The following is a 144179-nucleotide window of genomic DNA, read 5'->3' on the forward strand; positions in this document are numbered from 1 at the left end:
TTTCCATTTACTGAAAATCCATGGATTAAGAGAAAAAACTTTAATTTTTGTATTCCTTGTCAAATAATAAAATTGTCATAAATTTATTAAATTTAATTTCAATTTTTCATTTATGATATTGCTCTATCTTGTATATTGAGCTTCTTTATCTGATTTAGATTGTCTTATAAATATTGATACTAATATAAATATAGACTTTAATTTTACAGTATTATATAAGCTATAATCTGAAAGTATTTCAAAATTACAGTTAAATCAATAAAGAAAAAAACTATACATTAATACATATAGATTTATTCATTTATTCAATAAAGATATACATCAAGTAGGGGTGTAAGGTAAGTGGAGTCTCTTTATACCATAATATTTCGAAGGGGAGAGAAGATAGTGGGTAAAATAATAGGGATGCGACGTCTACGGATAGTTAATTTAGTTAAAAGCATCAATATTTTGTTTCCCTCCTAAAGTAACTATCACTCATCGTATCCCTATTATGTTACCTATTATCTTCTCCCATGAGAATCATTAGGGTTAGAAAGAGCCCCCACTTACTCTATACCCATAATTGATGTATATCTTTATTGAATAAATGAATAAATCTATATAAGTTAATAGATAATTTATATCGTCATTTTCTTTCTTTATTAATTTCATTATAAGCTCCAAAACATTTTGTTGAGCTTTGCATTATCCCGATAAGTCGTCTCTTAAAGGAAATTTATGTATCTGTGTATGTGTGCATCTGTGTGTCTGTGAGTTCGTTCGCCATGTACTCGAAAACGAATGGATCGATGTTTATGAAATTTCGCACAATGGTGCTTTATCTGCCTGGCAGTGTTCTTAGATAGGTTTTGTATCGGAATGCCTTCGATAACCATCAATAATCCAAATAATCCGATGAAACACTGAACAAAAAGTACTTCTTTTAAACTCCTCGGCTCAACGTTCACATGGAACATGAGTTGGAACAGATACATTGAGATCATTGCTAGAGCTGTTGCAGGGAAGGTAGGCTCTCTCTACAGTGCTAGAAAGCTACTTATGCCTGAAAGTATCTTGCACCTCTATAAGACCACCATTCGCCCATGTATAGAGTATTGTTGTCACATTTGGGCTGGTGTATCTGCTACTTGTCTCACCCTCCTAGACAGGGTTAAAAAGAGAGTCGCCAACCTGATAGGTCCTGAACTGTCATCTAAGCTTCAACCTCTGTCTCATCGACGAAATGTTGCATCCCCCTGCCTGTTCTACATGTATTTTAATGGTGAATGTTCTGACGAACTACAAGCACTATTACCCCCTCGACGTAAATACCTGCAACAAACCCAATGAGCAGCAAGATCCCACCCCTTCACAGTAGAGATCCCTAGATGTAAGAAAGTCTTCTACTTCAATAGTTTCTTCTCCAGAACTGCTAAACTTTGGAACTCCATTCCGGGATTCTCCTTTCCCAACTGTACTGACATGCAGAAGTTCAAGTGCAATGTGAACAGACATCTTGCTGCTCATCTCCCTAGATAGTATCCCTGCATCTTATGTTCCCGATAGTAGCCTCCTACATCAAAGTGGCACTGTACCTTGTGTGGGGTGAAAATGGAATAAACATTAATATTTTTGAATGATAAAACTATTTAATGATTAAAGCGAAGAACTATGCAAGATTTGTAATAATAGACTTTTACATAACTATGGTGTTTTCAGATAAGGAGCATCCGTCTGAGAATTATATTCAGTAGATTGGCCGTAACCTTTGATTGTTGGAGTCCATTAGTTTTACATAAATAAGGGTAGAACGATATAGAGTTCTTCTAGTAACAAACATTCTCCTTATAAACTTATCAGAAAAGAAGTACCTGTAATTAATTAAAAAATAGAGAAAGTAAACCCTAGAAACGCTTCTTTTCTGAGAAATGAATTGTAGAGAACAGATACTGTCTGTTAATATATAATTCTATCAATAGTCGGGGAACGCAAAAAAAAGAGTGAGTCAGTTAGATTTCTCAAGGTGTAGCACATGTATTACAGATTATAGCATACCTTTTATTTATGTCATACAGATAAAATACGAAGCGTGTTAATACACACAGGACGGAAATCAAAAAAAATTAGATAGCGAAACAATAGGTATCTTTTTTCCATATTATTGATGAGAATAATATAATGATAATATAATAATAGAGTAACCATCTTTATCAAAGAAGAATTACTTAATCGATACACAGTCACACACATACATATATATATATATATGTGTGTGTGTGTGTGTGCGTGTGTGTGCGTGTGTGTGCGTGTGTGTGTGTGTTAATATACATATACATATATATATATACAGAAGTGTCGAAAGCACAGAAAACAACTGTACCTCGCTTTTATTGATCTCACAAAGGCTACTACAAAAAATAGGATGTTCCCCCCAAACTCCTGAGAATGATAACCTCTTTTCATGAAGATATGAAGGGGTCCGTCAAATTCAATGGCTCACTTTCAGAATCTTTTCCCATCCTCAGTGGTGTGAAACAGGGCTGTGTTCTTACTCCAACTCTTTATGGCATATTTTCTCACTTCTGCTGTTAAAGAGCATCTCTCCTCCCCCCTCTCTGGCTTTCTTACTCTTTCTATTTTCTCTCTGTGTGTCTCTATTAGAGAATAGAGAAAGAGAGAGGGAGAGGGAGAGAGAGAGAGAGAGAGAGAGAGAGAGGTGAATAACGTGGACAGTGGACACGTTTGCAAAAGAAGGGTCAGCTGACCAGATGACGTGGTATCATGTGATGAGGTTAGCTGATTCTTTCTTGGCAGTTTGGTTTCGGGTGTTGAATAAGACAGACGGCTTTTCAGCTGTCCCCCCCCCTGGGCTGGGGAGGACGCTGACGTGTATCATCAAACAAGCAAGGTTCACCTCCATTCTGTGTCGACCTTTGGAAGGTGAATAAAAACATAAAAACCTTAATTGTCATCTTGGAGTGAATTCTTCATCCAACAGGCCAGCTCCCCTCCAAGAGACAATGAAAACCAGAGGAACAACCGACGACACATGAATAAAGGTATGTTAAGAAATGCATGTACACAAACACACACCCACGAAGACATGAACAATAAGATTAGAAACTAGACGATCACGTACACGAATCTCCTTGACAAAATCTCCTTTATGACACCCCCGAATATATAACACTGCTACTATGTGTCGGTAATAGTTAATTATGCTTACAAAACGGCGTACTTGTCTGACAGATGTCGGTAAAGGGAAATTCGAAATAGCACTTACTTTTTCAGGCAAAGGGAAGATTCCATCCTTGTCAATTAAATGACCGAGAAATTGAACTTCCTGGTGGCCAAAAACACATTTATCGGTGTTTAGTTTAAGACTGAAATGTGACACTCTTTCAAACGTTTGTTCCAGGTGTAGCCGGTGTTCTTCGAGGTTTCTGCTGGCGATTGAAACGTCGTCCACATAAGCGAATATGAACGGCAGACATCTGAAAACTTCGTCAATCAAACGCTGGAAAGTTTGACAGGCGTTTCTCAGCCCGAAACGCATCCGTAGGAACTCGTAAAGGCCAAATGGTGTGGTCAGTGCGGTTTTATGAATGTCTTCTTCCACGACTGGAATTTGAAAATATGCCTTAATGAGGTCCAGTTTGGAGAAAATTGTAGCGCCTTGGAGTCCATTGGCGAAGTCATGGATATGGAGAATAGGATATCTATCTGGAACAGTTTTCGCGTTTAAGCGTCTAAAATCTCCGCACGGTCGCCATGTGGTGTTGTCAGCTTTCTGTACCATGTGGAGTGGTGATGACCAAGCACTTTTCGAGGGCCGTATTATTCCCATGTGGAGTAGGTTTTGAAACTCGGATTTTGCCAATTTGTATTTATCCGGTGTCAAGCGTCTGGGGGTTGAATAGACGGGCGGTCCTGTTGTCTTAATATAGTGCTTAGCGCTATGCTTGATGGGGTCCGTGTTTTTAAATGTCTGGGAAAGTTGAGGAAATTTTTGGAGTAACCGGCGGACATGTAAATCTTCATGTAAGGTGGTGCTGATTCCGGTGGTTAAAAATTTCGAGGTAGTTCCTCTCACTGAAATCTTCGTTTCGTTGTCTGTCAATGTGTGATGAGTCATGTCGACAGACAGGTTAAAATGGGCTAAAAAATCCGCCCCCAAAATTGGAGTGGTCACGCTGGCTATGGTGAAATTCTATCAAAAAATTCCTCCGCATTCCAAGGTTTAAATTTAAAGTTTTTTCGTCAAAAGTTGGTATTTCTGTACCGTTGGCGGCTTGTAAGTTGAAAAATTGGGTCCCTGTTGGATGGTCATGCGGTGTCGGTATGACGCTGATTTCCACTCCGGTGTCTATTAAAAAGTTATATCTGTGAATTTTGTCACGGATATAAAACAGACGACCTGTTTTTTTGTGCTCCAGCCACAGTCGTCGTCGTTACTGGCTGGAAGGTTCATTTCCCTGTGCCAGTTTTTTGAATGCGCAGGGTGTAGTGCATCTTCTCGCATCGACGCCGAATCTCTTGTGGTAGAAACAAACATCTTGTTTATCTCGTGACGTGGACCGGTTCCTGCTTGAACTTCTTTGCTTGTAATTTCACCGCATGCTATTGTTGTTTCTGGGGTAATGCTGACGAGTTTGAAGTGCGTCGGCTAGCTGCTTCGAAAACTTTTCAACCGCCGACTTTAATTCTGCTAATTCCTCGTCTCGGTTTTGGTCAGGTTGCCGAATGTTAAATGCCATGGTTTCGTTGTAGAAATCCATTTGTTGAAGTTCCATTTTGTTTTGAAATTTTTATATTTCAATTTCGTGTGCGCGGTTTGAAATTGTTTCTCCTCATGGTCGATAAGTTTGCTTGTTTGTTAGAGAAAAATTATTTTTCGTGCGTGCCGTGAATGTGTGGAAGGGTTTAGCGTACACCGCGTGTTTCGATCACTGTCATTCATTTCATTTTTAAAATAAAGGGGTCACCATTTCATGTTGCGCGTGGCAAGAAAAGGAAATGGAGTAGAGGAACAAAAAATGAAATGCTGGAATAAAATAAACATGTCATTTGTTTTTTGTTGAGAAATGAAAGTCTTGAGTGTACACGTGTTCATTCGGCCGTTGACGACTACGTGCGTGGAAGGAAAGGGGAATGCAATAGAAAAACGCGAAGTGGCAAGCCGGCCTGTAGAAAGAGAGGGTTAAGCTCAATAGAGAGTCGCGCACATGTCTGTGTTGATGGACCAAAAGCGAAGGGGAGATAGAGTGAGAAAGTCAATCCAGTTCATGGAGAGAGAAAGCGTATAAAGTGTACGTGCGCTTATCCCACATTACAGTATCAGGAAAAATGACGTTAGAGCGCGTGGTCGGTTCGTTGACTCAACAGGTCGAACGCTGGTCCGAAAGAAAAAGGGAAGTTGACAGGTTTTATTGACTTTTATACTGGGGTCAGTGTTCTGACTGTGCATGTCTGGCTTTCACTTTAAAGGAAGTGACGTCACAGCTCGGGTGTGTGTGTGCACGTTAGAGTGTGTGTGTGTGTGTGTATGCGCATGAATGTGTGTGTGTATGAGAATGTGCATATGCATGCGTGTGTGTGTGCGTATGTGCATGCGTATGTGTGGATGTGTATATGTGAAGAAAAGCATGTTCGAACAATATATATATAGATATATATATAATATAGTAAAAAAATAATTAGATATATATATATATATATAATTATTTTTTTACTATAATAATTAATATGTGTGTGTGTGTATGTAAGAGCAAATAGTTTATTAATTGATTAATTTATTTATATATATATATATATATATATATATATATATATATATATATATATATATATATATTTGAAATTGTTATTTTTCAGAAGTAAGGGAACCAGTGAAGTATAACTAGGTTAATACAAGGTTGCTCAATACCGAAGTAGAGCAAAGTATATTTTTATTTGTTTTTTACATAAGCAGTAATGTATTGCTACACAGTCAACAGCTAGTTTTTAGTAACTAGAGACCTCATCAGGCGGTCTAGCTTATATAAAAGCAAACTTTGCAATGGAGCTCTCGGGTCAACTTCCGGTAAAAGCCATTTATAAATAGAAACAAGGGATGAAATTAATACATGCTTAAAATAAGACTAAAAAGGTGTGTGGGAGTAAAGTAAATAGGGTGGTGGTATAAGAAGTTAAGGTGAGGAAATTGGAAAGACAGAAAGATATGTTATGAAGAAAGATATGTGTGCATGAAGGGTGGGTGTTATTTTATTACCATTTCAGAATATTTATGCTAAATTTGTTTTAGGTTTGAAGACAGGTCGGGTACTAGTAATATGACTCGGGTTTTGCTGTGGTCGGAGAGTATGCCCCTCACCCGTCCCCACTACTCATTCTTGTTATATCCTTGTTGTATTAATTTAGATCGGTTAAGGTAAAGGGAAGAATAAATGGAAGATACGTAAGGGAAAAGAGGAGAGGAAAAGAGAAGAAAAGAGAAAAAGGAGAATGAGGAAAAAAAGAAGAGGGTGATGAAGTAGAAGGGAAGTAAAGAAAAGAGGAAGAATGGGGAAGAGGTTCATAGTTCCTTTATTAGTAGTGGTAAAAAAATGTCTTGCTAGTTTTACCCGTCCTGACCTCCCCACCCATCTCCTACTTCCACGATTATATCTAAAATTATATTCATAAACTTACATTTATCTACGTTTCTATCTATTTATTCGCCCCTTATAGTCTTAAAATTTTTTAAAAATAAAAATGGAACATTAAACTGTATATAATTGCTGAAACTTTCATGCTAAGATATAATCATTTATTGTAACAATGGTAATAATCATTATTGAAGTAATTTGAGAGATCTGTCTATAACTACGATATTGATAACAGGTTTTTCATTTAAGCAAAGAAAGCAATGTGAATTAATGTGGCATGACCGCCTCTGGCAGCGGTAGAGCTCTCCATTTGGGGGAGATGAAGACCTCCGAAACACTGAGTAAGGCCGTGCAACTATGCTGGTATTAATTGTTAAACATTATTGGGTGCCTGGGCAGCGGCGGATAACTTGGCTGAAAGGAAGAGTTTAGTTATGAATTCATTGTGTTTTGTAAAACAGACATATATTTTTTTTGTTGGGGAAAAGTGACGTATTTGATGGCGTTTTGAAATCATCACGAATATGATTTCGATTATGGGGCCAGACGAGAGGTCGAGGGATTGATCTCTCTGTCGTGGGAACTGAAATCTGTGAACATTTGCAGATTTCCCAGCACACACACATTAGATTGGGAGTTCCCTGGAATAACGAGCTGATTGGTGATTGGTCTGGTAAGCGACCATACCCACCCTATCACCTCTCAATATAAGCGAATGCACGCGTCAAAAATCTCAGAGTGTAGCTGGCTCCTGAGAGAATTAAACACTAATCAAAGAGATACTGTAGCACCCCCCTCCTCGATCACCGTCATTGTAGACCATGGAGAATAAGATTCAAAAGTGTTTTGCATGAAATCAAACTGAACAATTGTATATAAGTATATATCACACTTTGGAAATTTCATTGTAATTAATTGCGTATAATAGAGATATCTGAGTTTGTCTGCTTTTACCTGCATGAGAAGCTAATTATTTTCAGCAGAAACCGGCATATCAACTCGATAGACGAAGACTGCGGTGAAAAAGAATCCTGTAGAGAACTCCCAGAGAGAAGACGCTCATTACCATTGTGACTTGGACGGGGTCAAAGGTCACATTAAGTGATTGGTAAGTTTTGTTTTTTTTTAAAGATTTTTCAGTAAACAATTGGAATTAAGTTTTTTTTTCAGTGTATACAGTGTATCACAAAAGAGAGTACACCCCTCACATTTCTTCAAATATTTAAGTATATCTCTTCATGAGACAACACTGAAAAAATGATTTTTTGACACAATGAAAAATAGTCTGTCTGCTGTATATATAACAGAGTTCATTTATTTTCCTCTCCAAATATAGCCATTAAAAGCTAAATCCCTGGCAACAAAAGTGAGTACACCCCTTATGAATAGTTGTAAATGTTAACATACAACATGTCAACTCTCAATATTTTGTGTGGCCACTATTATTATCCAAAACTGCCTTTACTCTCCTGGGCATGGAATTTACCAGAGCTTCACATGTAGCCACTGGAATGCTCTTTCACTCTTCAATTACGACGGCATGGAGCTGGTGGATATTTGAGACTTTTCACCTTCTTCCAAAGATGTTCTATTGGGTTCAAGTCTGGGGACATGCTTGGCCAGTCCATCACCTTTACCCTCAGCCTCTTCAGTAAAGCAGTGGTTGTCTTGGATGTGTGTTTTGGGTCATTGTCATACTGGAACACTGCTCTGCGACCCAGTTTCTGGAGGGAGGGGATCATGCTCTGCTGCAGTATTTGACAGTACATGTTGAAGTTCATGTTTTCCTCAATGAAATGCAATATGCAGCCCCAGACCATGACATACCCACCACCATGCTTGACTGAAGACATGACACACTTATCTTTGTACTCCTGAAATTTGTGTGCATGGCTGTCCCCCCCGGGAGGCAATTTCGTGTATTGCCTCCTAAAGTCACAAGTACACAAGAAACCCCGCAAACAGTTTGCTGAAGACATGTCAACAAAGACCATAGATTACTGGAACCATGGTCTAATGTGTCGTAGTTAAGCATGTGTGGCAGCGACCAAGTGAGGAGTACAAAGATAAGTTATTATTATATCATATTAGCAAGCATATAATCTATCACACTTGTTAGGTCTTCATAGATGCATTGTGAATTTAACGAAAACCTAACCAGTGTGATAGAGAATATGCTTGCTAATATGATATAAAAAAAGCAAATCAAATCAGTAAGAGAGACTAGTTTTAGATCAATAAAAACAATCAAATCAAAGTTGTAGAATTTATGTAACCAGTTGCAAACAACCGCTGACTTTTATAACTAGCATTCAAAATTATGTGGTTACATTAATTGAATAATTCCAAAACGGATGAGAAATTGTTCTACTCATTTAATCATAAAAATGAAACATTGACCTTCATATTTTTCATATTCAAACGAGTCCAGTTTATAGTGAGTCAATAAAATCATTAGTTCTGCTTTCCTATGAATAAAGATGATATTGATAATCCCCACTAACTTGTAATAAAAATGAGATTTATTTATGATATTTTTTTAGAATCGCCTGATAGAAAAAGCATCTTAAAACGGGAAATCCATTTTATGTTAAATTCTTATAAGTCAACAACGGATAAAAATGAATTTGAATATTTTGCAGTTCATTTTTTTATATAATATTTTGATCTGTATTGATTTAGCAACACATTTTCAAATTGCAACAAAATGTTTTTAAAACTTTACTTCATAAAATTTTAGTAGGCATGTTTAGTGTTATTTTTATGTTACTCTAATGTAAAATGCTTGCCCAATTGATTTTCCGAAGATAAGTTTTGCAAAACAAATTTTTATAGTCTGGAAATTTGGTTTTCGGTCAATCCTCTGCATCTAAATTGGACAAAAAAAATAATCTGGAAAAGTCAAATTTAGATTTCATGTTTCCACTCTTACATAAAAATTAAACAAATCGGTTTTACAAAAAAGGATTTGATCTAGAAATTTGGTAGATAATTGATCGAAATCTGATTATTTGTAAAAATAAAATGAAATAACTAAATATTGGGAAATTAAAATGTCGTCTACGTTCGCAGAATTAGTAAAAGAAACATTGTTCGTAATTAGTTTAAACTGTTTTGTTTTTATTTAAAGCTTTTTATTTATTTATTTATTTGCTTATTTCTATCAAATGTGTCTGTGTCTGTAGTTTCGTTGACATTTTGGAAAAGAGCTCAACCAATTCTGTCTTTCTGCTCAAATTCGGATATGAAACATGCTGAAAAAAAAAAAACATGGTTTATTTCAATTAAATAATACATCCAGAAAGAGAGAGAGAGAGAGAGAGAGAGAGAGAGAGAGAGAGAGAGAGAGAGAGAGAGAGAGAGAGAGAGAGCGTGTGTGTGTGTGTGTGTGTGTGTGTGTGTGTGTGTGTGTGTGTGTGTGTGTGTTTTTTACTGGAACAAGTTGCCGATCAGAAGAAAACGAATTTTCTGATTATGGCATGAAGAATGGATATATTTTGGGAACATTCAAATGCGATTTTTTTAATGAAATAGATAGCGACGTGTTAAAGAGAATAATTACTTTTGTTATGTCGAAATGGAATTATGCATTTTTGTTATTTTTCCTTAAATTGATTTATACAAAGGAGCTTACATAAACGAATTGAATGCATGTGTTCCTTGAATTCGTTTAGCGATGAAAATAACACCTAAACTTAAGCACTTCAAACCAACCAAATGCTATTTCAAATTTAACCCTTCCAGACCAACTAAATTGCTATTTCAAGCTTAATCATGCCAAAAACACAAAACCACTATAGGTCTGTCAGATCAAGTAAAATCCTACTTAAAACTACAGTATCTCAGACTATCCAAATTACTATATACAGTTCAAGCTTGATAGATCAAGTAAAATACTATTTCAATCTTAAGCTTCACAAACCAACGAAAATATTATTTCAGAGATAATGTTAATAACCTTTCTGTCTTCGTGTATTTAGTGACAGGCTAAATTTCCATGAACAAAGTTTCTACCATATGATTTTGTTGCACACTTTGCTAAAGAACTGCTTTCCTGCAATTCAAGAGATTCTTATATATTATTCCTATAAGTTACCAAACTTGGTTCATTCCATTAGTCTTCTCAAGTCTTCTCATGGGGTTCTTCATCATCCAACAAGTTATCATTCCATCTCATGAACTCGTATCCTCGAATAGAATTCGGCCTTGATAAGTACTGAATTTACAGTAAAAAAAGGCAACTAAAATGATACTTTAACCTGAATTCTGACAGACTAAGGAAAATTCTATTTCAAAGTCAATGTTGACATACTATGTTGGTGAGTAAGAGGTAGAGAGATGCAGATGAAATTTTCATGGGTGAACATTTTGGAAAATGGGATCATGAGGGATGTTAAGTATCTAAGTCGTGTGTATTGAGAAATCATTTTGACAGGAGATGCATCTGGCAACAATATACAAGAAAGAACATAAAATAATCATTGAATGTGCCAAAAAGTCATTTGAATAAAAATAATGAACCTAGCACGAAAAGAAAAATAAACATGATCGATTGTAAAAAAGATAAGTTAAATGTTGAATATTTGAAAGGACATTTTCAGCAGAAAGTATACACAGATGTAATCAAGTCAAACCAAAGTCAGAGTAATTCTGTAAAACAACCATCACTAATTAAAACGCCCTTGAGGTATGGCTACAGTGATAATGCTGTCCTAAGATGGCATTTGAGGTGGTCACAAATGGTAATATAATAACACCTCGAAATTGATATCAGAGTTGACCATTTAGACTCGAAAACAATCAACCTGTCAAATTCCTGTGTATGCATCTCCTTCCTAACAACAACCAACAGTAAAGATATTTTGTTAAATTTTCAGATATCAGTGTGTTGTCATTTTTTCAGCACATCAGAAATACAAAATTCACTCCTAAATAAGTTGATCGATCATTATGAATTTTGGAATGCAGCTTCTAAGCGTACTATGGTAATATTATTTAGTTTAATTTAGTTTACACAAAGGAGGCAAAGAGGGAATTGAAACCCTTCTTGAAAATTCACTTCCGACTTTTGTGAAATTTTAACAAATATTCGATATTAATAAATACGTGTTCTAAAATTTCAACTTTTGTATAGCATATTATCCTTAAAGTGAGAACAATCTTTTATCTGAAAAATTTGATCCATAGTCATTAGACACCAATTAAGTAAAATTTTCTAAATGTTGATTTCTTCTTAAGATTTCTGGAAAAATAGATTAAATCATGTTTTTACAATCATTTCTCAATCCAGTTTATTCTTAAAATGCTTTGTTTACTTTGACTATATTTTAATCTAGAAAAAAGCAAATTGTGTGGAGGATTTTGGTTCTGAGATTTTTCTTGAAAAAAATGTTAAGTGCAAATAGAGATATTAAAAACTGTCCATGCTTAAATATTCTGTTAATTATTCTTAAAGTTTCAATTAAATTTCTCCTCATTATTAAAGTAGTTGGTACTTGTGCAGAATTTGATACGTAATTAACCATCAGCACAACTTTGTTCGAAGCATGACATCATGTGTTCGGGTTTGACTGTAATCTGATGTAAGACGTCAATTAATGTGTGGCAAAGGAGGAGACGATCTTTTTGGAAAATATTGGGGGAAAAAAATCAACAAGACTTCTCGAAAGTCATCTTTTCTGGTAACAGAAATTGGGTAATGATCCATTTGTCTTCATCTTAAACCATATATCGGAAAGCTACCTGGTTGAGTTGGTGAAGTTTTTTCCCCATCCGCTGTCTCTTCTCACCCCACTTTGATATCGTCTGATGCGACTGTAGAAAAGTTTACCTAATCCTAAGGGAATATCCTGGCTGTCTTGATTTAATTTGATTAAAACAATCGTTTGGCTAGCCCCACCCTACAGGAAAAAAATATTCAAGAAAAGAAAAAAAAATAACAAAATAAAAGTTTGCTTTATATTAGTTACAAAAATAAAGAAAAAAATGCAAAAAAATAATACATGAAAATAACATTAAAAATGTGTTCTGTACAACCTTTGTTAAAAAAAAAAATATGAAAATAGTTTTCTTATTAGTTTTGTTCAGTTTTGTTTGACCCCCCCCCCCCACAAAAAAAAATTGGTTGAAAGAAAATACATCTTGTTTCTTTTTTTACTAAAAAAATGTGTTGCAAGAATAAAACAGAAATTGTTACGCTAGATTGTTGTTTCTTTTTTATTTTCGGTATATTTACATTTTTTCTGGTGATTTTATTATATTCAAATGTTTTCTTCAGTATTTTCCTTGAGTAGCATTGTTATGCTTTGATAATCGACGATGCTCAGCGAAAACTGCAGGTTGACGACATGTTCTGAGCAAAGCTGAGTGGGCAGTTAGTTACGTCTGGTTCAAAGTTTGCACAAGTACCAACTAGTTAAACCTAAGAATTTCAACCTATTTTTATAATTGAGATTCTATGATACTTTTATTTGTTTAGCCAATTTTGGACACCTTTCCATCATATTCGAATTGACATGTCTAGCTATTAATAACCCAGATTGAGAAACACATCTACATGATGTCTTAAATAATCCTACAATAATGATTACATCTCGTATTAATCTACAATAACGATTACATCTACAATAACGATTACATCTCGTATTAATCATTTTTAAAGTGTGAAAGAAAACCAAATGTTTTTTTAAATTGCAGTTTGGAGTCAATTTTTCTATTTTGTCATTATTCATACTTTTAGGGGGCAACATAACTGAAAAACCATTGAAAATGAGAAATATGTTGTTACCTGAGAAAATCTGGATCGCGGGATATTATGTGCTCAAACTCCATATATGACAAACTTCCTTTTTGATCAAAATCGCCTTCTTCTAAAACCTAACAGAAAAAAAAACATCTTATTTTAATGTCGTCGTCATATGGTAGCAAGTGAATAAACCACGGAATTTTCAAATGGAGCCCTTTAATTAATCAATGAGGGTAGCAAATAGTGGAACAAATTGTAAAAAAAGAAAGATTCATGAAGTTTGTTACACATGTTGCAATGGTATGAAGAAAATATATATGTTGTTGCTGTTATTGTTGTTTTGTTGTTGCTTTCAGGCTGATAGATGTGGTTCATTGTTATTTGCTGCTTGTTATTTTATGATGATGATTTCGCTGGTTCCAGCGTTGACCAAGTGAGGATGCGAAGATTGAAACAAAATTAGTTTTTTTTGTATTATTTAGATTATTCCAAATACTGTTCTAATCTTGAGTGTTATTTTCACAAAGTTTTGCCCAATTAAACTTCCAAACTTCTTCAGGTGCCTCTTGTCCAACTCGGTAATCTACGTTAAATTTGGGAATTCGGACGGAATTTTCAAATGGAGCCCTTTAATTAATCAATGAGGGTAGCATGCATTTTTTTGTCAGCCAGTGACTAAGTAGAAGTCTTAAGTAATTTGCAAGTGTATTTTGAGTATTTCTGCACTGAAGGTTGAACCTTTAGATGAGTATCATTTAAAGTGAATTTTATAAAGTACATTATCTATTATGCCCTTGAATGTTATTTTCACAACGTTTTGGTCAAAGTAACCTCTGCCTTTTGGAGGCTGAAAATTCAATTCTCAGTTGGATCTGTACGAGCCTTTTTCAAGTCTCACACAAAACACACATTCATATTTCAAGCTGTCATATACATACGCGCACACAAACATACGTGCCCACATCCACACATGTACACATATTCACGTTCGCGTACATACACTCACATTCACGTATATATACACATACGCTTACGTATACACATGTACTCACACACACGAACACGAACACACACATGGACGACGTCACTTCCGCTTTCTAAGGAAATAGACATGCGCAAAAGACACTCCAGAAGCGAGTATAAAACATGGAGACAAGCTGTTTCTAATCCTCTTTTTAGGACCAACTCTCAACTAGAGAGGTTGGGCGAACAAGCCGCCGCCGTTTCGGTGTGCGCGCACGCGCACCTCACGCCCACTTCCTACTATGTATGGGGCACGAGCTAATGACTGTATGTATACATTCTCCCTCTTTCTCTCTCCATCTACTACTGGCCACTAAGAACACCTTCGTGTAGCTGACTACTAACTGATGATAACTCTAATATCCTCTTCCTTGCCTACACGCTGGATTCTCATTTCCACTACAACACTCACTTCAATTCCCACGCGCGAACAAACAATAGTGACCCAAACTTGAGATGAAAACACATTTCCTTTTTTTGCTACAACACCAGTCCTGCAACGGACATTGGTTACATACGCGCGGACATGTTATAACTAAAATGTTCATTTCTTTCAACAGCAAATAAACGACGTTTATCTTATCCATTACTTGAGTCTTTGTTTCCTTCAATTCCCATTCGTTTTATTATTATTTTGTAACGGGATTGGGGTACAGATCAATACTGAGAATACAATTGCGAGTTTTTATTATTATTTTGTAACGGGATTGGGGTACAGATCAATACTGAGAATACAATTGCGAGTTACTTAACATCTTTCTGTCCACATTAGTGGAATGAGTCAGTCAAAGACGACAACATTGAAGCTCTTCCAGCATTGAAAGAAAATCCCCCAGCAGGCTCTGAACTCCTCGGGTAAAAGTGGGTAACAGTCACCCAGACCTAACTGAAGATTGCCAAAACACAGGACACTCTGCACATTTTTTTCTGATAGCGTTGGCATCTAACATATATGGTACAATAAGCTGTATATGCGGAGTTCATTTTTTGTAAATTTCATATTTCCAACTCTATTAAGCTAAAAGTAGTTACTAAAAGTAGAAACATACTCATGACGTCTCTCCTATATTAGAGGCACATATAATAATGCTCAAGATAACATAAAATTTTAAATCTTACTTTATCCACAACAAAATCTATTTCATCTTCAGTCAATTCATTTCTTGTTAAACATCTCAGTGTTTTATTCAAGTCACTTCGACCAAGTTCTTTGTCTTCATCAAAATCTGACAATTAAAAACATTAAATTGTAAAGTAAAAAAACATTAAATTATAAAGTAAAAAACGGTTTAAAAATCAATGAATTTGACAGATTATTCAGAAAAAATGTCTGGAAATAAATTTGTTGGCTTTAAATAATAAGAAATAAAAGTAAGAAAATATATTCTTCAGTGTTGCTGCAAGCTAAAATGATAAAAAAAAAAACAGGTATAAAAATTGTTTAGGTGTATAAATAAAGAAAACTCTGAAAGGAACTGTTTCAAAATTATTTAGTTTTATTTGTCGAATTCTTACTTAAAATACTAACAACAAAATAGAGGATCACTTTTAGGTAATTCAACTGTGGTATAGGATGTCCCAAAGATTTCCTTCTTATTGACTACTACACCAAGATGTAGGGGAGAATGTCACTTATTTACCTGGATTTCTTCACTTACCTTTGACCCTCACCTTGTAATGCTGATTTTTAGCAAGAAAGAATTAAGTACGGTCTCATAATAAAGTATGACTCAACTAAGAATTGAACCCTGGTCTCCATAGTAAAATTATGCAAATAGCATGATTAACAGTAACAGCATATTAAAAAGACTGAAAGACGAAACTAAAATTCCATAAAAATTCCTTTCTTGAAAATCGCTATTATTTTACATTTTACAGCATACATTTCTTATAAAATACATAATTTATTGAATAAATGTAGAAAATATCATTAAAATTTGATAATTTTGGTGAATAAAAACAAATATTTTTCCCATTTGATCTCTTTTAAATTGTGTAATTATAACAATCTCTTGAAAGAATCAGTAAAAATTAGCAACTCGAGAGACAATGAAATCCGAGAAAATAATATAAATTTGGAAATTGTTTATTTAACCTACATTCTGACTTGGGAGAAATTTGTTAGATTTGTGGAATTATCGATTCATAGACAATGATTACCTACTTCTTCATGCCTCAACTGAAAGGCTTTAATATTGCAGATATATGGCTTCAGCAGGATGGAGCCACATGCACTACAGCCCACAATACGATCAATTTACTGAGAGAAGCATTTGATGAACGAATAATTTCACAAAATGGACCTGTCAACTGGCCACCTTATTCGTGCAATTTAACCCCATTAGATTATTTTCTTTGGAGATATATTTGGAGATATGTAAAGTTCCATGTCTACACTGATAAACCATATACAATAGGCCATTTGGAAGACAACATTAGAGGCGTTACTATTAAAATACAACCTAATTTAATGCATCGAGTTTGTGAAAAATTGACCTTTGATTACGCCATATATATGCAAGCCATGCAGGCTATGTATCTGAAATTATATTTAAATTACAAATGCCAAAAATTAATTTTTCTAATAATCCACATATTTGTACAACAAAAATATTTTTCTATGATCTATTTTAATTTAAAATTTGCACCTCTAAAATTACCTTTTATGTTGCCTGGGTAGATCAATGCTTTTCTTTTCGGAATTAGCCATAGCTTTAAAGCAAAAAGCTACTAAGTCCAAGGGAAACAACTCGTTTTTAATTACCTCCCTTGTAGAGTTAAATATCTTTCGTTTTGGACTTTTGTTATTCGTCATAAAACCCATCATTGTTTGATTTGCAAAACGCATACTGTGTTATATATATATATATTGTATATTTCTACATGGACGAATATTACGTTTGTATGTTTTATTGTTTAGAGTAAATGATTGATAAATTTTTTTTGTTATTTTTTAATCTGTTGTTACATATTCTGATTCATATTACATTCATTTGAACATTTCAGTAATTTTCTCTTAGCCTCATTTACAAAATACTTTGTAATTTTTACATCACTAATAGTAGAGATACTATATTGATTCATTATTTGTTACTAATTATACTTATTTTCAACAAGTAAGAAAATGCATTTTTAATTAATAAATTGGACATTCTAGAGAGTTGTAAATTACATTTCAGTTAATTAACAACCAAACTTATTGTTTCACTCAAGTAAACACACACACACACGCGCGCGCGCGCACGCACGCACGCACTCACGCACGCACGCACACACACACACACACACACACACACACACGTTATTTGGGGTTGTAGCTATACTACTACAAGCGACAACCACAAAAGCAGTGATAAGTTAATGTGCTTAATTTCTAAGCTTTGGTGCTATCAGATCAGGCTGTCTGAAGATATTGGTTTCCTGCGACGAAATGCATCTAACATTGATGCTTTTTGTTTTTCTACTTCCTTTTGCAAAACTTAATTATGTTCTGCAAAACTAAAAACAAAACAACAACCCACCTTTTCCCCCTTTTCCTTCTTCCCATTTCCCCTTTCTCTTTCTATCTCTCCCACTTCCTGACTGGTTTCCTAACTTAAAATCTACCAAACATTAATGCTGCAATCCTTTTCCCTCTCCCAATGCAAAACTCATTCATGTTCTGCAGGACAGGGAAAAAAAACGATAAGATCAAATACTATACTATAAAACAACCAAACACTACAAACTAGTGATTGAAGATACAAAGAGCTTGAAGAATAAAAAAAAACCTTCTACAAAATAACTGAATGCGACATGAATACTATTTCTACAATAACTGGATTCGACGTTAAATACCTCGAAAAAGGTTGATATACCGTAAAACAAAACAACTAAACCAAACTCTACAAATGAATATTTGAAGATATAAAGAACTTGAAGCATAAAAACTTTTACTGGATTAAACATTAAATAACAAAAAAAGGGTTGATATGTTGTAAAACAAAACAACCAAACTAATTTCTAAGCTGGACACTGATTTCTACATTTAACTTTCTTTTCGATTTGCTTATATCAAAGGCTATCTCTCAAACGAGCTGAGTACATAACCAGTGTTGATTAAAGGAATTGCATATCAGATTCTCCCTCTTTTTTAACCATGAGACGACATTGCCAACTACTCATTCACATTGCTCAGACCAACATTCAAACTTAAACCGAATATGGTGATGTTACTTAGTTAATTAAAAATAAATATCTCCAAATCACAATTTAATGTTAAAAAGTAATGAAGACTTGTGTATTATTTGGCTTATTATTCAGAATATTATTCTCATTTTTGTTTTCATAATGTTTCGATCGATGTAACTTTCGCCCTTCATCAGGTTAATATTCTCAAAGTTAAGGATCTTTATACCAAACACAGGAACTTATACAAATTTTTGAACTGAACCCAATGAGAGTAGATTGCTCTAGTTCTATTAGCGATGACCAGGTAGAAGTGTTGATTTTGTGTTATCATCGCTTAGAGTAAGGATTGAACCTTCAAAAGACTAACTTAGAACTGATTGTTGTTAAATGCCTTTGACTGTTGTGTTGTATTACATGCAAAAATAACTAATATGAATATAAAATAAACACCTGATCATGGCTGACAGAATCAGAAGAATCTATCTATGTGTATCAAGGAAATTATGAAAGTAACAACAGAAATGAGAATGGTCGTCAATACAATCCAAAAGTTTCAACAATTCAGAAATATCATGAATATTTATGTTTAACAGAAAAAAAAAGTGAAAAATGGATAAAGAACTCAAAAATAATTTTCCAAGAGGTTTATCCAAAAATCATAATTATGGATACCCCCACCCCCCAAAAAACCATTAATTTCAATAGAGTTATATAATCAAATGAAGTTACTCTTGACTAAGAAAATTTAAACACCTCAAAATTTGGGTACTAATGCATTTTGTGAACTAGATGTCTATATATGTCTGCTTGGGTTTGCCCAGCACCTGATGTAAACTGCTAAATCATACCGAACATAGCTGAGCAAATCTTCAAAATTCATAAAGCGACAACAAACCCGATTCCCCAATAAGAAGCCACATAATTGGCAGCTGACTTTTGATAAAGTGTAAGAAAAAGGAAAAAAAACTATTTTAGTTATTAATTTTAAATCCTGGAGCAGCACTCGGCAATTAATCTAACTATGCTGGACAATTTATTACAGACGTTGGAGCAACTGATGGCATCTGAAACGGGGTCAAGACATAGTCACAAAAAAATGGGAACATACTGTTATCAATTGGAGGTCCTAATCCTAACCCTAACTGTAAACCCTAAACCCTAATCTTACTCTCACACACAACAAAAATTAATTTTTAAGCATACAAGGAAAAAAAGTGTTTCTACTTATTTAAAACAAAAAAAAATATTTATTCATAAAACAAATATTTGATTTTATTACTTTTCTATTTTTGTATTTTTTTAAATTGTAATTCATATCCGATGAATGTTATTTTCTGTTCCCTAACGTTTTTAAGATTCACTCAGTGAAATAGGGCATAATCTTGTGGTTAATATAACATGCAAGGCAAACCCAAGCATACATATACTAATATCTGGTTCACAAAATGCACTAGCACCTTTTATTTGTTTATAAAAAAATAATATATTAATGAAAAATTATGCAAAAGTTGGTATCGATTTTTAAATATTATTTTTTTAAGCCATTACTTTTCGGCTTCAAATTCATTGTCATAAATAGTTGAATTGTAAAAAAATTCTGTAAACTGAATTGACATATTTTTATTTCGTTTGTTACAACTGCTAAATTTAATGAAAAACTACCTTTCCCTTTGTCAGTTTTTTGCCTAAACATGAAGTGTTGCAGCAATTATAAATGTAGATGTATTTTCTCTCATGGAAAAATGTCCCTGCTATCCAATCAGCTTGCAGGGCAAATTTCATCTGTCCATTGAAGTTTTATTTCAGCTCCTTTGAGAATAATGGTTGCTCAGCAGAGAGAACCCTAACAGTTACAAAAAAATGCATTCACCCCCCCCTCTTCTCGCTCTCCCTCTCTCTCTCTCTCACTCTCTCTCTCTCTACCCCCTTCCCTCCTTCCCTCGTCCACTGGACATCACATAAAAATAACTGCTGACAAACCTTTGACAACCCAAAGAACGTTCTATCATTCCTTTTTTCATTTGGACACTGTCCAATTTACTTCCATCTGTGCCGTACGGTGTATCTAATTGAATAAATCCTTTCATTGTTGGTATGAAAAAAGTTCTGTTTCCTTTCGTGCAACGGTTTTCATTGCATACTAATCTCTAACACTACTATGCTGTTGTTTCTGCTGCTGTTGCTGCCACTGTTGTTGTTGATGATGATGATAATCATGAGGATGATGACGAAACATTTATTTGTATTAGTTTTTGCATAATTTGTCATTTTTATTAATTATTTACTCATAAAGATGTATGATCAATTGATCTGGATAAACTTACCATATATTTTAAAAGCATACGCAATTTTTAGTTCTCGCGGTGCTGAATCCGAGAAAACTGAGAACATATCAAGAAATTCATTGAAGGTAAGTTCTGCAGATCCATCAGCAGAAAATACTCTAAAAATCCGTTGATTAAATGGATTCTCCTTCAAATAGAAATAAATATGAATAAGATTGTGGAAGGTTTATTCAAACAATATAAGTGGGAGCCAATTCAAAGAATTAAATAATCTATTTAAAAAATTGTTGGTATTTTTTAGGCAATATGTAAAAGTTTTTTAAACATGTTTAAAAATCCCAAAACTTATGAAAGATTACCTCAAGAAATTTTTTTTTTTTTTTTTTAAATTTTTAATCGATTTTAAACAATTTAGAATAATTTTATGTTTTAGCCATTTTTTTCCATACATCTTGTTACTACTGTTTATTGGTCATCTGAAAGGTTTCATATGCTTAAATCTAGTATCTAAATTTAGCTTTTAAAAATCTGAAATAGCATTTAGTGTTACATGTGAAAGATTCTGACTATTTTCAGTTTTTTGTTTTTTTTTACATGGTAGTCATCACTTATAAAGGCCCGTAGGCGACTCGAGGATAACGGTTATTGCGTGTACAGTAATCTATGGCATAATATCGTAGTAATAATTAGTAATGGAGATTTGATAAATTGGATTACTTAAGAGGGCGATTTATCAGGAATTTGTTTATGTTGGACTTGTAGACATCCAAGTTGTAGTCAGGTGGGAAACAGGCAAATGGAAGAGAGTTCCACAGGCGGGCACTTTTAAGAAAGGAGCTTTGTTCATGGAATCTATGTTTTGATTTAGGCACAGATAAAGAGTGGGGAACATTTTGACAGTGGTTTCAGCTAGACGGGTGCTTCTCGTGAAAGATTGGCGAGGGGGGACCAGAGATCGGAGCTTAGACGAGCACTTGCCATGGAAATAATGATAAAACAAAGACAGGTTCGTAATGTCTCTTCTGTGAGAAGTAGATTGAAGGAAAGAGAAAAGGGCTTCCCCCACTAAGCCACAAAGTCTATTTTGTACTCTGTCAAGGCAGGATAAGCTGTTTTTAGCAGTTCTTGCCCAGATGTGGCAACAGTACTCCATCTTTGGACGTACTTGGCTTTTATATAGATAGAGAATTGCATCAGGAGTGAGATATCTACTGGAGCGGTAGAAGGATCCCACCATTTTTCCAGTGACCTTGGCAATATATTTGATGTACGTGTTCCATTTCAGATCAGGAGTAAAGGTCAATCCGAGAAGCTTGTCATAACATGGAGCCTCCCCAAGACGAGAGCCATTCATTTCAATTAATGCCAGATGGGGATCAGAGCGTTGATGATATAAAGATAGAAGCTTGGTTTAAATGCATTAAAAATAACCAGCCACCTCTTACCCCATTGTACCACATGCTCAATCTCAGAGGAGAGAGAATCAAAAAGAACTTTCTCATTTACGGTCTTTGATGTGTTGCCATAGATGGTCATGTCATCAGCATAGATGTCAATGAATGATTTATGTGTTTTGGGAGATCATTGATGTAGATCAGGAAAAGAGTTGGGCCCAGGATGGACCCCTAAGGGACTCCAGCATTAATACTCTGGGCCTCTGATTTTTGTCCATCAACTACTACTCTTATGAGCCTATCTGAGAGAAATGATTTAATGATTGAGAAAACATTTCCAGTTATACCATAGCTGGAAATCTTGTGAAATAGGCCTTTATCCCATACCTTGTTGAAGGCCTTTAATATGTCAAGAACAATTGCTCTAGAAAGGAAGCCTTTGTCAATCCTATGAGATATAATCGTTAGCACATCTGCTGTAGATCTAGCAGAACAGAAACAACATTGCGTGTCACTAAGAAGGTTATTTTTGCTGAGGTGATTGACTACTTCTTTATTTAATATGGATTCCACCAACTTACTCATGATGCACAGGAGACTTATTAGTCTGTTCTGAGAGGGAGATGACCTATCACCTGAATTCTTAAATACAGGGCATACTGATGAGGTTTTCCAGGGTGTTCGGAAGCAATTCTCCTTACGAAAATGCTTAAACAGTTTTGTTAGTATGGGGGCAAGTTCTTGTTGCTTTACTGGAATCAAGGTTCTTGATTAGCTTGGTGACATCATGCACAGATATTTGTATGTTGCATAGCGTGTTGTCTGTTATAGGGGGAAATATGGGGAGTTGATGGCCTTGGTCACAAAAGGTAGAATTAGCTGCAAAGTTCTTGGCAAATAGTTTGGCTTTGTCTGATGCTGACGAGAAGACCTCGGTTCTATTGATGATGTTTGGGATCGAATGCACGCTTCTGTTCAGAATCCTGTTTGCTATTTACCAAAACTGGTGAGAATCAAGCGACTGCTTTGCTACTTTGGATTTAACAGACTGAGCATATAGCTCTCTTGCATTTTTTATTACTCTTTTACAGTGGTTGCTGGCAGTCCTGAAAGTAGCTTTAGTATCAGTATATCTATTACGTTGGTAGCTATGGAAAAAGTGATTTCTGTGCGCGATGGCAGCAGCACATTCTGGGGAGAACCATGGCTAGCTGTTAGGTTTTTGTTGAATATTTTGGATGGTATGAATCGGTCTATACCTATAATTAACCATTCGGTCAGGTCTGATACTATAGAGGACACATTCTTTTTAAACATGGAATGCAGAGGTAGATCAGATATAAATGTACGGAAGCTATCCCAGTCAGCCATAGAGTATCGCTATACTGTATGATGGAGAGGTACATCTGAAGACTTATTACATTTCATTTTTATCTTAACTGATACAACCGAGTGGTCGGAAGATACCAGAGGAACATGAACATAGCTCAGAGGAAGTTGTGAGAAAAAGGTCTAGAAAGCTTGCATACTGATCAGTAGTATCGGGCAACCGAGTGGGTTAGTGAACAATCTGAGTGAGGTCATAAGCAATAAAGGAATCATGACAGAAGACAGAACCTCCCCTCATCATCAGTCTTATTTGAGTGGGTCAGCCATTCCATATTGTGGACATTGAAGTCACCACAGATGTGAATGTTAGCCGAAGGATGAGCAGACAGGATGTGGTCAATTTTCTCAGATATACTCTTAAAGATAGTAACTCTGCTGTTGTGGGGGCGATAGAGGGAAAATATAAATACGGTGGTGTAAGCAAGTGCAACCTGGAAGCACATATAGGGTAAATTAGGGTCTTCTCTGGAGATATCCCTGCCACAGAGAAAGCCATCTTGAATGCAGGTACATATTCTATGCCCATGGCAATCTTGGGGGTCATATTTAGAGGTTAAGTTAGAGTATCCTTTAATTATAAACTCATCTAGGGAAATGGTTGGCCCAATGCCAGTTTCACTTAGGAACAATATGTCCTGCAATTGGGTTTCAACCTCTGGAAGGTTGGAAGGTAGATCCTTAATGTTGGAGAAGGAGACATGTTAGTAGGGGGTCTACGTGAAAGGATGGGGTTCTAGGTTCGAGATATTTCATGATGAAGATTTGTGGAACAGGTCGACAGACTTGGTTAGAGCAGGACAGAGAGGGAAAGTAAAAGAGAAAAAGACAGTATTTTTTTTTTTTTTGTAGCACATGATAAGATAAATCTGTAACAATTGCCCACTAGTATGGAATCGAGAGGCCCCACCAGAAACTACTGCATGATCCAAAATCCATTCACCAAATGCAATACAGTACTTTTCACCTGCTGGTAGGACAGTCCTCTTAGTGATTATGCCAAGGTTTAGATCCCTGACTATCAAGCGGATAACATCAGCCCAGATGAAACGTTTACCTTCAGCACCCTTACTAGTGACATGGACACAAGGATAGACACAGAAACAGAAAATTGCCGACATCTCAGTTAACGCAAGTACTGCCGACCTAGAAAGCAGCTTTTTCTTCACCCTTTATCAGAAGAACCACTCATTGGAAATGAGGACTGAGGGACAAATAAGGAGAAGCAAGAGTAATGAGAATAATGCCAATAACGCATCCACAATGCATTGTCTAATCTCCATTACAAAATAAATGAAAAGGTTGAAAATAAAAAGGTTAGAAAAAAAAATTAGGTATGAGGGACTTATAAATATTTATTTAATATAAGTCCGTTGCTCCATTTCCAATTAGGATGATATTTGAAAATAGTCTCCTTTCCCATATTAATGCGTAGATTTGTAATGTAATGCACAGAAATTATGTGTCATGTTATGATTAATAATAATAATAATAATAATAATAATAATAATAATAATAATAACACTTTAACCTCACTATAAGTCGACATTTCCTTCTTGTATGTTGCTGGGACAAGAAGAACTAACCCTGAAATTGTTTCGTTCACATCATTTAAACTCGTAAATTGTACTATATCAACGAATTCTAAGAATTCTATACGTAAAAGCAGGAGTAGTAAGAAAGGGGCTAGCTAATCCCAGCAAGTATTTTTTTTCTTTTATGTTTCCCAAAGTTTCTGAATTATGTTTATACCTAAGGAATTATGTTTATACCTAAGGAATTATGTTTATACCTAAGGAATTATGTTTATACCTAAGGAATTATGTGCAGATACCATAATACTGAAATAAATACATTAAATAATATTATTGTTATAATGTTATTATTGTACCATTTTATTGGCACTACAATAATGTTCTACACTACAGTTTATTTAAATGGTTATTATGTTGTCCCATTCAGACAACTAGGAATAATGCAACATTTTATAATTATGACTATAAAAGCCAAAATCAGCAAAGGGGAATCACTCATTTTTTATTGAAGAAAATAGAAAGAGTTGTCTTTCTTACAACTAAAATTTTATTTCCATTTTTCTGTAGATGCTTAAAAAATGTACAAACAAATAAACTTAAAAGGTAAAATTACTTTAATCCATCCCAGGTAATGCTGGATATGTAAAGTTAGAATAGATAAAAACGGTGTACATTTAGACGGTTTGGAAACTAGGTGTGACTGGTTTTATAAACAAGTCATTTTAATTCTAATGAACAAACTACATGGTTTATCTTTCAAAGTGACTTTTGACTTTCCAACTGGGATTAAAGTGTAATATCTGTTTATCCTCAATCAAAAAAAGACCCTTTCAAACTGAGAACATTTTAATTTTTTGATCAAATCAAATGTGCCCGTTTTTGAGAAATTGTATTTTCCTCACATTAAAAATGAACCTTATGTTTTACTTTGCATTTGTAAATGGAGACAATTTCACATCTCTGTCACATTTTTATATAAGCATTTGTTGGGAATTAACTCTCACATTCGTCGTTATTCTACCAATAGCCTGGACACTTTCAAAATAGGTTCTCTTGATGATGTTTTGGAAAAAAAAAGCAAAAGTTACACAAAGTAAGATTGCCAAGGCTACTGCAAAGAAGATGGGCTCTCTCTACCATGCTAGAAAACTACTTATGCCTGAAAGTATCCTGTACCTCTATAAGGCCACCATTCGCCCATGTATGGTGTACTGTTGTCACATTTGGGTTGGAAAACTGCTGCTTGTCTCTCATTCCTGGACAGGGTTCAAAAGAGAGTCACCAACCTAATAGGTCCTGAACTGTCATCTAAGCTTCAGCCTCTGTCCCATCAACGAAATGTTGCTTCCCTCTGCGTGTTAATTTAATGGTGAATGCCTTGACGAACTACAAGCACTTGTACTTCCTCAACGTGACAACCCCGACAAACCCGACAAGCAACTAAGTCCTACCCCTTTACAGTAGAGACCCCTAAATGTAAGAAAGTCTTTTACTCCAATACTTTCTTCCCCAGAACTGCAAGAATTTGGAACTCCCTTCCGGGATTCTGCTTTCCCAACTGTATTGATATGCAGAAGTTCAAGTGTAATGTGAACAAACATCTTGCTACTTATCTCCCTTCATAATACCCTGCAACTTATGTCCTCGATAGTAGCTCCCTACTTCAAAGTGGCACTGTACCTTGTTTGGGGTGAAAATTGATTTAAAAAAACATAAAAGAAAAGGGAATAAAGAGTTTTTTTCAATCGAGCTGTGTTCTCATCACATAGGAATTGCCAGATGCTCAGGTCATTGTGAGCAAGTGCATGTTATGATTAAGAAGAAGAGATGCAAAAAAACAAAAAAAAAAAAAAAAAAACATAGAAATTATGCAATAGTTATAAAAAGCTAAACCTACTGTTCTATAATGCAAAGATAGGGTTAGACGATAACTCAAACCACTTTCCCACTTTCACTGCTAGTTCACACAGTACGCAGTCAGTACTGACAGTTCATCTACATTTTAGACTGCCCTGTTTTTTGTATTACAGTATCCCACTTATCAGTATATTTTTTATCTAAAGAGATACTTTGACAAATTAGATGTGATTATAATATTTAATATTCGTTAGTTCATGAGAACATCAAATTTGCAAGGAAAATTTGATGTTTGATACGCAAAATTCTGAAGTGAAAAAAAAAGTAAATTTTCAGCGGTTCTCTCCCTTCGACCATTTTGAAATGATTAGAGATTTCGCACAAAGCTATGCGTATTAAGTACTCAAAAGCGAGCAACGCACTTGTTATCCCAAAGTAAGCAATTCATTAATTTTTTGTTATTTCAAGGGAGGCTACTCTCGAATTATGTTTCAGCTATGATCATAAGTCTATTAAAAGATAATTTTTTTTTTGTTTATAAAAATATAACAAAAACAAAAAGTAAAATCGCACTTTATGTGTAGGTGAAATTAAAAACTAGCGGGGTGAGGGTGGGGGCTTGCCCAGTAGAAATATATGCTTAAATATATTTTAAATCATGCAGATTTGAGATTTATTACTACAGAGCTAATTCTCTATTGAATACTATATATATATATATATATATATATATATATATATATATATATATATATATATATATATATATATATATATATATTACCATTTTTGCCCGGCATTGCCCGAGTGTTTGGAAGTATATGTTGGGCAAAAAAAAAAAAAAAATGGTAGTAGGAAGGCCATCTCGAACCTGTACCATGAAGGAGTAAAAGAACAGGGGAAAAACCTGACGTCTTTGCTGTTTCGACCACTGCCAAACCAGAAGTGACGTAGGTTAAAATTAAGGGTAGACATTCGAAAAGAAGAGGGGATGACTTTCGAAAATATAGTGAAAAAAGCGACCCCTCCCTGTTGAAAAGTGCCAAGTTGAGGGTGAAAAAAGTAATGTTTTTAGCCAATTTTTCGATATTTGTCGTTTGAAGGGACGAGCTTCAAAACGATACTGATCTTGTGAACATTCGTCGCCTCTGTCGAAAGTTTTAGACAGACATGCAAACATATATACATACATTTATATATTGGTAACTCAAATTTTCGACCCAAGCCAATTAAAAAGCTTGCCCTATCTCTGAATACCCTTTATGTAAATTTCAAATGTTTAGACCAGAAACTGTCTGAGTAATTTGGTAGAGACCGCAGAGGTCAAATTTTTTTTAACTTTGACCCCTATTATGGCCCCTTAACATTTATTATTTGGGGCTCAAATCAAGTTATTAAGTTAGATCCATGTCCAAGGAAACTATATCTAAAATTTCAAGTGTTTAGAGCCAAAATTTCGGAGGAGTTTGGTAGAGTTCTCAAAGGTGAAATCGTTGACCTTTGACCCCTTAACAGCCAAATTTCTGGCCGAAAACGCATTACAAAGATTTTCCCAAATCTCAGTACCCTGTATATCAAATTTCGAGTCTGTAGACTAAAAATTGACAGAGATATTGTTTAGGAAAATGTACACAGACAGACAGACAGAATGACACACACACACACACACACACACACACACACACACACACATTTTCACTTTTATATATATATATACTAGCAGTTCCACCCGGCTTTGCTCGGGCCCTATGTACTGTTCATAATGTTGGGTGCATATGTATATATTAAAAAGTGTGAATATGTAAAGTAATGCATTTCTGTATAATAGTCTTCCTTAACTACCATAGAGAAAAGATAGACGGACATTTTCACTTTTATAGATATATAGATAGATACATAGATAGATAGATAGATTGGATGCAATATATAGTAATGATTTTAAAAAGTATAAAAAAAAAAAGACTCATGCACTACCACCGAGAATCGAAACCAAAACATTGAGCTCACGATTTATTTTGCCTCTGGCGTCAATGACTGGGCTATGAAAACATTTTTACTGCAAGGTTAAAAATTAAAACATGAACCAATATCTACTACATTATGCATTCGTAATGCCGGCGTTCGACCTTCACCTGGCAAATTTAATTTTTTTTAATTTTCACATTTTTGCACTGATTTTTCCAGGCTAAACCCCAAATATAAAGTTTTACATGGATTCAAATACTTTATATATGAAGTTTCATGTCTGTAGACCAAAAACTCTAGGAGGAGTTTGGTAGGCAAAATTTGTTAAACAAAAATATATACGTATATATAAATATATATGGAAACAATTTTGTGTTTACCATAAACATTTTACACAAATATTATGCAAGTATAAATCATGTAGAATATCTGCATTAATATAATTACACATAATAGTTTACTCACGATGATCATCCCATTAGAAAACAAAAAAAAAACTAATAGGGTATTAATTAAAATGAATATTTAAAAGAATATGCAAATTAGCTAGATCTTTTGCTAGTGAATACAATTCCACAACCCATACATAAGAAAATTATATTTCCTTTTTAAATAAGTAGAAAAGAGAGTTTTTAATATGAATATTGATACACACAAAAGAAAAACAAATTCATAGGAGTATATATATATATATATATATATATATATATATATATATATATATATATATATATATAGTAGTATATATATACATATATATATATATATATATATATAGTACTGATCAGTTAGAATCCAAACCAAAATATTTAATGCTCCAGCTGTGTTCCCTACCATTTCAGCTATTGACAGATAGATAAGACTTAACATTAAACCACTTCAAGTCATAAATGAATTTGCATATGCATAAAACTAATAGAAATGTATTGGCAAATTGAAATTAACATTGTGCATTTCAGCTTGTTGACAAATTGTTGTATGCGTTATTCATCCATCTAAACAAAGATTTTCCTCGGTATAAATTATCTTTGAAGTATGATTAATACTTCATGGTAATTTCAGTGTAATATGACCAGTAGTTTAAGAGTTTATCGGATAAATATTTTCACACAGATAAACACACCTACATACATCCATTGTTATTAATATAGATGAGAAATTGCAATATTATTTTGATTATTTCTTTTTGTTTAATCAAATAATTTAGTTGTTTCATTATTTGGATTACACAGACTCCTATTCCATCAGACTGAAACCATTCAAACATGTGCTGATATGTTGTATTGTAGCACATTACCCCCCCCCCCTGCTTTTCCAGAGAAGATTTTTCTGGAACTTATGGAACTGACTACTAAGTCGGTCAACAGCTTCAACAATGAAATGTATCAGCAGCTGGATGGGGTGGCGATGGCCATCCCCCTGGGTGATGCTATCCTAGCTAATATCTTCCTAGGTTTCCAGGAATCTGTGTTATTCACTTGGGTTACTAGACCTTTTCATCATTGGCGATATGTTGATGACACCTTTGTCATTTAAAAAAAAAATTTACTCTCTTTCATAATGCTATCTCCCCCCGTTTTGAATTTCCAACGACTTTTTTCGTTTCTGAAATGGAACATACATTTCATTACATCAAAAATATATTTTCAAATATTTGTACTGATGTTTTGTTTTATTAATTTCATTCATTCAGAGGAAGTCTCACAATAAAGACGAAACGTTAATGAACACATAACTTGGTTTGTTCCTTTTTTCATCTCTCTGTTTCATCGGGATACTATTTCCGTTATTCTCATCATATATATATATATATATATATATATATATATATATATATATATATATATATATAGTACTAGCATGAATTGGCTTAGTGGTAGGGCTTTAGTCATCAGACTCTGGAATCTTGGTTTAAATCTCAAATGATCGCTACGGGTTCCCAGATTACACATCAACTACTAAACCAATGCATCATGGATGATCTAGTGATATGTTAAAGATTAAAATAACCTTAAATTCTGGCATTTCTTCCAAAAAGCAGGTGGACATTTTCAAAGTACTTGCAATTTCCTCTGACATTTCCTCAGGAATAACATTGGGTTGCAGTTTATGGAAGCGCTGGAATATTCTGGAAAGAGTATAAAGAATCATTCAAATTATTGGAATCTAATAGACTCATTTTGTTTAAGTAAAAATATTTTTGATAAATAAAATGCTGAACTGATCTTTCATATGAGTGTAGACAAAGGGACACAAAAACTACAAAGTTGTCTTGAATTTGATTATTTGGAGCATAACATTTATATTCTTGCAATATGTAATAAGATAGGAGTGATTGTGTATCTGTTTAAGATATGTCTTGCGAAAGATCATTAAAGTAGTTGAGTGAGTCTTGCTACCGTTTCGAGTAATACTATGGCAAGTCGCTATACTGCATGAGTATCATTGTTGCAGTTGGTGTTTCTTGCACGAGACTTGCATATCTTTCAATACCACTCCCAGGTGTCTCTACTAGTCGGTATTAATAGCTTAACCAGTTCATCAAAATCTTGTAAAATGGAAAACCTGGATGTATTCATATTCATAGTTCATAACAAAATCTGCAAAAACATTTAAAATATTCCAATTGGATGGCAAATAATACTTAGGCTACAATCCTTTCAATGTAAACAGAAAAATTCCATTTTGAAAAGAGAATTAAAATTTTTTTTTGATTTACAATTATTTTAGCTTTTGTTTCTTTGCATTTTGTGAAAAACATCAGATTCCTACAAAGTTTGGAAACTAATTAAATTAAATAAAAGACAATTTTTAAGATATTTTCCTTTATTAAATTTCTTTTTTTATATTAAATTTTCCTTTATTATATTAAATTTCGATTGTATTTAGTTTTATCCGTGTTGGAATCTAAAGGAAAAATATTAATATAATATCATTTTTATTGACAGATACTGTTGTGATGTATCGTTTTTACAATAGTAAACAAATTCATTGGTAACTGAATGGATTATTTAAATTTTATAAAATATTTATTCGCTGTGCTATTATGTTGTACTTTTTAAAAATAAAGTAAATGTATTTTATTTCCAATAACACAGTATACAAAAGCAAATGAAAACTGGTTAGTCAGAAACAAAGTTTGATGTGTCAACATAAACAGGATTTGTTAAGGCATTTATTGAAAAGTTTGGAGAGAACTGGAGCAATCTCAGTGGAGCATTTTTTTAATAGTATAGCCGGGATAAGATCGGGTTAACATGCTTTTGAGGTGTCTAGGTTTTGATATCATGTACTTGAGTATGGGTGATATTTAGGTCATCTAGTGTGGTTTCTGTCCGCAAAGAAAAATCTAGGAGAGAGTGGTTTGCTGGGTTCAAAGTATAGTTAGAGGCAAACTGATGGGAAAACAGATTAGCCTTCTCAGATGCCGTGAAAACAACCTCAAGATTGTTGGATAGTGGGGGAATTGTTGATTGCTCATTATTTACTATACTGTTGTAGATTTTACAGAAATCATAAGTGCCTAATTTTTGTATTTCAGTAGATTCAGTATATTTTGAAGCTATTTCTTTCTTATAATTATTTCTAGCTTCTAATACTTTTGTGTATTTTACTGGACTTATGTCGGACAAATCTGTGATATGCATGCTGCTTTTGAGGAATGGTATCTGTGCTCTTAGAAATAAATCATTGGGGAAAGTAGGGTTTGCTATAAAACTTTCATATGAGAACATGCGTTTCAATTGCCATTTTGAACTATCCAGTGGTCTCATTTTGCACTATTTTGCAAAAAAGATTTTCCCCCACGGAGCATCTCTGATGTGAGCTTTGATAGCTTTTCAATCAGCTTTATTGTAGTACTTTGTTGTCTTGAGCAATGGCTCTCCAACTTGGGGTTGATGTTTATTATTATCACAACATGATCAGCATTCCTGTGAGGGCCATATACATTTATTACACAATCCTCAGGAACTGTGGTCAGATCTAAAAGTGAGGCTTGCTACTCCTGACAATCTGGGAGATGGGTCAGGAACATTACAATCTGTGTCAGGGAATGGGACATAGAAAATTTATATGTAATGCTACCAGCTGTGTCTGTGTAGAGAAGCCAAGCTAATTAGTGTGGTGGACATTAAGTTACCAAACACATGTACTTGTGTGATAGTGTCTAGAGTGAGTGCTACATCTATGCTGTCAGAAACGTGATTGATTAGAAGACAGTCCTGGGGGGAGGGAGAGCGAGAAAGAAAAGTAGCTAATGCTATGTTGTAGCTTTAGTCTAAAGCACACGAAGGCCTAATTATCTGATTAGTAAAGGAGAGGGTGTTATGTATATAGACTCCAAGTCTGTGCATGTGTCTATTAGAGTCCTTGTGACAAAATCGGAGATAAGCAGACATGTTAAAGTGGTTAGAGAGGCTGGAGGAGTGTAAGTTAGTGCTAAAATATCCAGGGAGTTTGCTAGGAGAAATGATTCTACATCGTATAAATTAGTTTTAATAGTTCGGATATTTGTGAAAGCAAGCTTCAAGGGAGGATGGGAATTGTTGTTTGAGTGTGCATCTGATTTGATCCTTATTTTGGATTGAGCTATCATTTCATTTAATAGTTTCAGTTTTAGGGCGAGAGCTTCTAGACAAAGTGGATGTGCATAGCTTCAATCATGCAACACAAGTAGACCATCAGTTAACTCGTCTGCAGGAATGTGGCCTCAAGAATGCTCACTGGAGATGAGTGCAAGGTCCCTTTCTCTGCAAGGTTATCAAAAGATGTGGTAAATACTGGAAATCTGGAAAGATTTGTTGTCACTCAGACTCGAGGGAACACCACCAGGTGTTCTCAAAGAGAATTCTTTGACGATGGCCTGTATGAAAACTCCTAGTAAATAATTATAATAATAATAATAATAATAATAATAATAATAATAATAATAGTAATAATAATAATAATAATAATAATAATAATAGAAATAGTAATAATAATAATAATAATAATGGCAATAATAATAATAATAATAGCAATAATAATAATAATAATAGTAATAGTAGTAATAATAATAGTAATAATAATAGTAATTATAATAGTAATAATAATAGTAATAATAATAATAATAATAGTAATAATAATAGTAATAGTAATAAACATAATAATAATAATAATAGTAATAATAATAGTAATAATAATAATAACAATAACAATAATAATAATAGTAATAATAATAGTAATAGTAGTAATAATAATAGTAATAATAATAGTAATTATAATAGTAATAATAATAGTAATAATAATAATAATTGTAATAATAATAATAGTAATAGTAATAATAATTATAGTAATAATAATAGCAATAATAATAGTAATAAAAATAATAATAATAATAGTAATAATAGTAGTAATAGTAAGATTAAGTATAGTAATAGTAGTAGTAATAATAATAGCAATAATAATAATTATAATAATAATAATAATAATATAAATAATAGTAATTATAACAGTAATAATAATAGTAATAATAATAATAGCAATGATAATAATAGTAATAATAATAATAGTAATGATAATAATAGTAATAATAATAATAGTAATGATAATAATAGTAATAATAGTACTACTACTACTACTAACAATAATAATAATGCTTATAGTAATAGTAATAATAATAGTAATAATAATAATAGTGATAATAATAATAGTAATAGTTATAATAATAATAGTAATAATAATAGTAATAATAATAGTAATAATAATAGTAATAGTATTAATAGAAATAGTAATAATAATAGTAATAGTAATAATAATAATTATAATAGTAATAATCATAAAAATAGTAATAATAATGATATCAATAATAATAGTAATAGTAATAATAGTAATAATAATAATAGTAATAATAATAGTAATAATCATAATAATAATAGTAATAATAGTAATAATAATACAAATAATAATAATAATAGTATTAATAATAATTTTAATAATAATAGTAATAATAATAATAGTAATAGTAATAATAGTAATAATACTAATAGTAATAATAATAATAGTAATAATAATAGTAATAGTAATAATAATAATACTAATAGTAATATTAATAATAGTTATAGTAATAATAATAATAGCAATAGTAATATTAATAATAATAGTAATAGTTATAATAATAATAGCAGTAATAGTAATAATATTAATAATAATAGTAATAATAATAATAATTATAATAATAATAGTAATAATAAGAGTAATAGTAATATTAATAATAGTAATTATAATAATAATAGTTATAGTAGTAATAATAATAATAATAATAATAATAATAATAATAATAATAATAATAATAACTAAGATATCCAAATAGAATCTGTCATGGAAAAGTGTACACTGCTGATCATGAGGAGGGGAAAACTGGAAGCAACGCAATGTATGGTACTACCCAAGCAAACTGAGACGAGGTGAACATGACCGCTACAAATACTTGGGAGTTTTGGAAGCAGATTCCATCAAAGCAACCGAAATAAAAAAGAAAATTGTAAAGGAATACCTCAGAAGAACAGGAAAACTCCTCAAAACTAACCTTAAACGTATAAACGCACGGGCAATGTCACTTGACACTTGATACTCTGGACCGTTTATAGGTTAGACCAAAGAAGAACTGAGGAATCTCGACCAGAAAACCAGCAATCTCATGACAATGCACAATGCACTACACCCAAAGGATAATGACCGACTCTATGTAAAAAGGAAAGATGAAGGAAGAGGGCTGGTTTGTATAGAAGACTGTACACAAGAAAAGAATTAGAAAAATATATAATGCAGAACACCAACAGAATAATCACTAGAGCAAAAGACACTGAAGAAACAAACAAAATAGAAAAAGAAGAAGAAGAAGGCGAAAAAAGAAGAATGGGATAGAAACAAACGATTCATATCGATTACAAACGAAGAGACTAACGAAACACTTAAAAATGGCTACAAAAAAGAAACCTAAACTAGGAAACTGAATCCCAAATAACAGCTGCACAAGATACATGATTAGAACCCACCACATCAAAGCAAGGATTAACAAGACACAAGAAAATAGCAAATACAGACTCTCTGGAGAAAGAGACGAATGAATAAATCACATAAGTGAATGCAACAAACTGACCAAAAATACAAAAAGAATATTAAAATAAACACAGTCAAGAAGGGGAGGTAAGACACTGACAATTATGCAGACAATTGCATCTTGAACACACAAACAAATGTTACAAGCACAAACTGACAGCAGCACTAGAAAATGAAAGTCACAAGATCCTATGGAACGTGGATATACAAACAGATAAATCCATTCAAACAAATCCATTCCAGCAAGAAGACTGGATGTCATAATAGTTCACAAGAAGAAAAAGTCCTGAAAGATTGTAGATTTTGCCATGCCAGTTCTTAATTAAGAACCGGTTCTTAAATGAAAGATGAGAGAATAATTTGTTTAAAAATAAAACATGTTAAGTTTAGGGGGAAAGGTTGAGAGGTTATGTGACATTTAAAACTCAAGATATTGAAAGCGAAGGAAGAAGAAGGAGGTGAAAGAAAATAAGAGAACAAAAAAGGGGGGAATAAGATCCAGTGTAAGTCAGATTGTCAGTATAAGTGGAGAAGAAAAAGGTTAATTACTGCATAATAAGACAGAGAGAGAGAGAGAGAGAGAGAGAGAGAGAGAGAGAGAGAGAGAGAGAGAGAGAGAGAGAGAGTAAACGTAAATAAGCTATCTGTAAAGGGGAAAGGGGAGGTGTGAAAACAGGAAATTTGTTCTGAAAAAGATTGAGCAGAAAAAACTTGGTAATAAAAGAGGGAAATCTAGGGAAGTATATTTTATGAGTATATTAAAGGCATAATTTAATGCAGTACATGCACATACATTGGCATACACATACATATACATCGATCCAGACATATATACACATGTAATTATACCTACATATATACATCAATATATACATACACCCATACATATACGCACATACATATGTGTGTGTATATATATATATATATATATATATATATATATATATATCCACTTTCGTTTTACAAGACATGTAAAATTAAAATTAAATTTAAAATTAAAAATAGCAGTAATGATAACAAATGATGATACTGATAAAATAATTATAGAAAATAATGACATTAATAATAATGATAATAATAATAATGGTAATAATAATAAAAATAAAATAAAAATTATAACGAAAAATAAAATAAAATGAAAATAAAAATGTAATAAAATATGTACACAATAATAACTAATATGATGAATAATAAAAAAATAAAATAAAAAATATTCAAGTAGTAGAATTGTAGTGATAAATATTTGGAAAGTAATGAAAAATTATATCAAATGCAAAATAGAAAATCAACGAAATATAATTAGAATAATAAAATAAAATATAAAATATAGAGTAATAACTATGGAAGCAAAATAGAAGTAAAAAGCTATAAAATAAGTAACAGTAAAAACTAGATGCACCCGTGGATACAGAACTTCAATATAAATATTTTTATATAATAAAAAATGCAATTTTATTTCAATAAGGGTAGAATTCAAAATTAAAATATTAGAATTTATAAAAAATGATGGAAAATTGAAATGGTAGTTAAAAATCAGTGGTAATAAGCAGATAAAACTATAGTAGAGATTAATAGTTGGGAAATCATTGAATATTAAGAATAATGAGACTAAGAGAGGTAGCTACAAGGGGTAAGGAAAGTTAATACCTCAGAAAAAATAATAAAATAATAACAAAATAAAAGAGTAAAAGATAAAAGAAGGAAATTTAGAGTTATAAATGAAGATTATAAAGAAGTATGTGTCTTAGGGTTAATTTGCAACTTATCCTAATTATAAATGAGAATAGATGAGGTTATAGGTAGAAGGTTATAAATAGCTTATAATAAAAACAAGCCAGGTATGCAACAAGTCAACCCTGCTTATCACATGTAAAGACCACAATCTGGCCATCTATATAGTTCATAGTAAGGTAAGATGGAAATAGTTAAAACGAATTTTATAAAAAGGCATTAAAATGGCTAAGAAGGTGGGATTTGCAGTGTCTGCAGTTAACAGAGATTTCATTTTGTTATCTCTATCCTTGAATATGGTAATAAACAGTTTTTCACTCAAGCACAGGTAACAAGGTGAATTAAGAGATTTGCAAGTGCTAGTTGTCCTTAAAATGTCCCATTTCACAAATAGTGTAAGATTTTGCTCTTTTAAATTTCTATAGTATGTGGTGAATGTTCTGTTTTTATATTTGGGATTAATGAAAGAACATTTATGATTGGAAAATCTTTCTTTGAAGGTGTCACCAGCCATGCCAATATAATATCAAGATTTGGGTTTTACTCAGTAGTAATAGTTGCTTTTATACTACGAATGTGACGAAACAACTGTGATTAAATGGGCATTCAGGCTTGTTTAGACAATTGCAGGATCTAGTGTGTTTGAGTTCAGATACATTTGGTTCTTTCTTGCTATTTAATATTTTTCTATTGTGTTTTTTGGATAATTTTTTCAAAATTATCACTACGACTATAACTTACTATTAGAGTGTTTTTGTTGAATATGTTTTATTTTTAAACAAATTATTCTCTCATCTTTCATTTAAGAACTGGATTTTTTTTAATGGAAGATAAACTTTATTAAGTCGCCTGACAAGGACTTGTAGTCTTGATCAACCACATGTCTGAAACATTAGCAAGTCCAGTGTCGCAACCATGTAATTTTGTCTATATCAATAAAAATATTTCTTGCTCTTTTTTATTTAGCACTCTTTATAACCTTATTAAATTCACCAGTTTTCTCTCCTGAATAGCTTTAACTTGGTATATATATATATATATATATATATATATATATATATATATATATATATATATATAAATAAAGGTTGTTCCAAAAGTAAAGACTCCCATGTTTTTAACACAAAAATATTAAGAATTACGAAGATGTGAGTGCTACGACAAAAAAGAATTGACGTTTGTGCTTCAGAAGTTATTTTTCTACATAGTCACCAACTTTCTCAATGCACTTTTACTAATGATGAACGATGATTGCGCATGAGCGTTCAGAGCATGCTTTGTCACATGAGGGTTGTTACAAAAGTTAAAGCCTCCTATTTGTACTTTTAAACAGAAAAAGTTGAAGGACTACGAATATGGGAGTAGTAAAGTTAAAAAGAGCACATTTTTGTGCAGAATTTATTTTTCTATGTAGACCTTTCTATTCTCAATGCACTTTTGCCAGGAATTCAATGATGCATCTCTGTTTCTGATGCACATTTATGGCAGGAGTAGCTTTCTTTGTCTCTGATCGTCAATATCTGCAACAGAGATATGAAACTTTCAAATATTTGATGAAACTGCAAGTAAGTTTCATCAAATACTTTTGTATGCAAAATCCGATCCAGCATTTTGCTAATTCCTACCCTCTGATGAGAAGGAAAGTATTTCTTCGAAACCCCGCGGATTAAGGACTATTCACTTATCAAATGTTTCCTTTTCAAATTAAATATGTTTTAACTCTTGTTCAAAATGTTTTTAACATGTTTTATTTACTGTTTGCGCTTATTATAAGCTCTATCTCCTATTTGATTTTATCGAACTTTTACATCTGGTTGAGATTACTTTATAAATATTAATTCTTTAATATTTATAATATACTTTTTTAGTTTTACCATCTTGGGTCATTTTGGTAAATTTAATTGTAATTTTTATTTTATATATATATATATATATATATATATATATATATATATATAAAATAAAAATTACAATTAAATACCTTTAGCCTGGTATATATATATATATATATATATATATATATATATATATATATATATATATATATATATATGATGATGATTGCAACGTCTTGTCAGACGAGTGCCACTCACTCAGACATTTAAAATCCATGAGCCCAAATACCTGAGGGAGTATCTATACAAAGATGATGTTACAGAGTCTTAGCTTTGTACGACAGCTAAGTCTCTCTCTCGGTTCAAAATGTTGAGATCCAGCAACAAGCAAGAGCAAGATAGCCAGTAACAAATTAAACTGCAGACCAGCTTAATGCGGGTACTGGTCTTCCGCTTTATGGTTTTTTAAATCAGATATTTGCTTCTCCTAGAAAGGTTGCCTTCACCACGGCTTACGGGAGCCCTCTCCACCCCAATACACATATACACACACACAAATATACACGGTGCTAGTTGGCCGTTGACCCAGAAAAAGAGTTCATTCGCCCTTTGGAAGGTCTTGTTTTTAATCCTTCAGGGAGACTAGCCGCCCTCCTCACCAAACAAGTCTGCTGGGGGAACCAGTTTAGTCGCCGGTGACCCGACCATGAGGCAGGTAGTACTGGGTTACATGGTACCAGTAGCATATGACATGACCTGACATATAATATATATATATATATACCAGGCTAAAGGTATTCAAGATTGATAACTAATGAATTTAACGAGGTTAATAAGAGTGCTTAATAAAAGAAGAGCAAGATATATACTTTTGAGGACTAGTTTTTTTCTGTGGAAATCAACCATTTATTAAGTCGTCTGACGAGGACTTCTGGTTTTAACCGACCATTTGTCTGAAACATTAGCATTTCCAGTGTCTCAACCATGTAAATTTGTTTAACAGCTTTTAACTACTTTAATATTCATTTGTGAAGATTAAAATCGACATGCAATGCTACTAATCTTTACGTCTAGAACTCTTGTGTTTTAGTTGTACAAATATTTAGATACAGATGTGCTAAAATAAGGTTAGAATCAGAAATTTCCACATAAAGTATAAAGTGGACTTTTTCATTAGAATCCAATTAGAGTTATGTACGTAGGCAGATACGACAGAGAAAGAAGCCACTATTTAGGCTTGGCAAATGAGCAGATCATATATTTCTATTTTTACTGAATTAGCGACGATTATTTAATAGATAAATGCAGCTTCTTTCCCTTATGGAGGTCAGGGTTAGGGTTATATATATATTTTAAACCTCAAATAATTTTGTGCTGCTTTTTATAAATAACATTCATTACTTGTGTTATTGAAAAGAAGAGAACATCAAGAGAGGACAGGAGAAGGAATGAATAGCTGAGACATGTCAACAAACCATGAAGATTCAATAATCAGCGTCCAAATAATCTGCTTGGATCGAAGAATCAGTACTCATAGTGTTATACAATAAAATCGGAATAATTATATACCATGTCTCTCACATCAAATATGAGAACATTATTATGATGAAAGATTTGAATTTACCAAATGTAGATTGGGTAAATTGTTTGATTGTGTCTTCTTCAAATTCAATTTGCGAACACTTAAAAAAATAAATAAAAACAGTAAATAAAGAAACAGAAGTGTTACAAAGTTGATTAATTACCGAAAGTTTTCTTTGAGCAAATATATCTTCAAGTAAAGATAGCTTTGATCAGCATCAATATATCTTCAAGTGAAGATAGCTTTGATCAGCATCTACCTGATGTCGTTCTTTGTTGGCGTCGGAAAGCTCTTTCAGCTGCTGTCTAAATCTCAAGTGGTCTGGAAGTAGTCCTTTAAAAGTTCGATAGAAATTGATAAGCTCAGGAGTCTGATTGGTTTGCAAAATTTCATGAGAAAAGAGGATAGTTTGAATATGATTTGAAATCACCACCCCCTCTGCATGCCACTGGTCTTATGAAGCATTTCAGAGAATTTGATCCAAAATATTTTGTGAGATTTTTTTTTTTTATAATATACATCAAACTACTGATTAAGCCAAGAGATGTTCAAGGAGGAATTTTAAATAAATAAAGAAGCTTATTTACGGTTAGAAAAAAATACATGTGTTTTACCTTAGAATGTCCTTTTTTGTAAAATGTGTGCAGTCCTAGAAAGGAAGACAAGATGGTTTTAAATATTTTTAAAGAAATATTTTATGATTTAAACATGCTTCAAAGGCTGGAACAGAATTAAAACAAATGGATAAAAATATACCGCGATTTAAATTTTAACAGTGAAACCTTTTTTGTGTAAAGTTATAAAACAGTTTTGATCTATTTTAATCTTCTTGACTCCCTATGAACTTTAGATAAAACATTGTATATTTTACTGTGTTAAAACAGGTCATCTGCCATATTGAATATGTAATAAAACCATGTTAATTTTTTATTACAGGTAATTTTCTTTTTGAAAGGAAATCCAAGAGTGTTTAGGTTTATGGGGAAAACTGCCAAGTTTTCAAACAAACAGAAAATTGGGAGAATAAGAAAAGAAAGGAAGAAAGCTAACCTGCATGCAAAATAGGGGAAAAGAAAGGTAGATTTTATTCTTTTCTCCCAAACTAAACCAAAACAATACTGTAAACTCTAAATCCAAATGAAACTTTACTGTATTCTGTAAGTAAATAATCCCGACCCTTGATAGCTAACAATCTGCCCCCCTTCTAGCTGCCACTAAAACCCAACATTATACATACGCCTCAGTAGTGGAATCCTTAACCTCAAGTTCCTAACTTTCACATACTAACCGCCTAACGGTCTTCACTAAACATCTATACATTTCTACCCCTGACATACATTAGAGTTCATTCCTACCCAGTTAGATACTTACCAGCCAAAGTATGCACTCGGATGCAAAGCGATCTTCATTACATAGCAATTGCCTCTTCGTAGATGGTTCTGCAACAAACAATACTAAACCAATCCGATACTCCCTGCCATGCAAAACTCTCTATGACTCTTAAATGAAAACTGAAACTATCTCCCCCTGAATAGTGGAAACACTGACAACTCCTATTTGCATCTACTGAAAACTTGCCTAAATATATATTACTCAATTATACATACGAAATACACCATAACCTAAAATGTACCTCCAGTCACACCCTGAGTGTACTGCACCTACACCCTAACCTCCGTAAACCTTAATATACAGTGACTGGGCAAAATTTCTTAGCTCAATTCCTAATACCTACTCAAACTATAACGTTATCCTGAACCCAAACTAACATAAAGTTATAAAAAAAAAAAAAAAAATGAAAAAAACCTAAGGTAAAAGTCCTAATCTGCACTAACGCTTTTCTAACAAGCCTTAACTCAAAACTGCTCCCACTACATGCCCCTAAATCACTTTGAGGAGTGTAACTATTCATTAGATATATAACCTCTACAAACTAATCCTGTAACATTAACTAACAAGCCTCCCCACAAAACTGCTTCCACTGCATGCTCCTAAATCACTTTGAAGAGTGTAACTATTCATTAGATATATAACCTTTACAAACTAACCCTGCAACATTAACTAACCATGCGGGGTCGCAGAAATACGTGGAGTAGGACCCAGACGTGGAGCAAACCCTCTCAGGGCTGATGGACCCAGTAGATCTTCCCAGATCACCCGTCTAGGAGAAGGAAAACTCTGAAACTAAACCAAAGGGAAGGGAGGCCTCTCCAGTCTTGGACGACAACCTTCCTAGAGCTGGTGACTCAAACAAATTACCGGTCTGCAAACCTAAATTGCTTAAGGAGTAGATAGGCTCTGTCTATCGCCGGCTTCCATACTCCTTCTTTGCCTATTAGTCAGGCACAGAGACACTATCACAGGTGAATCGACGAAACACTTAGTGGTAGATCTTGTTTCTTGTCTAGGGCATTGAATGCCGTTCCCCCACTCCCGACACATCCCACCCTTCATAACTGGGCACTTGGGAGTGCTTGAGTACCACGCATGCCTGTGCAATTAGATTGGGGTGATCTTCTTCTGATGAGCTGAGGGTACCGGATTGACAGTTCCTGGCTGCTGTTTCCGACTGGTAGTACAGGAGCCCTAACTCTTTGGTAGCGCTTAGAGTGGCTGCTCCATCAACAGTTGTATAATATCGGGATGTTTGTAGTGCCATGACGCGCATGGAAAGGGACTCTGCACTCATCCCCGATGGGCTATCCCGAGGCCACAGTCCTAGTTGAAGAAAGGTCAGCTAATGGTCTGATTGTGTTGCATGTCTGATATCCTGCATAACCTCTTGTTCAGCTCCCCCTAACATAACTGAATCTCTTTAAAAACATGATGACACTACAATAAAAAAAAATAAGCTTAAACCAGGCCTAGGGACAAACAAATTCAACTTGCCTCCTCCCTTGAGGCTTGCATTCACTAACATCCGTGGGCTTAGAACTAATTTAGCTGATGTTGAAGCATTTCTCCTAACAAATACCCTGGATATCTTAGCACTAAGCGAGACTAACCTATACTCCTGCATCCCCTCTAACTACTTTAACATGCCTGGCTATCTCCCACTCTGCCGTAAGGACTCTGACAGACATATGCACGGACTTGGAGTCTACATTCGTAATACCCTCCCCCTGACTAGGGAAACAAACCTAGAAACGGACGATGAAGCCTTTATGTGCTTTAGACTTAACATACAACACAACATTAGTTACTTTTATTTTCTCTACTGCTCTCCCTCGACTCAGGACTGCACCATAATAAACAAAGTCTCTGACAGTATAGACACAGCACTCTCCCACGACACTAGCGCACAAGTCCATGTATTTGGTGACTTTAATGTTCACCACAAAAACTGGCTTGGATTCTCTATTCACACACAGGCAGCACAACACATATTTTTGCTATATCTCACTCCCTATCAAAAATGGTTACGTTTCCAACCTGTTTCCCTGACCAGCAAGAACAACAAGCATCACTTCTAGATCTGTTTCTGACTACAGTTCCCGAGGATTGTACAACAAATGCTGACAGCCCACTCGGGAACGCTGACCATGCAGTGATAATGGTAGAAATCGCCCTAAATTCTAGACCCAAAACTGAAGAGCCAGTGCTCAAAGCAACGAGATATTATAAAAAGGTGTACTGGGAAGCCATCAGAGATCTTAGCAGAGATGCTCCATGGGGAAATATTTTTTCTCTTCCTGCTGAACAGTGCGCAAATGAGACCACTGAATGGTTCAAAACAGCAATGGAAGCACATGTTCCCATGCGGAAATTTTATAGCAAGCCCCACTCTCCCCAATGGTTTACTTTGACTTGCGCAACTGCCATTGCTCAAAGACAGCATGCATACCGCAGATTTAACCGACATAAGTCCAGTTCAAACAAACAGAAGTACATAGAAGCTAGAAATAACGTTAAGAAAGAAATAGCGACAGTTAAGAGAGAATTTACTGAAACCACTAAAAAACGCATCGAAGCACAAAAATAAGGAACTCGTGACTTCTGGAAAATCTACAACAGTGTAGTAAATAATGGGCAATCAACAATTCCCCCGCTAACCAACAATCATGAGGTTGTTTGCTCAGCAACCGACAAAGCTAATATGCTTGCCAGCCGGTTTGCCTCGAACTCCACACTGAACCCTTCCAACCACCCCCTACCTGACTTTCCTTTGCAGACAGACGCCACGCTAGACGATCTAAAAATCACCCCTGCTCAAATACATGCTATCATAAAAAATCTTGACACTTCAAAAGCATGTGGACCTGATCTCATCCAGCTGTGCTATTAAAACAGTGCTCAGCCGAAGTAGCTCCAGTTCTTTCCAAACTCTACAGTAAATGCCTTAATGAATTAGGCTTTCCGGGCTGTTGGAAAACTGCTTCTGTGGTACCAATATTCAAGAATTCTAGCGAAAGAACTGACCCATCAAATTATCGCCCCATTAGCCTCCTCCCACTTTTCGCCAAAATATTTGAGACCATAATTAACCATGCTCTAGTCCGGCACCTTACAGATGCTAAACTTCTGACTGACAAACAATATGGATTTAGACAAGCCCGTTACACAGCTGACATCCCCACTGTAATCTCCGAACGTATATACCATTCACTGGACAAAACGGGGGAGGGCAAAGTGGTAGCTCTAGATATATCTAAGACTTTTGACAGGGTATGGCACAAGGGTCTCCTCAGGAAAATTAAATCATACGGTATCACTGGTAGAATACTTAGCATAATTAAATCCTTCTTAGATAAGAGAAAAATCCAGGTTGTCCTCGACGGTCGAACATCTAAACAGTGTGATATAAATGCGGGAGTGCCTCAGGGGTCTATCCTTGGACCTCTATTGTTCCTGATATTTATTAATGACCTCCCCGACAAAACTGCCTCTGAGATGGGTATATATGCTGATGACACTACACTCTATAACAGGCATGACAGGAAAACAAATGAACACATATCTAAAGAAATGGAAAAAACACTAGAGGATGACGTCCAATCTGTAGTGGAATGGGGACATAAATGGATGGTCACATTCAATGCTGCCAAGACTAAACTGGTTTCCTTCAATAACTACAAGAAAACTTCTCTGCCATTAATAGCAATGGCCAGTGACTCCCTGTCTGAGAGTACATCTTTCAAACTGCTTGGCCTAACGTTCACAGGAAACATGAGCTGGAACAATTATATTGAAAACATTGCCAGGGCTGCTGCGAAAAAGGTAGCCTCTCTCTACTGTGCTAGAAAACTACTGACACCTGAAAGTATCCTGTACCTCTATAAGGCCACCATTCGCCCATTTATGGAGTATTGTTGTCACATTTGGGCTGGTGCATCTGCTGCTAGTCTCTCGCTCCTAGACAAGGTTCAAAAGAGAGTGGCCAATCTGATAGGTCCTGAACTGGCATCTAAGCTTCAGCCTCCGTCCCATCGACGAAACATTGCATCCCTCTGCCTGTTCTACAAGTATTTTTATGGTGAATGCTCTGACGAACTGCAGACACTTGTGCTCCCACGACGTAGACACCCTCGACAAACCCGACAAGCAGCTTAATCCCACCCCCACACAGTAGAGATCCCTAGATGTAAAAGATCTTTCTACTCCAGTAGTTTCTTCCCCAGAACCGCTAGACTCTGAAATTCCATTCCAGGTCCCTGCTTCCCTAACTGTACTGACATGCAGAAATTCAAGTGTAACGTGAACCGACATCTTACTGCCCAAATCCCAACATAGTGCCCCAGTAGTTGCTGACCCTGATAGTAGCCCCCTACACCAAAGTGGCAATGTGCCTTGTTTGGGGTGAAAATGTAATAATAAAAAAAAAAAGATTTTCCCAAATCTCAAGTCTGTAGACCGGAAATTCATAGAGTTATTGTGTAGGGAAATGTACATTCACAGGCAGACAGACAGACAGACACAGACACACACGCACACAGACACACACACATTTTACTTTTATAGATATACAAGCATGGGTTCCTGGCGTTGCCCGGGTGTTTGAAGGTGTATGCTGAGCAAAACAAAAAAAAAAGCTCAATTTTTTTAACTTTGACCCCTATTATGACCCCTTAACATTTATTGTGTTGGGTTCAAATAAAATTATTAAGTTAGATCTATGTCGAAGGAACCTATATCTAACATTTCAAGTGTTTAGACCCAAAATTGTCGGAGGGGTTTTGTAGAGTCTTCGAAAGTCAAATCGTTGAACTTTGACCCCTTACACGCCAAATTTCTGGCCGAAAACCAATCACATGGATTTTCCCAAATCTCAGTACCATGTATATCAAATTTCGAGTCTATAGACTAAAAATTGACAGAGTTATTGTGTAGGGAAATGTACACAGACAGACAGACAGACAGACAGACAGACAGACACACACACACACACACACCGACACACACACACCGACACACAGACACGTTCACTTTTATAGATATACTAGCATGGGTGGCTGGCGTTTACCGCGTATTTGGAGATGTATGTTAAGCAAAAAAAAAAAAAAGTGGTCAATATTTTAAACTTTGACCCCTATTATGACCCCTTAACATTTATGGTTTTGAGCTTAAATAAAGTTATTAAGTTAGATCCATGTCTAAGTAACCTATATCTAAAATTTCAAGTGTTTAGATCGAAAATTGTCGGAGGAGTTTGGTAGAGTTCTCAAAGGGAAAATCGTCGAACTTTTACCCTTATCACATCGATTTTCCCAAATCTCAGTACCTATTAAATTTCGAGTCTGTAGACTTAAAATTGACATAGTTATTGCGTAGGGAAATGTACACAGACAGACACACAGATACACAGATACACAGACAGAGAGACACTTTCACTTTTATAGATATATAGATAAGAATAAGATAGATTATGCGAAAGATGAGTTAATCAACGTCTGTTTCTCTTGAGTCTGCATCTTATATGTTTTAATCACACAAAAGGCTAAATGATAACTTAGTGTTGGGATTAAGTAATGTTTGAAAAAAAGAAACTTTCAGTTGAATTGTTCGAATTAGCCGTAATTTGCAATTAAGTCATCAAGTTTCTATTCACCACTTTCACTTTTGCTCACTGTACGTTATTTCACCCACTTTACTCTTATTCTTTTCGTCCTTTATAACTATCATGCTTATCACTTTCTCTCTCTCTCTCTCTCTCTCTCTCTCTCTCTCTCTCTCTCTCTCTCTCTCGCTTTGTATGTGTGTTTATTCACAACAGAAAATAATATGAACAGGAAATAATAAAATGATATAAAAAGTACATCATAAACAAAAGGGAATAACATCACCATGAACAGAATTTGATTAGAGATGAAAATGAAAAGAGATTAAGTACAAAAAAGGGGAAAGAAAGAGAAAACAGAAAGAGACTAATTTTTTTTTTTTTTGTCTTTTTTTTTTATGCTTAACTTATTTTGCAAACTCACTTTTTCTGATTCCAAAAGTTTAAGTCAAGCTCAACAGCTACCATTGTTTTAGTATCAAATACATTTGAAATAATGACTATGGAAAAATACATTCGTTTTCCTAATTAAAGGACAAGTAATTCATTTCGTATTTACTTTGGAGAGAAAACACACGCACACATACATATACAGAGTCGCATACACACACTCGCACAAACAAACACATGTGATTGTTATATTTTATAATACTTATTTTTTTCACTCCAATAAAAAAATGTTTCATTAATTTAAATTAGTTTCTTTTATCCACAATCCTAAATATCTTAACGAAAAACACACAAAAAAAACTGCACAGAACACAATGTTAATGTTTGTCACATACACAGGGTGAACCAAAAGTAGGTGGACAGAAAAAAAAACATTTATTTAGAGATCTCATACTCCTCAAAAGAAAAAAATCTATTTAAGTCATGTCTGGTGAACATGCCGTGTCTTACCCTGTATATCTTCTTTACTCATGTGTGATGCTATCTCTTTTTTTTACATAGAAATCACCACTTACCAAGGCCCGGAGGTCACTCGAGGATAAGGGTTAATGGGTATACATTAGTCATTGTGATTATAGAGTAGTAAACATAAGTAGTGGAAATTTTGTTAATTGGATTACTTAGGGGGACGGTTTATCAAGAACTTGTTTACGTTGGACTTGAAGATAATCAGATTGTAGTCAGTTGGAAAGCAGGCGAATGGAAGAGAATTCCACAGGCGTGCAGTTCTAAGAAAGAAGCTTTGTTCATGGAATCTATATTTAGGTTTAGGCACAGATAAAGAGTGTGGGAAATTGTTGATAGTGGTTTTGGCTAGACAAGTGTTTTTCGTGAAAGTTTGGCGAGGGGGGACCATAGATTGAAGTTCAGATGAGCACTTGCCATGAAAATAACGATAAAGCAGAGACAGACTCGCAACGTCTCTTCTGTTGGAAAGAGGTTGCAGGGAAGAGAAAAAGACACCTCCCACTAAGCTACAAAGTCTATTTTGAACTCTGTCAAGACAAGATAAGCTGTTTTTAGCAGCTCCTGCCCAGATGTGGTAACAGTACTCCATCGTTAGCCATACCTGACTTTTATAAAGGTAGAGAATTGCATCAGCAGTGAAATATCTACTGGAGCGGTAGAAGGATCCCACCATTTTTCCAGCGACCTTAGCTATGGATTTGATATATGTGTTCCATTTCAGATTGGGAGTCAAGGTCAAGCCCAGAAGCTTGTCAAAACAAGAGCTCCCCAAAACGAGAGCCATTCATTTCAATTGATGACAGATGGGCATCAGAGTGTTGATGATGTAAAGATAAAAGCTTGATTTTAGATGCATTAAAAGTAAGCAGCCACTTTTCCCATTGTATCACGCGCTCAAGATCAGAGGAGAAAGAGTCAGAGAGAACTTGGTCGTTTACGGTCTTTGATGTGTTACAATAGATGGTCGTGTCATCAGCATAAATATCTATGAATGATGTAAGGATGTGATTTAGAAGATCATTGATGTAGATCAGGAAGAGAGTTGGGCCCAGAATGGACCCCTGAGGGACTCCAGTATTAATACTGTGAGCTTCTGATTTCTGCCCATCAACCACTACTCTTAGAGAAATGATTTAATAATTCAGAACACGTTTTGTTGTCCTTTAAAGAAGATATTAATTCAAGTGAAACGTCATTTAGCCAAATAAAGTTTTTTTCATTTCTTTGTATTTCTTACATACTCAGGTACTTATTAATATTTTATTCATTTATTTTAAAACAAATTTATTACTAAAACAGATTAGTTTTCTCACCATACTTACTGCATACACGGTTTCTTAATGTTAGAGGAAAATCTATCTCTAATTCTACGCTTATATATTTAGAATAATGCAAAACTTTATTAAAGTATGATACTTAATATTCTCATCCATGTGGGGGCATAAAAATACCTGGTTATCCCTCTCGGCGTGATGGAGCCATAGATCTTGTCAGGTTATCCACCTTATAAGAAAGAAAACTCTGATATTAAAACTGTGGGAGTGAGGCCTTCTCAGTCATGGTCGACAACCTTCCTGGTGACGAACAAATTCTCTTGTTTGCAAGCGTAAATTGCTTAAAGAGTAGATAAGCTTCGCCTGTTGCTGGTTTTTACACTCCTCCTTCGTTTATTAGCCGCAGTGATACTATAGCAGAAAACCACCAGAGCCACCCTGTGCCTGGCCTTGTTTCCTGACTAGAGAACATTGAACGCCGTTCCCTTATTCCCAACATTTCTTTCTCTCACAAACTGAGTAAATTGGGTTTTCTTGCATGCCACTTGTACTCACTTGACTGGTCTGGGTCGGTCTAGTCTTGGAGGCTGATTGTTTGTCTGGCTGCTGTTTCCAACTGACAGTGCTAACTCTTTTGTAGCACTTAGAGCAGCTGCTCTATCATCAGTTGTATGATATCAGGATAGTTGTAGTGCCATGTTACACATGGAAAGGGACCCTGCTGTTGTTCTGGTGGGCTTTCACAAGGCCACAACTTCCTAGGCAGGACTCAACTAATGTGTTTATACTTGGCATCAAAACTGGCCTATATTGCCCAACACTTTCTCCCCAAACTGAAATTAAACAAAACGTAATGAAATGAAACAACAACCCCAACAAATACCACGATTTAACCAGGCAGCCACCCAAACAAAACTAATTCACTTCCTCCCTTGAGGCTCGCATTCACAAATATCTCTGGGTTTAGAAGTAAGCTAGATGATGTAGAGACTTATTTCTTATTAAACTCTGCAGAATATTATCGTTAAAGGAAACAAACCTAAACTTCTCAATTCCCTCAAACTACTTTAACATGACAGGCTAGCTCCCTCTCTGCCGAAAGGACTCGGATAGATATATACATGTGCTTGGAGTTTATATTCGAACCCCCCCCCTCCCCCTTAACTAGAAAGCAGCATCTAGAATTGGATGATCAGGCCTTTATGTGTTTTTGACTCGCCTTTCATCATTGCGTTCGTTACTTATATTTTCTCTACCATTCTCCCACAAGTCAGAACTGTATTCTAATCAATCATGTCTCTGATAATATACATTCAGCACCTTCTTTAGATAATAATGCCCAAATACACACGTTTGGTGACTTTAATGTCCACCATAAAAATTGGCTTGGTTTCTCAGATTGCATAAATGCAGCTGGATGGTCTACTTATAGCTTCTCTACAGCCCATTCCCTTCTAGACTTATTTCTTACCACAGTACCTAAGGATTGTGTAATTAATGTCCACAGTCCACTTGGAAACACAGACCATCTAGTGATATCAGTAGACATTGCGATTAAATCGCAATCCCAAGGTGAAGAAGCATTGCTCAAAATGACAAGGTACTACAAAAGGGCTGACTGGGAAGCCATCAGAGAACACATCAAATATGTCCCATGGACAAATATTTTCTGTCTCTCTGCTGAGCAGTGTGCCAATGAGACAACTGAATGGTGCAAAGCAGGCATTCAAGCACATGTCCCCACACGGAAGTATTATAGCAAGCACCACTCACCCCCTGGTTCACTACAGATTGTGCGGCTGTCACTGCACAAAGATAGCATACACTCCACTGGTTTGTATGCCATATGCCATAAGTCAAATGGGCAAAAATTTATAGATGGTAGAAATCATTGTAAGAGAGAAATAATTACAGTCAAAAGAAAGGGAATGCATTGAATTGCAAAATATAGGAACTTGTGATTTCTGGAAAATTTATAATAGTGGAGTGAATAAAGGGCAATCAGTAATTCCCCCACTATCCAACAATCAGAAGGTTGCATGCACGGCAACTGCAAAGGCATAACTGCTCGCTCTGCAATTCGTCTTCAACTCCATCCTAGAGCCAACAAACAACTCCCTCCCAAATTTCCCTATGTGGACGGAAGCTATAAATGTCCGCTATATCATAAAAAACTTAGACACTGATCTCATCCCGGCTATACTAATTAAGAAATGCTCAGCTGAGCTAGCCCCCATACTTTCCAAACTCCTTGTCTTACTGAATCTTGTTTTCCCAATAGCTTGAAGATGGCCTCTGTGATACCAGTGTACAGGAATATTGGCGAAAGGATCCACCCTCTCATTTATGACCTTATCAGTCTCCTTCCCCTCTTCACAAAAATCTTTGAGACACTAATCAGTCAAGCACTAGTCCACCACCTTGAAAAACCTAATGTTTCTGATAAACAGTATGGATTTAGGCAATGTCGTTCTACTGCAGCTATTTTAACAGTCATCTCTGAACCCATATGCCATGCACTGGATAAAGCAGGTGAAGCCAGGACTGTAGCCCTTGATATATCCAAGGCCTTTGACAAAGTCTGGCATGAATGGTTTCTAATGAAAATTAAACCATACTGGATAACTGGATGAATACTAAATATAATTAAATCCTTTTTAGACAATACGACCATCAAGTTGTCATTGATCCAAGCATCTATCCAAGCAGCATAACATTAATGTGGGAGTGTATTAAGGGTTGATACTTAGACCACTATTATTCCTGATATTCATCAATGAGCTCCCCGATAATATTGTGTCTGAGATGGGTATATTTACTGATGATACAACACTCTAAAACATGCGATGATATGGTGAGAACCGGTGTGTCAATGTGATTATGCCGTATATAAGCAATGTTAAGCCTGGTTAGTACCAGATGGGTGACCATTTGGGAATCATAGGTGCTGTATGTGCTCTCTGTTTCATTGTTTCCAGTCTTCCTGAATATATATATAAGCCTGAAGAATCCTAGAGTGGATGAAACGCAGAATATTCAGTGTAACTTAATCGCCATATATATTTTATAACTTACTAACTAGCTCTACCTACATATTGAGCACTTTTGAAGTAAACACTTAAAGTTTATGCATAAATCTATACTTTCGTATATTAATTTTATGTGAGTAAATTAAGTATATATATATATATATATATATATATATATATATATATATGTACTCTCCACTTGCCACTGGTATTTAACAATGTCGACTCAGGAGAAGTGTAGTTAGAGATTGCGCACCTCTCGCCATAACAATTTCATGTGCAAGATCGTTTACCTTACCTATAGCATGCATGAGAGAAGAACAGATGCACACAAATCCAAGACAATGGCTGAATCCTTAGAAAATTACCTCCAGACCGTAGTGGAATGTGGCCATAAATGGATGGTAACATTTAATGCTAAGTAAGATTAAGCTGCTCTCGTTTAATAATTACAAGAAGTCTCTCCAACGACCGATGTCTATGACAAATAACTCCCTACCTTAGAATTCTTCTTTCAAACTCCTTGGAAATATGAACCAGAACAAATACATTGCGAAGGCTGCTGCAAAGAAGGTGGGCTCTGTCTATCGTGCTGGAAAACTACTCACACCTGAGAGTATCCTGTGCCTCTACAAGGCCACGATTCGCCCATGCATACAGTATTGTTGTCACATCTGGTCTGGAGCATCTACCACTAGTCTCTCCCTCTTCAAGGGTCTTCAATCTAATAGGTCCCACTTTGTCAACTGGGCTCCAACCCTCGTCTTATCGTTGCAATGTTGCATTCCTGTTCTTGTTTTACAAATATTTTAATGGAATGTGCTCTGATGAACTCATTGCACTTGTACCCCATAGGCATACATATCCCCGACAAACCTGCTTAGCAACAAAATCACACCCCTTCACTGTTGAGGTCCCTGAATGTCACAAAGTTTTCTACTCAAATAGCTTCTTCCCTAAAACGGCTAAACTTTAGAATCCCCTACCTGCTACCTACTTCCCTAACTCTACTGATATGCAGAAGGTCACATGCAACGTAAACCAAACTCCTAATCTTTCTTAGTCATGGTTCCAATTAGAAGCCTCTTACGTCCAAGTGGCAATACATGCCTTGCTTGGAGTGAAGGAGAGTAAAAAAAGAAGAAAAAGGATTTCCAAGCAATTATATTTTCCGAATGCATCATTTTGATTAAAGAATTAATATGCAGATTAAGAGTTTTATTTGAATACACATTCACAGATGTCCATCAAAATATGAAATTAGGAACGGATAATTGAAGAGAAAGGATTTTTGTTTTTAATTAAAAAAAAAACAAATCAATTTTAACGCTGATTGAAAAGAAATCCATCTCAAACTAAAGAATTACTCAATCTCAATGAAATTTTCTGTATTTTTCTAAATTAATAAATCAATATTGATATAAAATATTTATTTTTATTTAAAAAAAAAGGATTTAAAAAAAACACTTAAATGCATTCTCCTTCACTTAAATGACAAAATACATTTCTTATATCCATAGACGAAACTCAATTTCTAATTAGGGGGAATTCATTTTTTATTAAAAAAACAACTTTCATTACCCATCTCTATATTAAGTGAAAATAAAGTACGGTGCATCATTTTAGACGCTTTATTTCTTTTACTGCACAAAAAATTATTTTGTTAATGAAAAAGTATAAATTATTATTTACATTTTAACATTAGTTTCTCACATTTTTTACTAACTCCAGTCCCTCACACATTTATCGCCACATAAAAACAAATGGAACTTTTAATTACTTACCTGATAAGCATCAAACTGTTCTTCTGTAAATGTAACCACTTTATTCCCCATTTTGTGTTTTATTCATAAACTGAGATTACTTTCTTTTCATAGTAAATATCAATAAAACCAAACTGTATACTGAATCTATGGATGACCAAAATGGCTAATATCATTTAACAAGAAAAAGAAATTAAAGGCATCATGTATCATTTTATGTTTATATAACAAAACAATCTGTATGTTCGTCAACTCCATATAAAAAGAACTTGTTTTTATTCCATAAATATTTCTTGAAATCTTTTTTATGCTAGTTTTATTCCTCATAATCTGTTTCTTATGCATTCATAATATGGTCATTAAATGCATATACAAATGAATGTTTATAATGTTATTTAGATGCGCATTAATTGAATATCTTAAGTGCTAAATATAAAATTAAGAGTTCTCAAATAGTGACTTGGAAAGTTGTTCCATGGTAATGTTCGGATTCATAATTTTATTTATGGGTTTGCATGAACTATCTTCAATAAAAAGTAATTATGTAATAAAAATTTACGTTGAGGTTATATATATATATATATAAATTTCTTGGTGATTTTATGAACGATAAATACGGTTAACCAGCGTCTTCACCTCAAAGACCGTTTTTACTTAGAAAATCGCCCATTTTTTATTTGGACGTTGATAAATATTTTTTTTTTTTATTTATTTTATTATTTTCAAAACAGTAATCTATTTTATATATACACACACGCACACACACATATATATTTATGTGTGTGTGTGTGTGTGTGTGTGTGTGTGTGTGTGTGTGTGTGTGTGTGTGTGTCTATGTACTAGCTGGCAGCCCGGGCTTTTCCTGGTCATACAATATGCTTAAACATGATATTTTAATTTATGCAGATTGCATATATATTGTTATAGAACCAATCCTCTATTGATTATTATATATTACAAGGAATAATTTGCCCAGTGGACTAATTCACACACAAAAAACGTAATAATAATTAAAAAATAAAAATGATAATGTCATTCATCGAATTCCGTCTGTGTTTGTTTGCAATATCACGTCAGCTGATATTTGAGCTTGACGATGAATGCCCTGTAAAAGTCACTTCTGATAAATGTTTAGTTTTAAAATATGCAAACGAAGAAATGATTTGCTGCGATTTTAAATGGTGTCTTTTTAATCATAAATTGAACTCATTAATGAGAAAAAATGAAAAGAAAATGGTGACGTACACTACACTCGGGCTTGAACAGGGGATCATTCGATCTGAATGCTTTACCACTAAGCTATATCTGCAGATTATAATAAATTTTTTTTTTTTTTTAAGAAAAAATGATTTGCTGAAGTCTCCCTTATCTCCCTTGCCAGTGTAATGTAGAATATTTCCTATGAAATTAATCTTTTTATCTAAAAGAGAGAAAAACTATTTTTAACATCGGATTTTTTCGATTTTTAATACTGATCGGATGAATTTCTGTACAAAACATATCTAAGAACACTGCCAGTCATATAAATTAACTTTGTGTGAAATTTGCAAAAGATAGGCTCAGCCGTTTCGGAACCTATGAAGAAGGAATTCACACACACACATACAGACAGTGACTTTTATATAATAGTAGTGACAGTGATATATATATATATATATATATATATATATATATATATATATATATATATATATATATATATATATATATAGGGTGACTCAAAAAAAACAAAAAAACAGAGGATATTCAATTGTTTTTCTGAGCATTTTACAGTCTACGGAGAAAAAAAGGTCAAAGCCCCTCGTGTTTTGATGTGATGTTTTGAATATAATAAACTAGTTATGACCAAAGTTTCATTTCATTCGGACAAAACACTAAGAAACGGGGTCTAATTAGAGTTGGGGCCAGTTTTTTGGGGTCATCCTGTATATATATATATATATATATATATATATATATATATATATGTGTGTGTGTATAAAGATCCCAATGGAGAGAAAAATTACATGTTTCACAGCTCATCAGTGCGGCTAGACAAGCAACTAACTCAAGCCAGGATCGAAACCCGATCGCCCAAACGACAGTTGGAGCTTCTAACTAACGGATTCCTGATTTGACAAGATACATTTTAAAAGAAGATTGGAAGTCACATCGGTTAAAACATTGTGAGAATATGATTCAAGAACAGTAATCCAAATTATACAAGAAAATTATAGTTTGGTTTTTCAACTTATATATTTTGTGTGATTTATGCTGAAACAATGCAAATGGTTACAATAAAGTAAACAGAAGTTGCTATTTTACTTATATCTCTGGCTTAATATCTGTCTTGATATTTTCAGTATTTGAATGACTAAAAAAATCTGACAGAAAGTAAATTCCATATATTTGATTCCAGAGGCTACTGCAGTATAAATTCACCTTTCCCCTATAAATATGAAAAGTTTTGTTACAAATAGATTCGATCCATGAATTTTCATTAATGTAAAATAGAAGAAATAGCAATCTTAGGTTTTGCAGAAATACATTCAATCATTTTTTTTAAAAGAAAATGTGAATAATTAATAGAAAACTATCTAAAATCTTAAAATAAACATTATATCAGCAACTATAATTTATATATATATATATATATATATATATATATATATATATATATATATATATATATATATATATATATATATGATATATATATATATATATATATATATGTATATATATACAGTACTATTTCATAGTATCATTTAAGCCAAAAATTCAAACTTTAATTCTGACTAGCCAACTTTCATTTATTATTGTTGCATCATTTTAATTGCAACAGAATAACATGTTACAATAACGTTAAAAAATACTATATCCGATCTAATAGTTTTCTCACTTGCAGAAATTCTTAAATATTCACCTTAAGATAAAAATTAGCTTAGAGGAATAACTCTTATTCATTTAGTAAGAGCCATCATTTCTTTACTTGCTTTTCATTAAAGGTTTACTGACAATTACGGTTTCTAGTTCTTTAATTGATAAACAAAAGCAAATGTTCATTTTAAATTAACACTGATTGATTATTGACTTGTTCATTTTTTCTTATGTTTTGCTTCGTTCTCATTAAATCAAAAATAAAAACTTTACTTTTAGCTTGAATATTAAGCATAATAAAAAAAGTTGTGGTTATAAAACAGAAATATTTACAAAACAAATTTCTATCTTATGGATCATGGACAGTGCAGGATCGGTATAGAGTTTTACCTTTAAGAAAATAATCTTTTAAGTAATATATAGTTTCATCATTTAAAAAGAAAGCGATTTCTTTAGCATTTGAAATAATAATTCAAGCAATTTTGTCTTTGCAAATGATTTTAAAACTATATTGTGTATTTGTGTATCAGTATATTGTCAACTCGACCGTTTTTATTTTGTATAACAGATTGACACGCGGTACATCTTATAAGGGATTCATTGTATAGAATAACCATTTGTTATATTAGCGACGATGAAATTATTTAAATCCATTGCAACTAGCACATCTTTTGTCAGTATCATCAACGTTTGGTCTCCAAACAAAATAATCCAAAACTCTATTAATTTTATATTTGCCTAGTAGATATTCTTGTTCATTTTTTTGTTCTTGTGAATTAGCATGTAATTGTTTAACTCGATTATTTCTTGGTATTTGTTGGTATTTGTTTATTCGATTTCACTTTAGAATAAAATAGACCACCTGTAGGTTGCCAACATCCATCGTAAAGGTGATGCTATAAAGTCAACAGGATTCTGACATGGCACCTTGTGTCCTCAGCTAACAACTGTACCTACATCATCATGTAAACACTTGTATCTACATCACCACTGTTTAATATATTTAAACTGTGTAAACTTCAATAATCATAATTTATCAATATAAACATCGCTCATATCTTTCCTAGTGCTGTTAGGGCATAAATAACCACATTAAATATGATTGGATTTGAACATCATTTAACCAATAGCCAAATCGGCGACGTTGTACATTAAGTTAATCATACACTTCTTCTGTAATGTAATGTCTTGAAATAATGTTTGCATATTTTGAATAAACACTGACTCGACTCAACGTTCCTTAACTTATATGATTTTAAGAACTGATATAGCCTAAGCTGGATATCTGTATCTAGATACATTACGTGCTCTGAAAACATGACTTTTTTTACTCAGTTGGCCTTCCATAGCAAAGTTACTGATCGATAAATAGTAATATTGTTATTTACTATGGTGACTTGTTACTATGGCGATAACACTGTACACTATATTGAAATACAGAAGAGGAAACCGGATAATAATGTCTGTTATCCAGATAATCAATATTAAACATCAAGAATGAAAAGTTAAACAATTGTTTACATTTATTTGATAAAATATTTTATTTCCGAGTATATTTAGTTATAATGATTATTTTTTGATATGCTGTCTATAATGCGTAGTGACATGAAATGCAAATATCATCATCATCATCATCATCATCATCATCATCATCATCATCATCATCATCATCATCGATTTAACGTCTGTTTTATCTGCTGCATATGTTAGGCAGCTTTTAGAAATGGATTTCTAAAGTACACCTGAATTTTGTTAGGTGTTTATTTATTCCTCTTTCTTTAAAATCCATCCTTATCACCCCTCCCATGTTTTACTTGGCCTTCCCCTGACAACTGACCTTGCTACCTCAACAGTTCTTATATCTGCTATCTTGGGTACTTTTATAAAACAAAATAATACATATAATATATACCTCCCCCGATTTACAGACAAAAATGTAAGCTAGTAATGCCGGCACCAAAAAAGGAATTGTGTTTGTTATTGTAATCTGACCACGTGTAGCTAGCCTGAAGATGACGGACACTTTTTTTCCCATATTGTTGATGTGAAACTGCAGTTTTGTTTAGCAAGGTGCAATCGCTAAAGTGTATGTTCGACTTGATTATTTTAAGCACCGACTTTCACAGGACATCCTATTGTCGAAACAATAAATTACAAAAAAGGCTTGGGAATGTCATTGTGATTGAAGACTATCAGCGAATGTATTGGTATTGGTCTGAGGTGATCTAGTAAGTCTTTTTGAAGAGATAATATTTCATTGAATGATAAATGCATGGAGGGAAACACATGTGACGTTGAACAATCACCATTTCCTCGTCATCATATAAGATCTGTCAGGTCTTTACAACTACATCCGTGAGTTCTTTATGAATAAAAATATTCAGCTAATCACAGGCATTCCAGTTCGCAGTGTTAACCCAAACAATAACTCATTCAGCCCCAACAGTCAACGCCACAACCAATAAGGACTGCTAACCTCTCGATACCAAACCGAAAATAAAAAAAATAAAATAAAGTTAATCCGTTTGTATTTTTTGTGGCCATAGACCTATTTATAACAGTACTCTCGTCCATTATTTCAACTTGAATAAATTAATCAATTCTCATTTTCTGCCCAGATTTCATATTCCTCCTGTCATTAAGGCTCACATTACACATCCATCATATCATTCTCAGATCATTTTTCCATGCAACACATATCCGTAAATTTCACAGGTTACATTTCTGTTCATCATTAGAGTGTTTGTTAAAAGATTGGTTCAACAATCTCAGTGAAATTAAGCGAGGACAGTAAATTTTGAAAATGTCAAATGAACGATTTAATACATATAGTAAGCTGTGTTCAGTTATCTGATTACTGAATCGAACACCATATTTGACGAAAGAATTACACTTCTGGCTAAGCAATTCAAGCTTCTCGTAATAAATGTGAAACACTCAGTTGTAAAAAAGAACTTGATCAGGATACTGCTTGTATCGTGACAGAAACGAGACAAAGAAAGCTAAAGGTCCCAAACCAAGGCCTACATTAATTTTATTTATTGACGACTACTATCCTCATCTTTTCTTAGTTGTTTCACGACGTTTCGGCCAACTATTCTTCTGGTCTTCGTCAGTAATTGCAGCCACCTGACGAAAGCCAGAGGAATAGTTGGCCGAAACGTCGTAGAACAACTAATAAAAAGATAAGGATAATAGTCTGCAATAAAAAAATTAATAAATAATACTCATCTCAATAATGAATTCCAATTAAATACAAGGCCTACATGTTTTTAATGTACTTCTCCTTCAAAGAACATTGCTTCAAACAAATATCAGTTATCACAACAGAGATCAAGTACAACTAAACAGCAAATAAGTCTCTGAGCCAACCATCAAATAAGTAAATTATGCTTAAAACGAATCATTTATATAACTGGCTATGACACACTTCACTTTTCCTGATAATTAAAATAGTACCAACTCCCCATTTCCTCCACAGACGAAGCATACAAGTCACTGGTGGTTTTTCAAGTGTGAGTGACCTTTATCATCAGGTCCAAACCGTTTTTCAAACTATGAGAGCTGGTCTGGACATGTGCTTATTTGTTAAGAGGGTCAAGCTTCTGCAGAGAGCTCATGAAGACTGTGCCTAAGAATTGTCTGGTCTGCATGAAGTCATTGTCATTGGTCGCAGCCATTCGTTTACCTGCAGTATTGCATATTTTTTATCCACAGCACTGAGAGTAACCCATCATAGCAGTCACATGCAAAGTCAGGGAAGGTTTGGCCCAGAACACATAAACGACTGGCACAGAAACAACATTGCATTTTTCATGCCTGATACATGTTTGCTTGCTAGACACTCATGCTTGAATTGTGTTCATCATTCCGTTTTGTTTTATTGTTTTCCTTCAGTTGTTAGTCAAAGAAGTGTATCCATGTGAGATCCGAGATGATCACACATTTGATGAGTATTAATGCTAAGCTCCTGCAGTTATGTAAGCATTTTCATAACATTCTGATATGTAGATTTAACATTTTACACTAACAGAAAAAAATCAGGTGATTCACTCAATCTAAGAGTTGTTCCCACAGCATAGACACACTAAGTTTCACTGCCTTGGCAGTGGATTTGGCAAGCGATAGTACCACAATTGTTTCTAAAACCTAGAATACGATCAATGGAGAATTTATGGAACAACCAGGAGCACACAAGTAAACTATTGTACCACAAGTAAGCAATGCAGGACATCAAATTTGAGATTGTTTTCATGGATCTTGTCTAAGCGGGAGAGACTAGTGGTTGGTATACCAATGAAAATGGGGTAACTGGTGGCTTCTGAAAGGTATAGAATGTTGGCAGGTGTGAGTATTTTTCTAAGCTGGTAGAAGGAGCCCATGTTCTTTGTAACATTCCAATTTAAGAGACTGGCTTAAATCTCAATTATTCTTTATAGTTCCAGATCTTGTGTAGTTCTCCCTTACATCTGTAGAACTGTTTGTTGAATGCTTACATATCTTTGCTTGTCAATCACCTGCACTTCTTATTTGTTACAAAAATGAGTTTATCTTATCACTGGCAGATCTTTATTGTTAGTATCAATGCTCTTGAGATTTACTCGGACTCATTACTAAACAGCCATTGAAATGAATCCATGATATTCATTAACAAAATGTATTTCGTCATTAATTTAATTCTCTCCAAACAAAACCAATCATTCTGGCCAACCTTTTGATATTGTTAACAGAAACTTCAACCGATTCTCCAATCCACTTCATTCATGTCAACTTCACACATGCTTCAAACGCTTCCCCTTTGACTTGGCATATGCTGCATTAAAAATTCCTCCTGCTGATCAATAATTTGTCATTTCCAAGTCAAACACTTGCATCTCCACTGTTCAAAGAGGCAACGACAGAAATGTTGTTTTCATGTATTGACAAACACCTGTAATCAGCAATTTTTTCAAGCAATCAAAAACGTAAATAATAGTTACACTGCATATTGATGCGTTGTATAAAACCTAAACACACAGCTTTCTTGTTTTTTTTCTTTTAGAGCGATAATATAATATCACAATCTAGCCCAATCCGTTTGCGGCTTGAAAAGCTCTCAGCACACACATAAGAAATACTGGATGGCCAACGAAACAGCACTCATTCAATGAGAGACTTTCATGGACTACTGAATAGTGTCAGCATATACACACTTTTAAGCGAACACTCTCGTACATAAGTTAGTACATACACATTCTCAGCAAGAAAACAAGCACACACACACACACACACACACACACACACACACACACACACACACACACACACACACACACACACACACACACACACACACACATGCTTCTTCTATTTACAAATAGATGCATTTAAAAGTGTTTGTAAATCCAATGTAACTCTTACATTTTTATATTGTTATGCGAGTTACATAATCTCAAAGAAAATTTAAACTTATAAATAACATTGGTTCTATCTAATATTTTAAAAGTTGTATAGTTGTTTTTAACATTTTAAGATGTTGAGTCTTCAAATTCTCATATTAAATAATGAATCTGATTTTATTTATAAAATAAAGCAACCAGCTTAAATTCTTATCTTTTAAATTTCAAGCGTGAATGCTCCCCTCACTACAAAATATCCATTGTTAACAACTTCACCAAACTAATGTCCTCATCTAAAAATGATCATCCATTGAATTAAAAATATAAAACAATTCCTCATAAATAATTAATTCACTAATTATATCGTCGATATAATGATTCCAAACTTAAAAATACTACTTCAAATAGTAATAATACCGAACATCACATCTCAAACTCTATTAACATATACTACTTTGATTGAATGCAATCAAACTAGGAGAAAGGTCATAAAAATATTATATTTACCCAATTGACAATAATAATAAAATTACAGTCAGTCCGTTTTCATTTGGGTTGATTTATTCATTAGTAACAGCGATTTACAAATCGATTTAGAATTTGAGTCTCAGTCACTCCCATCTGAGTAATTAATGTGCAATTAATACATTATTATAAAGCAGTTCAAACAGCAGTTTTTTTTTTAGTTTGATTTGAGACAAAAGTTTTAAAATCTATTTCATCAACTTCAAACTAAAATAACGGAAGCGAAGATGCTAGTAAAACTGTTTCCCAAAGCCGGTGATGATGCCATTGTTTGGCTTTTTAAAGCAAAATTTGTTTTGAATATGAATTGATGGTTTTCCATAATTTTTCCAGTATTTTTAGAAAGTGAAGAAGATAAACATTTCTTGATTTGTTTTGGTGATGAAATTAACGATTATATTATGTACATTGGATACGAAATAGACAATAATATATTAATTTAGTATCGACAACATTTTAAGCAAAGAAAAATAATATTAGGTAAAAATTGTGAGTTGAAAGATTTTGAAACCTTCTGGAAAAAGAATAAGTATTTGGCCGTAAGGAAAAATTAAATACACGTTTGTTTTTGGCTATTGCCGTGTGCGTTTGTATGTGTGTAAATGAAAAGGCATGAAGATATGTATGTGTATTAATGTGCCTTCATTTTGTTTTTTTAGTATGCTCGCCTATGAACTTGTGTACATGTGCGTTTGTTGAGTAGTGTGTTTGTGCATGTTCCGTTGACTATACAATAGTTCTTATCATGTCTTATCAAAGGGGCAAGGCTGGATTGTGATATGCATGTGTGTTTCTCCGTGAAACAAAAGGAATAAGAAGAGAGAAAGATGCTATGATTTTGTCTTGATACTATGCACAGGAATTCTCTGATTAGCTGAAAGAAATTCATGATTGGATATTTTGTCTAATCAAGAGTCGATACATAAATAAATCACTGCTGATGCCTTTTCATGAATTCTATATTAATAATATGACGTGCGTGTGGGTGTTTGTCACTTGTATGTTGTATTTATTATTTACTGTTAATAGTTTATTAAAATAATTTTTTAAAATTTTCTATTCAAACTAATAATTAATTGCAATTTTATAACTAATGATTACCATGTGTACCTTAACAGTTAAAACAGCATTTGGAAGCATTTAAATCCTCAAATAACTTTTGAACAGATCTGAATCCAGAATTTAATTATCTCGACAAGCATTTAATTAGAAAAAATCAGACTTTTTTGGTTACAGAAACCATTTATGAACTAAAAAATGGTATGTTTCTCTAACTTTCCTAATCATTAACCAAGTCTAGTAACACAGTGACAATTTACAATATGCATATGTGGTAAATATGAGTATTTTTTGCTTATTCCCTTTCACACAGTTTTTCTTCTTTTAATTAATTTACTGCTGACTTCTCTCTGTTTTTGAAATTAAAACATCAAACAAATATTTTGTAAAATTGACTTTTAAGGGTCCTATTTATTTTATGAAAAAATACTTTGTGAAATTGACTTTTAACGGTCCTATTTATTTTATGAAAAAATATTTTGTGAAATTGACTTTTAACGGTCCTATTTATTTTATGAAAAAATATTTTGTGAAATTTTTGCATTACTATTGGAAGAGAGGATACTTTTTATGACTTTTAAACTTAAATTAAATTTTGATTTCATTTTGGCTGAAATTGAGTTAAAAGGCAGATTTTAGTGTGCCAAGTTGCTATCAGTACACACGTGACTTTAAAAATATCAAACACTTTCTAAAAAAGTCCCACATTTTTTTTTCCAGTCTCTCACTGTATACCACCTTGTCTGCCTTACGTTTTTTGTTTTATTTTTTTGTTTTGTTTTGTGGGTCCGGAATTTCATTTGGTATCTTTCAACTTTTAGGGACTCTCAGAAGTCAATTTCCTCCAAATTTCTAAAATATCTATTTAATACATTTATAGATGCTTATTTTTGCCTCACTTATTAAATATATTGGATACCTTTATTATCATTGCTGGTTCACAAGAGATGCTGAAAACTTATAAGTTAATTATAAATCCCAGATTTCCAGAAATCTTGTAAGATTAATTTTTAGACTGTATGAAGAGATAGAAAAAAAATTATAGGTTATTTGAACGATCCTTAATCGCAGGAATCTGATAATTACAAAAATATGTTTATCAGAATAATTATTAATTATGTATGTAAACCAACAACTTTAAAATAAAAACCAATCTCTACACAAAAGGTAATGTTAATGTCAGCAAAAGAGTTTTAGTTCCTGGTTATTTTAAGTTCCTTGGAATCATTTTAATCGCGATCACGAGAGAGTTGTTCCCCTTTGATTACGAGTTATTTCCCCTGCATTGCTGCACACCATAAAAATAACGAAATAATGTTATCTTTAGTTATATGTTGTTCCTTTTTAAAATCCTAAAGTATAATTATTAATTAATAATTATTAGTGACAAACAATTACTTTTTTCTTTTCATTTAATTTGCTATTAAATATTTCTTACTTTGCCAATCTCTTTACTTCATTCTCTTTTCATTTTTTCATTTTTAAACTGTCTTTCGTTTTTGCTTTTTTTTTTTTTAATAGGGTGTTGAAAGTTCAATTTAATTATCGTTTAATAATTGAATTATTAATTGCACCATATTGGTCGGAAAGAATAACTAATTTTCTTTTAATGATGTGATTTTAATCTTTATTTATAAACTTAGTGAACGCAAATAGCTTCCAAAACATTTAATTTTTTAATACATGATGATTTATTAAGAATTTTTGGGTCACAAATGACTTTTTAATTCGACAATTTTTACGGCTTTTGAAATCCTTTAAAAATATCGAAGGGCTACCAAGTAATTCATTCTTTTTGTATCAACTATTGAAAATAAAATAAAATTAAATCCGCTGACTTGAGACAGTTATGTATGTTGATGGATTTAATTTTGTAATTACTATTCGTCCTGATATGATATTTAAAACTTAGTTTTATTTATAAAAGCAAAACGTAAAGTAATTGACCATGGTCTAGAGTAAAACTTGCTATGCATAGATGTAGGGGAGAATGCTATTTCGTTACCAGAATTATTCTACATAACTTGGGTCCTCACCTTTTAAAAAGTGAAAAGCAAAACCAACAAATGAAGTAACTCTTTATTCATAAAAAGAAAGTTACTTCCATTTTTTTTTATAAAAGAAGTAAAATGTCAAGAAAACAAAGAAAACAAACTCTGTATATTTTTCTGCAAATTTGAAAATTATCCAAGTCAGATAAAATAATTTGGCAATTGAATTAATGAAAATCACATTTTTTTTTCTGGCTATAAAATCATGTACAAACGTTAGACAAGAAAACGGAATCAAACACTGATTTTGTATGACTACAGCTATCGGTGACAAAATCGACAAATAGACTCTAGAAAGAAAAAGAAAAAGAAGAAAGAAGAAGAAGAAGGAGAAAAATATTTCTTTCTGAAAAGTAAAAATCAACAAGAGAAGATTACTATCAAAATTTATTTAACCTACAACAGCTGCTTCACAGTTTAATTAGGAAAGGCACTTGTTGGAAATGTGGTCCCGGTCAGAGGAGAGTTTTGAAGTGTGGTTAAATAGTAAATTGTTAACTATTTTATAATTTCATCAAACAAGGTTTATGGTTGAAGTAGTCACACTGCTGTCCAAGCTCATAAGTTCAAATTCTCTGATCAAATCTCCAAGTGCTTCAAGTTCATGCTTAATAATTATCTTATCGGTCACTTTTGTTCTAATCCGTTTATCTCTCCTGATTTAATCAACAATGCTACTGTTACCAAGTTTGTTCTGACGTGTACCGCTTATAGACCCCATTTTATTATGACATTGAGCTTTTTTTTTTACAAGGTGGTCACCACTTATCAAGGCTCGGAAGCCACGTGAGGATAAGGGTCATTGCATGTACAGTACGTTAGTGTTGAGATTTGATAAAGTGTCTTACTTAAGGGGGGTGGTTCATCAGGAATTTGTTTATGTTGGATTTGAAGACGTCCAGGTTGTAGTCAGGTGGGAAACAGGCAGACGGAACAGTTCCACAGGCATGCACTTCTAAGAAAGGAGCTTTGTTCATGGAATCTACGTTTTAGTTTTGGCACAGATAAAGAGTTGGGAACATTTTGACAGTGATTTCAACTAGACGGGTGCTCCTCATGAAAGATTGGCGAGGGGGGGACCAGAGATTGGAGCTCAGATGAGCACTTGCCATGGAAGTAACGATAAAACAAAGACAGGCTCGCAACATCGCTTCTGTGGGAGAGAGGTTGCAGAGAAGAGAAAAAGGCATCCCACACTAAGCCACAAGGCCTATTTTGTACTCTGTCAAGACAGAATAGGCTGTTTTTAGCAGCTCCTGCCCAGATGTGGCAACAGTACTCCATCCTTGGACGTACTTGGCTTTTATATAGATAAAGAATTGCATCAGCAGTGAGATATCTTCTGGAGCGGTAGAACGATCCCACCATTTTTCCAGCGACCTTAGCAACAGACTTGATGTACGCGTTCCATTTCAGGTCAGGAGTAAAGGTCAAGACCAGAAGCTTATCAAAACATGGAGCTTCCCATAGTCGAGACTTATCCATTTCAATTGATGCCAGATGGGGATCAGAGTGTTGATGATGCAAAGATAGGAGCTTGGTTTTAGATGCATTAAAAGTAACCAGCCACCTCTTCCCCCACTGTGCCATGCACTTGAGATCAGATGAGAGAGAATCAGAGAGAACTTTGTCATTTACGGCCTTTGATGTGTTGCCATAGATGGTCGTGTCATCAGCATAGATGTCAATGAATGATTTAAGTATGTGTTTTGGAAGATCATTGATGTAGATCAGGAAGAGAGTTGGGCTCAGGATGGACCCCTGAGGGACTCCAGCATTAATACTGTGGGCCTCTGATTTCTGCCTATCGACCACTACTCTTATGAGACTATCAGAGAGAAATGATTTAATGATCGAGAAAACATTTCCAGTTGTACCGTAGCTGGAAATCTTGTGAAGTAGGCTCTTATGCCACACATTATCAGAGGCATTTAATATGTCAAGAGCAATTGCCTTAGAGAGGAAGCCTTTTTCATGAGATTCACTAATCTTGTGAGATATAACCGTTAGCACATCTGCTGTAGATCTGGAAGAATGGAAACCATATTGTATGTCACTAAGAAGGTTATTTCTGTTGAGGTGGTTAACTACTTCTCTATTTAATATGGATTCCAGCAACTTACTCATGACACACAGGAGACTTATTGGTCTGTACTGAGAGGGAGATAACTTATCACCTGAATTTTTAAATACAGGGCATACTGAGGAGGTTTTTCAGGGTGTTGGGAAGCACTTCTCCTTAAGGAAATGCTTAAACAGTTTTGTAAGTATGGGGGCAAGTTCTGGTTGAAGCTTTTCAGCACTATAATTGGAATGCCGTCAGGGCCAGTTGCTTTACTGGAATCAAGGTTCTTGATTAGCTTAGCAACCTCACACACAGATATTTGTATATTGCATAGCATGTTGTCTGTTATAGGAGGAAATATGGGGAGTTGATGGCCTTCATCGCATAGGGTAGAATTAGCTGCAAAGTTCTTGGCAAATAGTTTGGCGTTGTCTGATGCTGACGAGATGACCTCAGGTCCATTGATGATGGTTGGGATAGAACGCACACTTCTGTTCAAGATCCTGTTTGTCATTTGCCAAAACTGGTGGGAATCAAGCCGCTGCTCAGCTACTTTGGATTTAACAAACTGAGCATATAGCTCTCTTGCATTTTTATTGCTCTTTTACAGTGGTTGCTGGCGGTCCTGAAAGCAGCTCTAGTCACAGTGCATCTATTACGTTGGTAGCTATTGAAAAAGTGATTTCTGTGTGCGATAGCAGCAGCACATTCAGGGGAGAACCATCGCTGGCTGTTAGGTTTTTGTTGGAATTTTTTGGATGGTATGAATCGGTCTATGCCTACAATTATCCATTCTGATACTATATATTTTGTTTGGTTAGACCATCCTTGATTACAGAGACCATGCTTCTTCTAAACATTAACTTTCTTTTCATTTTCTAATGACTCTGATGGTTTAACCATCAGTTCATATATGTTGACATCATCTCTTACCCTTTCCGCAGTCTTATTCACCATTACATCATTGATATAAGAGCATCATCTTTGATCAATACAATCTTAAGTACAGCCATCATAATTTTTGGTGAAGATTTAAATTCAAATCTTAATCTGGTCAAACAATAAATCTGACTTTTATATTCGACTGCTTAATACTGTTATAGCTTCTTGTTCACATGAATTTGAAGGTTGGCTGACCTTAAGTCCACGATTTTGGTTTCTCACTCCATTCTCCTCCACTACCGCATGACTTTTCTTACATCAATTCCATCTTTCAGGTTGCACCTTACATACTTGTTCAACTCCTGGAAGTTAAATACTGGTTTGACTTTGTTCTTACAAAGTTTAAGCATTGCCATGAGTGGCAGAATTCCTTCAACCTTCATCCATCAACCTCTCAACCTGCTTCTCAAAGTTATCTCACCACGTAGCATACTTTTGTAGTAGTTAATCCAATTTGTCAACACGAATGGTCCAGCGATTCATTGCCACTGTACTGTACACCTCTCAACATCAAAATAGGCTTGAAAATCCTCATTCTCAATCTGATATGACTTTTGGATGGCATTGCTACTGGTTACACTTCTTGCCATTCTAGTTACATATTGATTGCTGGGTTTCACTTGACCCTAAGTAATTGTACCTCCTCCCAGTCACATCAACTCTCACAACAAGTCTATCGAGCACAATCACTCTGAGTGGAACAACATTCTCGGCATTGTTCTCTCAACAACACTTCACCTCTCTGCTATCTGGTTCCATTCAAAAAGTTAGTGCATAATCATACACCTAATATCAGCAAGAATTTGTCTTTCTTCCCAGTGACAGTGACCACTTTCTGTGGTAACAAACACTCACATACCTTTTCAGAATTAAAAGCAAAATAATATTCCTTTACTCGTTTCTCTGAAATGAAAAGCAATGTATCCAACCTGGCCAACCCATAATCAGATAATGTTTAGTTTTGCTTCTCTACAATCTCTCATCAAATGGAGTTCCTGATATCTGAAGCATTTTCCAGCAAATTTACTGCTTTATCTTTTCACTGTCTGCTCCTCTTTTCTAGGATTATTTGTGGTAGAGGTTGCAAATGCTCCTAGTTCACTAGGATTTTTTTGCCAGCACCCTGGTATGCCTCAAAATTCCCTTTAACTCCTTGGTTTGAATCTAAGTTGCAGTTCCATCAAAATTCAGTCACGAAAATCACTCATGAAAGCTATTTTAATTCTGTTCAAGGCTCCATCTTGTATATCTAGTATTTAAAAAAAAATGTTTATTACATTTTCACCACAAACAAGGCACATTGCCACTTTGATGTAGGGGGCTACTATCAGTTGCAGGGGTTCTATATAGAAAGTTTAGCAGCAAGATGTCTGTTCACATTACACTTGAATTTCTGCATGTCAGTACAGTTGGGGAAGCAGGAAACTGGAAGAGAATTCCAAAGTCTTGCAGTTCTGGAGAAGAAGGTATTAGAGCAGAAGGCTTTCTTACATCTAGGAATTTCGACTGTGTAGGGGTGGGACTTTGCTGCCTGTCGGGTTTGTCAGGGATATTTTCATTGAGGGAGTACAAGGGCTTGTAGTTTGTCAGAGCATCCACTATTAAAATACTTTTAAAACAGGCAGAAAGATGCAACATTTCGTCGATGGGAGAGAGACTGATGCTTAGATGACAGGTCGGGACCTATTAAGTTGGCAACTCTCTTTTGAACCCTGTCCAGGAGTGAGAGACGACTAGAAGTACATGCACCAGCCCAAGTGTGACAGCAGTACTAGCAGTGTCAGAAATTTCGTGAAAATAGCGAATAATTCCACCCCATCTTTCCAAGCTTATAACTCCTCGAAAAATGCAAGTCAAGCCCTAATTTTTTTTTCAATTAAAGGAGCAAGGACCAAGATTTCATTAAAAAAAAACAAAAAAAAAAACGTGTTTTTTTTTTAAAAAGGTTTTAAACTTCGGACTTTACAGGTAAAATTCTATAAGAACACTATGTTTTTTTTTGTTTTAAATTTGAATATATTATGTATTGACCTTTTCTCTTCAATTTGTGAGTAAATAATTATGTACTCATCGGGTTCTAAATTAATTATTATTAGACATTTACAAAATGGGAGGCGTGAATTATTCGACCCCCTGTCTTTCCAAGGTTATAACTCCTCGAAAAATGTAATTCAAGCCCTAATTTTTTTTTCAATTAAAGGAGCAAGGACCAAGGTTCCATTAAAAAAAAAAAAAGAAAAAACAAATAACGTGGTTTAAAAAAAAGGTTTTAAACTTCAAACTTTACAGGTAAAATTCTAAAAGAACACTATGTTTTTTTTTTTTTAAATTTGAATATATTATGTATTGACCTTTTCTCTTCAATTTGTGAGTAAATAATTATGTACTCATCGGGTTACTAAATTAAGTATTTACTTTTTAATAGACACTTAAAAATTGGGATGGGGGGGGGGTCGTGAATTTAAAAAAAAAAAACGTTTGTCTAAAATATTATATTCGATTTATTGGAAAGAACATAAAATTTCACATTGACCCTGAAAATATCGTAAAAATAGAATCAATAGAAAAATTTTGATAGATTTTTAAAATTTAAAAATTGAAAAATATTGAATTTAAAAATTGAAAAATATTGAGTTCGGAAAATTCATTACTGTTTAAAAAAAAAAATATTTCTATTACTTTTAAAACAACTGTAATAGTTTATTTTGGAAGTATAATCCATAAAGAAAATAAATAACCCACTTTTAACAGAGAAATTCCGAGATTTTTATATTGTATTCGCAATTCTGTGTTAGGGGTGTCAAAAATTCCTACAAAAATTCTGATACTGCTACAGCAGTACTCTATACATGGGCGAATGGTGGCTTTGTAGAGGTACAGGTCTTTGCAGCAGCCTTGGCAATGATCTTGATGTTTCCTGTGAACATTAAGCCAAGGAGCTTGAATGAAGTGCTTTCGGATAAAGTATTAGCCATAGTTATTGGTGGTTGGTAAGGTTTCATGTAATTATTAAAGGAAACAAGCTTTGTCTTGGCAGCATTGAACGTTATCATCCATTTTTTACCCTATTCCACTACAGACTGAAAGTCGTCCTCTAAGGTTTCGGCCATTACCTTAGATATGTGTGATTTAGTTTTCCCCACATGCGTGCTATAGAGTTTGGTGTTGTCGGCAAATATACCCATCTTAGAGACAATTTTATCATGTAAGTCATTTATGAATATCAGAAATAATATAGGTCCAAGGATCGATCTCTGAGGTACACCCACATTTATATAAAATTTTTTGGACATACGCCCATCGAGAACAACCTGGATTCTTCTCTCATTTAAGAACGATCTAATTATACTAAGCATTCGTCCAGTAATACCATCGGAGTTTATTTTCATGAGAAGACCATCGTGTTATACCCTGTCAAAAGCCTTAGATATATCAAGGGTTACTGCCCTCCCCTCCTCTGCCTTATTCAGTGCTTGGTATAGACGTCCAGGGATTGCAGTTAGAATATCTGCAGTAAAACGGGCTTGACTAAATACATATTGGTGGTCAGACAGAAGTTAAGCAGCTGCAAGGTGGTTGACTAGAGCTTGATTAATTAAGGACTCAAATATTTTAGCAAAAAGAGAGGGGAGGCTAATTGGGCAATAATTTAATGGGTCAGTTCTTTCGCCAGAGTTTTTGTAAACTGGTACCACAGAAGCAGTTTCCAGCAGCCAGAAAAGCTTTGTTAAGGCATTTGTTGAAGAGTTTAGAGAGAACTGGAGCAACCTTTTTTTTAAAGCACAGCCGGGATGAGATTAGGTCCACATGCTTTTGAGGTGTCTAGGTTTTTATAATTTCATGTACTTGAAAAGGCGTGGTTTCTGTCCGCAGAGGAAAATATGGGAGGGAATGGCTTGATGGGTCCAAGGTAGAGTTTGAGGCAAACTGATGAGCAAGCATGTTAGTTTTCTCAGTTGCTGTGCAAACAACCTCATGATTGTTGGATAGTGAGGTATTGTTGATTGCTCATTATTTACTACACTATTGTAGATTTTCTGGAAATCACAAGTTTCTAATTTCTGCGCTTCAATGTGTTTCCTGGTGCTTTTAGTATATTCACTCTTAGCTTCTTTCTTACAATTATTTCTAGCTTCTATATACTTTTGTTTGTTTGTACAGGATTTATGTCGGATAAATCTACAGTATGCATGTTGCTTCTGAGCAATTGCAGCTGTGCATATAGAAGTAAACCATTGGGGAGAGTGAGGTTTGCTATAGAACTTCCATGTAGGAACATGTGCTTTAATTACTGCTTTGAACCATTCAGTAGTCTCATTTGCACACTGTTCTGCTGGAAGAGAAAAGATATTTCCCCATGGAGCGTCTCTGATGCGATCTCTAATGGCATCTCAGTCAGCCTTATTGTAGTGCCTTATCGTTTTGAGCAGTGACTCTTCAACTTGGGGTCGAGAGTTTAGAGTAATGTCTATCATTATCACAGCATGATCAGCATTCCTGAATGGGCAATGAGCATTTGTTACACAATCCTCAGGAACAGTTGTCAGAAATAGATCCAAAAGTGAGACTTGCTGGTCCTGTCGATCTGGGAGACGTGTCGGGAATGTTACTGTGTCAGGGAATGGGATATAGCAAAGTTATGGATGATGCTACCAGCTTTGTCAGTGTAGTTAGAGAAGCCAAGCCAATTTCTGTGGTTGGCATTAAAGTCACCAAGTACATGTATTTGGGCGCTGGTGTCAAGGGAGAGTGCTACAACTATGCTGTCAGAGACATGATAGATTATAGTACAGTCCTGGGTTGATGGAGAAAATAACGCTATGTTGTAAAGTTATTTTAAAGCACATGAAGGCCTGGTCACCTGATTCTAGTTTAGATTCCCTAGACATGGGGAGAGTGTTACGAATATAGACTCCAAGTCCGTGCATGTGTCTGTCACAATCCTTATAACAAAGTGGAAGATAACCAGACATGTCAAAGATGTTAGATGGGATGAAAGAGTGCAAGTTAGTTTCACTTAGTGCTAATATATCTGGGAAGTTTGCTAGGAGAAATGATTCTACATCATCTAAGTTAGTTCTAAGTCCTTGGATATTTGTAAATGCAAGCCTCAAGGGGGAGACGAATTGTTTGAGTGTGTGTCTGATTTGAGCTGTCATTTCATTTTATTTCATAGTTTCAGATCTAGGGTGAGGTGCTAGGCAAAACTGATGTGCATAGCGACCATCATGCAACATGGGTAGACCATCAGCTGGCTCACCATCCACAGGAATGTGGTCTCGAGAATGCCCACCAGAGATGAGTGCAGAGTTCCTTTCCATGCGTGACATGGCACAACTAACATCTTGATATTATGCAACTGATGATAGAGCAACTGCTCTAAGTACTACCAAAGAGTTAGGGTTCCTGTACTGTCAGTCGGAAACAGCAACCAGCAACTGTCACACCGGTACCCTCAAACATGTTCAACAGGAGTGGCCCAGTCCAATTATGTTAGCATGTATGGTAAACAAGTACCCCCAAGATATCCAGGTATAGGGGAATGGAATGAGGCAAATATGGGGGACGGCATTCATTGACCTAGTCAAGAAACAAGGCTAAGCACTCTAATCGTCTCTAATGAGTCCCTTTAGTTACACCTCTGTTCCTGGCTAATAGGCAAAGAAGGAGTATGGAAGCCGGGTGATAAGCAGAGCTTATCTACTTCTTAAGCAGTTTAGGTTTGCAAACCGGTGATTTGATCAAGTCATCAGCTCTAGGAAGATTGTCGTCCAGGACTGAGGAGGCCTGCCTCCCCAGTTTGGTGCCAAGACATATGAGGTCAGTGACACAGGTTTACATATTGGAGTTTTCCTTCTCCTAGAGTCCATCAGCACCGGGAGGGTTTTCCCTGTGCCTGGTTTCAAAACCAGGTATTTCTATGCCCCCCTTCCATGGATAGTTAAGATTAATAGAGTTACTATCAAAGAATTAGTATCTGCTTTGAAATTATATCTAGTATGCGACGTGGTACACTGTTAATTAACATTTTGTTCTTAGTACATCAGTTGCTGTTTCTCTACCCCAGCACTTGTACAATTATAAGAATTGGGTGGTTTCACACACACACACACACACACACACACACACACACACACACACACACACACACACACCTCTTATCCCACTGTGATTTTTATTTGTGCTTATTTCATTCTCTCTCCATTATAGCCAATGGATAGCACTATTCATATGTGAAAACAGGTCGATGCGACATGGCTTTTCATCTTGGTCAGTCTTTGGTGCCATGTGATACCAAAAGACTGCTTGTTGAGGCGAAATTTTGTTGCTTGCTGCATATCATTATAATGCGATTGTGGCTCTCTATGATTTTATTGCTGCTTGGGCAGTATGCAGATCTAAAATGTTGCCCAACTTTACTTGTTTGTCTTTTTTCTGTGATAGAAACAATGTGATGATAACTTTCCATTAGATGGCGCCAGATCAATGGAGTGCTACATCCATGCATCTTTTTTACCTCATTTCGATCTATTCAAGTTTATTTTGGAACACGTGATGCTCCTCTATATAGGCTGGAAATTGTAATACAATGAATGTGAAAAGCAAAAATACTACATTTCAAAAAAGATACCTGATACTAAATGCTATTAATATACTTTTTGTGTCAATATGCGACAAATGAGGAAGATATATTGAGTCTGCAGTGAAGGCCATCCAAAGCGACTAAAGATATAAACATCAGCATGCAAGGTTTTAGCCTCTATGTTTGGGATGTACATGGTATTTTGTTTATTAATCATTTTGAGAAAAGAAGAATCATCAATAGTGAATATTATTGATGAGAGGCATGAAGGAAAATTGATCACATCAATGGCATAACTACACTTCCAATTGCTTCTGTATCCATCCCTTTTCTGAGATCTGAACCCCAGCAAATTTTGTGTGATTTCAAAAAAATGCCCAACTTATATGTTTCTATTTCCTTCTATCTTTCTTCTTCATTAAATCATTTCTCAATCCATATTAAAAACTGTTGAACAGATTTTTTGAGGAAATCAGCCTCGGAGGAGTTGTTTAGTGACTTCCATTATTCAACAAAACAGGTGTAAGACGTACTTCATAAAGCTTATGTATGAATTAAATGCATCTTCTGATTTTAGGATGATAACTAATGATGCATATATATATATATATATATATATATATATATCTATATATATATATATATTATTGTTATTATTATTTACTATAATAATTATTAAATACCTACAGACAATAGTGTTTCATCCTTTTAGGAATCATCAGTGCAGGGTGTCACGATTAACGCCAGTTGAGAGACTCAAACCCCGGCGGCAGAAGTCATGTCTGGCTTCATTAGCGAGGACTCAAACCACTAGGCTACTGCAAAATGCGAGAGATACAAGTTGAAATTAAACATTTATTCTTATTAAATGCTTTTAGCGTCAGCCAGAGTGATCTTATCATTATATGACGATCTGCGCGTATTAGCCTAATTACCGACTTTATTACAACTGAAAGTGCTCAACGATAAGAAAGAAGTTTCTTAAAGGGGCTGACATTATATATATATATATATTATATATATATATATATATATATATATATAAATATAAAAGTGAAATTGTCTGTCTGTGTGTATATGTGTGTGTGTGTGTGTGTGCGTGTCTGTGTGTGTACATTTCCCTACCAAACTACTCTGTCAATTTTCAATCTACAGACTCGAGATTTGACATAAGGGATATTTAGATTAAGGAAAATCTTTTTAATCGGTGTTCAGCCAGAAATTTGGCTGTGAAGGGGTCAAAGTTCAACGATTTGACCTTTGAAAACTCTACCAAACTCTCCGCCAAACACTTAAAATTTTAGATGTAGGTAACTTGGACATAGATTAAATTTTTAATTCGTTTGAGCCCAAAATAATAAATGTTAAGGGGTCAAAATTGAAGTCAAAGTTAAAAAAAATTGACCTCTGTGGTCTGTACCAAGTTACTCAATTAATTTTTAGTCTAAACATTTGAAATTTACATAAATTCAGACATGAAGGGAGCTTTTTAATCGATTTTTAGCCGAAAAATTACCTGCCAAGGGGGCAAAATTCAAAAGATTTGATCTTTGCGGTCTCTAACAAACTATCAAGCCAATTTTGAAATTTTATATAAAGCAAACATGCAGCAAAAAATCGGTTTTGGGGTGGAAATTTGGTTGCCAAGAGGTCAAAGTTTAAACAGTTGACCTTTGCAGACTCTACCAAACTCCTCCGCCAATTTTTAGGTCTAAACACTTGAAATTTTAGATGTAGGTTTCCTGAATATGAGTCAAACTTTTAATATATATATATGCATATGTACATAACATTAGTACACAGGGCTAGCGCAAAGCCGGGCTGAACTGCTATTATATATATATATATATATATATATATATATATATATATATATATATATATATAATGACATATATATATATATATATATATATATATATATATATATATATATATATATATATATATATAATGATAACTAATTATATATATATATATATACTAGACTACCCGTGACATAACAGAAACATTTCTATGAAAGTATATTAAAATGAAAAAAGAATATAGATAGATCGTTCTGTTTATTATAATTGATTTTTTTTGAAAAAAAATTACAGTTACTGAATTATAAGTGGTTGGCCATACTTATAGGTAAATGTGCACTGAACAGATACAATGATACTTATTATAGTTAAATTCAAATTTTGATATATCTGCTTTTTTTTAATTTTACATCATTCATTTCTATATTACGTTTAAGTTATTTTAAACCCCACTCTTCCCATGTTAAATAATAATTTCGAAATAATAACGTTAATATTTCAGCGTCCCAATTGTTCTTTTGTTTTTCGCGTTTAAATTATCAAAATAATAATACTGTCAGCTTTTTTTTCGTTTACATCGTTAATTTCTGTATTACGTTTTAGTTATTTTAAACCCCACTCTTCCCATGTTAAATAATAGTTTCGAAATAATAACGTTAATATTTCAGTGCGCCAGTCAAAATCTGCAAAAGAAGCGATTTGTCTTTATTTGTTACGTTGTTATGGGTTAATGTTTATGAGCGCATGCGCAACCGGATGTTGTAAACCGGAAAGTGGGTTACATCCATCGTTACAAGGTCATTTGAATTTTATAATTATATATATATATATATATATATATATATATATATATATATATATATATATATATATATATATACTGTTTTAACAAAAACCAAGACTAAAAAGAATGGGTTGATAGCAACAAATAGTGTATTTCATCATTAGTTACAATTGTTTCAAGACTATTCGGACAAACCCAAACATTTCTTTTTGGCTTATAATCTATTGATATATGAACAATTACTGAATTATATAAACCCAGTAAAATTCGGAATACTACAAATAAGACTATATATATATATATATATATATATATATATATATATATATATATATATATATAAATTCCACAGCCAAACAACGTGTGTGTGTGTGTGTGTGTGTGTGTGTGTGTGTGTGTGTGTGTGTGAAGACCTGGCTACACATAATTTTCAATGAAAAACCAAAACACGGAATAATAAAATAATGTTAAAAAATACACATTGTTGGTGATCCCCCCCTTATTTAAATATATATATATATATATATATATATATATATATATATATATATATATATATATATATATATATATATATATATATATAGAGAGAGAGAGAGAGAGAGAGAGAGATTGCATATATAGGAGGAAAATAGCAGCAAAAACATTTAACAAGGCAGCGGTTCTTCAAAAGAAGTTACTGGAATAGGAGACTGTATTATAATGGAATATCAGAATAGCGAATTTGTAAATCAAACGAACTGAAACAAAGGAAGCAGAGAATAAATATGCCAACTCTGAAGAATACTTCATACTATGATAGACCTTGTATAAAAAAAAACATCACGTCTTTGAAAGAGAAAATGCAGGGAAGAAGAAATGATGAGGCAAAGTAAATAATAGATATGCTTCTAAACATTATCAAGAACCCTAAAATGGGATAGAAATTCACGAGTCGAAATGCAACAACAGTACTCCATGCATGATGGTAGATCTGTAGTGATAAAGAATAGCCTCAGATGTGAGAAAGTGTTTTAACGATATAGAGAACCGGCTGTACAAGAAACAAAATGAATGATGGATCGAATGTATGGATCCAAAAGAAGATGCAATGAGAAAAAACAAAAGAAAAAAAAACTAAGAAATTTCAGATTAAATTCCAGTTTCCAGAAATTGTTAGAAGATCCTTGATATAGGGGAGAAGAAGTGTTGAACCTAAAATAGATAGCCAAAGAATACGAAGGTTGTTCTGATTAGGAAAAAGATTTAATAATGCCAAGATGTGACCCTCCCTTGCCAAACTCTCACGAAAATCACTCGTCTAACCAAAACCCCTATTAATAATTTCCCACACTCTTTATCTATGTCTAAACCTAAACCTAAATTCCATGAACAAAGCTTCTTTCTTAACCCGACACGCCTGTGGAATTCTCTTCCGTTTGCCTGCTTTCCAGCTGACTACAATTTGATTGTCTTCAAGTCCAACGTAAACAAGTTCTTGATGAACCGTCCTCCTAAGTAATCTAACTTACAACTACTCATGATTAGTACTCTATAATCCCATTGATTAATGTATACCCAGTAACCTTTATCCTCGAGTGGCCTCCGGGCCTTGATATATGGTGACTCCTTTGTAAAAAAATAAATTTTACCACTAATACCATAAACCTGAAGTTTTTGTAGATCAGAATACCATACTCTGTTGAATGGCTTATAAATGTCAAGCTTATGGACCTAACATTAAAAAAAAAAAGAATTAAAACAAAATCAAGGTAAAAGTTGATTTATTTTTGTATTTGCAATTTAAAATTTTGTCTGCAATGTGTAATGTCATTTATCTTGTGTCATGAGTGACAAGAAAAGTTGTTTACATGAACTCATTAAATAAACAAAACCAAACCTGAGTTAGCAAGTTCTATATGCTTTTATTATTTTTGTGGCACATGGCCATATCAAAGAATAGTATAATTGATATGATAACATCATCGGGTCATCTCTAATGTGGTTGTATTGGACAACGGGAAAGAAAAGTGGACGTGAATCCACTGATCAGTGGCTGAATTTATACAATGTAATTTTTTACAGAATAGTTTCTGTTGTAAATATACTTACATCAGAATTTTCTCATAAGTTTTCTAACAAGTCTAATTTGGGCGCATTTTTATCAAAAATTGGCACACATCTTTATTCTGCTCATTAAACATCTCTTGGCTATACACTTTTGGGAGTTTTGGAAATGACCCATAATGCCAAGCCAAAATGGCCAAGGTCAAATAAAAGTAATTTTGTTATTTACTTTATTTACTTGTTTTGGAATTTTCTCCTTATGTTATATCCACAATATTTATTATGGTTGTACTTCTATCCGGTCCCTTTAGATCCTTTTTGTGTTAAATATTCATACATGTACATCTCGTACTTATTATTGAGATATATTGGTTAATATAAGTGATGTAAACGCATATATATATATATATATATATATATATATATATATATATATACATATATAATAAATTCCACAACCAAACAGCATCGCAGCCCACAAGAGCCATGACAGTCAAAGAACCGGAAGTCCAAGACTCGAGTTTCGCCCTCATTTGGGCTCATCAGTTAGACAAATCCGAACTCAGGATTCGAAACCCGAGCCTCTTGCATGCAAGGCAAGCACTCTACTAACTGAGCAAAAGCCCCGCAAAAAACAAAATCATACATACATACATATATATATATATATATATATATATATTTATGCATATATAATTACTTGCTATAATAATTAAATAATATATATATATATATATATATATTTACTATAATAATTAAATTATATATATATATATATATATATATATATATATATATACATATGCATATATACATATATATATATATATGTATATATTGCTTGGATATATATTCTTTAGATATATATTGCAGATAATGTTGGAACACAATAAACATTTAAGGCAAGGAACTATAATGGGCTCAATGAACCTTGCTAAATCATTAGAGGTAAAAACTGATGAGTATATGATGTAACCTGTTCATGGGATGTAGAGCAATCAATGAAAATGAAGCAAAATATAGTAGGCAAAAGAAAAAAAAATTCAGAAACACAGACAGGAAATAGTCAGTATCGCCCACCTCTAGAAGAGAGCGATATCTTGTCTGTAATAATCGTGGAGAAAGAAGACAAAAAAAATGTCGGTTATTGCTAATTCTGCTACACTCATGATCACAAACGGGGCAGGGGGGGCAGTCGTCTTTGTCGGGTACTTTTTCGAAGAACCGTCGGCAGCACTTCCTCCTTGCCATCTTCCTCATTATCACCGTTGTTGCCACCAGTCTGTTCCATAGGTGGTGTTTCACAATCAAGGCAGGGGGGCAGTATCCGTCTTTGTCAGGTACTCCTTCGTAAAGGCAAGACGGGTGGTTTCTCTTCCGCTTCTTCAGTATGTGCATTATATGGCTCAAAATCCTCTCCGTCATCCTGCATCATACTGTCCTTTTAGAAACATTGTACTGAGTATTCCCTTCCTCTGATGTAACAACATAATGGCGAGGGCGCAGATCTTTCACGTGGCGAGGCACACCATCCACCAAAATCGATTGAGGGCTGATTACGTTGGTCACCTCACCCTTGCCAAACCTCGTGGTACATCGATTTTGCGGTCTTTTGACCCACACGCGATCTCCAACCTGGTAAGAGCTGTTCTTGGGACCTGGGGACGCAGTTGCGAGATTGGTCTCCTTTTCTCAAACTTCGTATCGATAAATCCTGTTGGCAGGTGCAGTGAAGGGAGATGTGTCGTCTCTTGGTGTGAGGATATACTAGTAGACAGCCTCCAGTATGGGACAGTGCATTCTAGCCGCTATTTGTTTCACTGTACAGTGACATCGCTCCACTATGCCATTCCCGGCTGGAGCATATGCACAATGGAATCGCAAGTGAACTCCCCATTTATGTGCAAATGCTTGGAACGCATTGCGGCAGAAAGAAGTGTCATTGTCTAAAAGGATTTCATGCGGCGAGCCACGCTCAAGGAACACTGCCTCCAACTGATGAATCACGCTTGCCGAGTCCTGCCTTGCCAATTTCCTCCAGTCTGTTAAAGTTAAAAAATGAAAAGTGCCATAATGCGTAATATCCATTGCAATTCTCTGCCAATTCTCGTTTACTTCCAGCTTTCCCTTTTCCCACCTGACTAGCGCTGGGTCAATAGACTGACATTCCTCACATTTCCGTATGACCGTTTTAACGGTTGCTTTTGTTGTGGTTGGGCAACTTCTCCTGACAAAGTATGTAGTGCGTCGCACCCCCGGATGTCCACTACCTTTGTGAATAGCCATGATTTGACTCTCATCCAGCTCGTCTGTGTGAACCACGCCTATCACCGGGTCAAGCCCGTTTTTCTTTTTCATTGCCTCAAACCACCGCTGTGGTACTCGTGTCAGTCGGTCAGCGATGTTTCATGCTGATGGAACCAGCATCACATCCACTATCAGCACGTACTCTTTCACGAGCTGCTTGAGAGTGCTTAGTCCAATCCTAATAAGCATCTCGCTTGCTGCTTTGGTGCGTACTCATGCCTTTCCAGTTAGCGTGTCTGAGACCCAATGGTATACGCAGACAGAATCTGTCTTTATATGTAGCACCTTGCTCTGCCACTGAAGAGCTAAATTGATGCCTTTCAATACGGCATCCAGTTTGGCTAAGTTGATATGTTGAGAATCATCATCAGGTCGCAGCCAACATTCATCTTCGGACACAGTTTCACACATCTCCAAGGCTGCACCAATTGCTAGGGAGCTAGCATCGACCCATACATTTAGCTCTTTGCAATCCACACACCAATTTCCCCAGGCTGGATCGTTCTGCTGCGAACATCATACAATGCAGTACATCATCCCAGCCCTTCGTTACTGAACTTACTCTCCTTCTGAGTATTCCACAAGCCACATGAAGCCAACTGCACACCGGAAAGACCACACAGGGAAAACATTGTTCATCATGTAACAATGCTAGGAGTCTCTGGAATTGTATTTCCTCACTTTCACCACAGTTCACTGACATCCTGACCGCCAATCCCAGCACCCGTGCACCGTCCTTCAACTGCTCTGGGTTCTTGCACTCCAACCCGAACTGCACTAGGCGTTTTCTTACACGGGTCGCGGGCACCACGTCTTCATTGACAAAAATATCATCAATGTAAGCAGATGCTGCGTGGCTTACAACTTCTTCCTGAGATAATACTTCGCTGACAATTTATCTAATTATCAGGGGTGGGGCACATTCAAACCAAACTCCAGACGGGTCAGACAGTATTTTTTCCCGTCGATTTCTACAGTCTGGTATGACCACAGTGTCTCATGGACCCAGACTTGTGGGTATGCTCTCCTGAGGTCCAGTAGAGACATGTTAGCACCTTTTTGTCTCCATTCGCGCAGCTTATCCGTACAAACATCTGCGTTGGCTGTAAACACATCTACGTAATGATTTAGCTCCTGGTAGTCCACTTTGGTTTTGTTCTGTTGTATCACAGCCATCAGAGGAATTAGGCCCAATTCATCCTTTGGGTACGGCACGAGCCAACCATTATCTATCCAGGTGCGGAGCTCATGCGTGTATTCTTCACAAATTTCTGCTGGTACTGAGTATTCTGACACTCGATTGTATAGCCTTATAGGGGGTTGTCCTCAGACCACTTCCACGATGCGGTCCACGTTTGGTTTTGATGATCAAAGGTGGCAGTGAAATCCGGTTCATTAATAGAAATGGCTGCGCATTTAATATTTTTCCTGCCGCCAAGCTGCACTGATCCTGTAGGCTTGACAACGACACCTCCCAGAGCTTTTATGGCGTCGATCCCAGTCAAACCCTAGCGATTTGCCACGCACCACCAGCACATCGATTCTGGCAGACACACCTTCATCAGTGGACAAAGAGACCGCTCCAACATTGCAGCACACATGGGGCATTCCACGAACCATTTTGACATTCACGTTCGTTTTTATCCAAGAACAGCAACGGTCTGCATGTAAAATCGTCCTAGAGCATCCTGTATCAATAAGCACCAAACATCGCGTTCCGTCAACATGGATGCTTATCATCGGGCGCATCGTGTTCGCATCTTGGTGGGGAAGGAGACTGGCGCTTATGCGTCCTCCCCTTGCTCGTTTCCCGAGCAGTTCCGAGCCCAGTGTCCACTCTCACTGCAATGGTAACACCGTGTTCTGCGTTTTTAACAGTCTATTGCAAGGTGGCCTTTAAAATTGCATTTGAAACAGGTCACACTAACAGGAATATTCTGGGTCCTGTTCTTGTTGGGTGAGCGTGTGGCCGCAACCACATCCTTATTTTGTTCCCCAGTCATTGTCAAAATTCTCGCTCTCGACATTATCTCCCCCATGGTCAGGGCTTTGATGTTCGGCACCTGTTGAAGAGCAATTGAGATGGCGTCAGGGACCCAGTGACGAAAGTCAATTTTGTGAGTCTCTCTAAGCTATCTCCTGTGAATCCGGCCAATCCAACCAACTGCCTGATTTTGTTGGCGTAAACATCCACACGTTCGCCAGCCCATCTAACCATAGTTATTTGTCTGTATGCTGCAAATGTGTCGTCGGTAAATGCCTCCTTTAATCGGGCCTCAATCTGGTCTATCTTCTTTTGATTGTCCTCCTCCATTTCCATGTAGAGGGCCAGTGCATCACCTTCCAAATATAAAGGTAGCAGACTCACTACATCATCCACCTGCTGAAGTTGTGTGACAAGTGTCACTTTTTTCAGCCACGCTACAACGTCTCCCTCGCCAGAGAACGGCTTGATAATATCACTGTTTATCCGCACCTTCGCCATAGTTGTGTCGAAATAGCTTGAAGCAAAATGTAGTAGGCAAAAGAAAAAAAAATCAGGAACACAGATAGGAAATAGTCAGTATCGCCCACCTCTAGAAGAGAGGTATTTCTTGTCTGTAATAACCGTGGGGAAAGAAGACAAAAAAAACAGAAAGAAAAAAACTACTTAGAGTCCAAAATTTCCACGTTCTTTCAAGGCGCTGATATTCCGTAGAAGTGGAAATCTCAATGTCAGCATACTTGCTGATTTAAAAGACGCTATTTCGTCTAGGAGGAAAACCCCACGAGTTAGATTAAATAATCTCATGCTGCCGAGACTAATAGAGACTAATTCATCCTTAAATCAATGAGCCCATCAAAGCTTCAATGATGGACACAAACTAACATCCATCGTGTTAAGAAGCTAATCAGGAACTGACTTTTGTCTGTTTTAATTCCCTGCGTGTACGCAGGGTTAAAATTTAAATCAATCAATCAGAAAGGCTGTAATAAACGAGGCATCAATTTATATCAACCAATGAATATTCGCATTTCACGTTATGCAACTTCTGACACCATTTCATATTATACTAGCTATGCTTACTCACCATTGCGCAAGAGTTTTTTTCCTTTGTTGTTTTTTTTCTAGTTTATTATATAAAAAAATAAAATGTAAAACTTAGGTACGTTATACATAGTAGTGAAAACTAGACGATTTACATGACAAAAAGCGGACGTCGAAAAGAAAAGAAAAGAACACACTTTCTGTGTAGTCTCTCATTTTGTCCAAACAATATTACGCATGTCCTTCTGTAGCAGTATATATTAAAGATAAATAATTTCTCATCGGTTTCTTCCCCATCTCCTTTTAACTCTTATCTTTATCTACGAATAAATAAAATTGTTATGGTTGAAATAACTTTTCTTACTCTTCCTTTTACTCTTCTGCCTCCTTAGTGAATAATTCATATCACTACTAAAATATTATTTGTTATTATGAATCCATGATTCGTCTAGTTTTTCCATACTACTACGTTATAACGTACACCAGTTTGTATTTCATCTTTTATATGATAAAGTTATTTTTCAATATCACGCCAGGGGTTCTTTTAAGAACTCACATTTTTGGGGAATTATCTAAGGCGAGGTAATGGTGGCATACTATCACAACTACTATTAAAAATAGCCTTTCTCTTCTTTCTCCTCTTACTCGTCCTTCTTCGTTACATCATATCGATAATATTACCACTACTAACAACTTCTGTAAACATTTGGAAAGAAAACAATAATTTTAATTACATGTGCAAATGAATATAACGGTTACAAGTCATTTTTAATTCTCTGCAATAGGTAAAAATAAAATAAAACATAAGAATATATATATAATATAAAATATAATCTTCAGTTGAAATTCTCGTTTGATGGCATCACTAAACAATGTTTGTCATCATTTTCTACGCAAGATTTTCATCAAAGTTTAAGAATTTAGGAAGTTTTGTTTTTATTTTGCATCGATTTGACAGTTATCAAATACTTTTTTGTAATTTGAAATGAAGCTTCCACAGCTTCCTTTATTAAATATAAATACCAACCTAACGAGATTGATCTTTTTTGATATCTATTTTCTGTCACTAAAGCTATGCTGGTAAAAGAAATAGGGGACATTCTTACTTTACTTTATACATGAAATAAAGTTTGGATGGTATTTTCTATCTAGTGAAGAATACATATTTATAATACAGATTTCAGAGTGATGGATGGAAACATGTCTCTTCCATAAAACATTTGCATAATTTGGTTAGCTGAATTTACTTGTGAAGATATTCAGACGAAAGGCAGGATATTTATGCTTGTAATACTGACATGGCAGATAACAGGCAAAGGTTATTAGAACATATAAAGCTGGAGAAATTAATGTGACAGTTTGACGAAATCAACCGCTCAACGGGATTCGTAGTATGCAGGCAATTTGTTGGCAAATGAGAAAAAACAAAGCTTGATAGCCAAAGAAGTGATTAGAAAATCACACTCCATTTTAAAGATAAACAAGACATACGATAGCATCTACATGTCTGCTTGAAGAATTTCGAAAGTAACCAATAAATGAGTTGTTTTCCTCCAAATATAAGTCATGCAAGATATAAAGAAGTGTTTTTTGTTAATTTGTAGCAAGACCCGTTAACCGGCGTTGCCTGGTGGAAGCATGACCCCCCCCGTAAAATACGGTTGTTGTTCGTGGTCACTGCCATCACAATTGCAGATACTGGCGGCCGTGGCCAAAAGGAAAGAATCTGGCTTCCACTTGCGATTAATGCTGGTTTGAGGCGATAACCCGCAGGTATTGTTTGATTCTAAAAAAAAGGAATGTCATGGTAAGAACGGCTTTCGGAATAAACACCCCAACCTTTCCATGTAAAGAACCGTTCTTATTCTTTTTGAATAGAAACTACCAACCTCCTCATTGTAAGAACGGCTTTCGGAATAGCCACACCATTTTTGGGGTGTGTAAAAAATATTTGCTCTAAATTTAACCGTGATATTCGTTGTCAGCATACCCACCCCCAAATGCTATAAAACAAAAAAATTAGGGGGGGATGGATGTGTCGGTAGGAAAGTCGATTTGTTTATCGCGGGTGCGTGCAAACATTGAATTACAGTGCATAATACAGGTCTTTATATCTCGAAAACTACTCGTCTCTGCAAAATTTAAATGAGATTTCCTCAATCAACATAGTCGAAAACCTAGAAGAGTTGTCATTTTAAATAAAATTGTGGAAGTGGACCTAATGTAAAAATTTCCCCCCCTACCACAAAAAACAAAACAAAACTAAAACAAACAAGTGTGCAATCTCGATAATCAGCTCGGAAAAAATTAAATAAAATACTCCATTGAAAGCAAAGTATATAACAAAGAAGTGTTTCCGTATCCAATGAAATTTACGTTAAAACTGAGGCCTAGGTAATTAGATAAAAATATAAAAGCAAATTAAATCGTCCACAGGAATAGTGAATGCCCAAAAACAAACAAACAAACAAACAAAAAAATAAAACCAAAATAAAGAAAACAAAACAAATATAGCATTCTGTAAGGGTAGATAATCGCTGCAAGACCGAAAAATAATTATTGCTACCCGTAATTATTTTTCCAGGGCTGGTTTTATTTTAGTGGCGGAGGGTCTAGTATTGTGTAGGTATTTTGTGCATGTTTACATTCCCAAACTATTGCTGTGTTTGTGGCACTATATCTCAGTGCCAGGGTTGCTAACCCACTCTACAGCATGACCGGGTGGTGATTTGGCCATACGCGTAGAGATACAAAGAAATGCAATCCCAGAATTCCCTTTCTAGTTCGATCTCTTTTTGAGCGTTCAATACATGCAAGCAAAGACGAAAAAGACGTTATGCATATATATTTTTAATTGTGTTCACGTATGTTCTAGTAATTAAGGTTACCAGTATTTAATTGTTTGTTTATGAGCGGTTAATATGTGTGCATGTATTTTTAGCACTATTGTCTCCTGTAGAGAGTGACGCCATATTGTAAACTTTTTGAAGTGTTCGTTTATGTAGGAAATATTTTCATTCCGGAATAAAAGGATTGTAAGGACTCAGCCCATCAGAATGGGTGGAATACGCCAAGGGAGCCGATATTATTCATGAATCGGAAATCGGAAAGTAATGTTATGTCTAGGTGTCTATGGGCCAGTTACGTCACAATATCTGTGGAATGTGTAGATTGTGTAGAGTGTTGACTAAGGTGATGGGAAGACTAAATACTTATGGGGGAAAATAGGAACTCCGTCCTCAGAAGATTTTGTGATTGTGATGGTGTTGCTCCTAGGATGCAATGTAGAATTTTATCATGACGACATAATAGTGTTCGAAAGTTAAGTGAAATAGTGGCTAATAGCCTAGACGTATTGAATTTGTATGTGGCATCTGTTGTTGCAAACCTACAATACTTCGGTCCAGAGGGGAATTTCTGCAGTCATTATATTATATAGGAGATGATATAAACTATTAGCAGCTTTCTTTTTTGAGTTATAACGGCTATCAGTGAATTGGGGTGGAATTATGAGTTTAAAAACGTTTTTAATAGGCATGATAATAGAATTTTATAAAATGTTCGAAATGGCATAAAAAGGATGCCAAAGAAACGAGACAAAACGATTTGAGCTTTTGGCTAAAAGCAATGCATCAGTTTTGACATTACACATCTTTTCTCTTCTCGGTCAGTGAAGGAGAAATCCTTCTAGACGAAGACAAATTTTTATTTTGTTCCAATCCCGAGTGCCTTTTTTTGGAAGCTGGATTTTACCTTTAATTTAACTCTACTCATGTTGAGAGGCAAGTAAATAGAGAAGCTCAAGCATGAAAGATGGCGGACCCAGATTTGCACAAATCTTGTAAACAGTCTCTTTTACTCATTTCCTACTTCACAGGGCCAAGGAGCATTCTGATGGGATACAAATGTGGCTATGATCAGACCTTTTGCCGTTCCAGGGTAAGTGAACCATGGGTGATCATCTGTAAACCAACCCCTACTCTCAAAAGACGGGCTAATGTCTGGGTGATTACATACCCTAGGGCTGTTGTCAGACCGATCGCTAAGGATAAATTTTCAACTCGTATGAAGACAGCTGTAGAGGATCTATTTGTCAGCATATGACCTGATCCTCGTTTGACAGCATATGATTTCATCCTCGTTTGTTAAATACACAAGGTGAATTTGAGTTAAAGAGACTGAAAGAAATTAGATATAACTAAGTCTGATAAAAAGTAAGGAGAGATGCGTATCCATATATAATCTAAATGAGCTTCAATATTATTGAAAGCCGAGCAGTGTAAATAATGTAATCTTAGAACAAGAAACAAACTCAACTAAAATTCTTTCATTTTCAGTCGATTTCTTTCTGCTTTTCTCTCCATTTTCCCTTTTCCTGGTTGTCTATCATGGTTATAGTGAAAGAATCCTCACAAAACAAAAATCAACTCCTCAACAAACGTGCCTTCTTGAGCTTCTTCATGTTATGAATGTTTCAACCATTTGCTATGAATCATTTCGTTCAGATTCAGAGAAGTAGGATTCAAATATGTGATCAGAATTCTCCGGGTTTGTCGGGAACTTATTCAAAATTGACTTGAAAAATGTCAACTCTTTTCAGTTTTTGTTTTAGCATCAACATTCTTTGGGCCTATCAAGACAGAAAGACATCTGTTACCATAAGCAATAAAGTAAATGGTATAAAATATAAGTAGTTGAAGTCATCTTCTGCAATGCCCTTATCATGCTTGAATCACACATCAATTTCTTCACAATAGAACTGTCCGTCTGTAAAACACTGTTCCACTGGCCTGCTTCCAGACGACTACAATATGGTAACCTTCAAGTCCAATGTAAACAAGTTTTTGTTGAGGCGACCCCCTTAAATAATCCAAATTATACCTAATCTTCACCATTAACGATTACTGCACTACCACCTTACATTCATTAACCCCTATCCTCGAGTGTCTTCGGGGCTTAATAAGTGGTGATCCCTTATAAAAAAAGTTGCACAAGGATAATAGTTCTATCAAATTGGTTGTTTTAGTGTCATAAATTTTATTAATTATGACTGCTTAGATTTTGTCAATTTTTAGATTATCAGACACTTCTAACTCACATTTGTCTGAATTTTACTACATAGAAATTAAGACAGAAATCTGAATTTGTTTCCTCAGCTTTTAAAGAAACAATAGTATTTCAACAAAAAAAAAGTGTTCAACTCATAGCTCTTCGTTCTGCGTGAGACTGAAAACTTTTTAAACAACCTGTGTATTGTAAGATAGTAGCAGGTTCCACGAAAAATAATGATTGGTCTGGCGTAGTCATTAAAATTATAAAATAAGACATTTTGTAATTGAGATATATTCATTCAGAAAGAAGGAAAGTGGTCATTAGGACATTCTTTTTATGAAGAATTCCGGAATACGAATAGAATGTGTAAGATGCGAGGAAATTATTAAATAATTGATGATTATCGAATTATGATGTAGGTATTTATAACAAACAAGAATAAATTTTCTAATGAATGTAACAGAAAAAATAGTTTGGTATATAATTTTAAAGTATGAAACACAGAATACAAATGGTAAAAAATAGCGTAAATCTAACTTAAAAGCATGTATTATATATTATGAATATATGTATAAATATATGTATACCTATGAGTAGAATATAATATGAAAATAAGTAAAAATTAAGTATAAATGTACGTATCAATATAAGTATGTGTGTATGCACGAATATAAGTATAAATAAACATAAAAATATAAATATAATGGTAGTATGAATACAAAGTCATAAATATAAATACAAAACAAAATTATTAATACAAGTATTAATATAAATATTACTAAAGTATAAATACAAACATGCATGTACGTATGAAGATAAAAACAAATTTAGTAAGGATAAAGATAAGAATATCAGATTGAATGTATATATGAATATAAGTATAAATACAAGTATGAATATGAAATAGATATACAATTAATATATATACGGATATAAAAATTAATGTAAATACTAATGTAAACATACGTATAAATATGAGTAAAGATATACATATATAGAGAGATATATAAATAAATATGAATGAAAGCATAAAGATAAATTTAGATGAAGGTATAAATATAAATATAAATATAAGCAGGAATAAAATATAAATATAAATATGAACATAAATATGACTATGAATATGAAAATATAAATATTAGTATGAATAATATAATATGTGCACTTATATGTTTATAAAATAAATATAAATATGAATTTAAGTATGAAAGTAAATATGAATATAATCATAAATATAAATATTAATCTAAAAATAAATATAAATATGAATATAAATAGGAATAAAACATTAATATGAATATGACTATGCATATGAAAGTAAATATAAATATTAGTATGAATAATATATGTACTAATATGATTATAAAATAAATATAAGTATAAATATAAGTATAAATATAAGTATGAATATAAGTATGAAAGTAAATATGAATATGAAAATAAATGTAAATATGAAGATACATATCACTATAAATATGAATAAAAAATGTGAATATAAAGATAAATGTAAACATGAATATACATATACATACAAATCTGAATATATTTATAAATATAAGTATAAATATAAATATTAATATAAATAGTAATACGCGTACGAATAAAATACAAATATAAATCTGAATATAAATATAAATAAAAATATGAATCTATGTATAGATTTAATATAAATATACGTATACTTGTAAAGATAAATGTGTGTATAAATATCAATATGAATTAGATACAAGTATAAATGTAAATTTTAATATAAATATAAATAATAGTACGAACATAAATATAAATAATTATATGAATATGAATACATATGAGAATAAAATTGTAAATATATCGATGATTAGAAATAGAACTATAATATTAATATTTACAAAAATGTAAGCATTAACATAAATTTAAAAATAAATTGGAATGTAAATTTGATATTAGTGTTGTATATTGATTTATATTGGACGTGATGATATATTAAACGTGTCATGGATTATCTAGTGAATGTTAGATATTGTCCTTTTAACAGACAGATAATAAACGTATAAATCGTATGTATATTGTTTAGCCAGAGGACATGATATTGACGTGTAAACTGAGTCATGTTGTATCAGACTTATCGCACAGGATATTTTTACAGTTCATATGTAAGAATAATAATATATGCTTCATACCTTTTTCTTGAAGAGTTCTTCTGTATCTTCTCGCTGATCCGTGACGAACCATGAAGCGACCAGCCCCATCAAATTGAGACATCTGTTATTATTTATGAAACCATAAAACAAGTCTTTATATTTTCATAATATAAATTTATTACAGTTGTCTCAAATGGTTTTCACAGGATCTGCAGTTCGTCTACATTTTCTATTCTTACAGCCCGCTCCTAGCTGTCTGCTTACCCCTATCTAGATGTCTGTCCGCTCTGGTAGTCAATTCTCAACTCTCTGAATCTCCCCAAAACTAACTACATCACGTGTTCTCTTACGTCACCTAATTACGTGTCTCAGACCAACCTAATGTCCAAAACTAGTTATTTGTTTATTCAAAACCCCAAAATAATGTTTACATCTATTTTCTATTTTCACATTCCTTTTGCGATTCACACGTCTATCATTTATTCCCCAATTTAATTGTTTATTCTTCTAATCATAATAACTGATCCAGCGACCATCCATCGGTCAAATCAATTAATAATAATACAATAACAAAAATAATAATGTTTTGACCCTTGACCCCGCTTGCCACAGTTAATACATACTACGCTATGATCACATCCTAAATGGTCATGACATTACATAATTATGCATATAAATACGAATACAAACATTGATATTAATATGAATATAAGTACAAATCTGAATATAAAAATATGAATATAATATGAATATAAATATATATATATACATATATATATATATAAATATAAATATGCATATACATACAAATATAAGGATAATAAAAATATTTATATAAATATAAATGAAAATATGAATAGAAGTACTAATACCAGTATAAAATAAAAATAAAATGGTGTGAGTATACATATAAATTTATAGGTAAATATAAATATATATATATATATATATATATACATATATATGTAAATATGAATATGAATATGAATATGAATAAATACATGTATATAATATAAATATAAATATAAATATAAATATAAATATAAATATTAAAATATATGTATAATAACAAGAGAAGTATGAATATAATATTAATCCACATATTAATATAATTATAATCATAAACATAATTATGAATATGTATATTAACGAGAATATAAATTCTAATATAAATATGAATATAAATATAAATACAATACAAAAATGAGTATCGACATACGTATGTATTTAAATATCAATATAGGTATGAATATAAATATAAATAAAAACATAAATATGAAGAGGTATGTTATATGACTATAAATATGAATATAAATATGAGTATGAATACGTATATAAGTCTAAATATAAATATAAATATGTATGTTAATTTCAATATAAATATAAATATATGAGAAGAAAAATATAAATATATATATATATTTAAAATACGAATAAAAGTAGCTATATAAATATGACTTAAAAGTATATTAACATTGAAAATATAAATATTGATTTAATATGAATATAAAACTAATACAGATATTTATATAATATTATTAAAATATGAATATGAAAATATGAAAGTATGTATAAAATATAAATAAAATAGAGAGATAAATAAATACAAATATAAATATAAATAATAATGTGAGTATTAATTTTCATATAAATACAAAAAGATATAAATATTAAAAGAATATTAATTGAAGTATGAATTTAAGAATAGATATAAGTATGATTATAAATATGAGTAAATATATGAATGTAAGTATAATAATATGAACATAAATATGCATATAAATATATATAGATAAATGTATATAAAATAATATAGATATAATTATTGATATAAGTATGAATGTAAGTACATATTTTTATATGAATATAGATTAAGAATATAAGAATGAATATAAGTATGAATATAAGTATGAATGAAAATATGAATATAAGTATGAATATTAGTATGAATAAAATACAGATATAAATATAGTCTTACTGTAAATACGAGTGTACATATGAATATAAATATGAATATAAATATAAATGTACATTTGAATAAAAATGTGCATAAAGTATCAATATGTATGCAAATTTGAATATAGATATGATTACATAAATATAAATTTAAATATATCAACAAATATGAACATAAGTCTTAATAGAAGGATAAATATTAATATGAATAAAATGACTAGAATATAGATAAAAATATGGATAGAAATATAAATATGATTATGAATATATGTATCGAAAAATGTATCAATGTAAAGATAAATGTATATATGAATATAATATGAATAGAAATATCAATATGATTATAGATATAAATATGAATATGAGTATTATTATAAATATGGATTAAAGTATGCATACAAATATGAATCTAAGCATGATATTAGTATAAATAACAAAAATGAATATAAGCATAATTTCAAACATGAACGAACGGGTAAAAAATATTTATATGAGTATAAATATAAATGTAAGTATGAATATCAATATTAATATAGGTATGAAAATATATGATTAAAAATATGAATAGAAATACGAAAATAAATATGGAAATAAATATAAATATGACTGGACGAATTATTATCAGTAAATGTGTAGGAAAGCATGAATGTAAGCATGATTATGCATATGAATATGAATATAAATATAAAATGAACATTCATATAAGTATAAATATTTATATCAGTAGAAATATAAAAAATATAAATAACATATAAAAATGAGTTTAAATTTTAATACAAATATAAAGATAAATGGTTATTATTATTATTATTGTTGTTATTATTATAAATCTGAATATAAGTAAAATATAATGTAAGTATTACTATAAACATGATAGACCGTTAGTATGTTAAAAAGTATGAATGTAATAGTATATAAAGTATAAGTATAAATGTGGATATAAATAGGAATATAAGTATGATAATAAATATAGTAAAAATATTGATATAAATATAAATGTTTGTATAAATATATGTATAAATAAAAATATAAATATAAGTATGAATATAAATATACATATAATGATGCATATACGTATGGTTTAAGTATGAATATAAATAAAAATATAAGTACGGACAAAACTATGAATATTAATATAAATGTACGCATAGATAAATGCATAAATATAAACATGGATATTAATATGAATATAAGTATGATTATAAGTTCAGAAAATAAATATAAATATAAGTATGGATATTAATATGAATATAAATAAAAGATATACGTATGCATATGAGTATGAATATAAATATGAATATAAATACAAGTATATGTCTAAGTATTTGTATGAATATAAATTTTAATATAATTATGAATATAAGTATGAATATATATATATATATGCATATATATAAATATAAGTATGCATATAAGTGTGAATATAAGTATAATATAATTATGAATATAATTATTAATATAATTATGAATATAAGTATGAATATATATATTTACACACACACACACACACACACACACACATATATATATATCTATATATATAACTACTTTAACATGCCTGCATATCTCCAACTCTGCTGTAACGACTCTGACAGACATATGCACGGGCTTGGAGTATATATTCAGAACACCCTCCCCTTGACTAGAGAAACTAAACTAGAATCGGACGATCAAGCCTTTATTTGCTTTAGACTTAACATGTAACATAACATTAGCTACTTTTATTTTCTCTGCCTCTCTCCCTCGACTCAGGACGGTAACCTAATAAACAAAATCTCTGACAGCATAGATACAGCACTTTCGCTCGACACTAGCGCACAAAAACGCATCGAAGTACAGAAATTAGGAACCCGCGACTTCTGAAAAATCTACAACAGTGTAGTAAATAATGGGAAATCAACAATTCCCCCCCCCCACTATCCTACAATCATGAGGTTGTTTGCTCTGCAACTGAGAAGGCTAACATGCTTGCCAGCCGGTTTGCCTCCAACTCCACACTGGACCCTGCCAACCACCCCCTCTCTGACTTTCCTTTGCGGACAGACGCCACACTAGACAATCTGAAAATCACCCCTTCTCAGGGGCATGCTATCATAAGAAATCTTGTCACTACAAAAGCATGTGGACTTGATCTCATCCCGGCTGTGCTATTAAAAAAGTGCTCCACCGAAGTAGCTCCAATGCTCTCCAAACTTTACAACAAATACCTTAATGAATCTTGCTTCCCTGCTTGCTGGAAAATTGCTTCTGTAGTACCAGTTTTCAAGAATTCTGGCGAAAGAACTGACCCAGTAAATTATCGCCCCATTAGCTTCCTCCCACTTTTCGCCACAATATTTGAGACCATAATTAACCAAGCTCTAGTCCATTACCATACAAATGCTAAACTTCTGACTGACCAAAAATATGGATTTAGGCAAGCCCGTTCAACAGCAGACATCCTAACTATAATTTCAGAACGTATATACCAGTCACTGGACAAAGTGGGGGAGCGTAGATCTGTAGCTCTAGATATATCTAAGGCTTTTGACAAGGCATGGCACGAAGGTCTTCTCAGGAAAATCAGATCATATAGTATCACTGGAAGAATACATAATTAAATCCTTCTTAGATAAGAGAAAAATCCAGGTTGTCCTCGACTGTCGTACATCTAACCAATATGATGTAAATGCGGGAGTGCCTCTGTTATTCCTAATCTTCATAAATAACCTCCCTGACAAAATTGCCTGTGAGATGGGTATATATGGTGACGACACCACACTATAACAGACACGACAGGAAAGCAAATGCACACATATCTAAAGAAATGGCAGAAACACTCCGATCTATAGTAGAATGGGGACATAAATGGATGGTCACATTCAATGCTGCCAAGACTAAACTCGTTTCCTTCAATAATTACAAGAAACCTTCTCTACCACCAATAGCAATGGCCAGTGACTCTTTATCTGAAAGTACATCCTTTAAACTCCTCGGCCTAACGCTCCAGGAAACATGAGTTGGAACAATTACATTGAGAGTATCGCCAGGACCGCTGCGAAGAAGGTAGATTCTCTCTAACGTGCTAGAAATATGCTAACGCCTGAAAGTATCCTATACCTCTATAAGGCCACCATTCGCCCATGTATGGAGTATTGTTGTCATATTTGGGCTGGTGCATCTGCCACTAGTCTCTCACTCCTAGACAAGGTTCAAAAAAGAGTCGCCAATCTTATAAGTCCGGAACTGTCATCTAAACTTCAGCCTCTCTCCCATCGACGAAATTTTGCATCTCTCTGCCTTTTCTACAAGTACTTTAACGGTGAATGCTCTGACGAACTGCAAGCACTTGTGCCCCCTCGACGTAAATACCCCCGACAAACCCGACAAGCAGCTAAATCCCACCCCTTCACAGTAGAGATCCCTAGATGTAAGAGGGCCTTCTACTCCAGTAGTTTCTTCCCCAGGACTTCTAGACTTTGGAATTCTCTTCCGGGTGTCTGCTTCCCCAACTGTACTGACATGCAGAAGTTCAAGTGCAACGTGAACCGACATCTTGCTGCCCAACTCCCTACACAGTACCCCTGATGCCTATGTAGTAGTCCACTACAACAGAGTGGCAATGTGCCTTGTTTGTGGTGAAAATGTAATTAAAAAATAATATATATATATGTATATATAAATAAAAGTATGCATATCATTTTGAATATAATCTATATAAATAAAACAGTAGACGTATCTGTGTGTAAATATCTAACAGGTAACCTTGTAAACTAACAGTCACATTGCACTGAAATTGGTTTGGTGGTTTATAGCGAATAATATCTTTGCTTACATGCATGTATATCGCATACAGACATCGGCAAATTTACATGTAAAATGTTCATTAAGCATTAGCTGACATTTTGGTTTTGTATGCGCATGCGCGTACATTTGGTTTATCTCAGACTGGATCGCTCGGTTCTTTTTAATTTCAATTCTAACTGATGAAACCAACTCATTTTTATGTTATTGTATCAAATAAATAGAAAAAGAGAAAAAAACGAAATCATATGTAAATTTTACTCGCGGTTTGAAATGTGTAAATATGAAAACAATATATCTTTTTTACGATCTCATATTTACTTAATTTCATACATCATTTTAAGACGGAGGAGGAGGAGGGGGATGACACACAGAATACGGAAAGTGCTGAAATAATAACGTTATTATTTAGAAAGCGATTCTTAATATGGGGAGGGGAAGGTATTATTTAAAATATTCTGTACTTTCATGTAGCAATTTATTAAATAATAAACTGACATGTATTATCTCTATTTTTGTTTAGTATTAGCTAAAATTAATTATCTGTCTCTCAATCCATTTTCTTGATTAGTTTATTGTAAAGCAAGTGTTGCCTAATAACTAACTGCACTTTGAAATATTTATTTTTTGAGTAACATTAATTTAAAATAAGGTGCTTCTACAGTGTCGTACCCATATTAAAAAATATACAAACAATTTATAATGAAATCATGTATTTCGAAAAACTGATGAGTCATTTTCTGGGAGTGACGTCATGTGCTGATAATGGGGAGGATAAGCACGATTATATTAATTTATTTTTATTTCGGACTATTAGTCTCATCTTTATTAGTTGTTTTTCATCTTTTATTGGATTGTTTATTCACAACGTTTCGGCCAACTAATTCCTCTGGCATTCGTCAGGTGGTAACCGCGACGGATAGGAACTTCGAATCTCCAAACTGCATTCTCAGCCATCACTGCCATCCGTAGTTGTTGTCGTCTCACCACATTTTTGGCCAATTAACCTCTGGCACGCTTTGGGTGGGATTGAAACCGCTATCTTCAGACAATGTCCATCTGGAACCATAGACATTCAACGTCTCTATCAACTGCGCCACGGGCCCCGAAGGGCGATCAAGGTTGGATTCTTTGATCTTATAAATCCACGTTTATTTATCATCTGATCTTCCATAGTCGGGTCCGTACCGATTAGTATATATATATTATTCCTTAATTGGAATTCATTTTTGAGATGAGCATTATATATATTAATTTATTTTTATTTCGGACTATTAGTCTCATCTTTATTAGTTGTTGTTTTTCAACTTTTTATTGGATTGTTTATTCACAACGTTTCGGCCAACTAATTCCTCTGGCCTTCGTCAGGTGGTAATCGCGACGGATAGGAACTTCGAATCTCCTAACTGCATTCTCAGCCATCACTGCCATCCGTAGTTGTTGTCAAAAATGTGGTGAGACGACAACAACTACGAAAATTATGTCAGAAATGATTTTTCTTACAATAATAGTGACGATAGTAAAGAAGGAAAGAAACGCAGTAATGGTGAAATTTATGGTGAAGCAAGGGTTGCGAACTCATTAACCAACACAGGGTATTTATGTATTAATTTGGAAGTCCTAATGATCCATTTTCTAAAAATGATTTAAATTTTCTTAAAATCATGGTAGCCTTGGTGGGAAGAAAACTTATTTCATATATGTTGTACAATACCTGTCGAGAGTATGTTAGATTGTTTCATATATGCATATAAATTACCCGTCCAAAGGTAGGTAAACATATTTTAAATATGTGTTGTAAATTACCCGTCCCAAAAATGTAAAATCAATTCATATACATTCTGTAAATTACCTGTCCTAGGGAAGGTACCATTATTTCATACATGTGTAATTGCCGTCCTAGGGTAGGTAAAATATTCTTTTGCTCGAAATAGCAAATGATACATCGACATTAAAAATTTCTCTCTCCAAAGAATAACAATTATATTCAAAATCAACTTCAATTTTCTCAATGTTTATACGGCCCCGAGCAACGCTAGTTATGAATAGAAGTATTAATATAACTATGAACATAAGTATGAATATAGGTATAAATATAACTATGAAAATAAATATGAATATGACTATTAATATAATTATTATGAAAAAAAACCCAAATATAATACTGAAGATAATGATGCATATAATTATGAATATAACTAAAAATGGATTATGAATATACGTATAAATATACCTATAAATGTAAGTACGACTATAAATATTAATAGTATATAATATAGGTATGACTATAAATATTAATAGTATAATATAAGTATGAATATAAATATGATTATAAATAAGAATATAAGCACGAATATAAATTCGAATATGAAGTTGATTATAAGTATGGATATAAGTATAAATATAAATATTAATATAAATATCAATATAAATATCAATATAAGTATAAATATAGATATAAATATAAATATGCATAAATATATGAATAAAAACATGGATATAACTATGAATATGAATACAAATGCATGTATGAATATTAGTAATAGTATTAGTATATATAAATATGTATATAAGTAAAACATAAGTATGCTATAAATAAATATAAATATGTATATAAATATGAATAGAATATAAATGTTATTATGAATTAAAATCTGATTATAAATATGAATATAGGTATGAATGTAAATATGAATAAAAGTATTAGTATAAGTATGAATATGAATATTAATATAAGTATATAAATATATATATAAATATAAATATAAGTATATTTATAAGTACATATAGATAAGTATGTGAATATAAATATAAGCATGAATATAAGTATTTATATAGATATAAATATAAATGTGAATACAAGTATGAATATAAATCTTTTATAAAAGGGAAAATGTGTGTTAGTCCTAATGTGTGTTTGTCTTTGTGTGTTTGTATGTCCACCAAAACTATGAAAGACGCTGAAAGATGCTGAAAGACGCATAGGACTGTGACAAAATTTGCATTGTTTTAAAGACTAATTTCTTGGACGAAAATATGTAAACATTGTCCAAAAAGCTTAATATTGTCTTGGTAAACTGGTCTGATTTTTGCAAGGAAGGGACACTTATTGTGTTGAGATTTTTGCAAATCACACGCCTAACAATCTCAATGTATGTTTAGAAAACGGTATTTCAACCCGTCGTAACGTCATAATCGTTGTAGCCGTAACAGCTAGCATGTTAGCGTTTTACCCCTTTTCTTTATTCGCCTATAAGTATACGTATGAATATAAATATAAGTATAAATACAAGTATTAAAACAAGTATGAATATAATCATGCATATAAGTATTAACATGAGTTTGAATAATATGAATGTAAGTAAAAATATAAATATAAATGCATAAATAGTATTAATATAAGTATAATATATAAGTATATGAGCAATAGTGAATATCAGCATGAATATAAATATGAATATAGATATGACAATATATATATATAAGCATTAATATCAATATGAAAATAAATACGATCATTAATATAATATAAATATGAATATACATGTGGGTGTTAGAATATACATATGGATATCAATATTATCAAAGTATTATATAATTATATATAAAATGATGAATATGAATATGATTATAAGTTTGAATATAAATATGAATATAAATATGTAAATATTTATGAATATAAAAATAAATACAAATATGAATACAAATATGAATATTAATATGAGGATGAATCTATGTATTAATAGAAATATGAATACAAATATCAATATAAGTATGAATAAGTATATGAATATAAGTATGCATATAAAAATGAATATAGGTATGAATATAAATATGACTATAATATGATTATAAATACGAATATACGTATCAATATAAACATAAATACATATTATTTATAAATATGAATAAAATTATAAATATAAATATTTATATAAGTATAAATTAAAGTATGAATAAATGTATGAATATAAATACGAATATAAGTATGAATATGTATGACTATTTGTAAAATATGAGCATAAATATCACTATAAATAAAATATGAAAATATGTATTAATATAACTTTTATAATATTACATTGAAAATAAGTACGGATATTAGTATGAATATAAGTATAAAATTAGTATATGAGTGTTAGTATATGCATAAGTAAAAATATAGGTATGAAATAATTATGTGATCTTGGGTAGTTGACACCCTAATATTCATAATTATATGGACCTGATTGGTACTTTGTAAGCCAGACATTCCTGCAAAGTAAATATCCCTTTAAGGTCCATTTTATATATGGTAGGTTTATCACAACATAAAGTTGCAAAATAGATCTTAAATATTTTACAACCTGCTTTACAACATTACAGTAAATACTATCTTAAAGATTCATTTTGCAGATTTATTCAAAGGTCTAAGGTTGTTAATAAGGTTGTGCTCTTATAACATTGACAACTCGTTTAATTGCGTTCCCATTTTAGAGATTATAGATATCTGTACCGATTGTTGTATATCGTAGCCAGATATCGCCTCCTCCCATTTCTGAAAGCATATTTGTTGAGCTGATTAAATTTGCCACTACATCTGTGGAATTTAGTTGAAACGATGTAATGTATCGGCAAATAGAAGGCGTGTTGATGGGGTCAATTTTGGGGCCGATAATGGCGAATATTTTAGTGGGTTTCCATGAAGAGCAATGTGGACGATACATTTTCCCTCTTCAATAATCAAATAGAGGCAAATATTTTTTTCTCCTTACTCAATAGGATGCATCCCGTGTTACAGCATACTTATGAAGAGGAGTGTAACTCGTCCATAGTTGATGTATTGGTAACGAAAATTCCGCCCAATTACCTTACAAAATATACCGTAAAATTACATTCCCGGGACAGTATACACGCTGAGATTCATTTTTCCCCGGAAAACGTAAGATCAATTTAATTTCGACCCTAACACATCATGCCCTTATGATCTGCTCAAAATCAAAATTGGATGAGGAATTTAAAATAATTACTGATACCCTATCCAAGAATGGGTACCCTCTGGATGTGATTTGATCAGTTATGCAAAAGAAAATAGCTGAGTCCTCTGTAACTAAAATTCAAGCAGTTAATAAATGTCCAATATATTTGCGTTTACCGTGGTTGGGGACAGTAAGTGAGAAATTCGCAAAGCAAATCAGCTCAACCATGCACTATTGTTATTTTGCTTTAAATGTGCGTGTTGTGTTCCCTACGAGAACGTTAATGGAAAAGATGTTCTACCCCCCATAATAATAATAATAATAATAATAATAATAATAATAATAATAATAATAATAATAATAATAATAATGTAATTTAAAATTTTAAATGTAGTATTACAGTGCCAACTATGTGGGTCGAACAACATTAAGACTGGATGGAAGAGTCCAACAAAATGTACCTACCAAAATCAGAGATGGGGCATACCAAACAAAAGACGTATTTGCCAACACATACGGATCTTGAATCACTGACCATTTTATAAAAACCCGTCATGTACAGCGTACTTTAGCACGAACTCATTTTCAATCTTGAGTAGTGCTCACTCATTATTCCATTAAAAAAATTTGGAGACTGTTCACGTTCGGTTGAGAAGGCCTTCTCTCTGTAAACAGACGGAATGCCTCTTGGGTTTAAGCGTGATTAGTCTCTAGGATCTTCGAGTAATATAACAACATAAGTATTACTATATGATTTAACATAAATATTAATGTAAGTATAATTATAAATGCGTTAATATAAATATCGATGCAAGTATGAATTGAAGTATAAATATAAGTATTAATATAAATATGAATGTAAGAGTTTATATAAGTATAAATGTAAGTAGAAATATATGTATAAATAAAAGTATGAATATATATATATAAATATTTATAAATTAAGTATATATGATATTAAGATATATGAATGTAAGTATGAATATAGTATAAATAGAAGTATAAATTTAAGTATAAATATAAATATGAATATAAATATAGATACAACTATCATCAAAAGAATAAATATAGGTTAAAACAAAAGAAATCATATAAGTTTGACTAAGCATAAATGTAAGTATAAATACAAGTGTAAAATATAAGTAAGAAAATATGTATAAATATAAGTATAAATTTTAAAATTAGTATGAATATGAATATAAATATCAGAGAGGCGGTAGCACTCTCTATATAGGGATGGCCCGTACACGCCTATATACGCCTACAAAACAAAACTATCCAAATCTCAACTAAAATCAACTTATAAGTTTCAAAAAGCACATATTCTTACAGAGAAGCGTCTTACGAATCCAGCGAGTGTCAGAACGTCGGTTAAAATGTCAAAAGAGAGCAAAAAAAAAAAAGGGTACAAAAATGGCCAATTGTTCTTCTTTCTTCTTTCTTCTTCTGCTTTCTTCTTTCTTTTGAGACGATGTATCTCGGTGTACGAACGGTCTCTGACAACAGTTCAAGCATCAATCGACTGCTCTTTACACGGAGAAGTGCAGTGATCCATCGCTTTTTAGCTAACTCCATAATTAAATAAGATTACGTGTAATAACAAGTTTTAAACACTATATACCCAATGTAGACAGACCATTTCGAACACGGAACTTCTCTCAAAAGGGACAGCTCCAAATAATACACCGGATGCTCACAGACGTTCCAGTTTGCCAGTGGCCTATATTTCTTGGACGCTGAATATTTGAGGTGAACGTTAAGGTTTTTTCTTTAAACAGTAACCCATCAGCGTTAATGAAACCACGAAATCTTTATCTCAGTTGATTAAAATTGTTATAAGAGTAACCTATCAGCAAGTACGACGTCAAAAATTTATTTCAAAATTATTATTTAATATGGAAAGAGTGGGGATGTTTTGCAACTATTTTTATTACAACTATACTGTCGCTATTTTCATACAGTTAAACAACTTTAACCCGTTGATAAACATAAGAACAATTGTAGTAAAGCCAAGACTACTACTACTACTACTACTACTACTACTACTACTACTCTCTATCCGCCCCTTTTCCTTCCTTCTTTTATATTTTTTGTTTACATTTGTAGATCCAAAATAGTTGTGTGAGAACGGTGAATTTGTTGACACATTTACTAATCTGTTTCAATATTAGTTTTATTTTATTTTATTTATTTAGGTTTTATCTTTTTGCTCCAGGTTTTATTAATTATTTTTTTTAGATTTTAAGTTTCTATAACTTGGTTGAAGGATTCCAATAAGGTGTTTCATTCTTATATTTTTCATCGGTAGGTTCATGTGCGTCGGCGTTCGATTCGTAGGAAACTCATGTTTAATTTTCGATGTTTGAGCGATTATTCGGAAAAATAGGTAACTTTACACGAATAGGAAGGGTTGTTTTCATGTTCGAGTGATCTGTCCGTGATTTTTCATTTTAATATATTTTCATAGAACTGTTTCTGTTATGTAAAAAAAACAACTATTTTCTTTACGTCACAAGTGTCACGCTCATACATGAATTCTATAGCTAATATAACATACTGATCCAACGGGTCACGGGTAGTCTAGTCTAGTATATATATATATATATATATATATATATATATATATATATATATATATATATATATGAATCTAAGTATAAATATAAATATGAATCTACGTATGAATATAAATATCAATATATCAGTATGAATATAAGTATATATATATACATATATATATATATATATATATATATATATGAATAGAAAGATAAATATAGATATAAATTATGCGTATGAATATAAGTATGAATATAAATATGAATATAAGTAATAATATAAGTAGGAATATATATATATATATACATACAAACATATATGTATATGCATATAAGTATAAATATAAATATGAATATAAATATGAATGTAAATATGAATATAAGTATGATATATTATGCTGTTAAGACAACATGTAATTGAATAAGTCTTCCAATTATTTGCTCTTTTTCTTTTTACATCATATTATTTAGCTACTAGTCCTTCTCACAATATATTTAAAATATTTATAGCAAAATTACAACTGCATATAATATTTGTGTAAATATGTCATTTGTCGTGAGGAAAATTAATGTTCTTAATTTCTTTACTAATTCAACGTTTGAAAGGTAAAAGTCAACTATAATGAAATATTCGAATATCTATATCTAGACCAAAGCGAGCGGCCTCTTAATTTCTTAGAACTTCGACTGATTACAATAAAACATAGATTAATCTATTAAAACTGGTACACTTTTATATGAAATATGTTGTAGAAGAATTATTGAGAGTGAAAATCTTTAAAAATTGATTAAAAGAAAAATTAATGCATTAAATATTTTCATGGTTTTTGTTGACGAAATGTTTTGTTGTGCAAATTAAACTTTATCTTATAAAGATAAGTGTTATTTCACGCTATTTGATTTGAATCCAATTTTAATTTTGGATAAATTAAATCACCAACTGACCGTCGGGTTAGGAATGACGCTTTCATCGAACCACGCCCACAATTCTATATGTTCTTATGTTCCTCTCGAAATGTCGATGCGCTAGCTATGGGACAAAAGTTCTCCTACAAATGTTCGATTTTTGCCCAATTACCTTCAATACACAGTATATTTGTTTGAAGCGATCTGAGCCAATATCGATTATTGATTTGCTAAGAGATCGATTTTTAGGAAACGTACTGATTATCATAATACAATTCTGCTCACACCTTTTGCATCTAATCAGAAAGAAAATCTGTTGCTATGGCCATTGGCAAAATAAGAAGTCTTCTTTACAAACTGGGATTCATGGACTTTATGCAGAAATAATGCACGCATGGATGTCTAGTTTGAAAAAAAAAACCTTATTTAATAGTATACTTGCACCAGGACAGGCAAAACGATCTACCTTATTTAATAGTACATTTGCATCTGGACCGGCAAAACGATTTGCCTTATTTAATAGTGTTTGCATCTGGACCTGTAAAATAATTCGCATTAATTAATAGTATATGTTCACGTAGACCAGCAAAGTGATTTGCTTTATTTAATAGTGTACTATGATTCAATAATATATTTGCACTTCGCTTGGTAAAATGATTTGCTATATTTAATAGTGTATTTGCACTTAGACAAGAAATAATTGCTTCTTCATAACTTTACTTGCATCTCTACGACCATTTTACACATCTTGTTTAATTCTTTACACATCCTTTCGCTTTAAAATGCTTTTGTTTTAAATTTTGGTAGTTTTTATATTTGCCATGAAAAACAAATACCTTATTTGTAAACTCGAACAACAAACTTATTGTTTGATGTTTATGTGCTTTCTTTTCACTACTTTCATTGACAAATGAAAACAAAAGTTCATTAATGTGATCTAATCAAATTACGAAAAAGAGATTCAGATTTCTCGTATGATTGTAGATAGAGACACTCTACAAATAATTCTGTCCCACACACACAAAAATACATTCTGTCATTATGCGAGTACTTGTTAAAACCCTGAATAACTTAGCAGAAAAAAGGAAAGAAAAACAAAAACAAACAACAAACAAACACTTAATTCAGAATTTAGAGCGGAGGATCAGTTTCGAATATTAATTTAGTGTAAGATAAATTCCCAATTTCCGGGCATTTCATGCGTTTTATGGCAGCAAACGAGAATTAAAATAGCTGCATTTAATTTTTTGTGTAGGCGATTAAATATTTTTTTTTTACCTTGCCAGTCAGATTTAGGTTTAGTTGTAAAATAATTGTCTAATTGTCGAAAAATTAAAATGGGCATTAAAATAAGGAATCATTTTACGTTAAATTTATATAAAAAACTGATTTCTAACTTTAAATGCTAAAATAATTGTATTTTTCCTTTTTTCCTTTTTCCAGTGAGTTCGCATGTAAAATAAACAGTATCTCATTTTTGGAGTAAGGGGGAGTATGAGGGACGGTAGAAGAGGCGGCTAATTTGAAAATTTATCCATATTTTATTTTTAACTAGCAGGACCCGTGTACCAGCGTTGACCGGCAAAAGTATGGCACAAATGCAGAAGACATTCTGTAAAGGATCCTCGTTCCCGAAAACAAATTCAACTACGGTTGTTAGTGGATAACTACTAAGTTCCAAATTTTTCAATTCTTATAATAATTTTATATTTTGGTTCCTTTAACTGATATTTTTAGCGATTAAAGACCAAATCGTATTTGTTCCACACGTCTAAATCCTCTATAAAGTTTCAAGTCTGTAGACAAAAAATTGACAGAGTAGCTGGGATAAAACCATTCCTTATACAGACAGACGAGGTCACTTATATATATATATATATATATATATATATATATATATATATATATATATATATAAATATATATATATTTTTTTATTTTTATTTTTTTTCGATTATAAAAATATATACATATAATACATATGAATTTTTCCCCCAATTGGCACAATAATTAAATAGATATTTTTTCTTATAAATCTTAGATTATATCTTTTTTCTTCACATTTCTTTAACATAACCTTTTTTTTCCTCCTATCGATTTTTATCTCTTTTTCTCCAAAAAACATGGGCCACTATTTTCATCATTAGACTTTCTTGTTTTTCTGACGATGTATACGTAGCTTTCGAATCGAATGTATACGTAGGTTCGAATCGAATGTATACGTAGTTTCGAATCGAATCGATGACGCGAATGGTTACGGTAGCCAAATCGCAATAATGTTATATTGCGGGTACTAAATCACAGTTGTGTGTATATAAACGGCACCATGCTATACTGTGGGGAAGAGATGAGTGTTTATTCATGAGTATTTTTGAACTCCACATACATTTAAATGTTGGGATGTAAAAACATCAAATGGGATCATATCTTTTTCCAACGGTTTCCATGTTGGACAGTTCAGCTGTTTGTTTGAGTCATTGAACTGAAATAAAGACTTTCAACTTCTTTGAGAGAGAGAGAGAGAGAGAGAGAGAGAGAAAGAGAGAGAGAGAGAGAAAGAGAGAGAGAGAGAGAGACTAACCCGAAATGTTGATAATACAGATCTTTATTCCGGAATTGTCCCATCTCGTAGAAGTTACAACCGTTGTTTTAAATCATATCTGTAAGTTTATTGTATCGAGCCGCTTCTTCGATCGTTTTTGGAAAACCTATCTTCTCTCGATGGCTCCAAAAAACTAGACTGAACTAAAACTCTCACTGACCACACATCCTTCTAAGATACACGTCAGCTTAAAGCCACCTCTACGTCAAATGGTTCGAGGTTAAGCTATTTTTTTTTGTTATTCAAAAACCTATTTGTTTATATTATTTATGTAAACATTGATCCTTCTAGCTGTCGGAAAGGTAAAAAAACAAACAAACAAAAAACAAACAAAAATAACAACAACAAAAAAAAAACACAAACAAAAAACAAACAAAAACTTGATAAATTTGTGTCCCCACGAATTGAATGATAACCAAAAAGAACGCCGTTATAAAGTGTCATCTTCCCTTCTTTTACGCAACAAGAACGACCCGTTTCTCTATCGAATTGTGACTTGCGAGGAAGAATAGTTTTTTTACGACAGCCGGCGACGCTCGGCTCAACGAAGCTCCACGACACTTCCCGAACCCAGAGTTGCACGAAAAGAAGGTAATACTGACTGTTCGATGGCCTGCGACCGGTTTCATTCGTTACAGTTTTTTGAATGCAGGCGAAACCATTACAGTGGAGTAGTACTGTCAACAAATCGATGAATGCATCAGAAACTTCGACAACAACACCCAACATTAGTCAACAGAAAAGGCCCAATTCTCCTCCACGACAATGCCCGACCGCACGTTACTAAACTGAGCTTAAAAAAGTTAGACGAATTGGACTACGAAACTCTGCCTTATCCGCCATTCTCTCCAGACCCCTCACCTACCGACTACTACTTTTTCAAGCATCTCGACAACTTTCTACATGAGAAATATTTTAAAAACCTAAGCGATATCAAAAATGCCGCTAGCGACTTCATCGCCATCAAAACGCAAAATTTTTACGTTACTGGTAAAAAAATACGCTTGTTTTGCGTTGGCAAAAGTGTGTTAATCCTGATAGTGTCCATTCTGATGATGTTCAATAAATTTTTGTTGGAACCGAGATATGCTCACATGAATTTAAAAGTTAAAAACGTAGGTAGAGCTAGTAAGTAATTTATAAAATATATATGGCGATTAAGCTACACTGAATATTCCGCGTTTTATCCATTGTAGGACTCTTCAGGCTTAAGAGTCCTAGAGTGGATAAAACGCGGAATATTCAGTGTAGCTTAATCGCCATATATATTTTATAAATTACTATATATATATATATATATATATATATATATATATATATATATATATGGAAAAGTTTGTATTTACTTGAGATCGCAATAAAAAATAAGTACACACTTCAGTTCATTTATATCGGCTAGTAAATAATTGGAACGTTTTATCAAAAAACAAATAAGAAATAACAATTTTCTTACGTGACGTTCGAACCCTGAAAATGACATAACATAGCTAATTGCGAGCACATATACACATTATTTATTTCTCTCCTACAGAGTGAAGATGTGATGCAAGGGTTGGAAAGTGAGGTTGAAGAATCAGCGCTCTAGAAGGAAGAGCACTCTAGCCTGAAAAATGCTTGGGAAACCGTGGTGGCATTTCTCGGTAGGGGCGCCTCAGACGATTAGCAATAAACTAACCTTTTCTCAAAGGAAGAAGGCAAAGCCTAGGAAGATGGACCCCTAGAACTGCACAGGACCAGACTCATATGACAGTCCAAAAGTAAAAAGGCATTTCAATAATGGCCCAGACTCTGTTAATCTTGATATCGAGAATAATCCTCCGGCTACGCGGTTTAACATCAAACGAAAATATCCTGTCTTTCTTGTGTAGGAGTTCGGCGTAGAAATATACACTTTGCATAGATCTAAAATAATTCGATTGTATTAAATAAATAAATGTAAAAAAAAATTCAATTAAAAATCGTTGTCACATACATAAAATTATTTGAATAAGAAACAGACTTTGCGAAAAGGTTTAGAAGTACATTGTTCGCTAAGCTTTGAAAGGAAACGCTTAAAATTGTCTGAACATTTAATTCAAATGTTATTTTACTTACCTTCAATTTTGAATAATGAATTTTAACAATGCGTCAGGGATTTCTGATATCGATACGGATACCGGATGGAAGGTGTTGTTCTCAAATCTGCGTTAAACTGTGAAACCACGATACACATACGCATACTCATAGAAATGTTATATATATATATATATATATATATATATATATATATATATATATATATATATATGGCGTCGTAAAACGTTTTTCCACGTATGCTTTGAATTCAATTATTTGTGTTGAGGTAGCTGGGTTCCTATAACTAATACAATAAGTGTTTTTTGAAATTATTTTTTTCGAAAACTTTATATATTTCTATTTCCTTTTATATTTCTGTCATTTAAATCATTGTCATTCCGTATTAAAACCTTTCCATCTAATCTTTAAGGAACATACATCGGTCTCTGAAGAGTTGTTTAGTGATCTTCCAGCATTCAGAGAAAGATATGTAAGACATACTTCATAAAAACGAATAAAAACTTATGAATGGGAATTAAATGCATCTTCTGATTTTTGAATAACTAATGATTTTATATATATATATATATATATATATATATATATATATATATATATATATATATATATATATATATATATATATATATACTAGCAAAAGTACCCGTCGTTGACTGGATTCAAAAACAGCCTACAAAAAATGGACTCTGATTTATGAAAGTATGATAGGTTATGAAAAGGAAGGGTTGTAAAGAGATAGCTTCGAATTTGGGGGTATCAAAACCAAAGCAAAATATGATGAAAGTAAAAATAAAATAGATAAATCCCATAATTTATTATACCATACCTGTTCACACTGAAACACTTATCACAATATTCTGTGGATCTATATTAAAAAACCTTGTTAAACTTTGTGATATATTTCCATTCTATGGAGGCCAGGCGCGAACACAGACCCCATAATTTTATTATACCATCCCTATTTAAGTTAAAACATACTTATAAAAGTATTATTATGTACATATATATCAAAAACACTTGTAAACGTTTTTTTTTTTAATTTTTTAAATTTTTTATTCCCATACTTTGTGGACCAGGTCCGAACGCAGACCCCACAATTTTTATGAACCACCGATCTGCCAGATCAAACATACTCATCCCCCTGTCTCGATACATCTTCTATCATTATATGTAATCAGTTTTTTTTAAATAGTCAACCATATAGGAGCCTATTCGTGACCACACACACACACACACACACACACACACACACACACACACACACACACACACACACACAGACACAGAGACGTTCAGCTTTATATTATATATATATATACATATACATATACATACGGGAGGGTGTGAATTTAATACACACTCTATGAGAAATATTTACGGCACTGATTCGTAGCCGAATGGTGAGAGCTGCCGACTGTCAATGCGACGGTTGTAGGTTCAATCCACGGCTGGGGAAAGGTGTTTGTCCAGCAGCACTGATGAGTTGTGATACAACGAAACAGTACTGTATTTGGATGACAATATATATATATATATATATATATGTGTGTGTGTGTGTTAGCTGGAACAATAGTCTTCCGCATATCTCAATTTCTCTTGAATATTATTAAGAACATTTATTAAATATTTTTCATTCATTTAAAAAATGTAGTCAAGTTTTTAATGATGATCAATGTTGATGAGAAAATAACAATAAGTAATAGAAAAAACAAAACAAAAACATACAATCACTAAGTGTAAGATTCGAACCCACGATATCATAAAATAGCAAAATTAAAGGTGAGTACTTATATGACCAACAATCTAAGAACAATTGTCTTTTTAACTTTGTTAAATGAGTTCGACGTAAAACAGTTCTTTCTCTCAGCATAGATAAAAATAGTGTAAAAACGCACAAACAACTATAAGATTAAAATTCTTTATTAATTAATGCATTATTTATCATTCTTGATTAAGTAAAAATATATTATTGGTAAACGTTCGTAGTATTCTAGGAAGACGCTTCGTTTTGGCAACTCGTCTATGTTTTCGGAGGTAGATGCACCACCCCAAGGGATGGGCGAATAATCTGGATCAGTAAGGGCATCGAAAGTCCTTAGTTTGTATCACTGCTGTTGTGGCTGTATAGCGCTAATCTCTGGCGACAGTGAGTTTCTGGCGCAGCATCTTCTTAGGTGACAGTAGCTTTGTGGACGGTGGCGCTCTAGTTTGACAGATCACTTGCACAGTCCTCTAATTCCTTCACACTCCTGTAAATAGGTCCTGTGTATTTTTATGAACATGGTTTCTCTTATCTTTCTGAAGCTCTTCGTACAACAAGCGCCTTGACACGCGGTATTTTTCCATGACATGTGGTATTCTTCCATGACATGTGGTATTCTTCCATGACATGCGGTATTTTTCCATGACATGTGGTATTCTTCCATGACATGTGGTATTCTTCCATGACATGCGGTATTTTTCCATGACATGTGGTATTCTTCCATGACATGCGGTATTCTTCCATGACACGCGGTATTCTTCCATGACATGTGGTATTCTTTCATACGGATGACATGACCTATCCACTGTAGTGGGGTCTTGATACACATACACTCTGCGTTTGATGATTTGGCTTAGACCAGGACCTCACGATTAGTAATGTCGTCCTGCCAACGGATTCCAAATGGGGAATGCAGAGCACGCATGTTAAATTTCTCCAATTTTTTATTTGTTTATATTACAGTCCCAAAGTCTCACATCCATAGAGGGGGGGATATATTGTTGAACATTTATCGAATGTTTTGTTTGAGCTATTTTTAATAAAATGATAAATGTTTTCTCCTCCAGTAACATCCTAATTATATTATGTGATAATTATTATTTATAACTTTGAAGGTGTTCTCTAATAAATTGAATAACATTTCGTTTTTATAACACATGAAACGTTTAATGCGGAAAAAAGTGGTCATAGCTTAAAATAGTATAGATAGCGCGACAATTCAGTTTGCGTAGCATCGCAGGTAAGATGGTAATCATTCTCATCTTTATTATGACATGTACAATGCGTTATTACCGTTGTTAAGATTTTGTGCTTCATCAGCATCATAACTATTGAGAGATTCTTACATGCCATCATCATCATCATCATCATCATCATCATCATCATCATCATCATCATCATCATCATCATCGCTGTCGTTATCATCGTCGCCGTCATAGTCATTGTTGTCGTTATTGTCGTCACTGTCGTCGTTATCGTCGTCATGATCAATCCGCATAAAAGGTATGTACTTCTTTCTCTTTCTCTTTTTACGCCAATGCAACAACGCCAATCGAAAGCATTCCTTTCATCCACGTGTTCTGAAACGTGAACAGATAGAAAGAAAATAAGAGCGAACGAATAATCTACAGATGAATGGAAGAACCGAACAGAAAGGAAAGGAGAGTGTGCTGCGATTGAAGGAATCACCGCCAAAGCAACTGCAGATCACACATCGAACCACAACGCGTGCAAGTTGTCTACAGTCCACGAATCCATTATTAATTCCAATTTTAAGGGGATGTAAAGGAGGAGCAAGAGGCGTGGTTCAATGTATGAGAGAAGTTGAATTAATATAAGAACAAAATAGGCATAAGTGAACTGACTATAGTTTATTTGATAACATCTTTAATGCATCAGATTGAAACCCGAATTTTAATTTCGAGATTGTTCTGTTTACGCTTGTGGCTTGAAGATATCAGAAAGTAACTTTAAAGAAGTTAGCTAGAGATGTAACCACGAGAGCAAGACGTTAGTTCAATTTCTGGTCGAAGCATTCTCTATTTTTGGTTTTAATTTCTTTTAATTAGTTATCGATTTGGCACTAATCATTTTTCAAATTATCAAAATGAAATCTAGAAATAAATATCTATTTTTTATGAGTTATGTTAATTTTGTTATGTAACTTTAGATGACTTTCATGTTCAATTATCTTTTGGGTACAACATTTGACACATGCCTTTTCTATGTTTTGTATTCTTGATCATTTCCAACTTGTGTGAAAATTGAAGAAAATAATTTGATAATCTTTTTAAAATGGAAATTTTATTTACAACATATGTACTTACCACATACAAAAAAAACAACCGGTTATTATTTGCTTGATTAGCATTTAAAATATATTTCACTGCTTTAAAACTTTTTCAGAATCAAAAACTATTAATAAAAATACTAACACAGTTAGGTACACTCAGTAGTGATTGACCATTAACGTAGCGCTTTCTCTGGGTACACACTCATGTGAAATGCTAACATTTTCATTTTATGTGATTCGATTTTAATATTTTAGATTTAATCGATAAGATTTATCAAATGTCAGAAAAGTAGGTTAAGCTATTATTAAAATAGTTATTACATTAAAAAGGTTCCAGGTAAATTTCAGAAATAATAACGCTTGAATTTTTTTTATTGAAAATATTAAGTTTTCAATTTTAATTGATTATGAATTTTTAAAGCCAGAAATAGTTAATTTTGTCATCGTTAATTTCAATTAAAATTAGTTGTGTGAATTCAACTATTTAAGATAATGGTTGCATGGATCCAAGTAATCTTGAACATTTAATAAATAATCACATGAATATTTGATTTTGTTTTTGATCGTTTTTTTTTATATTCCAGTGAATTTACTCGAATTCGAACAGAATTAAAAAGTGATGCATGAAAGAGTGCGAAAGGTTTAAAGAAGTTCTTAACTCGTTATCAACAGTGAAAGAAAAATATTATTTCAAATATAAATATTACAGGATGAATGAAAAATCGATAATATACCTTCTGTATTTTATTTATAAAAACTGAAAAACGTCCCCATAAACATTAACACTTGGTTTCCGATTGTAGGCTATTAAAACAAATACTGATTATTATTCTTCAGAGTACTGTTACTTCTACATAAGCGATAAACACTATGAATGTGATAGGATCACATGTGAAATAAGACTGAACTTAGTATTGTCACATACACAAGCACAACCATAAAATTAACATAAAACAATAAAAGCTGTGTGCTATCATCGTTAGGGATTCCCTTGATAGCCAACAAGAATGACCCCCTCGAATCTTTACTGAACGATGTCCCTCAGTAATACGATAAATCAAATAAATTTGATCAGCACAAATCAAATGCAAATGAACTCAAATGAAATTAAACTTTAATTCAGTGCTTTTTTAAATCAAACACTCTGCACACAAAAATTCTCAGGCAACCAAATTAATTATCTTATTTTAATAAGTTTACGCTTTGTTTAAAAAAACATATTTTCATAACGAAAAGTCATATGGGTCAGATTTAACTTTTTCTGATTTTTTAATTTGTCGCACATCAACTTGGTTTTCGAGCTATTCAATGCTAAAACACGATACAAATTGTAACCGATTAATCGTGCATATATTTATTTGTATCTAAAGGGAAGCTAAGGGTTAGTTCACACTAGTCCATAATTGAACACAATAGATCCAATCGAATATGAACACGGTATAAATCGATTCCATTGTATATGATGATATCCATTAGGCTAATTACGCACACCTGAAAATGACAGATAGTCCATTATCTGTCATTGTAAGCTGGACTCAGGTATTTTCTTACCCAGCGTACTGATGTTTAAAGTATACAAGATGACATATCTCCGCTTTGAATAACATAAGTTTTATTCATTAATATACGAAGGTTCGCATGTTTGAATATCACATGGCTAATTTTAAATGAGTGACGACAGTCAGGTGGTCATCTTTTATCTTTGTTCTCGTTTTCAGGGAACTTTCGGCATCTCCCTGTTTTAATTTTTAATAAACACTTCTCAATAATAAACTAAATTGTAACATCATATTCAATCTAATGGCACACACCGAACAAATATTATTACAGTTATTCACTGATTTTGTCACTTACTCTGGACAAAAACGATACGCTCTTTCGACATATCCATTGATTTCCCTTGCTTCTAAATATAAGTGAATATTCGCAGTTTTTCTCTTCACCCTGAAACCACGCACAAGTAATTTTGAAGAAAATTTATTTCATCCAGTCATAATAAATTATATAATTGTATTTTTTAATGAACACTTTCAATAGCTATTAACAATTACTTTAAACGTAACACTTCTAGGAATGGTTTCATTTCACCGTCTTAACTATTTCGTTTCCTACAATGATTTCCTACTTTTCAATCATGTTTAATGTCGTCCATATTTTCATCATCAAATCTTGCAAAATGTTTTCAACGTCTGCTGATGAAAGATTATTGTTATCATGTATTTGACCTTAAAAAGTTAACAGCAGGCAATTATTTTAAAAGACTTGATTTCAACGGATTATTCATTCTTGCTATTAACTCATTTTACAATGAAATTTAATTGGTTTACAAATATTGGACCTGTGAGTTAAGTTGTAAGCTAAAGAGTTGTATCAGCACTGATATATGTTTACTTAATATCATTTAGAAATTTACGAAATTACAAATAAATAAATAATAATATTCTATTTCTTATAAAAAAGTAATGTTTCTGTTGAATGTATAATGAATATATACGTATGCACACACACACACACACACACACACACACACACACACACACACACACACACACACACATATATATATGCATATATATACATATATGTAGTAGCGGGGTGGAAACACTTCCATCAAGAGCAGTAAGGCACCTCCTTTTCTATCCCATTGGGAACACGCTTGAGCAAAATCGCATATCCACTGCCCCCCGCCCCCACCCAATCAGTTAATTTGAAGTCATGGCAGGTAGGTGATGAACAGCCTGATCTTTTCTTCCGGAATTGGTCAACTCTTCGCTATGTTAGGCAAATTGAGGTAAACTGGTCCTATAGCATTAATTGCAACCTATTCTAGATACTATACTACAAAAAACATCATGGGGAAACGGTATGAATGCAGAACGCACTAAAGCGTAATATAACATATGAATAAAGAACTCAACATGTTTTCATGCTCTTTGGTGTTTTATTCTATTACACAATACGTGAACATCTCTTAGTACGATTTCCAAGACACGAGTGAATACAGAAGAGGCGTACGGCCACAGTCAGTTTACCGAATCCTCACCAGGTCTTACCCTGTTACGTCATAACCTGATACATATCCTCTACTCCATCTTTAAACCTCTACAGGAGTTTCTTCTTTGTTTACTATAATTGTATGAGAAAAGATCGTTTGTCAACACTGTTTTTATACACGTGTATTTAATATTGCCACATTATTAGCCAATGTACTCGTGTTTTATGACACAGAAATGAAATTTAAACGTTCCATTAAAACAACAACAACTATTCAGTAAGTGTTGCAAAAGTCTGGAGAACATAGTTGAATACCTTCTATGAATTTGAAAAATCGGAACAAAAATTGACAGAAAAATACCTGAAAGATTTTAGTCACCAGACAAATGTTTCTGACAGCTGCAAGCCAGTGCTAAGCAGGTAATCAATCTTCAGTTCGATACTTGAGTTCTGTCTAAGAAACTAAAAGCAACGAATATTTACCCGTTAAATGAAAACGCTGTGCACAGCTAATGTAGACTTAAAGAAATGATTATTCTATCAGCGCCTGAAGCATTGTTGTCGTATGTGCTTGTGGCAATAATAACTTAGAATAGATTATTGGCTATTCTTTCTTGAATAATCATCTCATTGGTTTTATCTGCTCTCTGATATTGGCGAGGTAGACCTTGTCACAGAATTGATATTGATACTTCATAGGTGGAAACTAGTCAATAGTGAGAACGCACTACTTCGAGATTGCTCCCCTAATGATTAAAACCTGGTTGTCTTCATATCCAACATTAACAACAATCGTACTGTACCACCCCATACACGCAGTTCATACCGTACACCAGAGTTAGTAGTGTTACTTCTCTTTCACCTAATAATCATTCTGTTTCATTAACCTTTGTTCTCGAGTGGCTACTGGCCTGGGTTTGTTGTGACTTAATATAAAGGTTAAAATGTTGAAGAATACGGACACGCTAATATTGACAAGATTAACTAATTAATTTCTACAAATAAATATCTTCAGACAAGGTAATTGATTATATAATTTCTTTTCTTTTTCGGCGTAACACAAGGAATAAACTTGAGTGTTGGGGTCTCAACTATTAAAGATTCAACCGTTATTTCAATTATGCTTTCGATATGAATTCGTTATCGATATGCTTACGATATGAATTCGGTATTTCTGTGTAGCGGTATTTCTGAGTAGCAATAAACTATCTCACAATATCAACAAGAATAATATAAGTGAAAAACTCAATATATCACATTAAAAAGTTTCTCTTTAGAAAAAAAACTAATCAGTAAATACACATATTTATTGACATTTTTTAATATATAAAACTTATATTTTCGTTAATATACTTATTGTGGGATACGAGTATTTTTAAAATGTACCTACTTGTAAAAAAATAAATAAATAACAAACAAACAAACAAACAAACAAAAACTAAAAACAAACAAAAAAGCAAAGAAAACCCCCCTAAAAACTAAAAACAAACAACCCTCCCCCTAAATACAAAACAATCGTTATCTCCCCTGACCAGAATATACATACGACTTAGGATTTGTCGGGTAATTAAAAAAAAACATCTCGTTTAGTGGAAACCGGTTCATGCCCCCCGGGATCAATATTGCACAAGATACTGAGTACCGGATATACCGAATAACTACAATTATTAAGAAATAGACATAATGTTAAAAACAGCTGATATTTCTAACTGGAAGATGATTTACATTTTATCGAAGCAAATGATTAAATCAAGCAAAATGTAAGATAATAACCTTATCCACAATGAGGGGAGATAACTTGGCTAAATTGCGCGTATTGGAATTCGAGATCTCAATAAATAACCGCGGTATTTTGAGGAGACAGAATTACACACCAATAATAATACCGATTCGCTACGGCATCCATTTTTGTCACTGCCAAAATTATATTAGAAAAGCAACATCCGAATAATGTAAATGTCAAACTGGGAAGGAAATGTGTGCTATTTATAAAGTTGTAACGAGAAGAAGAAAAACTATTAAAAACCAATTGAAGCAACACTAAAAACAATTACTTGGCGTATAAAAATATCACATAAAAATACAAAGCAAGATATATTTATATAAAATGCATCTGATTATATAATTGTATGTACATGATTCATTCCTGAACTAATTAACCGATCATAACGAATGTTGGAACACAGTTTCTAGGCACAATCGGTCAAAATGTGAGATTTATTTAGTTTAATTTACTTTTATAAAAAGGGGTAAAACGGAAATTGGGAACCTGCGTAAAAATTCAGACATATCTGAGTTAAAAATTTTTTTTTACAATAGGTTAAAGGTATCAATTAATAAATATTGCAAAAATTGAATTTATTTTCATATTTTAAATTATTTTTCGCGTGAGATATATGGGCACAGTCTCTTATTTGATAATTCAAATATTTCAGATTTGTAGTAAATTAGAATACCAATCAAAATCCCATGAATTTCAGTTCATCTTTATATCTCGTCAAATGAAACCTTAACATTTAGACATTTTATCAAATGAAAATCATGTAATTTTGATCATGATTTTACTAAGGATTCTAAACATTTAATATTAGTGTTTTTGATATTACGCCCCGTAAGGGGACATATAAGTGATAGGTCCTGGGACGAGTATTTTTCTAGTATTTATATGTAAACACAATTTAATGATATAGGTTAACACTTGTAAAGGTGTTAATGCTAAAATATGATTTTTCATCGAATAAATAAATTGAAGAACGTTTGATGAAACTAATAACAAATATTGTATCAAATATTGCGCAACCTTATAACAAACTAAACTAATTTGCATTTCGTGTAAACGTGAATGGCTGGGTGTTTTTTTCAAGACATCACGGTTACTCGCTTAATGTTTGTAAATTTTGGCACATTCTATAAGAATCTGGACTTATATATAAAAATGTACTTTGTCTCTGTGTATGTCTTTGTGTGTGTGTGTGTGTGTGTGTGTGTGTGTGTTCGTTCCCATGGACGCTGGGGTCGATATTTTTTTCGTGTGTCCGGAAGTGTTCTTACATGGGTTTGTATCGGAAGGCATCTGATAAGTGCCGAAAACCGATAACCGAAAAATCCGATTAAATAACGAACAGTTCGATTTTGACCAAAGTTAACACCTTTGTACAGTTTAACACCACAAGCGCATTTGAGAAGTTTTATCACCGCACAAGCAGAACGACTCGGTATATGAAATCAAAGTAAGTTTATTGATAAGACAGAGGTGCGTTTGAAATAGGTGTTTCTGTGTATAACACAATTGAACCATGATACTTGACTTTTGCATTTTAAACTTTAATTCAAACCATTTCATAAAATCAACAGTACGCTCTCTGCAGTGTAATGTAATGTAGATTACCATGTATTCTGTACTAACTCACTGCGGAGAGGCAGATGGATTCTCGACTAGAGCAGTCGATCAATCGATATGATTGAAAAATAGACGATTTGAACTACTTCGATGACAATATTGGAAGTGCGAAATATATGTTGATCCTCAATCAATCCCGAGCAACGTCAATTATCCCCGCTAGTACAGTAATAAAGTAGAAGATCAATGTCTGATGCAACACAGCGTATAACTAGACTAATGTCTTTTTTATCTCGGTCTATTATATAGCTATACCTCACCATAAAATAATCGAATTCAGCGTATAATTAAAAATGCCATCTCAGAATGATGCATGCAAATTCTAATTTTAGAATCAAATATGGAATGACGCGAAGCAATACTAGGCTGATTCAAATAGAATTAAAGCGCAGGAGGTACATCGTAAAGTAATTCGAATCAGGATACATGAGGAAATATTCTGAATTTCACCATCCATGGATAAACATTTTTATACAAAAAAAAGTGGGGCGTTAAAGACACATAATCAGAAGAAACGAATATCTATATGAGAAACCAAATATGCAAGTCTTGCACGAATTATTTTCTCTTGACTCTTTATATAGTCTTCCATGGAATATCTTTAGGTTAAAAATCATATAATACATATACGATAGAAATTTACTACGTAAACATACAAACTAGCTTATGAGGACAGGATTTGTAGCCGTGCTAAAGAGCTAATCAAGAAAGACACCCTAACGTACAGAATAAAGAAATACTTTGCAATCGTATGAAATAACTAAGAACGAAAGTCACCGTAACGGCCAGGATAAATGTGCCAACTATACATTCAGAGCTGGGAAGAAGACCCACGCAGAAAATATACAGGTAAATGAAGACATCGACATCAGGGATCTAGAAGAGCACAAGCCTTGGCATAGAAGAAAATGACAAAATACAACATGCCAAGATGAGGGAGAAGATTGGCAAAGAGTATGTACGCCGTATGAGGAAGAACTGCAAAACACAGCTTACAAATAAAAATAAAATCACTCCCATTAACCAGTTTGCATAATAACATATAGCTTTGCTATCATTGGCTGGCCACAAAAACACATCAACCGGCTAGATGTCAAGACACGGAAGCTACTAACGCTTCATAAAATAATATATAGAAACCAGTGTCTACCAAGACTGTATTTGCCCAGGGGAGAAGGAGGACTAGGGCTCTTAGAGATCAACCACCAACATTAGTGAGCACACGCCAGTATTTGAGAAGCTCACAGAACCACACTCTCTCGGTGGTATATGAACATCAAGAGACAAGAGCCAGCAGAACAGCATCAGTCACCCAGCTGGCCAAACATTTTCGTCAGAGCTGTCTCACAGATGAGTCAGAAACACTAAACAAACCTGCCACAGAAATAGCAAGAAAGAGTCGGCAGAAATATACCGAGACCTTCCAAAACAGAAACCTCAAAGAGTGGGACAAACATCAGTGTGCAAAGTATTTTCTGGGGGAACTCTGCCAGAAATACATAGACAAAGAAGGTTCTTTGGACTGGCTCAACAATCAGGAAAGGGTTATAATGGCTGATCAAGACCAGGGATTGATGAAAGGGTTATAATGACTGATCAAGACTAGGGATTCATGAAGATGGCAGGTTTGACTAATGACAACAAATGCAGATTCTGCCACACGGAATTGGAAAGTGTGATTCATCTGGTATCAGGTTGGGGGATGGCCACTTCACAGCGAGACATGATGGAGTATGTAAGTACCTCCACTGGACCATCTGTAAAGAATTAAACATCAAATGTAGCAGCAAATTCTGGGAACATCAACCTGAAAGAACAGTTTGAAATGACTTATATACCTTACATTAACGACCATGTAATCCTTACAGCCATCTGCCTTGAAAATACTGCTGTGAAACCTGACATAATAATATGGAATATTAGAGTTGCAACCTTGGTTGAAGTGAGTGTCCCTAATGATGGAGGTCTGAACAGAGCTGAAAGGGAGAAACAGACCAAATATCAAGGTCTCATGTATGATATGAAAAGAAACTGGAATTTTAGGGAGATATCAATCATACCAGTTATTATAGGTGCCACGGGGCTTATGAAGAAGAACCTGACGTCCTACCTAACTAATATTACTGGTGAACCAAGTGCAAAAGAGATTCAGACAATTGCACTTAAGGGAATAGCGAGGATACTAAAAAGAGATCTCGGTTGGTTTCAATAAAAAGCAGGGCAATGTTGACAGCTGATTTGGCTGCCCTATACCCAGCGTTACAATCTTCAAATGAAGAAAATTAAAAGAAAACTTTAAAAAACCCTAAAAGGAATGAGTTTGTAAGCAAGCAACACGGCTAATAATGAAATATTTTGTCAGAGTATAAACAAATCTTAAGTAATTATGACGTGAAAAATCCTCGCCGTATACACAAAGTGATGATCAAATGTGTTTGATACGTTACATGCACATATTTTTATCAGTTTCAAGTATCAAGTTGTACACATTTATCGAGAGGAAAACGTAATATTTCTACTTTTTATCAATTAACTTGTGTATCTACTTATCAACATGTAAAGCGTCTATTTTTCATATAGAACCCGCAGCCATATACGCAACTTTCAGGTTAATTACCTACCTTTAAGTTACTGTGCTTATCCTTGTCTAAACTTGTGTGCAGTCTTTATATTTATGCTTTAAAACAGAAATATTCACGTCCCTTCTACTCTCACTAGATTCTGAAATGTACTTTCGGCGACAAAAAGTCTGGCTCTTGTTTTCACATAAAAAGTTTATTTCCCCCTTTTTATGTACGCGACACAAGCTGACTGATCATTTATATTTGACATATCTGCCAATGATTTATCACTAGTCATGGAACTCAGGTTAGCTATATTAAGGGTGTGTTCTACCTCCACTCTCACACTGTATCAGAGTGAAAGCACAGAAAATGAATTAAATATTATTAAATTAAATAAACTACGCTGAATTTGAACATATAATACACGTACTGACTTATATAATGAGAAACATGACTGTTTAAACTGCAGAATACATAAAAATTTGCTAGATTCTATTTTAATACAAATAATTTCTAAAAACAAATAGACTTTTTTAATATAATTCACTTTTTTATAATATATAAATTGAGATAAATTCACACACACACACACACATATATATATTCCGCATTTCAAGGAAAAATATATATCAATAAGAGTGAAATTGTTTATGCGTGTGTCTGTGTGTGTACATTTCCTTAACAAACTACTTTGTCAATTTTCAGTCTACACGCTCGAGAATTGAGATGAAGGGTATTGAGATTTGGAAAAATTTTTTCAGTTTGTTTGCGGTTAGAAATTTGGCTGTCAAGAGGTCAAAGTTCAACGATTTGAACTTTGAAAACTTTACCAAACTCCTTCACAATTTTGGGTCTAAATACTTGAAATTTTGGATGTAGGTTACTTGGACATGGGTCAACCTTTTTAATTTGATTTGAACCTAGAACAATAAATGTTAAGAGGCTAAAATTGGGGCCAAAGTTAAAAAATTGACATCTGCAGTCTCTACCAAATTACTCAGCCAATTTTCGGTCTAAACATTTGAAATGTTACATAAAGTGTATTTAGACATAGGGTAAGCTTTTTAATCGAGGTTCGGCCGAGAATTTGGCTGTCAAGGCGTCAAAGTGTAAAAGATTTTACCTTTGCGGTCTCTTGCAAACTATTCAACCAATTTTGGGTCTAAACATTTGAAATTTTACATGAATGGTATTCCGACATGCAGCAAGCTTTTAATAACTTTTTGGGCGATAATTTGGCTGCCAACAGGTCAAAGTTACAAAAGTTGACCTTTGCAGACTCTACCAAACTCCTCCGCCACTTTTGGGTTTAAATACTTGAAAGTTTAGATGTAGGTTACCAGGACATGAGTCAAACTTTTAATATATATATATATATATATATATATATATATATATATATATATATATATATATATATATATATATATATGCATATAAAGTTATGAACAGTATATAGGGCTCGGGCAAGCCGGGCTCAATTGCTAGTATAATATAAAATGAAATTACGAATATATAAATATACACAGGTTGCAGAGAAAGTTCATAATTAATAAAATTTGTTTGGAAATAAAAATATATTTTGATCAGAATTCGAAATAATATGTGTAATATCTTACATTTAATTTTTTTATATACAATTGTATTTATAAAGGTGTATAAGTCAATCAAATAGAAGACATCTTTATTTTATACATAATATATTAGAAGTATTTCTTATCAATATTTGGCTATCTGATACAGAAATTATATTACTTTTATTAATGTACTATTTTTTAATACTCAATACAATTTAATTTGTCATTGAATTTGTTCCTGGATCTGAGGTATGATCCTGTTTATTCTAACCCCCAGAAGAGAGATGGCTTATTGTTAATCGCCTGAGGTGCACTTACCGAATAATTCTTACGCGACCACTTAGGTATTTCGTTTAGACCAAAGGGTATTTATGCTAGTGGGATGACTTATCAAAATGACATTAAATCTCATAAGTTCTTGGTTATCCTTTAATGCTCAATTTAAAGAGTAAATTTCTACTCGTTGTCAAGATACTATTATCTCACGCTTTAGAAGGGTAGTCATTCGATCATCCTTACATGAATCAATCCTTCCCTTGAGATTAGTGTAGCATATATTCGTTTGTCAGAATACCATACTCTCAGAATGAACACTTTTTTGGGAGAAGAGGTAATACATTTCTGTTATGTTGTTATAAGACCATCATCTTAAGTATTAATTCCTCTGTAAGTCAACAAGAAATTGTCATGATCGGCTGTTCATAAAATACTCAACACAAACATTAGTTATACTAGCAAAAGATTTTGCTAGTATATATATATATATATATATATATATATATATATATATATATATATATATATATATATATATAGTAAAGAATATAAATATACTTATAAATCAAATTACACAAAAGTGTTTGCTTTTCATGCCAGCGGCCAATCAGCAGATAATTAATTGCAGACGGTTCTGTGTAGCTTAATTGCTATAATTATATTTTCTATATTTTGCTACTAAGCTTTACTCACGTATTCAGCCCTATAGAAGTAAATACTGAAAATTTATAGGAAGTAACTCTACGTTCCATGTTTAAAAATCGTGTTCCCTATAATATCTGACTTAACCGAACAGTATAGACAGCTAAATAGCTTAAAAGAAATTCTAACAGAAACCTAACAACCAGCTATGATACATACCTGATTGTTCTACCGCCATTATACACAGAAATTACTCTTTCAATTGCTTTTAATGATCTGAAACTAAAGTCAATTTTCGGACTGTCACCAACCACTGAAAAAGGATTATAGAAAACGCGAGAGAATCGTATACTCAAGTCTAACGTAGATGAATAGAGGCTGAATCCTTAAATTTTGGCGGACAGCAAATCAGGTCGTGTACAGATGCTGCTCTGTATCATAACCATCATAAATGTGCTCGAGGTGATTTCTCCAGCACCTGATGAAGCCAAGCTCTTTGCTAAGAACTTTATATTAAACTCTTACTTGTGCGATCATAAGTTTCTACCTAAGAAAGAAAATAATCCAGGTGACATCTATATATCTGTCCATAAGTTGCTAAACTTATCAAGAATCTTGATTTAAGCTACTAAACTTGGCATCATTCTCATCATAAGGCTCAAAAAGTTGCAACCGGAACTATGTCCAATTCTTTGAAAGCTATTCAAACGCTGCTTAAAGGAGAAACATCTTAGAAAACTTTGTTAGTCTGTCCAGTATTAAAAACTATTAGATATCGAGCATCTATTCTCAGTATAGACTGATCAGTCCTCTGTGCATCATGAGTTACTCGAATGCGTACTAAATAGAGAAGTTCTTAATCCCTTCAGCAGAAACAACCTAATTAGTAACATGTAATATGTTTTCTGTCCTGACTGTAATACCACACAGAATCAGTACATCTATTGACGGGGTTTTCGTCTCTAAAACAGCAACTCTTGATATATCAAAGGCCTTTAATGGAGTTTGGCATAAAGCTCTACTTTATCAAATTTCCAGCTACGGAATAGCATGAATATTCTCAAAACCATCAACTTTTTTTCTTTCTCATAAGTTTATAAAAGTGATCGTTTCTGGCAGAAGTCCGAAGCGTGCGTCAAGGATATATCTATATAACTCTTTTTCTCATCTTTACCAATAATCTCTCAAATGATATTCTAAGATCATTTGTCGAAATCTATGCAGAGGACACTTCCATCTACAGTAACACTTCAAAGGCCAACAATAAGCAAGATCTTTCCGAGTTTCTCTTCTCCAATATTGAGCGTGTTACTTGTTAGATTTAATGCATCAAAAAGCAAGCTTATATCTTTTCACTACTAACGTCTTGATTCCCACGACCGCAATATAAATAAACTGTTCTCATCTTAGAAGCGCACTCTGCTTTGATAAACTCCGTTACTCCTAACCTTAAATGGAATCTATTGTTAAATTCTCTGGAAAAACGGTTGGATCATTCTATCGCTTCAGAATGTATCTCGTCCTCGCCGTAACCCTCTCCCTTTATAAGAGCCAATTACGTCCTAAAATAGAGTACTGTTCCCACATCCTTTCTTGACTTGTCATTGTTCCAAACCAGCTTCGAACATGTAGTAGGCAGTGTACTTTTCTCCTCCTCACAACCCCTTTCTAACAGAAGAAGCGTTTCGAGTCTATCTCTGCTTTATCTTTATTTTCATGACAGGCGCTCGACTGAACTTCAATCTACGCTTTCATATTCATTTATGTAGATTTCGTATTTATTATTACAAGGCTAATTCTATATTGAACATTATACCTTATACGTGTATTGATTTCAAAAGTTAAATAATGACTTCGCTACAATCAGCTAGAATCGAAACCAAAACATTTAGCGCATTAGTCGCGTCTCTTACCGATGTATCTACGGAGGGATATGTATGAAAAAAATAATATTAAACGACTTGAAGAAATGAATTGAATTTGTGCATGCGCAAAAATAAGCAAAAATATATCGGCAAGTAGTCATTTTGACTTGCCAATATATGTCTGTACGCGTTATTCATCCATTCAAACAAAGATTTTACTCGTTATAAACCATCCTTTGTGTACGGTTACTATTTCATGTTAATTGCAGTGCATGCGATCTGTAGTTTAAGAGTTTATCAGCTAAATATTTACACATAGAAAGACACACATACATCTTTCATTTTATTTATATAAATAAGAGACAGCAATTTTATTTGGAATTTTATGCATAATAAGTATACCTAGGATTTCAGTACTCTCAGTATTTTTCAGATCAATGTTTAGATGATGCTATCTTGCTTAGAACCCAATATACATTCGCATGGGTTATCATCAACTTCCTTGAGATTATTTTGACATGCTCTAAATATGACACTTGCCAAAATTTACACGTGAACTTAATAGCTACTTACGTAGGTTCCCTAATATGCATCACCATTCTCTATCTATGATTATTGTTGTTTCTATTTTATTTTAACTTTCCCTGATTGGTCATGATCATGGATTATGGAGGCTAATTTCCAATTTCTAAGGTATTTTCCTTTTCTTCCTGTTCGCATATAAATTTCCTTTCTTTTTGTTTGACTATTCTCAATCCGATCACTATTATTTATTTATTTATTTCACCAAGGGATTCCAATAATAAAAATAACTGATCACTTACTTTTATTATAATGCGTAGTGTCTGAACAGTTTTTATAATATATCTGGGTAAAATAAAATGATTAAACCAAACGTATTCAGGAAAAAGAAATTCAAAAATGTCACCGCCACAAAATCTAGTATCCACTTTCTAATATTATTTCAAACTGTTTAACTACGTAACCAATATTGTCTAATTGAGTTAACTATGTAACCAATATTGTCTAACTAAGTTAACTACGTAACCAATATTGTCTAATTGAGTTAACTACGTAACCAATATTGTCTAATTGAGTTAACTATGTAACCAATATTGTCTAACTAAGTTAACTACATAACCAATATTGTCTAACTGAGTTAACTACGTAACCACTATTGTCTAATTGAGTTAAAAACGAACTCACGATAACATCTGCGGTACTTCGTATTAAAAATTGACAAATAGTAACACTCACCTTACAGAGGCTGAATAGATGTGCACGCCAGCCAACAAATGACAAAGGCATAAAACTTATAATATACGAAGGCTGTTCCCAAAGTAAAGCATTTTATTTTTAACAAAAAATTTAAAGAGCAACAAAGGCAGAGTGGTACCATTAAAACGAGCGATCTTTTATACGTATTTATTTTTCTACATAGTCACCATTCCTAACGAACTTTTCGCAACGATGACCAATGGATGTGCATGGGCGCCTGGAGCGCGTTTTGTTATAGGAGGGTCATTCCCAAAACAAAGCCGCTTATATTTTTTACTCATTCTTTTGGTTATATCTTTTCATTAGTCAAACGTCAGATAGGAAATTCATGCCACATCGAAATGTTTTGCTCATTTGAGCAATCAGTTGTGCTCGGTATTTGTAGATTCGACTAGGTATGTCTAAAAGCGACTTCGTTCGTTCGACGATCACGCCTAGCATTCTCGCTGATCATTTGTTCATGTTTAAGCCTCAAGTTAAGTTTCAAGATGCATCCATGCATTCCTATAAAAGGCGCTGTTTGTCGATGTGTCAAGCTTAACACGAGTTCACATTTTCATTAATAAACGCTTAGATTAAAAGGCCGCTTCTAAAGAATATACAACGATCGTGAACATTTATTAATTTAAAGTCTCATGAGGAAAGACGTCAAAAACGAACAAACAGGAAGTGACAACCAAGATAACAAATGAGACAATGTACCAATGGCGGATGATAAACTCTTGTAGGTAAAAATAAAAAAAAAATAAAAATACCGTCTACTTTCTAACTTATTTACATGATTGATAGAAAAGTAACGTGAACGTCGTTACTTTGCCCGTTTTTGATCACAAACATTTCGTACCTACAAGAATATTCTATCCATGTATATAATAAATTATCTCAATTTTCTACTGAAAATTTCGCCTCCATGCGAAAATATCTAAGTACAACCTAAGATAAACTTTCCCGTTTCATAACTAGTATTTTTCATCATATTGGCTTCTAGAAATTATTATTATTTCATTTCACACTATTTCATTTATTATTATATTTAATCTGGGAAATCTGAACCCTTCGAAACACTTCTCTCCTAAAAAGTTAATAGCATACCAGGGCTACTCAGCTGTGTTTTTTACTGATACCAATTCTAAACAATATAGAATTTGCGATAAGAATAATGAATGACCAGATTCCTAAATAACTTTCATATGGAGAGTTAATTGAAAGTAATCATCCACTTCACAAACTCAGTATGGTGCATAAAAACTGCGTTAAGAACACTTTTATGAAATTAAATATGTATCTTAATGAACGGGAGAAATTAACTCTTCCCGTGTAGAAGGTCACTGCAGAGATAGTAAAACATAAACTGTTTCGGTTATAAGCTTTCAAATCTATATATCTATAAAAGTGAACGTGTCTGTGCATCTGTCTCTGTATGTGTACATTTCCCTACACAATAACTCTGTCAATTTTAAGTCTACAGACGCGAAATTTGATATACAGGGTACTGAGATTTGGGAACATTTTTGTGATCGGTATTCGGCCAGAAATTTGACTGTTAAGGGGTCAACGTTCAACGATGTTACCTTTGAGAACCCTACCAAACTCCTCCGCCAATTTTGGACCTAAACACTTGAAATTTTAGATATAGGTTCCCTGGAAATGGATCTAATTTAATAACTTAATTTGAGCCCTAATCAATAAATGTTAATTGGTCAAAATAGGGATCAAAGTTTTTTTAAAAAATTGACCTCTGCGGTCTCTACCAAATTACTCAGACAATTTCTGGTCCAAGCATTTGAAATTTTACATAAAGGGTATTCAGAGATAGGGCAAGCTTTTTAATCGGTTTCCGTCGAAAATTTTTAGTTACCAATATATAAATGTATGTATGTATGTATGTATGTATTTTTGCATGTCTACCTAAAACTTTCGACAGAGGCGACGGATTTTACCAAGATCAGTATCGTTTTAAAGTACGACCTTTCAGACGACAAATATCAAAAAATTTGCTAAAAACATATCTTCACCTTCAACTGGGAACTTTTCTACAGGGGGTTCGCTTTTTTCGCTTTTTTCGCTGATATACTGAAATACTATTCAAAATTGAACGTGCGGAATATATTAATAAATGGATAGAACTGTTTACTTGAGGATACCAGTCTGATTGTTAACCCGATCACTACTACTACTACTACTACTACTACTACTACTACTACTACTACTACTACTACAGCATTATAAAAAACGCTTTTCTAACATAATAAAGTTTTACAAGGTAGATAAGTCTGATTAAATGGATCTGAATTTCCGTTACTACACAATTTCTAGTTTTTTTTAGTTTTGTTCTGAAGTGACATCACTTGAACATACGTTATGACATTAGTTGATATTTTTATATTTTTCTTTTTGGGGTTCTTATTTTGACATTAGAAGATAAAATATCATACAATAATAGATGAATTATGTGTCTAATTCAGAGAGAATGTTATGTAATATGTGATATTAATAGATATCAACTAATGTCGTAACGTATGTTCAAGTGATGTCACTTCAGAACAAAACTAAAAAAACTAGAATGTTGCTTCTTCTTTCACTTGGATATCACCGCTTATCAAGACCCACATGCCACTCTGGGATAAGTATTTATGAGTGTTAAGTAGACGGTGCGACAACACTGTGATGATCAGTAATGGTGGAAATTTGATAGGGATTTTTTATATAAGAGGACTACTCAACATGAACTTATTTATATTAGACTTAAAAACGACCATGTTATTGTCAGCTGGGAAACTATTGCGTTGCACAGGCAGAGAGTTATAGGAAACAACTTTTCCTAATAGAAGTTAGTTTATTTTTAGGCGCAGATAGAAAGTGAAGGGAATCGTTGACAATTGTTCTAGCTAGACGATTATTTGCTGCGAATGTTTTACAGGGGGCGCATATATTGAAGCTCAGTTGACTACCTAACATAGCACAGATTGACTCGCAACGCTTTTGTGGTGAGAAATTGGAAGTAGAAATGTGAAAAGCTCCTCACCCATTAGATTATGAAGACAGTTTGTACCTTATCAAAATAGGAAAATGGATTTTAGCAGCTTCTCCCTAGACGTGGCAACAGTATTCCATCTGAAGACGCATTTGATTTTTGTACAAGTAGGGGATTGCGTTGGGAGTGAGATACTTTCTGAGGCGGTAGAGTGATTCAGCCATTTTCTTGCGATTACGGCAACGAATCTGATTTGGGTCTTCCATTTCAGCTCAGGAGTGAATGTTAGTCTTAAAAGTTTGTCAAAGCAGTATGCGTCTTCAAGAGAGCTGTTGATTCATCTACGGAAACAATTGTATAGATGGCAGTGATACAGACTCTATTTATTAATTTAGATTTATTGAACTTTTCAGGAAATCAGTGATACGTGATTCGGCAAAACGGTTGTTGGCCCCTAACTTTAGCTTCAAACGGTTTGTAACTTGACACATCTAAGATTGAAGAGGGATTAGAATGATGGTTAACGCAAATTGTTATTCAACAAATCTAGCAAACAAAATATTAGTTTTTCTTTGAAACAAAGGAATGGGCGTTATTAGCAGAATTGATATTATCGCAAACTATGAAATCAATTATGTCGTGTTCAAATCCTATCTCGGATCTATTGTCATTTCTGCACTTATAATGTTGAGAAACGTGTTAACTCGCAATTCCCTTTAGCAAATAAATCGTGTTCGGTATATCGTTTATATTAAGTAACACGTTTTCGAATGAAATGACCCCCAATAAGTTTTATATATCGTGAAGCGGACAAATCAAACGTCTTCAACCACAAACAATTTGTTTTCACGATTAGAATGTCGTGATCGTGCTTGATGATCACGAATTTAAAACCAAGAGAAGAAACTCCTTTTGTTTCACTCATTCTGCAGACGTAAAAAATAATAAAACAATGGAACGAAAAATAAACCCAAAACAAATGTAACTAAAGAGAACTGACTGGTTTTCTTGTCTATTCTGTCGAAACTTAAAACAATATCAGCATCAATAACCAATTTAAATTCTTTCATTACAGCTAACAGTATTTATATGTTCGAACTTTAGACAGCGCTTAATACATGATCGATTGGTTCTTGTGGGTTGCAGCATATCTATCCTTTAAATGCAACACTGTACCTAAAACTAAAAGAAACTTCCATGAGAAAAGTTTTTTTTCCAAGAACTACCTGTCTGTAAAACACAATACCAAGAAGTTTTTTTTAATTTAACTACAGCATGTTTTTTCACGTCTAATTATCACAAGTTCATAAATAATCAAATTCTGTTCAGTTTCAACCATCGTTACCAATATTAATGGTCTTGTGTCATCACCCATATGTAAAACTTTTAACGCTTATCTTCGAGTGGCCCTATGGCGATAAATATATTAATTATGTAAAATTAAACTAAAAATGTTAGTTTACCCAAAATTAAAAAAAAATTATGTGTTTTCCAACTGTATGAGTTTGTAAATGTATATCTATTGCTGTTGAGCACCGTACATTAATTTCGCATAAAATCAGATAATTATTGTTGGTATTCGTTTCACCGATGTTTTTTAATCAGAATTCTTTCTTGAAATACATATGGGAGGGACCACGTGCAGATTGCCAACACTGTTATATGAATGCGTTTTCGCTGGCATATTTAAGCTACCAGCCCGCATCGTTAACAAACATTCTACATTTATCAGCTTTGCTTTGAATTGTTATATGTCATATGTCATTAAGAGTATGAACGGCTTATTAGCGCAAATTAAGGGTGGGATTATAAGTCCCAACAAAAATTTAAAAATTTAGTGATCGAAAAATGCTATATTAGATTCCAAAATGCCCAACCGTTATACCCTATAAACCATTTGTTTTCCCATCCGCTTTTTTCTCTATACCATCTCTTTGTACTTTTCCCTCTCTTTCTCTTTCCCATTCTTTTATTATAATTTAGTAAATATACTATATAAACGAAAAACAGATTTAAGTTTTATTTTAAGAAAAGATAAGGTCTGGGTTAGTATTAGCTGTCTTTCTGCATGGTGTACAGCGGAAACATGTATTCCTACACGTAGCCAATAATGTTTGTATAAATAAACACATTATAATTATACTCTGCATGTTATTGAGCACTTTTTGATAAATACTGAAGCTTTAGTGAATGTACATATAGGAAACTACGACAACACAACCATTATAAATATATGTATGCATGTGTGTGTGTGTGTGTATGTGGGTGGAAATAAAAAATAGGCCTTAGAATAGATGTGCTGACTGGTATAAAACAGAACTATTTTTAAATGCCACTCGTAACTTAAAATGAAATACGACACTTGCTAAAAAGTAACGTTAATTCAATATTTGTAAATCCAACTCAACTCATCGCCTATCAATCATACAACAAATTTCTAACTCTATCGTACACGTATGTTCGCAATAATTCTAGCGACGAAAACGTATTAATGAATCAAGGATCATATACAACACAGCTCTAAAAATAGTAGGTACAATAATATTGAAATTAAATATACGAAATAGGACACCAATTGTTATAATAAAATTAAAAATAGAAAAAAAAAATAATTTGGTATACTTCGCCCTTGCTTGCCAAAAAGTAAACTTGCCAAGAAATTTTTAAATCACATTAGAAAACACTTCCCCTTAACCGATTCCTTGCACAAAACTTTAAACAAAATATACTTAAAACTATCTTATAGTTGCTATGAAAACTTAGTGTTGATATTAAAATCATAATATGAAAGTACTAATTGGAAACAATAAAAAAATAATTCATAGAAATCAAAATCTCTGACAGCATAGATATAGCACTCTCCCTCGATACTAGGGCACAAGTACATGTATTTGGTGACTTCACTGTCCACCACAGTAACTGGATTGGATTCTCTACTTACACAGAGCTTTTCTACATCTCATTCCCTATAACAGACGGTTACATTTCTGATACGTTTCCCAGACCAGCAAGATTAACATGCCTAACTTCTAGATCTATTTCTGACCACAGTTCCCGATGATTGTATAAGGAATGCCCACAGCCTACATGGGAATACTGATCACGCTGTGATAATGGTAGAAATCCCCTTAATTCTCGACCCAAAACTGAAGACCCACTGCTCAAAACAACGAGGTATTACAAAAAGGCTAACCGGGAAACCATCAGGGATCTCATCAGAGATGCCCCATGGGGAAATATCTTTTCTCTTCCAGCTGAAATTCTATAGCAAGCCCCACTCTACCCAATGGTTTACTTCTACTTGTGCAGCTGCCATTGCTCAATATGCGTACCGTAGATTTAACCGACATAAGTCCAGTTCAAACAGACAGACGTATATATAAGCTAGCCTGGAATTGTAAGAACGATCGCTAAGACTGAAATCATCAGAAAACGCACCGAAGCACAGAAATTAGGAACCCGTGATTTTTGGAAAATCTACAACAGTGTAGTAAATAATGGACAGCCAACGATTCCCCCAATATCAAACAATCGTGAGGTTGATGATCACGAATTTAAAACCAAGAGAAGAAACTCCTTTTGTTTCACTCATTCTGCAGACGTAAAAAATAATAAAGCAATCGAGAAGGCTAACCTACTTGCCAGTCGGTTTGCCTCCAACTTCACACAGGACCCGATACACCACTTCCTCCCTGATTTTCCTTTACCGACAGACGCCACACTAGATGATTTGAAAATCACCCCTTTTCAGGGACATGGTAACATAAAAAAAAACCTAGACACCTCAAAAGCATGTGGACCGGATCTCATCCTGCTGTGCTATTAAAAGAATGCTCCGTTGAGGTTGCTCCAGTTCGCTTCAAACTTTCCAATAAATGCCTAAAAAATCTCGCTTTCCTGACTGCTGGAAACTGCTTCTGTGATATCAATTTTGAAGAATTTTGGCGAATGAACGCCTCATTAGCCATCTCCCGCTTTTCGTCAAAATATGTGAGTCCTTAATTAATCAAACTCTAGTCCAACACCTAATAGCTGCTAAACTCCTGACCGACAAACAATATGGATTTAGGCAAGCACATTGCACAGCAGACATCATAACTGTAACCTCTAAACGTATATACTGTTCACTAGACAAAACAGGGGAGGGTAGAACGGTAGCCCTCGATATATCTAATGCTTTTGACAGTGTGTGGCACGATGGTCTTCTAAGGAAAATTAGATCATATGGCATCACCAGAAGACTACATTCAATCGTTCTTAATAAGAGAAAAATCCAGGTTGTCCTCGACGGTCGAACATCTAAACAATATGATATAAATACGGGAGTACCTAAGGGGTCTATCCTTGGACCTCTATTATACCTGATATTCATAAATGACCTCCCTGATATAATTGTTTCGGAGATGTGTATATTTGCTGATGACACCACTCACTATAACAGGCACGAGGGGAAAACAAATGAACACATATCAAAGAAAATGGCAGAAACACTTGGGGATGACCTCAAATTTGTAGTGGAATGAGGACAAAAATGGATGGTCATATTCAATGCTGCCAAGACTAAGCTTGTCTTCTTCAATAATTACAAGAAATCTTCTCTACCACCAATAGCAATGGCCAAGAACACATTACCCGAAAGGACTTCCTTTAAACTCCTCGGCCTAACGTTTACAGGGAACATGAACTGGAATAGATACATTAAGAATATTGCCAAGGCTGCTGCGAGGAAGGTGGTCTCTCTCTACCGTACTAGAAAACTACTTACGTCTGAAAGTATCTTGTACCTCTATAAGGCCACCACTCGCTCATGTATGAGGTACTGTTGTCATATTTTGGTTAGGTCCTGAACTGTCATCTAGGCTTCAGCCTCTGTCCCATCGACGAAATGTTGCATCCCTCTGCCTGTTCTATAAATATTTTAATGGTGAATGCTCTGACAAACTACAAGCACTTGTACCCCATCGACGTGAATACCCCCGACAAACCCGACAAGCAGGCAAGTCCCACCCCTTCACAGTAGAGACCCCTAGGTGTAAGAAGACCTACTCCAGTAGTTTCTTCCCCAGAACTGCTAGACTTTGGAAATCCCTTCCGGGATTCTGCTTTCCCAACTGTACTGACATGCAAAAGTTCAAGAGTAATGTGAACACACATCTTGCTACTCATCTCTCTTCATAATACCCATGCAAGTTATGTCCCCGATAGTAGGCCCCTACTTCAAAGTGGCACTGTGCCTTGTTTAGGGTGAACATTGAATTAAAAAATATTGCATTTTGACTTCAAACTTTGCTAAACGATAATGTTTTCATAAATTCACCCCATATATATATATATATATATATATATATATATATATATATATATATATATATATATATATATATAATCAAAAAGTAAAAATTAAGTTTATAAGCCAAAAGCTTCTGTATCAATACTTATATATACTATATAGTAATCCCAATCAATACAACTAAGATAGGAAATAGAGAAAAACGCATTTCTTTGAGACTGAATGGATTAAGGAAATTTTAATGTATCGTATTTGAGTATTCTGTCAAACAATAAATTCATGTAAACTATTATTTAAAGTTTTAAATTATGTTCGTCTCTCTCTCTCTCTCTCTCTCTCTCTCTCTATATATATATATATATATATATATATATATATATATATATATATACATACATACTTTATTCATAATTAGCAGACGGCGCGCGTTCTCCTGTTATTAAATGAGACCACTATGTAAATCTTCACTCTGTCCTGAACACCATATTTACATTTGACTTATTATTTATTTAATTTCTCAAACAAAGCAAAACGTCGCCTTTGCTGTTTATCTATATCCGGAGAGAGCACAAAACGAGCAATATTATCGTAAAAAATTCTAAAAAATTTGAGTCTTCGAAAACTTGATCGGAGAAATTTTCTTTATGTATGGTATATGGTCTTTTTTTAAGTCATGGACAGTGAGAAAAACAGAGAGACGTAACCTAAGACGCCACCTTTATATTATAAGGGGTGATTTACTAGAGGCGGCGAACTTTAAATTAAAATTAATCAAGAAAAAGAAACCCCAAAACGTACGCGCTGTAGGCTTCACTCAGAGACATAGTCTCTACAAAAACATAAATATAGAATTTCAAATATTCGAATTTTTAACCTTTTCTAATTATTAAACGCTCCAAGTCTGGATCGGTTATATAAACATGTCCTGGAAAGATTGTTCTACTTAGTTTATAATTTATTAGCTCAATTTCTACGAGTACATCTGATATCATAAATAAACCGGGCACTTATAATTTATGTAAATGTGGGATTTCTCTATCTTTAGTCTTTCTCTGTGTTAAAAAAATTAATAAAATCTATACCAATATCAAACATAACTTTCCTGAAATCAAAATTTACGAGGACTTTAATACCCGTATCAATTTCATGTAAGAGTCGTTTTCAATGATATCGTGAGTCATCGTCTTACCGCGATTCATTCCCGGTAAACACCAGAATCCCTGCCAGACTTGTGTTTACTCAATTTTTCGCACTGGTGATTAAGACAGTTTTACTTCTCGCATCAAAATCGTAAAGAATACCCGACTCAAGAATTCCATGATGACCTATTCTTCATCTCCAGATTTTAAAGGTTGGGTATTTTATCACTGGCTCTTCTTTGAACAATCCGTCCAGATTTCGCAGGTGAGTGAATTTAATGACATTAAGCATAAAATAACTATCTTGCATACACACGCACGTACGCATACACACATACACACATACACAGGTTCCTGCATCTATCGATCTATCGATCTCTCTCTCTCTCTCTCTCTATATATATATATATATAAATTATATATCTAGAGTTATTTTATATAATGTGAACATACATACTATATATATGTATAATAGGGATGCATCTCTCTCTCTCTCTCTCTCACTCTCTCTCTCTATACATATATATATACGTGTGTGTGTGTGTGTATGTGTGTGTGTGTCTGAATATAGGAAATGATGGTTTCAACTTTAGCGTAAGGCCTCATTTGAAAGTAATTGATTATTGTACGTTATCCTAGTAATATAAACAAATGTTTATCTGTATATATACTCGCTGTAGTTATCCAAAGTTGCACGAGTGTACGAAAGAAAAAAAGGACAACTGCTGTTTTAATTCTGTTAATACGATAAATATAATTAAAAAACAAATTTACAGTTGAAAATGTATCTTTTTCCTGTTGACATAAATTTAATTACTACAGAAAGTCTATGCAAAGAAATAGTGTTATTCATTAAAGACAAACTTCAGGTTTTGTATGTATATCTTAAAATGCTAACTATATGAATATTATGTATGAAACGGATGTGGCTAGTCGATAATTATCATTCTATAAATGTGTTTATTTTTAGTAGTAAATACGAAATACTACTATGAAAATACCCTTTATTTACCGTTGGAAACTTTTGTACTTTGATTCCTGTGAAATTATTTCAAATTCCTAAGTTGTAGAATGAATAAAAGAAAGAATATTATTTTTAAGAAAATCTTGTTTTTTGTGTATATCTGAAAATGAAAACCTGAGGAAGACAATTACCAATCTAGTATCTTTAGTTGATATTTGTCAACCTGTGTACATGTTTATTTAATGATTTTTAAAATACACACAAGAGTAACGTGTTTTATTTACAGTTTAAAATCTAAGAGTAGAAGAGTTATAAAGAAAATGTTACAGTTAATAAATGAAACTCCGTACTTATTTCTTTGTGAGATAATAACACACAATTTACAAATGCCCGGTAAGAATAACCTTAACTAAGAAATAGACTCTTAAATGAATACGATTAAAGCTAAAGAAACCATGGTAGAATCTCATTATTCGTAATAAGTTATTAGTATATAAATAAGTATATAAATAAGTATATAAATAAGTATATAAATATGTGCGAATGCCGGGTCGGTATTTCTCTAGATAACTTGTTACTTAAACATCGAATGTGAATCGATCCTGCTATTATTTAAACTATGGAACTTTTACGCCAAACATGCCCCTCCATTTTTGTTACTGTCCTCACCGACAAGTAGATTACAAAATTTAATCATTTATCGAAACAAATTGATGTCCGTTTATAAAAAAATGGAATATGAAATGACATTCAATAAAAGTTAAATGAAGGTTGTCAGATGTGAAGTAGCCAAATTTGGCCAGGAATTATTGTAATTTATTTTTAGTTCACCATTTTTGTAGTTACTATTTATTTTTGATATAAGTTATAGATAGAATGTTATTAGTATAATTATGTTATATTTTACACAATATCGCACCAATTAATTCGTTCACGTAGAAACTGGTATCCAACTGAAAATGTAATGGTTTCAAAATGACCTGCGAATTCTAAGAGGTCACAAACGTAAAAGATAATAAAATGAAATTAGTTTGAATAAGTAATTATTTATTTTGTGAACGGTTTGTTTTTTTACATGGAGGTCATAACTTATCAAAGCCCATAAGCCACTCGGAGTTTAATTTCATTTGTTAAACGTAATGTAAAGAGTAAAAGTACTGACTATGCATCGATTGATTCTGAGTTTTTTTTATTTTGAAGAGACACTATCGGCGACTAACGAAAATATTTTTATTCTAGAAATTTTCAGTTAAAAAACAAAACAAATAAAACGAAATAAAATACAGAATGGCCTACTTAAAAGTAGCCCGTAATATCTAATCCTTCTCTAATCAATATTTTTATCTAATTAAGCGAAACATTAAAAAGTAGCCCGATCCCTCTAATCTTTTTCTTAACGACCAACTGACACCACAAGACAAAATGCAATTCTTTTTCCAACAAAATGGCGCTACGTGCTAGATTTCTCACAGATCATTAACCCGAGTTCATGGCATGTTTACGAAAAGGAGAACAATAAGCAAAAGGTTATGGCGACCACGTTACCTGGACTTGTCATCGTGTGATTTTTATCTTTGGACGACTTTAAAACAAAAAGTTTATGCAAATAATCCTCACAATCAAAACCAACTAAAGGAGAACATTACCAAAGCTATCAAAAGAATCACCAGAGAAGATCTACAGACAGTATCTACAAACGTTAAACGTGCCCAGAAATGCATAGACGTAAACGTGGAGCACTTCCAGCATCTTTTATGACACTACAGGTAATTTAAACAATAAAATAATGTTCTTCCTCTCTACTGTAATTACTGGGCTACTTTTAAGTGGGCATCCTGTATATTCGTTTTAAGAAGATTTTGCAAAGAAAACACAAATAATAGAATGGTTAGAATCAAATATGAAGTTAGATATGTTTAGTTATTTATATATAACTACATAGCTATATACAAAGTAATATCCTAAACTTATGAACAGACCATTAAGACTTTTGGAATACACTTATCTCCATTCTTTGTTTATATCTATCTATCTATCTATCTATCTATCTATCTATCTATCTATCTATCTATATATATATATATATATATATATATATATATATATATATATATAACAGAATATTATTTAGCACAATGTTTTTCTATAATTTTTCCATGTATGTTTTTTCTATAATTTTTCCATGTAAGTTCTATTTAGCTTCATTTTCAATATTACATGGTCATGCTTATTTTTTTCTAACAAAAATTGTCTTTTTCTGATGAGTATACGTAAAAAAATCAATATTAACATAAATATATTGATTGTTTTACGTAAACGAAACAGGCCTGTAAAATGTACCAAAGTTTTTGATATGTTGAGAGAACTGATTGTTAAGATACATAAAATCTTTGATTTTGGAATATAATTAATTGTTATTCATTTCTATTCTCATTCTGTCCTAATGGATCAGAAAGGATTGCAAATTGCATTGTTATCATGACATTAAATTTCTATTTTGTT

The 144179-nt window shown here is 33.4% G+C and overlaps 1 protein-coding gene across 2 annotated transcripts; it reads right to left on the minus strand.

Annotated features, from left to right (window-relative positions):
- Nucleotides 1-8986: 8986 nt before the first annotated feature.
- On the minus strand, nucleotides 8987-55344 carry LOC145292353 (calcium and integrin-binding family member 2-like). 2 transcript variants are annotated; one of them, XM_080138683.1, is made up of 7 exons: nucleotides 55238-55344; nucleotides 41853-41887; nucleotides 31000-31117; nucleotides 20892-21039; nucleotides 15517-15623; nucleotides 13417-13505; nucleotides 8987-9883 (listed from the first exon to the last, which is right to left on the minus strand). In XM_080138683.1, exons 1-7 carry the CDS (start codon nucleotides 55286-55288, stop codon nucleotides 9862-9864), a joined length of 570 nt encoding a protein of 189 aa, XP_079994809.1. In that variant the 5' UTR covers nucleotides 55289-55344; the 3' UTR covers nucleotides 8987-9861. The 2 variants fall into 2 exon arrangements, with proteins under 2 accessions (XP_079994809.1, XP_079994810.1); XM_080138684.1 differs by lacking the exon at nucleotides 41853-41887 and having other exon boundaries at nucleotides 55238-55294.
- Nucleotides 55345-144179: the final 88835 nt, after the last annotated feature.

The sequence above is a fragment of the Euprymna scolopes genome, chromosome 13 (genome assembly GCF_053919585.1).
Source record: "Euprymna scolopes isolate OS-2025 chromosome 13, ASM5391958v1, whole genome shotgun sequence".
Classification (NCBI taxonomy): domain Eukaryota; kingdom Metazoa; phylum Mollusca; class Cephalopoda; order Sepiida; family Sepiolidae; genus Euprymna; species Euprymna scolopes.

Excerpts from the sequence above, each read along its gene's own strand:
- LOC145292353 (XM_080138683.1), bottom strand. The coding sequence starts at position 55,288 with ATGGGGAATAAAGTGGTTACATTTACAGAAGAACAGTTTGATGCTTAT. Across the intron at positions 41,888-55,237 it reads AACAGTTTGATGCTTATCAG|GACTGCACACATTTTACAAA; the intron begins GTAAGTAATTAA and ends CTTCCTTTCTAG. Across the intron at positions 31,118-41,852 it reads ACAAAAAAGGACATTCTAAG|AATATTCCAGCGCTTCCATA; the intron begins GTAAAACACATG and ends TACTCTTTCCAG.